Source organism: Delphinus delphis, chromosome 4 (assembly GCF_949987515.2).
Source record: "Delphinus delphis chromosome 4, mDelDel1.2, whole genome shotgun sequence".
In the NCBI taxonomy this organism is placed as follows: domain Eukaryota; kingdom Metazoa; phylum Chordata; class Mammalia; order Artiodactyla; family Delphinidae; genus Delphinus; species Delphinus delphis.
In genome coordinates, this window is record NC_082686.1 from 42,100,582 (window position 1) to 42,244,760 (window position 144,179).

The following is a 144,179-nucleotide window of genomic DNA, read 5'->3' on the forward strand; positions in this document are numbered from 1 at the left end:
AAGACCTGAGAAACATCCCTTTGAAATGTGATTATAAAATCAAAAGAAAAGGAAAGCATCACATTGACCAACCTCATCCTAATGTACTCCAATACTTTTCCACTAGCTCATCTCAGTGCTTAAAACTCCTTATTGGTTAAAACTTTTCTGCCTGTCATTTCCATGGAGTTGAGTCCAATCCCTGTTGACTATGTCAATAGTCTTGACCTCTACTGCAATAGTCTTGAATAAAGTTTTCCTTGCCTATTTAACTCCATCTTGTTGGTATAATGTTTCTCTGACAGACTGAGAGGGTAAAAAAGGTACTGGTAGCTTTCCTTAGTTAGAAATAAGAGTGATTTTATCTACAGATCAGATGATACAGAATTAAAACAAGCAGTCATTGAATGTAAAACATTGAGTTCAGCAGTGCTATGTTATCTGCTACTACACTTCCTTAGGGTAAGAACTAATATCTACCTATGCTTTTAATAGAGTATGGCAAATAGAAGGTAAAAATAAATATTTTTGAATTGCAGCATGAATGAATGAAGGAATCAAGGGGTCAAAATATATAAAGTGCCCCTCCAAAAAAATTCATGTAGGCAATATTTTTCTAAGCACCTCTCTTTTTTTCTTATATTTGCTCTGCCTTTTGTCTTCTCAGTTTCCAAAACTAAGTTGACTCTCTTGAACATTCCCTTAGCTTCTACAACTAATTTAAGCAAGAGTAGATTTGAAGCCACTAACAATGGCAAGTTTGAAATGCAAGTTGTAGGTACATCTTTTTAGAAAAACTTCAAATATATGTTTTCATACAAAGATCTTCTCAACTTTTACATGTGTACTCTTAAACAAAAATTCTTTTAAAATATTATTTAACTCATCAGATAATTATTAGTGGAAATTTAAAATATAAATATGTAATAAGATAATGAGATATTCTATTCCAAAAGAACAATATTTGAAGACAAATCTGTACCTGTAAGATAAGGCACAAGAATTCAAAAAAGAACTCAAATATCATTTTCTTTACAAAGGAACTGACTATATTTTTGTTTGAAATATTTTAATTTGTCTGAATTGCGGACATGTGCTTTAAGCTAATTCACATATAATGCCAATAAACCATATTTGTACAAAATGACATATCAGGAGAGGGATTATCTATAAGCACTTCCAAAGATTTGTAATGACTCTGCATATTTCTCATATTAAGAATAATCTGCATTTGCTATCTAGTCAATAAAACATCAAGCCTTAAATATAACTATAAATGTAAAAAACAAACAAAAAAACATTTAAATTCCATGTAGTAAAAAGCAATGTTATATGTGTATCTGAACCCACTGTCTTCTTTTTAGAAGGGAGATCTGAGAGGTTTAATACCCTGAACACCACACTAGGTACATGCATTTTAAATACTGTTTTATTTCTACTTAACCACCTATTACAATGTTCATAATGCTTGAACTGTACTTATAAGTTAAAATATATATAAATATTGAGTCTTCAAAGAACATAGCTAAATACATGCACATTCACAGATTTTGCAGATGTAAACAACTATAATATTCTACTAAAGACCCATTTAGAAAAAAACAGGTTTATGTGTGTATTTTCTATGCAATAATGATGCATACAAAATAAAAATATAGTCTACTCTTTTTTCCAAATGCCTGCATACTATTTAAAATCCAATTTTAGACCTGAGATATCATGGAATTGTAGATATGGCTGTACAATGATATTGGCAAAGTTTATATTATAGTTTATGAAATAAGCAATGAAATGTTCAAAAGTATAAAACACAGACAAGTTTGTGTATGGTTTGAGTGGTGCTTTCAGGAAATAATCTTTTGAGGAGGTTTAAACTTGGATATAGTTTCATCAAATAAAGTATTGAACTAATTAATTAGTGCCATGAAGCTCAGGTACAGAAAAACACATCTATCATCTCATCTAGCAAGCACATCTATGAAAATCAGAAACTAGTATCTCTCTACTTGATTTCCCTATTTTATTTACATAACTTAGCTGTTTGAACAAAATCTTATGCTTTAATCCACTTTTGTATTGCACATGGTTTTTGCCATCACATTTAAAAAATTTTTTCTTCTCTCTGGTTGATTTCTACTCTATACATAATAAATCAATAAGGTAGCAAGAGGTCAATGAAAATATAATGGCTGGTAAGTTTCAGAACTGTTAAAAAAATGTGTTTCCTTATTTATTTTCATTTTGGATGATCTGTCTATTGGTGAAAGTGGGGTGTTAAAGTCCCCTACTATGAATATGTTACTGTCGATTTCCCCTTTTATGGCTCTTAGTATTTGCCTTATGTATTGAGGTGCTCCTATGTTGGGTGCATAAATATTTACAATTGTTGTATCTTCTTCTTGGATCGATCCCTTGATCACTATGTAGTGTCCTTCTTTGTCTCTTGTAATAGTCTTTATTTTAAAGTCTATTTTGTCTGATATGAGAATTGCTACTCCAGCTATCTTTTGATTTCCATATGCATGGAATACCTTTTTCCATCCCCTCACTTTCAGTCTGTATGTGTCCCTAGGTCTGAAGTGCGTCTCTTGTAGACAGCATATATATGGGTCTTGTTTTTGTATCCATTCAGCCAGTCTGTGTCTCATGGTGGGAGCATTTAATCCATTTACGTTTAAGGTAATTATCGATATGTACATTCCTATTCCCATTTTCTTAATTGTTTTGGTTTGTTACTGCAGCTTTTTTCCTTCTCTTGTGTTTCTTGCCTAGAGAAGTTCCTTTAGCATTTGTTGTAAAGCTGGTTTGGTGGTGCTGAACTGATGAAAGAAATTAAAGACGATACAAATAGATGGAGAGATATACCATGTTCTTGGATTGGAAGAATCAACATTGTAAAAATGACTCTACTACCCAAAGCAACCTACAGATTTAATGCAATCCCTATCAAACAACCACTGGCATTTTTCACAGATCTAGAACAAAAAATTTCACAGTTTGTATGGAAACACAAAAGACCCCGAATAGCCAAAGCAATCTTGAGAACGAAAAATGGAGCTGGCGGAATCAGGCTCCCTGACTTCAGACTATACTACAAAGCTACAGTAATCAAGATAGTATGGGACTGGCACAAAAACAGAAATATAGATCTATGGAACAGGATAGAAAGCCCAGAGATAAACCCACACACATATGGTCACCTTATCTTTGATAAAGGAGGCAAGAATATACAGTGGAGAAAAGACAGCCTCTTCAATAAGTGTTGCTGGCAAAACTGGACAGGTACATGCAAAAGTATGAGATTAGAACACTCCCTAACACCATACACAAAAATAAGCTCAAAATGGATTAAAGACCAAAATGTAAGACCAGAAACTATCAAACTCTTAGAGGAAAACATAGGCAGAACACTCTATGACATAAACCACAGCAAGATCCTTTTTGACCCACCTCCTAGAGAAATGGAAACAAAAATAAACAAATGGGATCTAAGGAAACTTAAAAGCTTTTGCACAGCAAAGGAAACCATAAATAAGACCAAAAGACAACCCTCAGAATGGGAGAAAATATTTGCAAATGAAGCAACTGCCAAAGGATTAATATCCAAAATTTATAAGCAGCTCAATAACAAAAAAACAAACAACCCAATCCAAAAATGGGCAGAAGGCCTAAATAGACATTTCTCCAAAGAAGATATACAGATCACCAACAAACACATGAAAGAATGCTCAACATCATTAATCATTAGAGAAATGCATATCAAAACTACAATGAGATATCATCTCACACTGGTCAGAATGGCCATCATCAAAAAATCTAGAAACAATAAATGCTGGAGAGGGTGTGGAGAAAAGGGAACACTCTTGCACTGTTGGTGGGAATGTAAATTGATACAGCCACTATGGAGAACAGTATGGAGGTTCCTTAAAAAACTAAAAATAGAACTACCATACGATCCAGAAATCCCCCTATGGGGCATATACCCTGAGAAAACCATAATCCAAAAAGAGTCATGTACCACAATGTTCATTGCAGCTCTATTTACAATAGCCAGGACATGGAAGCAACCTAAGTGTCCATCATTGGATGAATGGATCAAGAAGATGTGGCACATATATACAATGGAATATTACTCAGCCATAAAAAGAAATGAAATTGAGTTATTTGTAGTGAGGTGGATGGACCTAGAGTCTGTCATACAGAGTGAAGTAAGTCAGAAAGATAAGAACGAATACCGTATGCTAACACATATATATGGAATCTAAGAAAAAAAAAAAGTCATGAAGAACCTAGGGGTAAGACAGGAATAAAGACACAGACCTACTAGAGAATGGACTTGAGGATATGGGGAGGGGGAAGGGTAAGCTGTGACAAAGTGAGAGAGTGGCATGGACATATATACACTACCAAACGTAAAATAGATAGCTAGTGGGAAGCAACCACATAGCACAGGGAGATCAGTTCGGTGCTTTGTGACCACGTGGTGGGGGGGATAGGGAGGGTGGGAGGGAGGGAGATGCAAGAGGGAAGAGATGTGGGAACATATGTATATGTATAACTGATTCACTTTGTTATAAAGCAGAAACTAACACACCAATGTAAAGCAATTATACTCCAATAAAGATGTTAAAAAAAATGTGAATCTTCAGATTCAGGAAATCCAAATAATCTCAGTTAGAATAAATAAAAAAGAAATATACTTCTAAATACATGAAAATGAAATAGCTTATTACCAAAAATAAAAGAGAGATCTTGAATGTAGCCAGAGAGAAAAACAAATGGTTTGCAACACTGCAGCAGTAAGCCTGATTGTCAACAACGAAAGACGAAAGAAAGTAAAACTATATCTTGAGTGCACTGAGAAAAAATAACTGTCTGTCTAGAACATATGCACAAGGAAACTGCCTTTCAGGAATAAGCATGAAATAGACCTATTGTCAGACCAAAAAAACCCAGAGTGTTACTAGCAATAAGCCCTCACTAAGCAAAATTTTAAAGGATATCCTTAAAACAGAAGGAAAATGATCAAGAGGAAAGGGCTAGATGCTAAAAGAAATGATAGGCAAAGAAACTGTTAAATGTATGGGCAAATTCAAGCAAATATTAGATATAATTGACAATATCTAAATTATAGAATGGTATACACATTGGGAAGAAAGTCATCATGGTTGTATTGTTCCAAAGAAGAGAAAGGAAACTGATTAATTTTAGCATTTAATTAAACTTTGTTAAAATTAGTATGAACATTAGAATTTCTATTTCCTAAGGTATTATAAATATAATGTCCAAACTACTAAAGGAAAAATATTGAAATAAGAAAAAAGGAAATAATACAATTAATCCAAAAATGTAAAAAATAGAAGAAAAAATATAGAATAAATAGTACAAAAGGAAACTGTAAAATAAAATAGCCATGAATCAAATATTTATTTGATTACGATAAATGTAATATTATGATAAATATAAATGAGTTACATCTTCAGTACAACACAGAATTTAAGACTGTAATTGGTAAATCACAAATATGTTCATTATCTGAAACATGCCTACAATATAAGGACACAAAAAGCCTTTTTAAGATGTGGGAGAACATATACAATAATTTCAAACAGAAAAAATGCTGGTGCAATAATCTTAATATCATACCATATTGTCTTTGCCAGAGGTGAAGTCACTTCAGAAAATGAAGAACAAATACAATGAGTTTCTTCCCCACACCATAAAAATTCTACATGGATTAAGGACTTATGTATAAAACCCAAATCCATTAATCTTTCTAACCAATACAGGAATATAGCTGTAAACTTTGGGGTAAAGGAAGATTTTCTACATAAAAAGTACAAAATACAGAGAAAAGACTTATGAATTTGAATATATTGAAACTATAAAGTTCTGTTGAGAACATGAAAAGATAATCTGCAAAATAAGAAAATATTTGCAATACATAAAACTTACAAAGGAATAAGTATCCAGAATATATGTTTTTAAACTCATAAATATCTATAAGAGACTTTAAAAAATCAAAAGAGAGAAGGCAAATGAATTTAGTAGGCACTTCATGAAAAAGGAAAAAATAATCTACAATAACCATACTGAAAGGTATTCAAATTCAATAGATATAAGGCAAAGCAAAATGACTGCGATACAATTTTACTTCCACCAGACCAGCAAAAATTAAAGTCTCTTAAAATGAAATATTTGCAAAGATGAAAAAAATCAGAACTCATTCACTGTTGACAGTGAGAGGACACTGGCATGACTGTTTTGAAAAACAAGTTGACAGTATCGAATGAAGTCAAAGATCTGAAGCCTCAGGGTTAAATGTGCTTATGTGAGAAAATAAAACAATGATGGGGGCTCATAAAAGAGTATGCCATAAGACAGAGTCATGTAAAACAGCAAAATTTTAGACGCAGGCCAAGAAAGATAGTATATAAAAATATAGGTCAGAGAAAAAAGTTATGCCATTAAAGCAAAAGAGGTAAATATCACTAGGTGTGACAAGTGGTCTAGCTGAAAGAGATTGACCATAAATCATTAAGCATGAAATAGCATGATATAACCAATAAATAAAATCAGAACTCACAAGAGGAAAAAATCATGGCAAGGTAATATAGGCAACAATGGCTTAATTAAAACCTAGAACATGGCTTGAACTTTAAAGTTTGGGAATATAGCCAGGTAAAAAAATCAAGAGGACATGTTTGATGAGATAAAAAAGAACAGAAGTGGGGGTGAGCATGGGACTTGAAATACAGGGAATACTACAGGTTTTCACTAGATGAAAGTATTGGGTAGTTATGGGTTAGATTAGAAGAAATACTATGACCGGACAGAGAAAGTTTAGATTTAGCATAGTAGAACAGAACAGAACAGAGGCTTTAGGGTAGGGAAGTAATGTATAAAACTGGCATCCAATCATGGATTTTGCCAGAAGCAGTGAATGAATCTAGCTGAATTAAAAAAGCAAACTAGGGACTTCCCTGGTGGCGCAGTGGTTAAGAATCCACCTGCCAATGCAGGGAACACTAGTTCGAGCCCCGGTCTGGGAAGATCCCACATGCCGCGGAGCAACTAAGCCCGTGCGCCACAATTACTGAGCCTGCACTCTAGAGCCCGCGAGCCACAACTACTGAAGTCCGCACGCCTAGAGCCCGTGCTCCACAACAAGAGAAGCCACCACAATAAGAAGCTCGCAAACCGCAATGAAGAGTAGCCCCCGCTTGTAGCAACTAGAGAAAAACCTACACGCAGCAACGAAGACCCAACGCAGCCAAAAAATTAAAAAAAAAATGTCATGAAGAACCTAGGGATAAAACAGGAATAAAGACACAGACCTACTAGAGAATGGACTTGAGGATATGGGGAGGGGGAAGGGTAAGCTGTGACAAAGCGAGAGAGAGGCATGGATATATGCACTACCAAACTTAAGGTAGATAGCTAGTGGGAAGCAGCCGCATAGCACAGGGAGATCAGCTCGGTGCTTTGTGACGGCCTGGAGGGGTGCGATAGGGAGGGTGGGAGGGAGGGAGACGCAAGAGGGAAGAGATATGGGAACGTATGTATATATATAACTGATTCATTTTGTTGTAAAGCAGAAACTAACACACCATTGTAAAGCAATTATACTCCAATAAAAAAATAAAAAATAAATTAATTAAAAAAAAAAAAGGAGATGGCTTCAGGAGTGGAAAAACAAAACAAAAAAGCAAACTAGGGAATTACTCTTGTAAACCAGGAATAAGTGGTAATGAATTTGACTAGGGTGGTAGGAAAAGAAGACAGGCAGAGAGAGAAAGAGAGAGAGAGAGATTCTGAAAGAAAAAGTAAATGAATTTAAGTGCCTGCTGTTCATGCCCCAAAAATTAACTGAAAGAAATGAGTAAGTCAAAGATGACTCCAAGATTTAACCCTTAAGTGACTGAGAACTTAATAGAAATAAAATATCTGAAAAGAAACACTAATTTAGGATGTGAAGCGAATGTTTGATATCTGTTTATTGTGGTGGAATCCATTCAAGGAGATATGTTCATTGGGCAACCGGTGAAGGAGCTGGAACTTAGGTAAATGGACTTGAATTATGCTTTTAGGTGTAAAATATATGACAATTGATGATAAGCTGCTATAAATTATTCATAGCCATTTAATCATTTTATATATTTCAAACATTTCAAAAATAGTATCAGGTAGGTATTAAAATATTCTAGGGAATGTTTTCATCTCTTTATGTGTCTTTAATCCTTACCACAAACCCTCAATCCAAGTACTATTGCTATTAACCATATTGTAAACATGAAAACATGTGCAACACAGAGAGGTTAAGTGACTTGGCCAAGGTCACGCAGCTACAGACAGAGTGGGATACCACGTAGGTACTCTGAATCCCAAGCCTGAACTGTAGGCACCGTGCAATACTTATTACAGGTGCTAAGGGTAAATTGGCTCCAAACGTTCATAGAATGAAAATTAGTTGATTCTGCTAAAATTGAAAGACTGAACTATTTCTTTAAAGGTTACTGAAAACATCATGAAATAAAATCTGTAACAGAATTGGCAAATAATATAATCATAAAACCGATTTTCTTGTTCCAGAAAGAAAAAACACTTCAGTTACTCAAAGTGTATATTTCATCACAGAAAGCATACCTTAAGCAATGTGTGTAGATATTATCTATATGTATGTAAATTTAATTTTTATAAGTTTTTGTAACCTCCAAGGCTCCATATGTTTTAAAAGACTACAACAATGCTTTTAACTTTTGTACTGAACTGTATGCAAATTTTTCCAGTTACTGCTTTAGAATTAGTTTTGAAGATTTTATAGATCACCTAGAAATTTTGAATATAATAATTTTCTCTTCATAAATAATGGCTATTATTATAAGACAACATAACTGAAGATAAGGCTGCATAGTAATAATACATATCTGAAACTAGAACAGTGTGTTTTCTCAAGATGAACTTTTCAATGCACTCCTACAATTCTGAAAGTAACTATGGGGCATGTGCTATAATTATGTGTTATAGAAAATGATTAAAAGAAGATGTTCTTCAGAAACAAATATAAAGCAATAGTAGAACTCTCTCTTTGCTCTGATTTGCAACAATGCTACCACACATTTTATCCAAAATAAATTTCACTTTAAAACTTTCAGGGTCACATATACACTAATATTAATACACAAATATATTACACACACACACACAATAAAATATGGCATCTATTGTTCTTTTTCTCTTTTACAAGTAAAGTTAAACCATCAACATTTTCTTTATTTTTTCTACTATGGAAACTCAAGTCTCATTTTAAATATTTATATCCCATAAGCTACATATTAGGAAATTCTCAAAAATGCAAGACAAATTGTGCCTACTAGTGAATTCCAACTAGGCAAATCATATATTTCTTAAGATAGCTCCAATAAACTACAATTGGATACATAGTAAACATGCTTTAAAAATAAGTATCTTTATTTCTTAGATTAGCATGAATCTGTCCATGGGATTTAGCAAAAACTATAGATCAAAGATAAGATTCAGTTAGAAAATTAAAATGAGTTTCTGAGCATTGATAAATGTAATACTTTAGGGTAGTTGGTAGAAGTGTGCATGTTGCCTACTGAAATCACTTTATTACTGCCTAGTATAACTGTGTCCTACTTTTTCTTAAGTAATCAAAATAGAGACTCTAAGAGGTAAACACTCTAAGAGTGTGTGAGACACTAGGCATCTTTACTGGGTATGATATTGACTAAATACTGTTGGTCTTACCCCATGAACTTCTGACTATAATCCTGGAATGTAGGGCAGGTTAAAAAAAGAAAGAAAAAAAAATCCACTGTTAGGCAATCAGAAATTCTTTTTACCCTAGCATTCCAGTGGAACTTCTAGATTAAAAATAACAGACTCATAAAAATTATTTCTGAAATAATTTGAGCTAATGCCAGTTTCTCTTGTCAAAGAAAAAAGTGTTCACCTTCAGGCCACTGTACATTTTCTTGGATTAAACAAGAGGGCATTACATAGTGTTAAATTATTAATTTTTACCCAAAGCCTGCTTGTTCAAGATGAAAGATACTCTCTGACCAGGAAACTGAGTTATGTCATGAAGCAAATCCTCTTTACCCATCTTGTCAATATTGTCATTTCACCCTGCCAAGTCCACTCCCTAAATATTAAAATCAATAAAATTTGTTTCTTCCTCTCACCAATCTATATAAAACACTACTCTAATTTAGGTCCTTATAAGTTTTTTACTTATAATAACTTGATTTTAAAAGTTATTTTTACTATTACATTTCTTTAGACTTATGTTTACTATGCCTATTATTAAATATAAGGTGTAAAGGAAAAAGGAAAAAACCTCTTCCTCTTATTCTCCAGAAGATGTAACCAAATACTTTATAGTTTTACAGACATTCAATATAAGCAAAAATATATATGTATGTGTATTTAATTTTAACAGAAATGAATTCATTCTTCACTCACTGTTTTCTGATGTGCTCAGCTATTATATACATGCATGCATGGGCATGTGTGTGTACATGTGTGTGTTGTTAATATTGGGCTGTAATTTTATTAAGGACTTTGGATAAATCCTTGTATTCAGTACCTCAGTGTTATATAGGATATTTGTTTAACTTTTCAAAAATTAATTTTAAATGTTAGAAGATAAAAACAAAGTAATATCGATAACACATAATCAAAATTTTTTTAATTTTATACAAAATTTTTGAGTGAACAATTTCTGTAGGTCCATTTTTTCTCTATACAATATGAGTTTCTAAGAATCAGCTGATAAAGGACACCGTTTTATTTAGCATTAAATAAGTGTCTCTACAAAGCACTTTCAAATATGTGTATTTTCACCCTTTCACAATCACAGTGATCTCAGCAGTCCTATCTATTTGCCAAACAATTTCTTTATTCCCTGATAAATTTCTAGAAAAAGTGGTCCATTCCTACTGTTTCTACTTCCTTCGCCAACCCTTTTTAGAATTGTCTCTAGTGAAAATCTACCCTACGCAACTCACATAATACTTTGAAACATAATCAGAGATTCTCTAAATTCTCCAAATGGTTGTCCACATCATTTCTTTCATTTGTTTCCTTGTTTTTTATAGCACTGCGTTAGCCTGGCCCTCCTAGTACCTTCACCATTAGTTTTGCTTACTCAGCTTCCTCCTGTGCTGAACAATTTAACCTTTATCCTTCTATTTTCTATACACTTCTTTTCGTAGGTTCCTTAATCCCATGGAAATCCACATTCTACACCTAGTGTTCAGATCTACATTTTACTTTCTTCCAGAGTTCCCATCAGCATTTCTAATTACTTACTTACTGAATATTTCTGCTTGGGTATCTTACTATCCAAGAAAACCAAGCTTATGTTTAAATATTTAAATAACATTCCCTTCATCAACTATTCTCCAATAAAAAAAAATTTTTAAATAAAACTTAATAAAATATGTTATTCCCTTAATCATACTTTCTTCCTCCATTCCAACTTCCTTAGCCTTCTTACTGCTTATACCATAAAGTCAAAACTCTTCAGCCTGTCAAGTACCCACCAATCCTTATTGCAACTACTCATCTTTTCAATAGTTATGCTTCAATATAACTTAGGCACTCACTGAGTGCCCCCAAGAAACCTTGAAATTTTGTTTCTCTTTTCTATCATTCCAATTACTCATAATCTTCTCCCACTGTCTAAAGCCTATCCATTCTCAAAGAACATCTTAAATCTCCAAAATTGTTTCTCTATTTTTTTTATCAAACTCTTAGTTTATTTCTTTAGTATCATTTATCACCATTAATTGCCAAATTTATATATGTGTTTATTTACGATTATATATAATCTGTCTATAGGAAGATCAGAAAGACCAGTCGATTGTAAGCTTCTCTTTATCAAGGTGTATGTCTGTTGGAAGGTAATTCCATATTAGCCTCTCATTTTTATGAATTTATGATCTTCTGATCACCCTTAAGTGATCCCCCAATGAGTCACACTCTTATATAATCCCCTCCCCTTGAGGACAAGAAAAAACTATGACTTGCTTCTAACCAGTAGAATATGGCAAAAGTAATGGAATAATCACCCGTTAGTGAGGTTATGCTATATGGCAAAGATGATGGAATAGTCACTCCCATGATTATGTATAAAACTCCATTTTAGCAGACTGGAAAGACAGAGTCTCCTGCTGGCCTTAAAAAAGTAAGCCACCATGATATATATATATTAAAAAAAAAAAAAACTGTAATAGGGCAATATGCTAAGCAACTGTGGGTGACCTCTAGAATTTGACCTCAAGAGGCTAGATGCCTGACAGTAAGAAGATGGAGACCTCAGTCCTACAACTGTAAGAACCTGAATTCTGACAACAACCAAGTGATCCTGGAAGAAGACCCTGAGCTCCAGAAAAGAACTCAATCTGGCTGACACCTTGAATTCAGCCAATGAGACTTTGAGCAAAGGACCTTGTTACCATGCCCAGACTTCTGACCCATGGGAACAAGATTATAAATAAGTTCTGACCCACTAAATGTGTGGTAATTTGTTGCATAGCAATAGAAAACTAATACAGGCCCTGATGGCTGTAATTTGTTCTGGATTGTCTTTTTCAGAATGTTTGTTTGGTAAGCAGCCTTGGAATATTAGTATCTCCTAATAACCTTGAGGGAAGGGTTGCTTACTGACCAGTATAATGAATGTCTCCTTCCAGAGCAGAAGGCAGATGGATTTGCTCACTGCCCATAACAAATGATTCGGAGTGCCCAAGCCCAGGGTTCCTCAGCTATGATATAAACTCATTACCTATGCAGCATCTATCTGGGCCCCTTCATGTCACCCCAGTGGGACTTGGAGTACAAGGGAAACTCACCCAAGAGTGAAGCTCCTTCTTATTGGTGTGCCATAAGTATAAAGACTTTCACCTAGACCAGGAGTCTCATACCCATTGTCCATGAAACTGTGGCAGGATGACTCACTAGTTCCCAAATAAGGTAAAATCTCAGAAAATTCTCAGTTCTTGACAACCTCTGTCTTATTTACCTTTTTATTCCCAACATCTAACATAAGACCTAGCATAATGCCTAACATTATAGCAGGCACTTAACTAAAAAATTTTAAAGAAATGAATTTACTAATGAATCCAGTATAACTACTATAACCCAGAGGAAATTCTCCTAATGAAATATTATGTCTTGTACAATCTGTGTAATTAAGGTAAAATACGATTTCCTATAATGTCTTTATTAATAAATTTTAAACAAGTAAATTTTATATTTGACTTTTTATACCCAAATAAATCACATGCTTGTTGAGAACATGGATTTTTTTTCAGTCTATATCTCTGATAGTGTTTACAGAGGATAGCAGTTAATAAATTAAGTATCTAATAAACGTATCCATTGACTTATTAAATTTGATTTTTAATGCAGTCTCACACAATTTCAGAAGCAGTAGATTTTCCACATCATTTGCAACTGATTTGCTAACTAATCTGCCAACTTTAAAATAATGAATAATGAATAAAACAAAATCACTAGCTATTTGACCAATGTTCAACCTTTTTAACATAAAGGCTTCTAGTGGTAAATAAGGTGATTTCTTTAGAAATATTGGATTTTCAATATGAGTATCATTTACAATATTCTCATACTTTGGCATACAGACCCAAGATGGCATACAGGCATACAGGCCTATGGCATGCGGCATACACGCCCTATGGCATACAGGCTCAAGATGCTATGTTTACCTACAGCGTACAGGCCCAAGATGCTATGTTCTCAAGAAGGCCAATTTGACAAAGTGATTATGGTAGAATAAATTATATAACATTATTGTTCTGCTTTTGATAGTATTCTATGTGTGCTGAATGAACATTCACATTATCTCTTTCACACTCACTAGGTAGGATAGGTAATCTGTTATGAATGAGGAAACTGAAACATATGAGTTGCCTACATCACACACATATGCATAAACACACACACACACACACACACACACCCAATAAAAGACACAGTATTAAAACGTAGGTGATAGCCCAGAACATCTTTAGGTGAGTTCTTTTACAAGCCACAAGAGGTAGAGGAGGACCATGGAAATTTTAACTAAGAAGTAAGATAAATGTATACCTTGGGCTTGAAATATAAAGCTGCCAAGTCTCTTTAGTTGGGCAAAATAAACCTTCTTGGATTTGTTAGTGGCCTTAGTATTTTCTAGCTTCATTTTAAGAGTTCAGTTTAATTTGGAATCCTCTGAGAGGGAACTGAGAAGGAAAATCTATTTCAGCATGCCCTTGCCTCTAAGAATTCTCATCAGGTAAAAGATGGCTTAAATACAGCAATTTAACTATTTCGAAGGTTTCTACCACTAAAGTGCCTTTGCCATCTTACATCTAATGCTTAAAATTCAAAATGGCAGGTTCAGATGCAGTTAGAAGCTACTAGAAAAGTGTGATCCTGAAAACCTGTACCCTAACACCCTAATACTTTCACCCTAAGGGATCCAATGATAAACTTCAGAAGGCATTTGAATCTCCTGAAATTTTGTGTATGTGCTTATTTTGTATATAAGCATTCTTTAGGGAAAGTTTATATGGGTTTGATGAGATTCTCATGGCCTAAGGGAAGGAATTGAAGAGATTACAAGCACAGACTGGATATTCTAAAATCTAGATTAGTAAATAACTAAATTTAAGGGCATTTAAAAATTTTAAGGAATAATTTTCATTCTTGTTATAAAATAGCACATAATTTATCACTTCTTATAGAAGAAAAATTTTTTATAAATTATTTAACCAATAAGAATGTGTTCATTCATCAATCCTGTCCTATGATTATACAGTAGACCTCACTAATAATAACTGCACTATCTTCAAAATCTCGATTTCAAGCATCCAATTCTTTGATTTTATCATCTAATTCTTTGACTCTTATCCTCTGAGTACACCAACTGTACTGCTCATACTCTTAAAATTCTTCAGTTCTGGGCTTCCCTGGTGGCGCAGTGGTTGAGAGTCCGCCTGCCGATGCAGGGGACGCAGGTTCGTGCCCCGGTCCGGGAAGATCCCACATGCCGCGGAGCGGCTAGGCCCGTGAGCCATGGCCACTGAGCCTGTGCGTCCGGAGCCTGTGCTCCGCAATGGGAGAGGCCACAACAGTGAGAGGCCCGCATACCGCAAAAAAAAAAAAAAATTCTTCAGTTCTTCTGGATCTCCAATCCACATATTCACACTCTACCTCTCACCTGGTGTTCTCATTTACCTCCTTAATCAATTTAAGTTTCACGGCCCATTATTATAACCATTTCTGCATATACCCACAACTCCTCTGCTCATTTTCTTCAAGTTATATTTGCTTGACCAAAGCCCTATCCTTAGCTAAAGATGCCTGTTTTGATGGATGGACAGTTTATAAACTAGTCCAGGCCAACAGTTCCACTTCTGCACTTGGTCCTGCTATCCATTACCACTCACCTAATCTAAGAATTTGTTCTTTAAAATTTCACTTTCTCTCCCGGATCACGATTTTCCATAGTTACTAGACAATGCCTGTAACTATACAGACATGCTGTAATGTAAGACTGGGAGTTTTTCAGTAGAAAGATACAGAGGATGGGGTGAAAGAAGGGAAGAGCACAGCCTTAAGGGATGTTTTCAACAGAGATGCTTTAATAGCATATCACAGACTACAGCTGGATAAGAAGAGGAACACAAAGGAGGTGGCTGTACAGTGAAAAAGTGACAAAAATCAATGGCTCTGCACTCGTGATGTTGGTCAAGGAACAGCTTGATGCTGTAAAAATATGGATGGACTGGAAGTTGGTGGCCAGAGAGCAGAATGTCTAAAATTGAGATACAAGCTGTGATATAATTATTATTAATGGAAGTATCTCGAGTTTGTCCATGGGAGTGGTAAAAAAGTAGAGTGGAAGAAAAGCAACTGAGGGGTCAAGGTCTTGGTGGATAATTAACATAATTATAAAAAAGACACTAAAAATCAAGGCAAGAGTAGTGATGGAAAGGAAGGCAGAGATCTAGATGTTAAAGCCATGCATAAATGTGCTGTGAAGGTGAGAATCAACATAGAAATAGATAGATGACATCAATAAGAAGAGTGCAGTCTGATGGCATACACTTTAGAGAAATTGAGGCTATGTGGGACAGACAGAATTAGTTTGATAAACAGCAAATGGAAGCACACATGGTACCACTCACCCCTGCACCTGAGGTCACATGTGAGAAAGAGAAGAAAAAAATCTCCACTTCAGAGAGCCATAGGGGAAGTGTACTCAGTGAACAGTTAAATTTCCAGAAGAACAAGAAATGGAGGAGACATTCAAAAGTAGGTTGATGAAGACAAGGTTACTAGTCCTTCATAGATCTCAAGGTGCTGTGGGGTATAAAGCCATGAAATCCTTGGGGCATCTGTTCAAGTGGATGTTAAAATTATCCCTGACATATATTCACTATGCTTAGGAATACACTCTAGTCTATTTAGTGCATTTATAAATCATTTAATAAGTTACCTGATTAAATATATTTATGCTTAAGTCCCAGCCAAGAGAGTGAATCAGAACTTATTCATTTGAGTGATAACACACTTATAGGGAAAATAGAGCTGGACCTTATGTTCAAATGAATTTATCCTTTATAGATTCAACAGGAGGTAATCAATTTTTTAGCCAGATCTTAATGGCAAATCCAAAACAAAATGATCAAAAATAAAGTTTTTGAAACGTGCCTCTTGTCTTGAATTATTTATTACTAGTTGCTTAATGATAAAATTGAATCAAAAACAAAGTTTTCATTGTTGTATTCAGAGAAGAAACTACTTAGTGTTTTATCTACCAAAAACTATTTTATAAAAAAACTATTACTGAGCAAGGGTAACCAAGAGTATATAAGGAAATGCATGATCGCCAGTTGACATTCTTTTTTACAGCTGAAAAGTCAGTTGTGAAATTGATTAATGTCAGAAAGTGCAGGATGAATACAGAACTGGAATAAAGGGAACTGTATTTTCTTATAAAATTGTGTCACTGTACTCTGGTAAGTAACCTTATATCCATTTTCCCACAATAGTGTGCCTCCGTCAAGCAACTGTAAGTATAAAAGCATCAGCTGGTCAAGCTGCCTTCTGATAATTTTATAGTTGAAGAAAAATAGCAAAACAATGTCACCATACAAAAAGTTATCCTTAATTTAGTTTTGGTGGAAAAAAAAGAACAAAACCTATTAATTTTATGTTTATTTTCAGTTAGAACATTTCCTGTAGCCTATGCCAATATTTTACTTGGTCTAGAGAATGAGCATATTAAAAACATAAGAATAATTAGTAATATTCTTGATAATAAATTACTATTGATAGTAATAATAGTTGGAAAAATGTACTTATATATCTCTAAGGGAGGCATTATTATCTCCACACATGAGGATAAGGAGGGTTAAAGAAGTTAAATTATTTGTTCAAAACTTTAGTAACCATTAAAAATCCTTTCTGATGCTATGCCTTTTCATATCACAAAACAGAATTTTTGTACATCTCACCCTGCGGTGTACAAACACCCTGGGTGTTTCAAAAGCGACTTATTTAAAATATTCATATGGTACTTGAAAATAGGAGGTTATATTTTATAAACAAAGAAATTAATTACCAAAAAAAAAGAAAAGAAAACATTATGCGAAATGTTTGTCAACAAGAGAGAAGCTTGAAGAAATGTATGCCTGAGAAAACAGATTGGTTCAGTTTGAAAGATATGCAAAGAGAAGGGGAGTTTCAAAGGATTTAGTGGCATAAAGAAATTGTTTAGCGGAATGATCTGGAAAGGAAACTTGAGAAATGGCCCTAGGAAGCCAAAAACTAGCTGTATGTTGTCAGCTCTTATTTTTGACTGTGTAAAATTAAGGATACATGTATGCTGACTCATCTTGCATGTGGGCTGACTTTTGTTTGGTATGTCCAGAAGCGACCTTCTGACTTCAGGCATTTAGTCCTGGAAGAGCAATTTAAAACTTAGTAACTGGAGTTTTCCATTTTTGACTGGTCATTTCATATCTTTAATGGATTGAGCTGGAATAAAGCTAAATAATTTCCAAGCGACAAGTTATTTCCCTAGAAAAGAAAAAGTTTACTCTGAGGATAGGGCATGGCAGCTACGAATCAACAATAAAACCAGTCTGTTTTTTTAAACTTGTTTATCAAAACAAGTTTTAGGGCGAAGAAGTAACCTTTCAGATTTTTTAAAAGTAACTCAAGTAGAAAAAAATAATTTATATTGCTGATTAGAAAAAAAAATAACAAATATATAGCTATCTGCCCTAGTTTAGCTCAATTTAAATTAAAAATAATTAAAGCACAAATAGAAAGCTTTTTAGAAACAATATTTTGTGTCTATCTTGATATTAAGGGAAATTTGTATTTTAAAAGACACACTTATAATCTGAAAAGTATCAGATTTGGGGTTAAATTATGAACAATAAATTTTTTAGCTGTCTTGGACTATGGAAGAAGTAATATGCAAATTACTAGCAAATAAAAATGTGGCAGGGCTTCCCTGGTGGCGCAGTGGTTGAGGGTCCACCTGCCGATGCAGGGGACACGGGTTCGTGCCCCAGTCCGGGAAGATCCCACATGCCGCAGAGCGGCTGGGCCCATGAGCCATGGCCGCTGAGCCTGCGCGTCTGGAGCCTGTGCTCCGCAAAGGGAGAGGCCCCAACAGTGAGAGGCCCGCGTACCGCAAAAAAAAGAAAAAAAAAATGTGGCAAAGGAGGAGAGGATCCATGGTAAAGTATAAAGTATTATTCAGGTAAATGTTACTAAAATCAACTCCAAGAAAACACAGACCATGGTTCACTTATATTTATTTTTCATTCTTAATATTTGACAGCATGGTAATTTTTCTGGTTTATTGTCTTGATGCGGCAAGGACACTTCTCAAAGGTCTATTTTGCGTAACAATTTTTGTCTTGCCACTTTAGATTTATAATAGAAAAAGAATAGTTTTACACCCCTTAATGCCTTACCACCCAGGTAAACTCTTTAACAAAGGTCTATTGGAATGATTTGTATTTTTGTTACTGCAAACTTGTACATGAAAAATTAGTAGAGTATAATATTCTGTACTGAAAAGATGCAAATAGCTCAAAATTATTAGTTTGTTTCACCTTCTACACAAATGACACATAATGAATTAACCAAATATGTTATTGAATGCAAACCAGTAGTTAATTAATATTCTTTTAAACAATTAAGCTACCACACATTCAAAATTGGAGCAGTGTTTTTCTTCTTTTATAACCTACCAAGGATCCACAACTTTACTTTGTATAGTACTTTCCACTTTAATTAGATTTTTTTGACCATTGTTTAGGAAACAGGCAGAAATCTGTTTAACATTATCTTCATGCCATAAAGCTTTTATGTTTCATTTTGTTGCTACACAAGAGATAACAAGGAAGCTCATGTATGCATACATTTTCAGAAACCATTTCAGAAATTCAGCACAATTGCTTTGCACAGAAATGCATTTACTAAATGGTTTGTTTTCATTGTTGTCTGAAAACCAGTTTTATTTTTTTCCCTACACAACTTATAGATCCAAAATAACCACAAAAATCTCCTTTGAAGTTGGTCAGAGATCTGAGCTGAAATAAATTCTCCTGGGAAAAGAAATAAAAGCTCCAAGATGATTTTTAGAATTGCTTTACTTGACTATGTGTCCAGTACTCCAAATTTTATTAAATTTCTAATGATATTGTTGATACAGAGATAATTTTGAAAGTTTACCAATTTACATACTCATTATACTAGCTACTCAGATCAAGCATTCATTAAAATATCTAGGAGGCCCAAATTTTGAAGATTATTAATATTTTGAGTACACTTGTTCTGCCATTTACACAGTAAACCACAGTCTCTGATAATCTTTGATATATTGTCAACAATTACGTACTCTGTAAATTACTTCAATATGTTCACTTAAAATATCTATTTAACTGGAATGTCTTAATACAGACAATATTTTGTACTATGCAAAGTGAAAATGAGCTTTTTTCTTTACTGTTTATTATGTAGAGCCATTAATTCACGTTATTGGATGTTAGAGTCATATTGGTTGACAAAATGTATATTCTCTCTTGTATTTCCTTCCATTGTGAATCTTGAGCTATTATATTAAATGTGCATTTAAATGGAAGTAGTGATTGGTTTCCCATTTTATTGTGATGCCTCTTTTTTTCCACTTGGTCCTTTTATCATTTTGACCTTAGGTTAATAAAAACAAGAAACAATCTAAATGTTAAGATTAATTTAATGTTAATGTTTGCTAGTTATTAGGTCTTTCTGCTCTATTGGAGAGGAAGTAAACATTAAAGGAAAATGAACACTTAAAAATACTGTTTCATCACTCTGTTTGAACTCTCAAGGTACTAAAGGTAATAAACAAAAGGAAAAAGAGATGGAATCAAAATGTACAAGTAATGTAGTATATTTTATGTCACTTTGTTCTTTGGAGGTTCTGTTTATTGTCAGATAAAACAAATTCTTCCAAAGCATGAAAACTGAGTTTTGCTATTTTGTGAATATTGTTTTAATGGGATTCTTTTAATAAAGTACCCAAGACTTTCATACGATCAAAGTTGCTTTAAAAAGCAATGGGGTTTATCCTACGGCCAACAGGTAAAAATCTATAAAGACAGGCTAAAAAAGATTAAGTGCTCTCTTGGGAAGAACATAATTAAGAAAAATTTTACTGAAATACACAGAACTGAACATGATAGAAATAATGTCAAGCAGACTATTTTCCACTTAAAGAAGATAGCAAGATGAGGGTTCAGGAATGGAACTGGGGGAAAAAGGAAATTCAAGGCAGATGTAAGGAAGTACTTTTTCATGAAATAGATCACAAATACTTGGGAAAGGACTCTGAACAGAAAAACTAAAGGTGAAGTGAAATCATTCGCTGTAGGGATTAAAGAAACTTTCATACACATTTTAAATATAGAATATAAAATCAGAGAATACATGATTTATTTTGTAGTTTAACATGCTTTTTTAAACTTTTAATTAAACAAAACCAAAATAAACAATGTAATGCAAATCAAACTAATTTTAAATTATGAAAAAGCAAAGGAAAGGTAGTACTAGTTTTACTAAATAAACTCTTTGATCTACTACATGTAAATCACTTATTCAACCAAGTGACTGGAATTACCAAGGTCCTTTTTATTCTGAGTGATTATGCCAGTGGCTCTAATCAGGCACCAGTGTTCTATCTCATAGTTTTCTTACATATAGTCACTTTACGTAAAATCATAGAATCATACACTTTTGAGAACTGCCAGTATTCTAAAGATCATTAGACTTGATTCTTTAAATTTTATAGAAATTGAATAAATACATATAAAATTGCAGAGCCAGAGTCCTAAATCAGAACTTCTAATATCTCCTTATATTTTCATGTCCTAGAAGAACTCAGAACCAACATGTCCAAGACTCTTTTCTTCCCTCCTCTCCCAAAGTCTTGGCCTCCTATTTTGCACATTTCTAGCCCTGGGTCTGAAATCAGTTATTCTTGGAAGCCTTGTTCTCTGTAGTGGAGAATAGTTTTTACAGAAAATAATTTTGAGCTTTTTCAGTAGACAGAATTATAAACTATTTAATTAAAAAAAATTATGAGATCATACTATTATTTCCACTTCACGTTAAACACCATAGAGGCAATCATTTTAAAATTATATTTCTTCTTTTGTACATCAAAAATCTTTGTTTCTATCAATATTAGCATATTGATATGCTAATACACACACAATTCTCAACACACACAATTGTCAAAATAAAAAATCAATATTACAACTAACAAGTCTTATGAATGCATTTGAAAGTTGGTTTTTTTCTTAGAATACACTCCATTAAGTATGCAACTCTAAATCTATGATCTGAAGTAGTTATTTTCTCCATACATTATGCCAGTAACTTGGAAAATAGACACATTTTTTTCAGCTGGCTTCCCACTTTTAGGAAATTTATTTTCATTGGATTTTCCTTTTCGATTCCATTTATTTTTGATTATCTAAAATATTTTATTATTTCAAAGTCAAAATTGAATAGCAAGTAATATTCAAAGAAATATTATTCCCATCCTGTCCTCTCCCTCATCCACTCTCTACAAAAAGATAATGATTTATTAATGCTTTTCCTTATACTTAAATGCTAGTATTTGCAAATCTGTAGCAATATATATACTATTGCAGTAACTCTATCCAACCAGTTGTCAAAACCAGAAACCTGAGAATCATTTGTCTGCTGTTTGATTTCTTTTAGATTTCTTGAATCTTGTCTCTCCACAACTTACTTTTCCTGTTTACATCTAACAGGCATCAAACTATTCCCCTGCCAACAATCATTTAGCTTTCAAAAATATCACCCACAGAACACAGAAAGTTATTTTTTATAAACATTATTCACTAATATAACTTCTATTGATTCCACATTGCCTCCAGAGCCAACACTCAAATTCAAGTCTTCAAACTAAAAATTAAATACTTTTTTATTACAAATATTTGCCTCCCTAAGTTTAAGATGTCTTCATGCCCAAAACATTTCTCAATCACCTTTCCTTTAATTTACCTATGTTCAAAGAAGGTAAAACATGTTAAATAAGATTTATATAACTATATATTACATAGGAAGAAAATATTGATGCAAAACAACAGAAATAAGCTTTTATGAGCTTTAATAAACTGATATATTTTGATTTCAGTTACATAATACATATTTGATGATAAAATTATCAAGCATAGCCCAAAAAGATCAAGCATCATTTTCCAGCTACTGGTCTACAGAGTTGTCTATATCTATAATGTATCACATTTGGGATGGATACTTGAATTCAGATGCTTTGGGCCCTAGATTTAAAACCTTAAGTGAAAACTGAGGTCTCGCACAGATGTGGAGAGTATAACAGGATGCATGGAACTCAGTAAGAAAACACTTTTTCTTACAAACTTCCTACATACTTCTTTGACGTATTTCATACCTTGTCACTGAAGTCTTGAACAAGGGGTTCTTAGTTAGCAGAACTATCATTTATTTCACAAAATTCTTGTGATCCATGAATCACAAATATTTGTGGGTCTTTGATTTAAAGCCAAGGTGTAAAGCCATGTCTTTAACAGGGTATAATTTAGTTTGATTATTTGTGTGGTGTGTTTATATTCTTCATACTTATTTTATTATTCATGGAACTTTTCAAATAAAGAAACTCAATATATATACTTAGCCTAATAATAAAGGCCTAATGATATTTTAATATTTAACTGTTCTAATTAGGCAAATAAAACCCTTAGACAAAAAACTAATTAAGTACCAATTTTTCTCCAAGTACAAACCATGTTTACTAATGTATTTTTGACTTATAAAAATAATAAAATTTGGGTAGCCACTATGGAAAACAGCATGGAGGTTCCTCAGAAAATTAAAAATAGAACTACCACATGACCCAGCAATTCCACTTCTGGGTATTTATCTGAAGAAAATAAAAACACTAACTCAAAAAGATATATGAACCCCCATGTTCATTTCAGCATTACTTACAATAGCCAAGACATGGAAGCACCCTAAGGGTCCATCAATGGATGAATGGATAAAGAAAATGTGGTATATATATATATATATATATAAAATGGAATATTAGTCTTCCATAAAAAGGAAGAAAATCCTGCCGTTTGCCATGTCATGGATGAACCTTGAGGTCATTATGCTAAGTGAAATAAGTCAGACAGAGAAAGATAAATACCATGTGATCTCATAATCTCACACATATGTGGAATGTAAACAAACAAAACAAAAGAACAAAAACAGAAACAACAAACACTTAGAACAAACAATGGATTGGTGTTTGCCAGAGGAGGGGCAGGGAGGCAAGGGTGAAATGGGTGAAAGGGATCAAAAAGTACGAACTTCCAGTTATGAAATAAATAAGTCATGGTGATGTAGTATACAGCATGGTGACCATAGTTAATAATACTGCATTGTATATTTGAAAGTTGCTAAGAGAGTAGATCTTGAAAGTTCTTATCACAGGAAAAAAGAATTTGTTACTATGTATAGTAATGGATGTTAATTAGACTTATTGTGGTGATCATTTCGCAATATATACAAATATCAAATCATTATGTTGTACACATAAAACTAATGTTATATTTCAATTACATATCAATAAAAATAAATAAATATTTAAAAAAAAAATTTAAGTAGGGCTTCCCTGGTGGTGCAGTGGTTGGGAGTCCGCCTGCTGATGCAGGGGACACGGGTTCATGTCCCGGTCCGGGAAGATCCCACATGCCGTGGAGCAGCTGGGCCCGTGAGCCATGGCCACCGAGCCTGCCCATCTGGAGCCTGTGCTCCGCAACGGGAGAGGCCACAACAGGGAGAGGCCTGCGTACCGCAAAAAAAAAAAAAAAAAAAATTAACTAATAAAGTGCCTATCTTGAAATAATATTACACACTTGGCAATGTGGTAAATGTGGAAAAAATATATGCTAATTACATACTTACAATTCATTCATTCAAAAAGGGTTTTACTAACCATTAAATTCAAATTACTATGCCAGGATATTAGGGGTAGAGGACATTAAAATTAGTAAAATCGCATTACTATTCTTAAGGACTTGACAATATAAAAAGGGAGAAAGCATAATAGTAACTGTTCTGTAAAGCAGTGTAAAATAAGTGCTATATTTCATACTTGCCTTGCACCTCCCCTGAGAAGAACCAAAACAGATGAGGAGAAAACCAAAATAGTCAGAAGTTTTGTGGTGGAATTTTAGTTATTAGAAGGAAGTGCTTGAGAGAAGAAGCATAGTAAACGGTGTCCAAGGGAAGAAGATAAAGGATGGAAGAGAAGCTAGAGTTGCACAATAATTTTATGAGAGAGGACTGCAGGTCAAAGAGACTTCTGCCAAAGATAATGACTGTAGATGTCAGAGATTGAATGATAGATACACTTAATAGGATGGCAGATGTTCTTGAGGAAAATATTAACTTAGAAACTGAACTAATTATGAATCAGCCAGTCTTTATATTCCAAATGAAATCTCAATATGTTGTTTCAGGTCTTGCTAAAATTCTAATAAAATGTGAATGTTTGTTGTTTGCTGATGAGCCTCGTTGGGAAAAAAAGTGTGTCAATAACTGAATGGTCTGAAATTTACCCTACTTGCAGTTAACAAGTTAGCCTGCTACAGTTTCATGGATTCTGGCAGAAAACATAAGACTCTTGGGCCAGAGACAAAAAACGTTATGGTTCACAGTAATAGCAGTAGCAAAAGTGTTAGTATTTTCTTTAGCTGGTTCCTCAAGCCTTAATTCCTGCAGGAAGATCAGGTTTTTCTTAATTGAGTGCTTGGATCAAAGATGATAACTACCAATGAAGATCTTGGCATTAAATCCAATTATGTGTATTATGAAAATTTTCCACAGATCATTTTGATTTATATTTTTACTAAAACCACTTAATAAAGGGTGAATTTGAAAAAAAGTTCAGTAAGCTTAAATCATACTGGAAATTTACCAATTACTGGTCAAATCTTAATTTTAAGTAAACTTTGTACGTGTCCAGCACCATGCCAGAAGTAGAAGGGACAAAAGAAATCTTAGATGAAATCTGTTTTCTAAAAATTTACATTCTAACAGAATGCAACAAAAATTAAGCACTTACAATACAGATTAAAAGTCGGTATGTAAATAGAAAAATTTCAAAATAATAGCTCTTATAATAAAACACCAGATTATGGTTATTAGTTAGGAATTGTTTATCATATGTGCAAAAGAACCTTTTCAAGATTTCAACATTTATATATGGCACTCTACATGTAATGAGAGGCAGTGTACATAGTCATTACAAGTATGCGTGCTGGAGCCAGCTCCGCGGTTGAAATCCAGCTGTTTGTCTTAGAACAAGTATTTTACCCTTGCTAGACCTCCAAATCCTCATCTGTAAAATAAGCATAATAACTGAACGGACTCCATGGATTGTTATAAAGATTAAAAAGTTAATATATGTAAAATTCTTATAAAAGTATCTGTGACATAGTAACTACATTTTAACTTTCACTGTTATTTTTAGGTACCAAATAGTTGTCCTCTAACAAGGCACACATATGTAATTGTTTATTTACCTGACTCTATTTCTTACAAGATAATAAATATTACGAGATTGGGTACCATACTGAATTTATCATACCTGCAATACCTGCACAATGTCAGATCTATTATAGCCATGTTATACTTACTTTTAAAAGGGTGGGCAGGGGACGGGGGCTAAGAGAGGGAAAGAAGGAAGGGAAGAAAGCAAGAGAATTGCAAAAATAGTGAATGAAAACAGCCCCTCACATTTTCAGATATATATGCATTTAATTAAAATATAGTTGCAACATTTCGTTGAGGAGTAAGTAAGGGGCAGGAATAGAGATGGCTAACTGATAAAGGAGAGATTTACAGGGGATTAGGAAGGTCATGGATGGGAGGGTATTCTGTGCAAAGAGAACAGCAGAAACATAGATATGCAGATGTTAAAAGGCATAGAATCTGTAAGGAAAAATGAGTTTTCTGTGGCCTCAGTATTTCATTCGTGGGGAAAATTGAACAAAACGAAGCTGTAGTGGTAAATCAGATCCAGACTTAGTAAGACATGGTGTGTCATTACTTTTTTTATATTGAACAAGATGAACTCAAGCGTTTTTTTTCTGTTTTTGATTTGTTTTTTGTTTTTATTAATTTACGTATATATTTTATATTTTAGGTATTTTTATAGTTTGTTTTTTTCAAAGAAAGGTAAAAGGCTCCGCTTTAATTTTGCTAGCTGTGGGTAATTTTGTATCGTGGTTATTTATGTAGAAATAAGTATGTGTGACATGTTTTATCACTCTGCTATTGGAAATCTGAGCCAGTCCTCAGGCTGCAAGACCCTCTGAATAATTAAGACATAGGGCTGGGATCCAGTAAATCACAGTGTTAGCCCGTGGGTTGGAACGGGCCTTGGATTTTCAGCCCCACTCCCCCAACTGCTGAATCGCCTCTACGACATTGCCACCAAGTGGTCACAGGACCCCTGCGGGAGAAGCTGGCCTGGATTTACTCCGCAAATAAAACTATAGAGCTAAAATTTAAATATAATTAATAAAAAGTGGTGTGTTTAAGTTAAAACATGTATAATACTGATCTTTAATGTCCCCAATTCTTAAAGAAGACTCATCTCTTTTTCAAATAGAGTTTGAGGTTTAGATTTGAAACAGCTACTTTTTAACTTTAAAAGTATTCATTGTTAAATATTTCTTTCTATATACAGTATTTTTGACAGAAGTCAGGGAAAGAAGAAGCCAGGAATTAAGGAACATGAATATAAGTACAGCAAGAGCAAGCAAGACAGAAGGAAAAGAAATGGACAACACACTAAAAACAGCACAGTGTGCTTCTGCTATATGCTTTTGCATTTTATTTTTATTTAAAGGGATTTGCACAACTTTATTGTAAAAGATTTATTAGTGTCACAAATAATGTTAGATAAGCTAGTGTTTTTATCAACCCAAGCAATGAACACTTAGATGTTTAAAACACTTGTCTAGACGTAGGCAGAATTTGAAATGAGTTGAAAGGAATGATCACAAATAATGAGGTATGTGCTGCTTGTTCCTAAATATACACAGAATTCTGGCTTCTTATGTCAACTTAGTGTTCAGGAAGTAATTCTATTAAGCTGATGCTACAAATCCTTAATGGTCACATAAAGCAACTACAATAACAAAAACAAAACTAAATAAAATACTGATCCAACTCTGAACCAAACAAAACTTTCTGTGGTGAAGGGAACACAAATTCTTTACCTTATGAGAACAGCAGGTAACAGTATTCACTCCTTATCTCAATAAAGACAGAACTGTTTATGGATAAAAATAATATCCCTTCTGGAGTTTGCAGCTCTAGGTGTCTCTTTTCTAAATTAGTTTCACTATTACAGGGGAAACCACCAAATGACAGGTATCATAGACGTGGCAACAAGATATGTCACATCCGGATACCACTGCCAAAATTTTTCTCCTTCACACACCCCAGCATTATTTTTATTCATTTATACATTTCTATACCCCACTTTGTTTCAAGGTCACACATACATGCACATGCGCACACACACGTACACACGCACCACTACCCACCCCCCAAAAGAAATGCAGCGTGTAGTTGAGTGACTTAGAATGAAGAGAAAATAAGGGAAGGAAAATTATAAAACCAGGTCCAATAAGCCATACCAGGTGGCCCAGTGAAGTTGCTAAAAGCAAGAAATGACCGTTAGATGAACCTAAAAGTAGGCTTTAAAGGCTTTCTTCTCAGACTCATTGGACCATAATTATTGTCATTTCAAAACTGCTCATTGCACTGAGTGTGTCTCCACTCTCCATGGCTGCCATCCAATGTCATTAGAGTCTTTTTCTGCAGTTTGTCAGAACGATTGGATGTTGCTCTTTGGTAGCCCTGCTGATGAGGAAAGTCAGTATAGTTTTTAGGACTGGGTGTGGGAGAGTGCCCTGAAATGACTGACTCATTTTTTCCCTTTGAAACTGTGTAAAGAATATATCTCCTGTCACAGGCTTCCCTCCTAGAACCTACTCTTTACATGTCTGAAGTTAGTGGGCTCAGCACCCCAAGTTTTTACAACTGAGCCCAAAAGCAAGCATTCCTTTTTCCTTTGGTGAGGGGTTAGGTCTTTGTTTTTAAATTTCAGTAAGGATTCATTCCTTACAAAGCAAGTTGGATGGTTTGTTTGATTTTTTCTTTTTGGGGGAGGAAGAGGGCAGATGATAACCAAATAGAACCAAAGCCTCTATATTTTGAGAAATAAATCCCTATTATGCAATTTTCAACTCATTTGGTTAAATGGAAAGATATTTTAAATGCAATCTGTAACCAAATACAACTGAAGGCTTGATAAAATTTACTGAGAACCAAAAATGCCATCTCCTTCATGTAACTTGAATCAAAGTATTACTTCCAAATATAGTCTCTACAAACACCTATTACTATTTGTCAAATAGTAGAAGTCAACTATACAACATTTATAACCACATAGCACTTACATTATATCATTCACTGTTCTAGGAGTTTACACATAATAATACGGTTACCCTTTCAAAAACCTTATGAAATAGGAACGCAAGACAAATAAAGAAACTGAGGCAGAGAAAGATTAAGTAACTTGTCTAGAGTCACACAGCTGGCTGGTGGCAGAGCCAGGATTCACATACACTGTGGTCTGGTTCCCAAGCCCATGATCTCACTTACTAGGCTATTCATACCTTGAGAGATGTAAAGTTTCTATGCTGACTTATCTTCTAGTATTAGGTTTTTAGTTTTAACATCATTTATTTTGATGCCAGAACCAGTGACTGTAACTTGATTTGGATAGTACTTAGATAAGCTGAGATTATTTAGGTAGACTCAAAAAACAATACATCAAAATTAATCCTGGGTGTGGTATGTCTCTTTTATAGAATTATGGAAGCCATTTTAATATTCTGTGGCTTGGTCTCTTCATTTATAAATTTGGGATTTTGATAATTTGTTTCCCAATTACAAAAAGAAACTGAACATGATATGATTGTATAAACCAAGATAGTTAAACTCCCTGTTTAACAGTGTCTATGATAGTTTAACTATTAAAATCAGTGTCACATAAAGTAGTACTCAAATTGGTAGGACATCTCCCTAAGGATACTACTTTATTTTTTCTCAACTGATAAAGTACATAGACCGTGGGTATAGGATTCCCTCGGATGTTGCAAAAATGTGATTATGAGGCCACTACTTAGACCTACTCCATCAAAATCTCTGGAAGTTTGGAATCAGAATATGCATTTTATTAAGCTCCCATGTGATTTTTATATACTAGAATTTGATAATCATTACTCTTGAACAAGCCTTGGTTCTCCAACCTGCTGACACATTCAATTCACCTGGGAGCTTTGAAAAAGTTAAACAGAATGAATCAGAATCTTGGATGGGCATGGGGCCTGAGCATCTGATATTGTTAAAGTTTGCCAGCTGCCTCGTGTTATCTGTGCACTTAAGCCTGAGGACCACTACCTGTCTTCAAGTTCATAGAAAACCATGGAAAGGGAAGTACACCCTTTCTGATTTCAATAATCTAGGAATGATTATTATATCACTAATTATTTAAATGATCATCTTTGCCAGGCTATTCTTTTCAACCTATGAAAATATTAAAGTTAAATGCATGTTCCATCCTTACTGTCACAAGAATAAGTGCCCTGGAAGCTACTGTATTGATTTCCTTTTTACTATTACAATGGGAATGTCCACGGTCCAAATAGATCCTGTAATGGTGGGCTTGATTACATCGCTTTTGGGGTTGTTTATAATTGTGTTTGTGGGGTTTCTTGCTCTGAAAGTATATGAATATACTTGGGAATGAAATGCTTTTATACACCCTAATCTTCAAGCTCCAGTTATCCTCTTGAGACTTAAATACTATTCATGAGTGATGCTATACAGCCCGTTAAATCTCCTCACTCTTTCCATATGGAAATGCTTTGCTTGAAACTGTTCCCTAAGGACAGAGAAAAAAAGAGGAAATTATTTTTAAAATATGTTGGGATTTTTACAGGGACATGCTATATACTGTATACTCAAGTGACAATTCTGAATGGACCATGATGACCCAAGATTTTAATTTTGTGATTTAGTCTGACATTAACATCTTAACTTCCCAATTCAACAAATTCAAGTTCAACAGCATAATGAAGCTGGATGCCACACTTAATGCTGCTTTTAGAATGTACTTTGGGGAAATTGATTTAGGCCCTTTTTATCCTTGGGAAATATGCTTTTATGCTCTTAACTGTGAAAATGAAAACAATGTGTAATAAGATGAACAGAGAAATGCACAACAAATATGAGTGGGACTTAAGAGCCAGTTGGCTAGAGACATGTTCCTAAATGACTCTGGTTAGCAAAAGCAATAGATATTTGGAGAGAAAAGTTAACAATCAATAAAGAAAAGTAAATGTGGCATTGCATAAAGAAATATTACTGCAGTTCCTGATACTGATCTCAGCTTAAAAGCTTTAAGAAACATGTCACACTTCAAGATAATCCAGGGAAAGAAGTTGTGTTGCCTTGCACACAACTGAGGACAAATCAAATTTTCTTAGCCCACAGAGACACCCATGGATTTGAAAAGGCTTGCAGATGGTCTTCACAAATGATACCTTGGAGATAATGACATCAACTTTACAGGCCAGGTAAAAATCCAGTGGCTGGCTGGGGTTTTGACAGCCTGTGTTCCATTTAATGACAATAAAAATAACTTTATATATTGTATCGCAAATTGTATTTACTATTCTGCAGGAAAACTGCAATAAACAGAGGCAAAACAGAGTCATGTACAGTTAGGCAGTGGTATGTTTCCAAACACTTTGATGTCCCTTCTTCTCAATTTCAGTTACATCATGTTGCTCTATGCCACCAGGTACCTGGTACCTGCCTACCTAGGACTAAAAAATTAATGAGTTTTGTGATGACCAGGTATCTTACGTAACTACCTCATTCCCAACCAGCAGAATCTTTCTACAGTGACCAAATTAGACTCATACTCCAATAAGACTACATGTGACACACTAAGTCACATCAATTTGGACATTATATTTTAAAACTATACAACTTAAAAAGCACAGGTCCATGATGAAATAAGGAGCTTACTCTAGAAAATAAATCAATGTACCATTGTCTTCATCAAGAAAATCTTTCAAAAAAAGAGCGTCAGCCGACTCTAACAGTGTGGTGTAATGAAATGGCATTACATCTTGGTGCAATTCCTTATCTTGTTGCAGACCAGTAGCAAATAATTCACAAACTTGGCAGCCATCTCAGGACTAAATTTGGGGTAGCACTGCTTAAAATATTTATTTACATCTATAATGTCTGAGTTGAATAGTAGCCCCCTAAAAGTTACACCCTCTCCTAATTCACACAACCTGTGAATATGACCTGAGTTGGAAAAAGGATCTTTGCAGACGTAATTAAGTTAAATACCTTGAGAGGAGATCATGCTGGATCATCTAGGTGGGCCCTAAATTCAATGTCAAGTGTCCTTACAAGAGACACAAGAGGAGAAAACAAAGAGAGAAATTGGAGAAGACCACGTGAAGACAAAGGCAGATATTGGAATTATGCAGCCACAAACCAAGGAACACCTGGAGTCACCAGAAGCCGGAAGAAGCATGGAAGGATTCTCCCCTAGAGCCCTTGGAGGGAGTGTGGCCTCCATAACTGTGAGAATAAATTTCTGTTGTTGTTTGTTTTGGTTTGTTTTTTTTTGCAGTACGCGGGCCTCTCACTGTTGTGGCCTCTCCCGTTGCAGAGCACAGGCTCTGGACGCGCAGGCTCAGCGGCCATGGCTCACAGGCCCAGCCACTCCGCGGCATGTGGGATCTTCCCGGACCGGGGCACGAACCCGTGTCCCCTGCATCGGCAGGCAGACTCTCAACCACTGCGCCACCAGGGAAGCCCTTCTGTTGTTTTAAGCCACAGTTCGTGGTGATTTTTTTACAGTAGCCCTAGGAAGTTTATACAATGCTGTAGTTTTCTGTTAATTTCTAAAAACATCATCACATACACTCTTTAGGAATATATTTTTGGGAATATAGCTATTATATATATACACACATAAATATATACAAACACATACATACTAATGTATAAATGTATGTATTTGTCAAGGACAGTGATTCAATAAGAAATTAAATGGTTGCAATTTGTAGTTTACATAGTTCTTACAATTAGTCAAGCAAAGGACTCTCTCATTTAGCTCAAGTACATTTAAGTCTGCTGAACACTAAGAATGAAATGATCCATTTGTCACAAATATCTCTACCATTTTTTTGTTAGTGGAAGAGACTTTTTCTCTTCCACAGAAATATCATGCCATGAATTGTAATAATAAGAAATTGAACAAGGAATTTATGGTATGATTTCTGTACACACATAAAAATATACCTAAATATATAGAAATACAAATATCACTGTTATCACTAGAATCATAAATTGAGAAGATATTAATATGTGAGCTCACGATTTAAGTGTAAGAAAATTCCCTCAGTATTCTATTTCCAAGTGCAAATTAATTTGGAAAATGACTGTGAGAATGCCCTATAATTAGCCCAAATTATTTTTTGTTCTCTTCTTTCAAAAGGGAAGGAATAGTTTGAATCTCATCACAGTGAACCACAGTGTACAGGCTCTGGATTTCTAATCCATCAAGAATAAAACCCTTTCAAGGATCTCTCACCAATATCACTTTTCCCTTTCTGAAAGCATTTATCCTACAGTTCACTATGTACAGTTGCACCTGCATGGTATATTCACATTCACTGCTGGAACTGCCAAAAAGTGACTTGCAGTTACCATGTTTCTGTTAAAATTAGCTAGGCTCTTTCTGTCTGTGAAACATCTGCTTTGAGTGATACTGTAGCAGCTGTGATGATCTAATAGTAAGCTAAGCACTTCAGTATTCAATTGTACAAAAGGGGCTTTGAGGAGAATGATAAATGGCCTAAATTAGATGACGATTTTTAAGTACCTAATTTTAACCTTGCCCATAATGAATGCTTTTTTCTCAAGCTTCTTTGCACCTGTCGCTCTTGGAAAGCAAGTAAAACGCGCCTGCTTGTTGTTTGGTTCAAGTTGCGTTCTCAACAGATTGTTAAGCAATGCCTGAAATGGTGGAACGAACACACATTGTGCCTTTTAAGTCCTTTCTCTTCATTTTGGTTTCCTCTAATTTCTTCTGGTCTTAAAAGGCAGAACTTCCTCCAGAGATGCACATGTACTGTAAAAATAATATTATATAAACCTACATATCATCCTTAAGAAATTCTTTCATATTTTTAACATATTTCATTTTTAGACTAATCAATATTTTTTCACTAAAAGCTTTTCCATACAGAAAGAACATTATTTTGACTTAATTTTATATTTACATGTCTACAGTGTTAGGTAAATAGATGCACTAGATAATATATGATTATTAAGAAGGTACATATTCATCCCTTTAAAATTATAAAGGTAATTGGGTTCTAGTTGCCAAAAGCAATCCCTTCTATCTCACCCATTCCCACCCTTTTTCATACATACATTGAAAACAGAATCATGAAGTTATTCTTACCATCTTGAAAACAATGGAATATTAATATCCAGTTTACAAAATACTTCCACAACAACAAAGTATCTCTTTTGTTTCTGACAATAGGGTCATTGAGGTAAGCTTCCTCTGTGATAAATAAATGATATAAAATTCAGATAGTTTAATTTGCATATACAGGTGAAGTCTAAACAGATGTCCAAGTTTGCTTTAATTATATTTTTATTTGTTTCATTACATACTCTTTTCCACTATATAAAATTGATATAGGAAAGGGAGTCCTTTAAGCATACTTTGAACCATTGGTCAAAATGCTGTGCCTTCTATGTGTGAAAAGGCATAAAATGCACCAACCTTTTATTATTTTCTTTATTAAATTACTTTTCCAAAATTATCAAAGTAATATTTGCACACAAGAACTGGTAAAGTAACACAACAGTGTGTGAAGAAAGCTAATATATGCTCTCCCTAAACCTCTTCCATTTAAATCCCTGTCTCCAATAAATAATCACTATTGTCTTTGCCCTACTCTAAAATTATGCAAACATCTACACACATGTAGAGAATTTTATTGTTAATGTGTCTCTTTAGGAAAACGTATTACTCCTATAGACATTACTTTTCAAATTTTCTCTCTTAATACGTCATTGGCATATCTCGGGTGAATAAAGAATTTACCTAAGACATGCTCTCAATTTAGGCCACAGCTGGCATTTATAATAACCTATGGTGAAGGGCACCCTTTGGCCTACTGACCCCTTGACCGCTTCCTTCTGAAGGTATTTTTGTGCTTCAACCTGTGTTATCAACCCAAGTCAAAACACCTAGAGATCCTTGGTAGTATATGCCACGTATAACTTTACTTTTTCCTATCTTCTTGCTTTTCATGGTTACCCATTCAAAAGCATATTCTCCTCCTTTACCTCACCTTCTGGCATTTAGAGGACATCCTGTCTTAGAGAATGTCTCAGTCCTGGGTACATGTCTACCCATTGATGGACATTCACATCGTTTCCAGATTTTTGCAAAAGTAATTACTACAAGAGACATTACATTAACGTTATATCGTGAAAAATATGGGTATACATACTCCTTCTTTAAATTTTATAGGATAGTTTCCTAGGAGTGAGATTGTAAAATTTACGACTGTTTACAAGTATACCCTTTCGATTTAGTCCTACCAAATAAGTGCTATTTCTTTTTACAATTTTTGCCAGTCTTACAGAAAATTTTTATCTCATTTTTACTTTGATTTTTATTTATTTTATTCTGACATCTATATTATTCTGACATCTATTATTTACTATTTAGATTTGCTATTCTGTGATTTTTCTACTCATCTCATTTCTCCGTTTTCTTCGTTCTTGTATTTTGATAATTTGTCAGTTCAGAATTAAAGATATTAATCCTCTCTGCTTCAAAAATATATCTATGTGGCTCGTTTATCTGTTGACCCTATTTATGACATTAATTTTTTTTCTATAGTTAAATAATTCTATCTATCTTTTTCTGGCTTCCAAGTTTATGGTCTTGTTTTAGAATTTTCTCCTGCCATATTTTTAGTCTCTTAGATCTGTTGAAATATTTCAATAACTTTAATGTATACATAACTTATTAGTAGATGCAGTATAATAGAGTCTAGTTTTATTTTCTCCTAGGAGACAGTTTCTTAATATTCTTAATGAGTTTGTTAAAATCTGCAATGTAGCTGTTAAGAGAGTCAATCCACCATGGGCCTTGAGCGTCCTTGTGTATTCTTGCTGAGTATACCAAGAATGAAAGACCCTCACTACTCTGTATCCAGACAATTTCTCAGGGTTCCATTTGCAGCAAAACCCTAGAGGGATAAAGCCCTCTCTCAGAAACAAAGAACAACTTTACTTGTCCCTCATTATAAAAGTGGTAGAATCCCCAAACTCAGGTCTTCCTGTTCTGTAATAGAACCCATTGCAAGGACAGACATGCACCCAAACCATCTACTTCACCTGCATAAGATGTGAAAGGTAAAGGGAAATGATGCAAACATGCTCATATTGTTGCTGTGACATCAAAAATGAATCCTTTTTCTCTCATCTGAGAGTCTAATGACTTTTGTCAGTATCCATTAAACAGTAAAAGGCTAACCTAGCTTGTAACTAGAGTAAAATCCCATATCTAACAGCAAAGATTTAGATAAATGTATACACACATACACAACCATACATATACAAACATATAAGCTCAGTGAGTATATTTTCAAGATCTTACATTCTTGGTTATTTCTATCACTTGATCTAATTTTGAAAGTATATATAAAATGTATGTTTATAACTGTGCTTAATTACATTCTCCTTGGATTTTGCTTTATACATTTGATTCCCGGATTATTTCATTCACAATGGTCTATGACTCCAGCGTCACTTTTGTGAATCCATGTTTCAATATGAAATAACAATGCATATTTTCTTACTCAATAACTTTGATGTCAATTTTCTTTTTGTCATTAATCCATCACTTTATATTCCTTTTTGTTTCCATTTTTCTATTTATGATTTTCCATTCCTTAATTTTGAAATTGTTTTCACACTGATTTAGGTGTGTCTCATAACAATTACCTCACTGTCTTTTTTTTAAAATCAAAACTGATAATCTCTACTTATTGCCCCCATTATAGTGAACAAATTATTTATTAGTTTTATTTTTAATTAATACTATCCTAATCTACTTACTACTTTTACCAATGTCTATTGTTATTTTGGTTTTTCTTTCCTTATATGTTATGGTTTGATTAAATTTATTTTTTTACATAGATTATTTATTTTTCAAAGCAATACTCCAAAATGGACACCATTATCCACATTTTATGGAAGAAAAAACGAAGGCTCCAAACGATGGAATGACTTACTCAAGATCACAAAGCTAAGATGTGGTAGATGTAGGATTTAAATCCAGGTTTGTAATCTCCAAAGAACATTCTCTTTCCATTATACACTTGTCCTTCTTGCCAATAAAAACTAATAAAAATATTTTAAAGATTTTCCAATGCCATTTGAAATTTGCTGCCAAATATGAAACTTTTATCACTGAGAGGATATATTGTGCTTTTGATGATAGGGCACCTCATTCTAAAGCTTCCTTCACATTGGAGAGGGAAAGCCAGCAACGGCACTCCCAGGATCTCCTTCCTCAGCTGGTTCTGAGTTACAGCGGCCAGTGTGGAGTCTTTGGTGTGAAAGCTGTAAGGTGGAAGATGGGCAGAAGCCATTACTCTCTGAGGGCAGCTACAAGCAGACACATGTAGGTCCATAGCAGTTTCCAGGCTGAGGAAGGCAGCTGAGAGAGTGGCAACAGTCCCTGGAGACTACCTGCTTCAGTAGTAAAGGCTGAGATGCTGGCAGGATACTTCTAGAGTCCTTAAGAGTTCTGGAAGCTTCTCGGGATATCTGGAGAACCACTGGTTTTGAAACTACATTATTATTATTTTTTTCCCTTTTGACCCCTTCATCCATTTCTCTCACCCCACAATGCCCACCTCTGGCAACCACTAATCTATTTGCCGTATCTATGAGCTTGGTTTTTTGGTTTTTACTGTTTCGTGGGAGTTTTTTTAGATTCCACACATAAGAGAGATCATATAGTATTGGTGTTTCTCCGTCTGACTCATTTCACTTAGCATAGTGTCCTCAAGGTCTATCCATGTTGTCACAAATGGCAAGATTTCATTATTTTTTGTGGATGAAGAATATTCCATTGTATACATATACCACAATTTCTTTATCCATTCATCCACTGATGGACACTAAGGTTGTTTCCATGGTTTGGCTATTGTAAATCATGCTGCAATAAACATGGGGGTGCAGATATCTTTTCAAGTTAGTGTTTTAATTTTCTTTGGATAAATACCCAAAAGTAGAAATGGTGGATCATATGGTAGTTCTATTTTTAATTTTTTGGGGAGCATCCATACTGTTTTCCATAGTGGCCACACCAATTTACATTCTCACTAATAGTGCACTAGGAGTCCCTTTTCTCCACATCCTTGCCAACGCTTGTTATTTCTTGTCTTTCTGATGATAGCCATTCTAACAGGTGTGACGTGATATTGAAACTGAGCAGGACTCTGTGGGGCCTTCCCAAGCTCAGACATCCCTTGGCTCCCCTCACCCTTATTGGTAGAAAAACTTTAGCTTCCTAGGCCTTCCTTAACTTTCAAAGAGCAAATTTAATCAGAAAATGCAGAAACAAAGGAAAGCAGTCAAGCAAGACAAAATAATAATAGTTTAGCCATAAAACAAAGTCAAGGACCTTTAGTTCCTCCTCAAGGGCTCTAGATAATATCCCAAACCACATCCTTGAGTTGTTTTGCAGATACTAAAACCCCCACCAGGTGGAAGAAGTTAACTGCATGTTGATCACCAGCACCTAGACCCCAAGCTGGTTGGCATCAGAAGGCTGATGATTGAGATTCCTCAAACATCACCCTGTTATCTCTCCATCAACCAATTAGATCACTAGCTGATCACTCACCCTGTGACTCTCTCCCTCACACTGTCTTTAAAAACTCTTCCTTGAAAGCCATTAAGAGTTTGGGTCATTTCACCATGAGCTGCCATGCTTGGCACCCTGTGGTAAACACTGTACTTTCCTTTAACACAACCCAGTGTCAGTAGACTGGCTTTCTGCAAAACAGGTAAGTGGACCCAAGTTTGGTTTGGTAATAATATCTCACTGGGATGTTGATTTGCATTTTCCTGATGATTAACCACGTTAAGCATCTTTTCATGTCCCTGTTGGCCATCTGCATATCTTCTTTGGAAAAATGTTTGTTCAGATCTTCTGTCCATTTTTAATCAGATTGCTTATTATTAAATTTATTTTTATTGCTTTTTTCCCTTGTTAATTTGGAAATTTCTGCTATGATTTTTATTTCTACAAATGGTTATGCAGTAGTCTGCTCAGGCTGCCATAACAAAATATAGACTGAGTGGCTTAAACAACAAAAAATTTATTGTCTCACAGTTCTGAACGCTGGAAATCCCAGATCAAGATGCTAGCCAATCTGGTTCCTGGTGAGAGCTCTCTTTCCTGGCTTGTAGATGGCTACCTTCTTGCTGTGTCCTCACGCAGTGAAGAGAGAGAAAGCAAGATCTCTGGTGTTTCTTCTTATACGGGCTTTGATTGCATCATGAGGACCCCACCTTCATGACCTCATCTAACCCTAATTACCTCCCAAGGCCCCATCTCCAAATACTCTCACACTGAGGATTAGGTCTTCAACATATGAATTTGGGGACACACACACATTCAGCCCACAGCAACTTACTTTTCCATTTCTTATAATCATATCTAAATTTTTCTAATAACTATATGGAAATAAAATTAAAAACCATCTCAATTAAAATGCTTTATTTATCCACTTCTTTCCAAACCCACTAGTAAAAAACTTTTAGAATATTTTCCACTATCTCCATCTTCTCTGCTCAAATATTCAATCTTAACGACTTTTGCTGAGGTAATTCTTAATTCTAAGCTCTTAAGATTTACATTTACAATGCGCCTCTTCTGTCTCAAAATCTTTACCCTTAAAATAATAAAATCTTAGTCACACTGTCATTCGTTTAAACTTAACTACACATAAAATAGCCAATGCTTATTATTGACTATTAGATTTACATTTGTTTAGAATATCCTTCTGTTTTCCATAGATGAGGTGGTGTTTTCTATTAATTTGTGTTCATCTTCCCTTTGCACTGTTCTATAAGTGATTTTCGAATAAAGAAGTCAATATGGTTGGGTTTTTTTAACATCTTTATTGGAGTATAATTGCTTTACAATGTTGTGTTAGTTTCTACTGTATAACAAAGTGAATCAACTATACGTATACATATATCCCCATATCCCCTCCCTCTTGCATCTCCCTCCCACCCTCTCTATCTCACCCCTCTAAGTGGTCATAAAGCACGGAGCTGATCTACCTGTGCTATGCAGCTGCTTCCCATTAGCTATCTATTTTACATTTGGTAGTGTATATATGTCAATACCACTCTCTCACTTCGTCCCAGCTTACCCTTCCCCCTCCCCATGTCCTCAAGTGCAAAGAAGTCAATATATTTAATGGTGAATCTGGAACCAGATTCTGCAGCTTCCTGTCTGAGACACTTTGGAGTGTACCTCAGTTTCTTCATGTGTAAACTGAGGATAATAAAATAATCTATCTCAAAAGACTGATATATATTACATAAAACACATAAAATGATTCTTAGCATACTGAGCACAGTATAAGTGTTAGTTTAACTTAAATGGGTATAGAATTGTTGATGATAAACATTTTCTAGCAGTAATATGCATATATTATTCCACCACCATATAGTTTTCAGAGTCACAGAAGAGAAATTTGATGATAAACTGATGCTTTTTTGCATTGTATTGTTTAAAACTTTCTATTTATACTTAGAATTTAAGAATAACCATGGATTTCTTTTTCATAAATCTTCCCTTGGCTTTGGAAAATCTTTAAAACTTCAGACCTATGTCTCCAATTGAGAAAAGCTGTCTTCTGTTATTTGTTTAATTATATGAAACAAATAAAAATTTGTTTTTAAATTTCCAAATATATTTGGTATAAATTTTAACCATCTTTTTATAATTGATTTGTAGTTTCATTGTGTATTGATCAGAAGAAAACAATCTATATTACATTGATTGTTTGAAACATTAAAGTTTCCCTGTGGATTAGTATGGGATCAATGTCTATGAAAAGTTGATGTATATATAGCCTATATTCCTGTGGAGAGGGCAAGTTTCTATATATTTATCAGATTAAACTTGTCAAAATTTTGCTATTTTATGTTACTGAGTATTCTTTTTTAATTTTTTGCTTAATCAGTTTGTGAAGAAGTATATTAAATCTCCCAAGATTACATTGGATTTGGCTAGGTTTTCCCTGTAATTTTTTTCCTCTTTTTCTGTATATTTAACAAATATATGATTTTTAGTTTTCAATATTACATTTTGGGTTATTTATTATTTTTTCCATCATATAGTATCTCCTTTTAGCCTAAATAATTTTCACTTCAAATTCTATCAAATATTGATGTTGCAGTACTAACTTTATTTTTTAGCAGTCTTCCATGCCAATGGAAATCAAAAGAAAGCTGGAGTACCATACTCATATCAGATAAAAGAGACTTTAAAATAAAGAACGTTACAAGAGACAAGGAAGGACACTACATAATGATCAAGGGATCAATCCAAGAAGAAGATGTAACAATTATAAATATATATGCATCCAACATAAGAGCACCTCAATACATAATGCAACCGCTAACAGCTATAAAAGAGGAAATTGACAGTAAAACAATAATAGTGGGGGACTTTAACACCTCACTTACACCAATGGACACATCATCCAAAATGAAAATAAATAAGGAAACAGAAGCTTTAAATGACACAATAGACCAGATAGATTTAATTGATATTTATAGGACATTCCATCCAAAAACAGCAGATTACACTTTCTTCTCAAGTGTGCACGGAACATTCTTCAGGATAGATCACATCTTGGGTCACAAATCAAGCCTCAGTAAATTTAACAAAATTGAAATCATATCAAGCATCTTTTCTGACCACAACATTATGAGATTAGAAATAAGATTAGAAATGAATTACAGGGAAAAAACCATAAAAAACACAAACACATGGAGGCTAAACAATACATTACTAAATAACCAAGAGATCACTGAAGAAATCAAAGAGGAAATCAGAAAATACCTAGAGACAAATGACAATGAAAACACAACGATCCAAAACCTATTGGATGCAGCAAAATCAGTTTTAAAAGGGAAATTTATAGCTATACAAGCCTACCTCAAGAAACAAGAAAAATCTCAAATAAACAATCTAACCTTACACCTAAAGGAACTAGAGAAGAAGAACAAACAAAACCCAAAGTTAGCAGAAGGAAAGAAATCAAAAAGATCAGAGCAGAAATAAATGAAATAGAAACAAATAAAATAATAGCAAAGATCAATAAAACTAAAAGCTGGTTCTCTGAGATGATAAACAAAACTGATAAACCATTAGGCAGACTCATCAAGAAAAAGAGGGGGAGGACTCAAATCAATAAAATTAGAAATGAAAAAGGAGAAGTTACAAAAGACACTGCAGAAATACAAACCATGCTAAGGATTACTACAAGCAACTCTATGCCAATAAAATGGACAACCTGGAAGAAATGGACAAATTCTTAGAAAGGTATAACCTTCCAAGACTGATCCAGGAAGAAACAGAAAATATGAACAGACCAATCACAAGTAATGAAATTGAAACTGTGATTAAAAATCTTCCAACAAACAAAAGTCTAGGACCAGATGGCTTCACAGGTGAATTCTATCAAACATTTGGAGAAGAGCTAACACCCATCCTTCTCAAATGCTTCCAAAAAATTGCAGAGGGAGGAACACTCCCAAACTCATTCTATGAGGCCACCATCACCCAGATACCAAAACCAGACAAAGATACTACAAAAAAAGAAAATTACAGACCAATATCACTGATGAATATAGATGCAAAAATCCTCAACAAAATACTAGCAAACAGAATCCAACAACACATTAAAAGGATCATACACCACGATCAAGTGGGACTTATCCCAGGGATGCAACGATTCTTCAATATATGCAAATCAATCAATGTGATGCACCATGTTAACAGACTGAAGAATAGAAACCATATGATCATCTCAATAGATGCAGAAAAAGCTCTTGATAAAATTCAACACCCATTTATGATAACTCTCCAGAAAGTGGACATAGAGGGAACGTACCTCAACATAATAAAGGCCATATATGACAAACCCCCAGAAAACATCATTCTCAATGGTGAAAAACTGAAAGCATTTCCTCTAAGATCATGAACGAGACAAGGATGGATACTCTTGCCACTATTATTCAACATAGTTTTGGAAGTCCTAGCCGTGGCAATCAGAAAAGAAAAAGAAATAAGAGGAATCCAAATTGGAAAAGAAGAAGTAAAACTGTCACTGTTTGCTGATGACATGACACTATACATAGAGAATCCTAAAAATGCCACCAGAAAACTACTAATCAATGAATTTGGTAAAGTAGCAGGATACAAAATTAATGCACAGAAATCTCTTGCATTCCTATACACTAATGAAGAAAAATCTGAAAGAGAAATTATGGTAACATTGCCATTTACCATTGCAACAAAAAGAATAAAATACCTAGGAATAAACCTACCTAGGGAGACAAAAGACCTGTATGCAGAAAACTATAAGACACTGATGAAAGAAATTAAAGATGATACCAACAGATGGAGAGATATACCATGCTCTTGGATTGGAAGAATCAATATTGTGAAAATGACTATACTACCCAAAGCAATCTACAGATTCAATGCAATCCCTATCAAATTACCAATGGCAATTTTTACGGAACTAGAACAAATCACCTTAAAATTTGTATGGAGACACAGAAGATCCCAAATAGCCAAAGCAGTCTTGAGGGAAAAAAAAAGGAGCTGGAGGAATCAGACTCCCTGACTTCAGACTACACTACAAAGCTACAGTAATCAAGACAATATGGTACTGGCACAAAAACAGAAAAATAGATCAATGGAACAAGATAGAAAGCCCAGAGATAAACCCACGCACCTATGGTCAACTAATCTATGACAAAGGAGGCAAAGATATACAATTGAGAAAACACAGTCTCTTCAATAAGTGGTGCTGGGAAAACTGGACAGCTACATGTAAAAGAATGAAATTAGAACACTCCCTAACACCATACACAAAAATAAACTCAAAATGGATTTGAGACCTAAATGTAAGACTGGACACTATAAAAGTCTTAGAGGAAAACATAGGAAGAACACTCTTTGACATAAATCACAGCAAGATCTTTTTTGATCCACCTCCTAGAGAAATGGAAATAAAAACAAAAATAAACAAATGGGACCTAATGAAACTTAAAAGCTTCTGCACAGCAAAGGAAACCATAAACAAGACAACCCTCAGAATGGGAGAAAATATTTGCAAATGAATCAACGGACAAAGGATTAATCTCCAAAATATATAAACAGCTCATGCAGCTTAATATTAAAGAAACAAACAACCCAATACAAAAATGGGCAGAAGACCTAAATAGGCATTTCTCCAAAGAAGACATACAGATGGCCAAGAAGCACATGAAAAGCTGCTCAACATCACTAATTATTAGAGAAATGCAAATCAAAACTACAGTGAGGTATCACCTCACACCAGTTAGAATGGGCATCATCAGAAAATCTACAAGCAACAAATGCTGGAGAGGGTGTGGAGAAAAGGGAACCCTCTTGCACTGTTGGTGGGAATGTAAATTGATACAGCCACTATGGAGAACAATATGGAGGTTCCTTAAAAAACTAAAAGTATAATTACCATATGACCCAGCAATCCCACTACTGGGCATATACTCAGAGAAAACCATAATTCAAAAAGACACATGCACCCCAATGTTCATTGCAGCACTATTTACAATAGCCAGGTCATGGAAGCAACCTAAATGCCCATCGACAGATGAATGGATAAAGAAGATGTGGTACATATATTCAATGGAGTATTACTCAGTCATAAAAAGGAATGAAATTGAGTCATTTGTTGAGACGTGGATGGATCTAGAGACTGTCATACAGAGTGAAGTAAGTCAGAAAGAGAAAATTAATATCGTATATTAATGCATGTATGTGGAACCTAGAAAAATGGTACAGATGAACTGGTTTGCAGGGCAGAAGTTGAGACACAGATGTAGAGAACAAACGTATGGACACCAAGGGGGGAAAACCACGGTGAGGCGGGGATGGTGGTGTGCTGAATTGTGCAATTGGGATTGACATGTATACACTGATGTGTATAAAATTGATGACTAATAAGAACCTGCAGTATAAAAAAATAAACAAAACAACTAATACTAAACTTTCTTTGGGCTATTTGTATGGAAATATGTTAATACAAATGTTTTAGATATTACATGAAATTCCTAAAAGTCTTATATGTTCTGGGTAATGTTATAAGTCATAATTCTAGTTATTACTTTAAAATGTATATCTCAGAAATAACTAAATTTCCTTGTCAATTGCATTATTATGAACTTTCATCAAATCTTTAACCAGGGTCATTTTTAAGTCTTTTGTCATTTACAGACAGTTCTGGGTGTACTCTGATGCTTTTGCAAAAATGTTCCTATAAAAGGGTTTCATCTTCAAGGAATTCATTGAAAAGACTCTAACAAGTACAGGTTTCTGGTAACTGACTATACTGCTAAACTGAATGAATAAGCATTTTCAGAACTCTAATGGAAAACTGATGAATTCATAAAAGTGCTAACAAAAGATCAAGATGAAAAAAAATTAATTACATGGGACTGAGTGAACTGATGAGGATGATTATAATTTTTGTGACTTTCTGTTTGAATAAAAAAATTATAATTTCTGATTAAAATATGCTTTTACCACTTTAAAAAAAACATATTTTCTGAGTCACTACATGGAAGAATTTTTCAAAGAAAAATGTCATATTGTTCTATAATGAGATGATAAAATACAAGGGTAATTGGTGAACAAGAATTTATTAACTCACAATTTGAAAAGATTTGCAGCAGAGTGTGTAAAGCAACACCTTGTGGTCCAGACTTCCAAGTAAAATTCTGACCCTCCTGCTTAACAGCAGTGTGACCTTGAGCAAGTTATTCCACTTTTCTCAGTTTGTTTCCTCATATTTAAATGGATAAAATAACAGTATGTACCTCATAAGGCTGTTGTTAGAAATAAAGGATTCAATATATTTAAAAAGCTTAGAACAATACTTTGCCCACAGTAAAGACTACATAATCATTAAGGTCTTCATGGAAACATAAAAATTCTTTAAATTTGCAAAATCAAGTCTGTTACTCACAATATAAATTTTCTTATCAAAGATGAGATCTTTAGTCAGTGATATCTGATTGCAACCTGAAATATCCATTTCTTACTGGTGTACATATTTTGACTTCTTTCTCATTTTGTTAGAGGAAGTTTGAAGCTTTTATACTTGTAAAGTGAAAAGTAGAAAATACCATTATAAATTCAATCATTTTGCCTGCTTCCTAAGGTAAAAATATATTTCTTTTTATCCAAAACATGAAATAATAGGGACTTGCCTGGCAGTCCAATGGTTAAGGCTTCTCCTTCCAATGCAGGGGGTGGGGGTTGATCCCACATGCCTCATGGCCAAAAAGCCAAAACATAAAACAGAAGCAATTTTGTAACAAATTCAATGAAGACTTTAAAAATGGTCCACATCAAAAAAAATCTTTAAAAAAAAACATGAAATAATAAAGATAATATATATGCAATGGAATATTACTCCATCATTAAAAAAAAGAACGAAATATTGCCATTTGCAGCAACATGGATGGACCTAGAGAATATTATGCTTAGTGAAATAAGTCAGAGAGAGAAAGACACATACTATGTGATATCACTATATGATATTATGTAGAATCTAAAAAATAATACAAATGAAAGTTTATACAAACCAGAAACAGACTCACAGATATAGAAAAACTTGTGGCTACCAAAGGGGAGAGGGAAGGGTGGAGGGATAAATTAGGGGTAAGGTATTAACAGATACAAACTACTATATATAAAACAGATAAGCAACAAGGATAATACTGTATAGCACAGGGTATTATACTCGTTATCTTGTAATAACCTATAATGGGATATAATCTGTAAAACTACTGACTCACTGTGCTGTATACCTGAAACTAACACAATATTGTAAATCCACCATACTTCAATTAAAAATAAAATAAATTCAATAAAATTCAAAAAAATAATTCAACAAAATATATAATCTCAAGCTATATACCCACAAATTACTTATTAATAACAATGAAGAAAAGTAACAAATAAACAAAGTTACTCTATCCTGCAGAAACTTGGCAATCCCTTTCTAATTGAGTTCTACACCCCCTGATAGGATGCAGTGAAAAGAACACAGCATCAAACTTTATGCTATCCCTGCCCCAAATGGATAACCAGAAGCTACGCATCAGAAAACATTAGACAACTGTAAATTGAGGGATACTTCACTAAATGGCTCACATCTTCAGAAATGTCAGGGTCATGGAAGTCAAGGAAAGATGAGGAACTAGGAGACTAGAAACACATAACAAGTGAGAGCATTTCATGATCCAGGATTGATTCAAAGGGCAATTGACAAAACATGAGTGGAGCTCACTGGGTGAGTGGTATGCAGTACTTTGAGCTATACCTGCGGACATTCTGTAAATTGAAATTGTTCCAAATTACTTTTTTAACAAATGGATGGAAAAAAATAAAAAGTTAGCTATGGTTGTAAGATTGAGGGGAGAGGAGTATGTGGAGAAACAAAAAAGGAAGTGAATAGGAGCTGAAATTCTCTGCATATACTATGTACATAGATTTAACTTGGAATCTTAAACATATACAAAACAAAATCACATTTTTATGTTACCCATGAACATTAAAAGCAAAATGAAACAAATGAACCAAATTGTGTATAAAGTTGGTGGCGGAATCACACAATGACTTCAAAACACAGAGATCTGACTGTAGATATACCCTAGAAAGAAAAAGAACTTCACAAATAGTAAACTCTGCTCTATAGTTTGTTTATTATGATAGTGATGTTAGTTTTATTCTGAATCTGGCATGTATGTATGTGTGTGTTGTGGAATAAACCAAATGAGTCATGTTAATGTCATTAAGAACAGGAGAAAAGGAGATATAAATGTAAGATGGATGAGTTTAATAACATCTCTTTAGTCCTTAATTTGAATTGGAAGTAATAGTAAGAACGCATGATACATTTTCTGTTAAAATATACATATTTTGCAGCTCAGGCTACTGAAAAGACTAGCTAGATACCATTTTCTACGAATAAGAATTGGGACCCTTGGAAAATTGTGTGATGCCAGATCTGAGTCAGGAAATGCCAAAAATGAGCCTGCAACATATTTTCATAGTGGAAAACAAGGAAACTATCAAGATTAGATTTCAAATGGATTCAAGAGCCAAAGCTTTAATTTTTTCTCTTATAATGTTTTGAACAAAATCATCTACTATACAGAAACCTAGATTTTTTTCAATTAATAAAATTATTTTCATAACCTTTTAGTATAAATCCAATATTTTTTCTGGATTAATCTTTACAGGATTTTTAAATTACATAATGTTTTCACATCTAATGTTCACATAGTTTATCTCTAAAATATAATTATAGTTATACAGGGCTTTCCTGTTGGCACAGTTGTTGAGAGTCCGCCTGCCGATGCAGGGGACACGGGTTCATGCCCCGGTCCGGGAAGATCCCACATGCCGCGGAGCGGCTAGGCCCGTGCGCCATGGCCGCTGAGCCTGCGCGTCCGGAGCCTATGCTCCACAACAGGAGAGGCGACAACAGTGAGAGGCCTGCGTACCACGCACAAAAAAATAAAATAATAATAATAATTTATACAAATTTAAGAATAGACTATGTGTGCATGTGTGTACGCGTGTGTGTATATGTGTATGACACAAGATATGCCCCTGAATAGTGTTCAAAAGAGGAATATATGTAGTTGGGAGCCTACTTGCAATATCCATCAAGAAAAAGATTTCTTCTCAAACTCCAAGACCACAATGACTATAAGTAGGCAGGTGCCTTTTTAAAAGACAGCAGTGAGAGGCCGTGTGCATATAAACAGACAAGTAGTAAGGCTTCTATGAAAACCTCACAGATCCAAAACATATATTTAGGCCTTGCTAAGAATGAGAATTATTGAAAACTCTAGAGCCTAGCTGTGCCAAGGAAATTTATTCTCCTGAAAATAATAAAGCAGTATCTGAGACTATATGCAGATAATATTTGTTGCAAATGTGTCTAAACCACAACAAAATCATGCCCTTGAATAAAAATCTGCATTTTCATCTCATGCAGTGAAGCACTGGTACAGACCTCAAACAATTCATAGATACAAACTAAAAAAAATTATTTTCTTCTATGTGGCTGATTTGATCTTGTTTAAAAGTTTCTGCTCATACAACTCAGACCTGGATATCTGTATTATTGTAGAGATTAAGATTTGAAAGATTACCCAAACGTGCCTATAGTGCTACCTGTATAACTATTCAATGTGCCGCAAACATTTAAGAAATTGGCTCTAAGCATTTGGGTGCTTACTCCAATATTTACCAAATAATAAAATAATTAATGCTTGAAAAAAGAAAAAAAATTCTGCTTATAATTTACTTCAGGGGAGGAAAAACTTTTAATCTTATGTTTTAAATTTAGCCCAACCTTTTAACTGAAAAATTTCTGAAGGCATTGTTCAGTGAGTTATGGAAAATAAATATTCAGACGCTTAGTATTTTACATAGCCTCCCTCGAACCTTGCTTGTCTCCCCTAAATGGGAGGTGGAAGTATGGAGTAAAGGAGTTGATTCATCCTCATTGCAATGGCAGAGAAGGAGACTTCTACCTCCTGTCTCCTGCTGCTGTCCCTGGTCTACTTGAGTTGCTCTGTGCAACTGAATCTGCTGTAACTCTGATCTGGTTATCTTTGCCAATCAAAGCCAGGTGGGCTTCCTCAGGACCCAGCTGTTGCTAATGCTATAGACCTCTGGAATCTAGCCGTGACTCTCATTTGTCCCAGCTCACACAGTTAGTTCTGCAGCTGCAGGCACAGAGTCACCACACCCCCACCATCACATCCTCACTTGCAATGTTCTGAGTCAAAATGTCTACTATTTCTTCTCTGAGAACTAAGAAATGAAAGGAGGCAGGGGATTGACTGCTAACCCTCAGGGTTTCCCTCTGCCATCAACAATGTATCATTAAGTGGGCTTCCTTGGTGTGGTGCAGTGGTTAAGAATCCACCTGCCGATGCAGGGGACACAGGTTTGAGCCCTGGTCCGGGAAGATCCCACATGCCGCAGAGCAGCTAAGCCCATGTGCCACATCTACTAAGCCTGTGCTCTACAGCCCACAAGCCACAACTACTGAGCCCACGCACCACAACTACTGAAGCCCATGAGCATAGAGCCCATGCTACGCAACAAGAGAAGCCACTGCAATAAGAAGCCCAAGCACTGCAGCAAAGAGTAGCCCCTGCTCGCCACAACTAGATAAAGCCCATGCACAGCAACAAAGACCCAACGCAGCCAAAAAAAAAAAAAGAACACTACAGAAATATTTAAAAGAAAAAAAAAACCAATGTATTATTGAGTGATCTCACATCCCAAACTGATACAGGGATCTTCTTTGAGACTATATCCTTTCAGAGTTATTAAAACTGAGTTAGGCACAAGCCTCTATCTTTTGCATCACTATCACTTGTCTAACACAATTCTTCTCTCTTAGATGGGGCAAAATTGTCTTCTGGCCTTTTTCTTCGCCCTTTCCCTTTCCACAATCCCACAGGTCAGCCTATTACCCTTGTAACAGATCTTTCAATTAGATACCTTAATCATGGACAGATGTCTCTTTACACTCAAATAGAGAGATACAAAAATTGGGGGAGAAACTTCTTTAGATGATACCCTAGCTTGAAAGTCTCTTATTCAGTCTTACAAATCAAATTTGAATATGACAATCACACTTTACTAGTTATTTTTCTCTATTATTTTACCAAGTCCTTGTTTCTGCTCTGGCAGATGAGTACCTCAAGCATACTAGGATGAAAGTCTGTTGAATAAGAAGGAAAAAAAGAGAAAAACACAGCAAAATATAAAGCTATTACTCCTTTACTCTTATTTATTATAATAGTGTTTTGAACACTATTTGTTAGGTACAGCAAGGGGAGCAGTGATTCAGTATTTCATTGTGATAATTTGGAGTTTGTATCATTTTTTGCTGCAATGATTTATGAGTAGGAAATATAAGGTTGTTGCTTTCACTTGTCTTTTTTACTAGCACAATGTAACAGTCCTTTAATGGTTAAAATTCCTTTCCCATAACCAAATATCTTAAGAGATTATTTTCCTAAATTTTTATACTTAGCATATTGAAGAGAAATGACAAAAATCAGAGAACCATGGAAATTTTAGAGCTGACAGAGACCCAAGACAAAATCAAATTTAATCTCCCTCCCAAATATTTATTTGTTGTCATGTAAACAACACAGAAAAAGTTCAACTTTCTGGGTTGTTAGCCAGGATCTTTTTAATGTAAGCCTAGAGAACGCTAACAAATTTAGCTGATCAGCCAGCTATACTGAATTTGAGATTTCCTTTGACATTTTACCATAAATATAGACTGCATAGAGTGCATGATGGACACAGTAAGATTAATTGAGGAAGGAAAAAGGAAAATTAATATAAAGTTGTATTGAAAGGAATGCACTTGCCTGATTTAAGAATACCTTTACTTTGACTTTGTATTTACTAATGACAGTGAAAGAAAATTTTTAGTTGTACTGGTTCAGAATCTAAACAAAATGTCATTCTATAAAATATGTGATCACTAATAATTGTGGATGAGCAAAGGACAAAATTCTGGAGAGTTCTACTCATTGGAAAGGGAAGGAGAGCTAGAATAGTAAGCAAGAAAAGATAATCATACATCATAGGTTGATTATACCACATTTGCAATAAAAGAAATAACAAGTATGTTATTTCCCCTTTTCCTACAAAATGTAAAAGAAATACTTTAATTGAACTCTTTACAGCCTTGGCCAAAGTCAAAATTACAAATCACAAATATAAAAAGAAATTTTCTTTTTAATTTATAGGGATTTTTTAAAAATTCTGTAATATTTCTTTCAAAGGAAAACAGTTAAAATATATGAAAATGTCACAATTACTACCTCTAGGCATATATCTATGTTATTTATTATGTTTTTAATATGTTCTGAATATGGATTATGTAATAACAACTAACAGAATTTGCCAATCTCATTGATCAGGTCAATAAAGCTAATCAATCTGTAAGTGAATCAATTTGTAAATGAAAAGCATTTGTCATAAATGGTACTAAAGGCTGGGTTTAGATCTATGCCCTCAGGGAGTTTACAAATAGTAGCATTGCAATGTAATAAGTGTATTGAGCAGTTAGTCATTTAAACTGAAAATCTACTTAAAATGTAGTCTTCAAAATCTTGGAGTTACATAGGTAAGAAAATAATTTAGATTAGCCTAAAACTTGGCCAAAACCAAATTGGCAACCAAGGCATTTTAAAAAAATAAAAGCAAGTATATCAAATCACCATGTTGTACACTTTAAATATATACCATTTTGTTTGTCAATTACATTCCAATAAAACTGGGGAAAAAATAATATTAAAGCAAGTATTAAGCTCTCTAAGGTGCCACATGAACAAACACCAGGTACAGGGAGCTGTAAGGCTCTCAGGAACATGTCCCGCATGCATTTCAACAAGATGCCATATTATATTATTTTCCTCCCTAAAGACATAAAATATTACATAAGAATACAAAAAACAGCACCTGCTTTCTGCTAGACTCCTACTTGCAATAAATCTGAATCTGACAGATGAAGACTAAGGACAAATGTAAAGTCTCCAGGAAATATGAATCACCAGATGTGCTGTTTGCCAACCCTTCCATCCCACGAACCTATTCTCTGACTGCTGAGACATCATCCTGTGAAAATAATGGCTCACTAAGCATCTGCTTGGAAATTAAAATTATGATCATACAACTATTACTTATTCAAGTCTTCTAAATTTTGAGAAATCAATGGCCATCTGACAACTGTTCAAATGTAACCATGTATTATCACCATAACAAAGTTCTGTAGATGTAAGGTAAAAAGAAAAGAAAAAAACAGATTTCTGCCATTGCAGACATGATCATGGACAGATTTAATTCTTGAATATTCCTGTTATTTAAATATCACTGATTGGATCTTAAATCCTAAATTTGTTGTTTTATTCCTAGTTTTCCATTTGCAAATCCATTTTCTGGTAAGAGAATTAAAAATTCTGATAGAATAGTAATGTAGCCTGAAAGATGGTACTGTTTGGAATTTCTCAGGTAAACAAATACTACAAGGTTTGTTGATACTGCTATTCAGGCCTTTATTTTTTTCCTATGTTATGATGCAAATAAATGTAGAACCAAAGAAAAGTTGATGCTTCAGGATCTTTATTAAGAATGTCTAAAATGGTGAGACATTCTGTATTGACTTCAGAAACACCATAATCAATTTGTATCTCTAAATTCATATTGAAAAAAATTCTTCCCCAATGTTACTCAATGGAGTGTTGAACATGAACCTCTCTTAGCAAGACATAACTACTTCCATATGCAACATACATCTGGTTAGGAAGTGGAATCTTTCTATGCACATTTATCAAGACCAAGGCCTTCTATCAACTAGCTACTGTATTTTTCCAAGCTCATCTCTCATTACCACCCAACATGCCCACTGCCTTCTACTTACCATCCAACTGAAGGGAATGAGTGGTTACTGAATGTGATTGACTGGGGCTTGGCCTATGGCATGTTATATTTGTGGTAATTTGCCTGCCCTCATTTACTCTTGGGAATAAATGATAGAGAATTAAATTAGCCTAAGGACCTTGTGCCTATATGTTTCAGACTATGGTTTTGCCTTTCATGAAACTTGTTTAGAAGTCCATTTTCCTAAAATGTTCACACCCTCCAATTTTAGTATTTTCAGCTGTTTTGGCAGCATACGACACTGAGAAGTAGTATTAACCACTGCTACATTAATGTAGGATAGATTACATTAGTTTAGTATCTGAAACAGGAAATAGCAATAATATTACCAACTAAATGATTCTGCATGATTAAAATGTCTAAGACCTTTAGATTTATTTTTTATAATGAATCTGTGCAATAGGTATTATTTCTATTTTAAATAGGAGGAAACAGGCATAACTGATTCAATAAGTATATTAATAATTTAATCAAGGATGTACTGTTCAAAAGCAAAAATACCCAGATACTACCTCAGATCTTTTCAACATCAAATCCAGGTTTTTAATCATTTTACTATACAGTCATCCCCACTTTTAACCTCCATCTCAAGTCCAGCTTTTTAGAATTGCATTTTCTTATGCTTATTTAAAAGTTGCTAGTTGCTAGTTAACATCACTTTAATATTTTAGCAAGTTTTAGTTTTTTAAGGATATTTTCATTTTTAATTGTATGAATTTTAATTTTTATTCCTTTCTATACCAGAATTCTATTGTGCCATTATTACTGTTACCTAGTAAATGTTTTCACTGATGCCTTTTATTTCTAGTTGCTTTTATTTAATTTATTTTATTTTATTTTTTTAGCTGCGTCGGCTCTTAGTTGCAGCACGTGGGATCTTCGTTGAGGCACGCGGGATGTTTCATTGAGGCACGCAGGCTCCTCTCTCATTGTGGCACGTGGGTTTTTCTCTTCTCTAGTTGTGGAATGTGGGCTCCAGGGCACGTGTGCTCTGCAGTTGTGGCGTGCGGGTTACAGAGCACGTGGGCTCTGCAGGCGGGCTCTCTCACTGAGGTGCACAAGCTCAGTAATTGTGGCCCATGATATTAGCTGCCCCGTGGCATGTGGGATCCCAGTTCCCTGACCAGGGATTGAACCCACGTCCCCAGCATTGTAAAGCAGATTCTTCACCACTGGACCACCAGGGAAGTCCCTCTAGTTGCTTTTATATTTTAATTATTTTTATATTTAATGACTCAATTTGGTTTCACTTTTTAGAATTATATTGTCTTTTCTGATGATTTTAGATAACTATTGTCTACCAAGTAATAGGCACACTGAAAAAGGCAATGACTTTATAAATGCATCTATTCAATCATTATCCACTAAACCTAAGCAATCTAATATTAATCATTTTAATTTTTTAAATTCTTTAACAAAAAAATGGGCATAATGGGTTGAATGCTTAACAGTATTAAGTATACCAAAGGGCTTTATTTGCATTGAGTCACTTGCTTATAATTATATAGCAATTAAGCATTAACAACCCATATTTCATGTAAGGAAAATAGGGATCATAGAGTTTAGATAACACATCCAAAGTCACTCAGCCAGTAAATATGCAACATGGAATTGAACCTTGATGTATTTGACTACAAAATGTGTATCCTCACCAATACATGAAATTGTCATTCTGGTATCACAATAGAAAATATTTTCTAAATGAAACTTCTAATCTTCAGACTAAGAAGTTTCAAAATTCCATAAAGCAGTGGGTCACTTCCTAGAAATCATTCTGAATACCCGATATCATTGATGTCTTCAGTTTAGTCCTGAGTATTTAAAAAATTATGATGTTATAAAATATGACCAAAAATATTCAGTGGTATTATAATGCATGAAATAATGCATTCCATTTCAGATGGTAACTCAAGCAAAATAGATCCTAACATATATCTGGATTAGGAAAAAATGACAGCTTATTTGAAATTGATTTCAGCAGTCCAAAGGCTGGCTAAGGCTCCCTGGAAACTTTATTCTTCCTTTTGTTGTCTGAAACCATTTGAAGACCTAGGTCACAAAAGAATAACAACGTGGAAACCATCAAAAATGTCCTGGATTTCACAAACCACAAGAAAAATCTCAAGTAAGAGTAAAAATATTGGAAAAATAAATTTTGTTTTATATCCTATAAATATCAAACTCTTCTGATGTTCTTGTTGATGGTATTGTCCTGGAACTTATAAATAAATGCTAAATATGAAAATGTTCATGCAATAGTTGTCCAGATAAACTTGAAAGCAACACTTCCATTTTTCTCCCTAAAAGAACATTTTTAAGTGCTTCTTAATCTTACTTATCTCTATGTCTATAACTATAAAAGGTAGTTAATTAAGAAGACAATAAAGAAATAGAAACAGTTGCTCATTTTAAAACATACATACTTGCTATACATCGTTAGAATGACTAAAATCCAAAACACTGACAACACCAAATGCTAATAACAGTGCTGAGTAACAGGAACTCTCATTCATTACTAGTGGGAATGCGAAATAGTACTGCTAGTTTGGAAGACAATTTGACAATTTCTTACAAAACTAAACACACTCCTAACATATAATCCAGCCATGTACCCCTTGATATTTACCCAAATTAGTTGAAAACTCATGTCCACACAAAAACCTGCACAGGAATGTTTAGAGCAGCTTTATTCATAATTGCCAACACTTAGAAGCAATCAATATGTCCTCCTATAGATGAATGGATAAATAAACTCTGCTACATCCATACAATGGATATGTTACTCAGAGCTAAAAAGAAAAGAGCTATCAAGCCAGGAAAAGACATAGAGGAATCTTAAATGCATATTACTAAGTAAAAGACACCAGTCCTAAAGACTGCATATTGCATGATTCCAACTATATAACATTCTGGAAAAGGCAAAACAACAGAGACAGTTAACAAATCAGTGGTTGCCAGGGGTTGGAGGGTGGGGGAGGGATGAATAAATTAAGCACAAGAGGTTTTTAGGGCAGTGAAACTATTTTGCACAATACTATAATTGTGGATCTATGTCATTAAACATTTGTCAATACTCATAGAATGTACAATACATAGTGAACTCTACTGTAAACTAAGGTAAACTAAGGACTGGTTGATAATAATGTGTCAATATTGGCTCATCAGACTGTAACAAATATGACATCCTGTTGCAGAATGTTGAGGGTGGAGAAGGTTGTGTATGTGCCTGGGGGAGGGGTATGTGGGAAACCCCTCTACTCCCCACTCAGTTTTGCTGTGAACCCAAAGCTGCTCTAGAATATAAAGTCTATTAATTTTAAAGAAAGCCTATGTACTGTATGTTCTTCTATATATAAAGTACAAAGCTGGGGGAATCTCAGAATTAACACATACTGTGTAGAACAAATCCTACAAATTTAGAAACCTGGGTCAAAATTTAATTACCTGTAAGTTTCTTTGATCAATTAAGAAAAAAGTGACAAACCAAGATACTTGAAAAGTCACATTTTTGGTAGAAACTCACTAATCTTTTTTTTAGGTGTCCCTGACTGAACAAGTTCACTCTCTGGATCAATATAGCCACAGAGCCATACTCAGCTGTTCCCTCTCCTGGATTTCCTTCCAAATATTACATGGTTACCTTGGCTGTTTTTTTTTTTTTTTAAACATCTTTATCGGAGTAAAATTGCTTTACAATGTTTTGTTAGTTTCTGCCGTATAACAAAGTGAATCAACTATATGTGTATATATATATCCCCATATCCCCTCCCTCTTGCATCTCATTCCCACCCTCCCTATCCCACCCCTCTAGGTGGTCACAAAGCACTGAGCTGATCTCCCTGTGCTATGTGACTGCTTCCCACTAGCTATTTTACATTTGGTAGTGTATGTATGTCAATGCTACTCTCTCACTTCATCCCAGCTTACCCTTGCTTGTTCCCGTGTCCTCAAGTCCATGCTCTATATCTGCGTCTTTATTCCCATCTTGCCCCTAGGTTCTTCAGAACCATTTTTTTTTTTTTTAGATTCCATATATATGTGTTAGCATATGGTGTTTGTTTTTCTCTTTCTGACTTACTTCACTCTGTATGACAGTCTCTAGGTCCACCCATCTCACTACAAATAATTTCGTTTCTTTTTATGGCTGAGTAATATTCCATTGTATATATGTGCCACATCTTCTTTATTCATTCATCTGTTGATGGACACTTAGGTTGCTTCCATGGCCTGGCTATTGTAAATAGAGCTGCAATGAACAGTGTGGTACATGACTCTTTTTGAATTATGGTTTTCTCAGGGTATATGCCCAGTAGTGGGATTGCTGGGTCATATGGTAATTCTATTTGTAGTTTTTTAAGGAACCTCCATACTGTTCTCCATAGTGGCTGTATCAATTTACATTCCCACCAACAGTGCAAGAGGGTTCCCTATTCTCTACACCCTCTCCAGCAGTTACTGTTTGTAGATTTTTTGATGATGGCCATTCTGACCAGTGTGAGGTGATATCTCATTGTAGTTTTGATTTGCATTTCTCTAATGATTAGTGATGTTGAGCATCCTTTCATGTGTTTGTTGGCAATCTATATCTTCTTTGGAGAAATGTCTATTTAGGTCTTCTGCACATTTTTGGATTGGGTTTTTTGTTTTTTGGATATTGAGCTGCATGAGCTGCTTGTATATTTTGGAGATTAATCCTTTTTCAGTTGCTTCATTTGCAAATATTTTTTCCCATTCTGAGGGTTGTCTTTTTGTCTTCTTTATGTTTTTCTGTGCTGTGCAAAAGCTTTTAAGTTTCCTTAGGTCCCATTTGTTTATGTTTTGTTTTTATTTCCATCTCTCTAGGAGATGAGTCAAAAAGGATCTTGCTGAGATCCATGTCAAAGAGTGTTCTGCCTATGTTTTCCTCTAAGAGTTTTATACTGTCTGGCCTTTAGGTCTTTAATCCATTTTGACTTTATTTTTGTGTATGGTGTTAGGAAGTGTTCTAATTTCATTCTTTTACGTGTAGCTGCCCAGTTTTCCCAGCACCACTTATTGAAGAGGCTGTCTTTTCTCCACTGTATATTCTTGCCTCCTTTATCAAAGATGAGGTGACCATATGTGCATGGGTTTATCTCTGGGCTTTCTATCCTATTCCATTGATCTATATTTCTGTTTTTGTGCCAGTACTATACTGTCTTGATTACTGTAGCTTTGTAGTATAGTCTGAAGTCCAGGATTGGCTGATTCTTTAACAACATAACTTGTAAAAGCAAAATCACATAATCTCTAACCTTATAATCTATACCAAACAATCCCATTTTTAGTCAACAAATAAAAATATTTCAGGCACTAGCTGGAAATAAACACAATTTGCACAGAAAGTATGCCACTTATCAATTTATTGCTTCTCAATTTCAAATTCAGCCTGTTAGAGAGATCTGTGAAAATGGGTATGGACTCTTTAAACATTTTTTCCCTTTACCAACTAGCACCGAGTCCGAAAAGACACTGAAGGAAGAAAATAGGTATTTCCTTCCTGGCTCCAGTTGCTCAATTAGCAGGATCCTGTTACATGCAGGGTCTCTTCCTCACCAGGCTCCTGCAGCTCCCAGGGCATCTCCAGTGTCCAGGTCCTGCAGTGCATGGTGACCAGCAGCACTCAGCAGACAGCAGCTTCCCCTTGCATCCCTCTCAGGCAATACTGTAGCAGAGTGCCCTGGTAAACTGCCTCCCTGTAAACAGATTCCCCCAGCAAACTTGAGGGCAGACTTCTAGCAAGTTCTACCGGTGGGGTGCTATGGAGACTGCTGCTCAATGAACCAAAGCACTACCGTCTCTAACAGGGTCTAGATCTCATTCCTGGGAGCCTCTTCCTTGGGTGCATAATCCCAGCCCTAGAGTTAGAGACTGCTTCTTATATCTGATATTTATGTATAATTTAGAGTTCTCTTTACTTTTCACTACCCTACATCTCATTACTCCAGTCCCCAGTTATAGTAAACAATTCATTTTAAACATTCTCTGTTCATATTATTGTGTGGTTTCTCTCACTTGATTGGGGCCAGTCCAATAAAGTTTTAAAGCACATGGGACATATACCCAGAGATACTATGCTCTGGGTCATAAAACAAGTCTTAGTAGATTTAAAAGGCTTCAATTATACGAAGTATTTTTTTCATGTAAAGTATATTTACTATGGAATTAAATTAGAAATCAATAATAGGTATCTTTCTGGAAAAGTTCCAAATATTTGAAAATTAAATAACACACTGAATGATCCATGGGTTGAAAAGAAACCAAAAATAAAATCAGAATGAAATCTGAGTGAAAATGAAAAGACAGCATATTAAAATTTGTTGGATACAACAGAAACAGAACTTAGAGGGCAATTTAACAACCTTAAATCCCTATATTAGAAAAGAAAGGTCTCAAATCAATGACCTCATCTTCCACCTTAAAAACTAGAAGAAGAAGAGTAAATGAAGCCCAAACTCAGCTTCAAATATGAAGGTAAGGGAAAAGATATGAAAGAAGAAGGGAAATGTGAAAGATGAAAGTAAAAATCAATGAAGTAGAAATCAGAAGAAAAATAGACAAAATGAATGAACCAAAATGAATGAATGAATAACCAATTTATAGTTATTCCTAAAATTGTATGAAACTGATGAACCCACAGTCTGACTAATCAGAAAGAAAAGTAATAAGACATAAATTCTACATCAGACATGAGAGAAGTGACATGACTACTGATTCTACAGATATTTAAATATAAATGATTATCATGAGCAACTTTATGCCAACAAATTTCACAATATAGGTGAAATGAACAAATTCCTTGAAGGACACATACTACTATTATATTTTTTAAAAATATATGACCTTAGTAGCTCAATCTAGATATTTAAAAAATTGAATTTATAGTTAAAAACCTTCCCACAAAGATATCTCCAGACCCACATGGCTTCATCATGAAATTCTACCAAACAATTAATATAATAAGAGCACTTTTGTGGATAAAAGAAAAACAGACAAAAGAATCCTTTGATCTATAATCCATCAAACTTAACTCAAAATGTATCATAGGGCTTCCCTGGTGGCACGGTGGTTGAGAGTCCGCCTGCTGATGCAGGGGACACCGGTTCGTGCCCCATTCTGGGAAGATCCCACAAGCCGCGGAGTGGCTGGGCCCGTGAGCCATGGCCGCTGAGCCTGTGCATCCAGAGCCTGTGCTCCGCAACAGGAGAGGCCACAACAGTGGGAGGCCCGCATACCGCAAAAAAAAAAAAATGTATCATAGACTCAAATATAAAATCTAAAACTACAAAATTTCTAAGAGAAGATCTTTATAACTTTGGGTTCGGCAAAGATTTCTTAGATATAACACTAAAAGTATGATCCATAAAAGAAAAAAATTATAAATTGGTGTTCATGAAAATCAAGAACTTCTGCTCTTTCAAAGACACTATCAAGAGAATGAAAAGAGAAGCTACAGACTGAGAGAATATATTTGCTAGGTAATGTACCTGGTAAAGTACTTATATCCAAAATATATAAAGAACTTCCATAAATCAAAAATAAGAAAACAACCCAATTTAAAATTTGACAAAATATTTGAATATACATTTCACCAAAGAAAATATACGGATGGCAAGTAAGCATATCAAAATGCTTAACATCATTAATCATTAGGGAAATGTCTATTAAAACTACTTTAAACCTATTTACAATATCTAAAATTATAAAGACTGAACAAATCAAGTCTTTACGAGGATGAGTAGCAATCGGAAATCTCAAAATCTGCTGGTGGAAATATAAAATGGTACAACCACTTTAGAAAACCATTTTGTGTTTTCTTAAGAAGCTAGACATGTACCAACCACATAACTAGCCATTCCATCCATTTACCCAAGACATATAAAAGCATATTGTCTGTACAGAGACTTATACAGAAATATTTATAGCAATGCTATTTGTAAAAGCTGAATTTAGAAACAGCTCAAATGTTCATCACCTGGAGAATCAATAGACAAATTGTTGTATATCTAAACAACGGAGTACTACGCTGCAATAAAAAGGGATGAATTACTGACACACCCAACAACATGGATGAATCTAAAAATATAAAACAAAACATTGAAAATAGAGGGATTGAGGCCAGTTCATGTAGAAATCTTCCAAGAATTTTGTTTTAAAAAGAACTGGGGCTTCCCTGGTGGCGCAGTGGTTGAGAGTCTGCCTGCCAGTGCAGGGGACACGGGTTCGTGCCCCGGTCCGGGAAGATACCACATGCCGCAGAGCAGCTGGGCCCGTGAGCCATGGCTGCTGAGCCTGCGCGTCCGGAGCCTGTGCTCCGCAACAAGAGAAGCCACAACAGTGAGAGGCCCGCGTACCGCAAAAAAAAAAAAGAAAAGAAAAAAAAGAACTGGATAATGGAGAAGTTGGTGGAAAGGGCCTGAAAGTGAAAGTGAAAATCAAGAGATTTTATTTTTAAGGTTGGGGCAGGGATCCTAGATGGATGCATGACACCATGAAAGAATCTGCAGTGGGAGAAAATTTGTGGATGCAGAAGAAAGAGGGTGTCATTTCCAGAGCAAGTGAAGCAACTGGCCTTAAAAGAAACAAGGATTCCTCCATTTTAAAGGGAGGTCAGACAGGGCAAATGGGCACTCTTGTTTGTAGATTGGTAGAAACAGTAGAGATTTTGAAAGGTCTCTTCTCACTTTGAGTTTTCTCACAAAAATAGGAAAGATGGTCATCTGAGAGTGAAGAATGAGAAGAAAGAAGAGAGGTGTTACATTTTGAGAAGAGAGGAAATAGTAGGGACTGGGAGAGAGTATGGACTAAATACAGTGATTGTCACGTAGCATTAAGAGTCCACTTAATGTTATTAACTTAAAGTGAAACAGCCATATCCTCCTACACAGGTGCTGGCACAGAGAAGAAGAAGAGTTGGATTTACCCCAAATTGTGGTCTAACCAATTGAGGAAAATGAAGTGAGAGACGGGCAAGAAAGTTGAAGGTGAATGCAAGGGAGTGAATTTAATGATTGGCTAAAAAGTGTAAGCTGGTGAAGAATGAAATGAGGGAAAGAGGGGAGTAAAAGAAAACAAGGACATGATAAGATCAGGTGAAGGGGCTAAAGAATTGTTGGATTTACCATCCAGACAGAGTGAGATGAAGAGACAAAAGTGGTTGTCAGAGGGATGCTTGAAATTGAGATTTTTGATGATGTTATTATAGATATTGGTCATGATAAATCTAGGGTATACTCAAGGGAGTGAAAACCTAGGTGGGATGAACAAGGAGTTCAAGGAGCTGAGAAGCCAATGTTTTGGAAGTATCAGCCACGTGGACACTGAAACCACCAAATGTGGTTTTAGAGTGACAGTAACTCAGATACAAAAGCTTTCAAGATACAGGATGCAGTGGGAGTGGAGATTATGACCCAGTGGTAGGTAATTATTGCAACAATGAAGGTAATGCATACCATTGTCTGGTACATAAAATTCAAAGTTAAGGGGTCTTAGAGAAAAGGGAGAGAGAACGGTCAAGAGACAGCAATTCAGATCAAGAAGGACACTCACTCCACTTTCAGGCTCAGTGGTATAAGAAAGGCCTATGGGGGAAGCAGTGTTCTTAGGGGAGATTTAAATTTATGTTAGAGCAGGAAATAAAGGGAACATTCTGAAAAAGCTTAAAAATATGGGGAGTTTTTTTTCTAGTAGTGTACTGTGTGCTCCAGAATACTCAGTGGAAGGATATCAGAAGGTGGGGATGGCTAAGAGATGAAGAGAGATCTGGAAATGTATAGTCTTCAGTGACATTGAGCATAGAAGATGAGGATGACCTGAGAGTCTGGGCTTCTTGTGGTCACTTATGTGATCAGGACAGAGACCTGTCGATATTATTTCTTGTGGTTTCAGACAAAGAGAAATCATGGCAAGGTCATGATTCTTGGAGAAAAGTTTGGGATTAGTGTAGACCTGAGGCCTCAACTTCCTTCTTCTAATTGGAAAAGTAGTGACTGGGGAAGGGGTCCCTGTATTCTGTTATTTTATTTTTAAATTATAAGCATAGACATGAACAGTCGTAGACAGATGGACTCTGTTTTTCAATGCCTCTAGAAATTCATTTAAAAATCTCTGGAGTCCTGATTTGGTTCACCATAAAAATCTCTGCAGTACTGATTTGGTTCACATTACTGAAATCATAATGTTAGTCATACATATCTCAGAGGGTGAATTTAATTTAGAAAACGTTGACATGGAATTTGAATATAGACAGTATTTGGATACTAAATATATTTAATTACATTCCATGAATATATTCCCATTTCACTTTACTTGTGGCAAGATTATGATTATTCTTGCACTTACTGAACACAAAATACCAGCTAGTCTCTTTTTATTTTGCATTACTACAAATGTTAGAGAAATATATTTAAATATACTTATCCATGCATTATATAAAAAGTAAAATAAATTTTATGATAAAATTTCTTGGCTTTAACGTGATGTAAAAGTTTCTAATATATGACTACTATAAACTTTGAGAACATTGATGCCCTTATTAAAAGTTAAGGTGAGTACCAGGAAGAGGTTTGTGGTAATAACCTGGAAAGAAAAGAACTACATTAAACAGGAGTGCCTCATCATGGCTTTTTTTTTCTCCATAAAACTGTACAACTCATTCATTTTCACTTAAGTAATGAGTAAGTTATTCATGAATAGGGACTTAAAACTCACTCCAAGCTTAATATCTGACAAATAAACTATAGGTAAACTACAGCTAAATCAGGGAGATGATTAGATTAGTTATGGAGGAATTTGGGTTCCAAAGGTTAGAAATATATGCAAAGTATACCACCTCTTGATGTTATTAATTTTTTTTTTTTTTTTTTTTTTTTGCGGTACGCGGGCCTCTCACTATTGTGGCCTCTCCCATTGCAGAGCACAGGCTCCGGGCACGCAGGCTCAGCGGCCATGGCTCACGGGCCTAGCCGCTCCGAGGTATGTGGGATCTTCCCGGACCGGGGCAAGAACCTGTGTCCGCTGCATCGGCAGGCGGACTCTCAACCGCTGCGCCACCAGGGAAGCCCTTGATGTTATTAATTTTATTCCAAATCCAATGGGGGTTCATAGTCCCAAGAGAATATTTCTTGGGTTGGGTTGTGAAAATGTATAGGATTTACACTTTCTCAAATATTTCATTTCTGGAGCAGTATCAGGGATCACAAGCATTACAAGTCTACCTTCTGGGAGAGCATTAAAGAATCTTTGCCAGCCTATCCATTTGGACATGTTATTCATATAGAAAAAATATTAACCTTTCTTCTTATTTGAGAATACTGTCATTTCTCCAATGCTTTTCTGACCTATTTTCCCACCACTTAACTTGGTCACCTTGAAATAAATCTAACAGAATGAGTTGTAATTCCTCCTGGGACAACGGGTTTACAATATATATGTAACCACCCACAAGAAGGGATATGATGTCTGCTATTTAGCAACAAACCAATGATGATAATAAAATCATTAATTCTGTCAATATAAATGCTAATAGAAAAGGAAAATTGGATCCATGCCTGGTATCACATTTTCTCTGATAGGAAATTAGAGCAGAGAAATTGAATATGACAAATCTTAACATTTAAAGACTAACATCAAAATTGTAGTCTAGAGAACACAATAAATGGCAGAATGCTTAATTAAACTGTGCTTTTGTTAAGTCAGGATGAATAGCTTCTGCCTGGCCAACAAAGTGATCCACAGTCTCCCACAGGGATTCTTAAAAAATATAGCACAAAATAAAGGCCATAACGTTAGCAAAAATCAAGCTGACAATTCTGCACTAATTATCTTTGGTATCACAACACTGCTAATTGAGCTGCAGTCTGAAACATAATAGAGGTGAACTCATTAGCAGTGCCTTGAACTAATGTTTGTAAGGGGAGCATTTATTGTTTGCTAGTTCTTACATAGCTCAATATTTCACAGCAGCATATTAAACAGGACCTAACTTGATTTGTGAGCATTTTTTTAACCTCTTGGTATAAATGACTTCCTTTGAGGGAAAACAAATTTAAATAAATTGGAGAGTATATGACTTTAGGGAAAAAAATCAGGCAACTGATGAAAGGATGATGTTTAAAATTTTTCACTTTTGAGAAAAAACTTTGAAGTACCTCTAAAGTCAGCCTTGGAAATCTTCCCATTAAACTTTACCTATACAAAATTTTTTAAAGTCTATAATAGATATTGGAATATATTTTAGCTTTTTCTACAGTTTGATTACTTTTAGTGAAAATTTAGTGAAAATTTACTTATTTTAATAACACTAATGGAAATGACTTCTACTGTTTTATAAAACAAAAAGTGTGTAACTTTTGTGTTTGGAAACTAACAATGGTATAATCAGTATGATTGGGTTTTTGTTGGTTATTTTTAATTTAGTTTCGTTTACTTGCTTATTTGAGTGTAGGGGCATAATTGAATTACTCAGGGATATAATCTATTCTATTTTTATTTGGCAACATCTATTTCAGTTCCTTCTTCCTTCACTCTTCCCATCCTATGTAGGCACAGCGTATAAGATAAAGAATTTGTGTAAATGTCAACAAGAAGCTTCATCACCCTTGAATAGCCACCATTTGCAATGACTGTGTAATGATACTCTAATAATTTATTTCACAAATATTTAATGTGTAGTGCTCTTTATTTACCTGTAATACATTCCTATAAAATTTTTTCTGTAGTAATTTCCTGTAGAAATTTTATTCGATTTTCATTTCATTCAAACTAGTTTTAACTGTGTGGTTAAATGAAGCTATGAATATTCTCTATCTGAAATTGCATTTCAATGCCCATTTTTCTATGGTAGATTTTTGTCAGAAACATTTAATTTTAAAGACCCTAATGCTATCAAGTGCCCTGCAAAGGAGAAACACATGTTTGTAACCTTTATCCTAAGCATGGTATTTCTTCTATTTCTATATATTTCTTACAAAGAAAATTAAAAGGTTTTTAACAAATAATACAATTCATACTATATGGGTATTAAAGGAAATTAGCTATAATAGTAATATGTATTATGCTTTCTTAAAATTGTCATCAAATCATATTGTTTAAATTAATCCATGCCCATTTCAAACATCATTCTCCACCTAGCCATTTAATATCTAAGACAAATGTTAACATTTATACACATCAGTAAATAGAACAAACATTATGAGTACATAGCTTTATAAAAAAAGATAATGCAGAAATTTAATAGCTGCATTTCAGAGCATTACCTGTGTATGTTTAAAATATGAGTACTGAATTCCTGTGTATGTTGTATCTATGTACAGATATACACATATATATGAACTTAAGAATTTTATAGATTGGTAGTTATAAATTTAAGATCACAGAGTAGAATTAGTACATCTGAAGTTACACAAAGTCTGAGTTAAAAAAAAAACTGGAAAATGAAGCAAGAGAATTCACATAACTTCTCCTTAGTTGGTTAATAAAATTCTAATAATCTTGAATTGATGTAGGATGAAGATCTAGGAAAATTATGACCTTGAAAGAGTGCATTGCATTATCTATCCTACTCATTATCCAGTGGTCTCCAGGATATGACCTTGAAGTGCTCTGAAAAGGACAGCTTGTCTTTTTTGTGCTGCCTGAGAAGATGTGTGCACCTATGATGACAAGTTTTAGAAGTCTCAATACTATCTTCTTTCACATAGATAATCAAAAAGAAATTTTAATTGATTAATTTATTCTGTAAATGGATTGCTTTATTACAGTTCATTTAGTAGATTTTGTGCTTCTTAAAAAAATTCCTTCTAATATATTTTAAATTCCTTAGGTGTCCTCTCATGACCAGAGAAATTAAAAGTAGAAGCTATAACCAAACACTGAGGAATACTACCAATACATATAAGACACGCACACACCTGCACACACCTGCAGAGCACTACCTCCAGCTTCTTCCAGAAAAAGGTATGTGTGGGGTACCTCTGTCTTAATCCACATCTAAGTACATTGGTAAAAATGAAACAATAAGAACAAAGGGCAGTAACTTCTTTCTAAAATAAAACAAAACTTGAATTTCTAGTCTTCGTTCGTAAAATATTTTATTTTGCCAGAGTACCTAAAGTTCCACTCTTAATTATCTCATGTTTTTGAAGGAAGGGAAACACAAACTATCTAATGAGGTTCCTGAATGGATTAATGCAAAGTAACTAAAGCATTTTTAAAACACGGAGAGGGCCAGATCAAGATGGGGAATAGAAAGACGTGGGGCTCACCTGCTCCCACAAATACATCAAAAATACATCTACATGTGGAACAGTTCTCTCAGAATACCTGCTGAAAGCTGGTAGAAGATCTCATGAAACCAAAATTGCAAAAAAGATCACCATGTAACCAGTTAGGATAAAAGAAAGAAAAAAAAGGAATCAAACCTTTCCTTGTGAAAGAGGAAAGGTTTCCTCACCCTGTGAAGCCCCTTCACCTGAGGGGAAATCAGCCCGGACAGAAAGGGAGCTTCAGAGGCTTAAAGGAGAGCACAGCAGCTGGACTGCGGCAGGCAGAACAGAGAAAGACCAGCACAGAGTTCCTGGCAAACTCCCCACATTCCCCGGCCTGAGACGTGCATCTGCTGGTGCGTGTGGGGACTGGGTGCTGAAACTAGGGCTTCAGCAGATGGACCCGGGGAGAGGACTGAGATTGGCTGCGTGGAGACAGCCTGGAGGAGCTGGAGTGTGATCCAAGCTGCAACCAGGGATGCGTGCAGGAAGGAGCCCAGGTCCACCGCTGAAGCCTCATTGTTACACAGGATGCTCCCACATAAGAGCAGCCATTCAAGACCACAGTAGATAACTGTTTCTCCTAAACTTACAGAGTCAGAGGAATATAAGTAAAATGAAGAAACAGGATCCCAAGCGTGATGAACCCAAACAGACCTACACCAAGACATATTAAAATTAAAATGGCAAAAGTTAAAGGTAAAGAGAGATTTCTATAGGTATCAAGAGAAAAACAGAGTTAATTACAAAGGAACCCCTCATAAGGTTTTCAGCTGTATTTCTCTACAGAAACTTTTCAGGTCAGAAGGGCATGGCAAGATATATTCAAAGTCCTGAAAGGGAAAACCCTGCAACCTAGGACACTCTACCCAGCAAGATTATAATTTAGAATATAAGGAGAGATTACAAATTTCTCAGACAAGCAGAAACTAAAAGAACACAGCAATACTAAATTTATCCTAAAAGAAATATTGAAAGGTCTTCTCTAAATAGAAAAGAAGCAGGAATCGATAGGAAAGAGAAAGTCACAATTGGAAATCACTTAAATAAGCCAATACACATATTTTTTAAAAAACCAAAAAATTTTTTGTGAAAGTGATGATAACTACAATGAACAGCAAAGGGATATACATGAAGATGTAAAAGACAACATCAAAATCATAAATGTGGGGAAGGAGAGTAAGAAAATGTAGATTTTTTTTAATGTGTCTGAGCCTATATGACTACCAGTCTAAAGCAAGTAGATATAGTAATGGGTTAACATACTTGAAAAACAGGGTAACCACAAATTAAAAACATACAATAGATTCACAAAAAACAAAATGAAGAGAACACGAACACAATACAAAATAAAACCATCAAACAACAAAAGGAAAAACTAAAAAGAAAAAGGAACAAAGAAGAAATACAAAATCAACTGGAAAACAAGGAGTAAAATGGCAAAAAATACATATCTATCAATAATTACTTTAAATGTCAATGGGCCATATGCTCTAATCAAAAACACAGAGTAGCAGATTGGATAATGAAACAAGAGCCTACAACATGTTGCCTACAAGAGATCCTCTTTAGGGCAAAGGATACACAAAGATTGAAAGGGAGAGGATGGAAAACAGTATCTCATGCAAATAGAAACAACAAGAAAGCAGGGGTAGCAATACTCATATCAGACTCAAATAGACTTTAAAACAAAGGTCATAAAGAAAGATAATGAGGGACACTATAAAATGATGAAAGGACCAATACAAGAAGAGGATATTACACTCATTAACATTTATGCACCCAATCTAGGAGCACCTAAATGCACAAAACAAATACGAACAATCATAAAGGGAGAAATTGTCAGATATACAATGATAGTAGGAGACTTTAACACCCTACTCACATCAATGGTCAGATTTTCTAGAAAGAAAATCAGTAAGGCAACAGAGATACTAAATGATACAATAGAACAGTTAGACTTAATTGACATTTTCAGGAAACTGCATCCAAAAAACAACCACCAGAATACACATTCTTTTCAAGTGCACATGGAATATTCTCCAGGATTGAGCACATACTAGTATACAAAACAAGCTTAACAAATTTAAGAGGATAGAAATTATTTTAAGCATCTTTTCTGACCATAACTGCATGAAACTAGAAATAAACCGCAGAAAGAGAAATGAGAAAAAATAATCACATGGAGACTAAACGACATGCTACTAAAAAAACAATGGCTCAGTGATGAAATCAAAGAGTAAATTAAAAAATACCCTGAGACAAATGACAATGAAAACACAACCATAAAAAAAATCTATGGGATGCAGCAAAAGCAGTTCATAGATGGAAGTTCATAGTGATATAGGCCTTTCACAGAAAAACACGAAAAATCTCAAATAAACAACCTAACCCACCACCTACAAGGACTAGAAAATGAAGAACAAACAAAACTTAAAGTTGGCAGAAGGAAGGAAATAATAAAGATCAGAAAGGAAGTAAATAAAACAGATATTTTAAAAACAATAGAAAAAAATAAATTAAACCAAGAGCTGATTCTTTGAAAAGGTAAACAAAATCGATAAACCTCTGGTCAAGCTCAGCAAGAAGAAAAGAGAGAGGACCCAAATAAACAAAATAAGAAATGAAAGAGGGGAGAAATAACAACTGACAACACAGAAATACAAAAAAATACAAAGTAAGACAATACATGAACAATTATATGACAACAAATAGGACAACCTAGAAGAAATGGACAAGTTTCTAGAAACAGAGCCCACCAAAATTGAATCAAGAAGAAATAGATAATTTGAACAGCTGATCACTATAAGTGAAATGGAATCTGTTAAAAGAAAACAAACAAAAAACATCTCCCTGCAAACAAAATCCAGAACCAGATGGCTTCACTGGGAATTTTATCAAACATACAAAGAAGAACTTATATCAATCCTTATAAAACTCTTCCAAAAGTTTAAAGAAAAGGAAACACTACCAAAATCATTCTAGGAAGTCACCATCACCCTGATACCAAAACCAGACAAAGACATGACCAAAAAAGAAAATTACAGGCCAATATTTTTGAGAAATATAGATGCAAAAATTCTCAACAAAATATTAGCAAACCAAATCCAACAACACATAAAAAAAGATCATACACCATGGTCAAGTTAGATTCATTCCGGGGTCACAAGGATGGTTCAACATACACAAATCTATCAACATGATACACCACATCAACAAAAAAAAGATAAAAACCACATGATCATCTCAATAGATGCAGAAAAAGCATTTGATAAAACTCAACAACAATTCATGATAAAAACTCTTACCAAAGCAGGTATCTAAGAAACATATCTCAATCTAATAAAAGCTATTTATGACAAACCCACAGTCAACATACTTTTCAATGATGAAAAGCTGAAAGCCTTCCCACTAAAATCTGGAACAGGGCAAGGATGTCCACTCTCACCACTTCTACTTAACATAGTATCAGAAATCCTAGCCACAGCAGTCAGACAACAAAAAGAAATAAAATGCATCCAAATTGGAAGGGAAGAGATGAAACTGTCATTATATGCAAATAACATGATACTATATACAGAAAACCCTAAAGACTCCACACAAAAACTACCAGAACTGATAAACGAATTCAGCAAGGTAGCAGGATACAAGATTAACATACAGAAGTCTATTGTAGCTCTTTACACTAACAATGAAATATCAGAAAGGGAAAGTAAAAACAAATCCATTTCAAAATCACATCAAAAAAATAAAATACTTAGAAATAAACCTGACCTAGTAGGTGAAAGACCTATATGCTGAGAACTATAAAACACTGATAAAGGAATTAAACATCAATTAAAGAAATGGAAAGATATCCCATGCTCTTGAATTGGAAGAATTAATATTGTTAAAATGACCACACTACCCAAAGTAATCTACAGATTTAATGTTATCCCTATCAAATTACCCATGAAATTTTTCAGAGAACTAGAACAAATAATCCTAAAATTTATATGGAACCATAAAAGACTCCGAATTGCCAAAGCAATCCTGAGAAAAAAAGCACAAAGCTGGAAGAATAACTGTCCCAAACTTCAGACAATACCACAAAGCTACAGTAACCAAAATAGCGTGGTGTTGGCACAAAAACAGACATATGGATCAAAGAAACAGAATAGAGAGCCCAGAAATAAACCCACACACCTATGGTCAATTAATCTTTGGCAAAGGAGACAAGAATATACAATGGAAAAAATACAGTCTCTTCAGTAAGGTGTGTTGGGAAAGCTGGAGACGCATGTAAATCAATGAAGTTAGACCATACCCTCATATCATACACAAAAATAAACTCAAAATGGCTTAAAGACTTAAATATAAGACATGACACCATAAAACTCCTAGAAGGGAACATAGGCAAAACATTCTCTGACATAAATCATACCAATGTTTTCTTAGGTCAATATCCCAGGTGATAGAAATAAAAGCAAAAGTAAACAAATGGGACCTAATCAAACTTCAAAGTTTTCACATAGCAAAGGAATCCATAAACAAAATGAAAAGACAATCTATGGAATGGGAGAAAATATTTGCAAATGATGCGACCAACAAGGGCTTAATTTCCAAAATATACAAACAGCTCATACAACTCAATAATGAAATAACAAACAACCCAATCAAAAAATGGGCAAAAGACATAAAAAGACATTTCTCCAAAGAAGACACACAGATGGCCGGTAGGCACATGAAAAGATGCTCAACATCGCCAATTATTAGAAAAATGCAAATCAAAACTACAATGAGGTACCATCTCATGCCAGTCAGAACAGCCATCATTAAAATGTCTACAAATAATAAATGCTGGAGAGGGTGTGGAGAAAAGGGAACCCTCCTACTCTGTTGGTGGGAGTGTAAATTGGTGCAGCCACTATGGAAAACATTATGAAGGTTCCTTAAAAAACTAAAAAAGGAGTTACCATATGTCCAGCAATCCCACTCCTGGGCATATATCTAGAAAAAATGAAAACACTAATTCGAAAAGATACATGCACCCCAACGTTCACAGCACCAGTATTTACAATAGCCAAGACATGGAAGCAACCTAAGTACCCATCCACAGATGACTGAATTAGGAAGATGTGGTACATGGATACAATGGAATATTACTCAGCCATATGAAAGAATGAAATAATGTCATTTGCAGCAACATGGATGGAACTAGAGATTATCATACTAAGTGAAGTAAGTTAGAAAGAGAAAGACAAATACCGTGTATCACTTATATGTGGAATCTAAAATATGACACAAATGAACTTATTTATGAAACAGATTCACAGACGTAGAAAACAAACTTACAGTTACCCAAGGGGAAAGGGGGTGGCAGAGGGATAAATTAGGAGTTTGGAATTAACAAATACACACTAGTATATATAAAACAGATAAACAACAAGGTCCTACTGTATAGCACAGGCAACCATATTCAATATCCTGTGATAAACCATAAAGGAAAAGAATATGAAAAAGATTATATATATGTATAACTGAATCAGTTTGCTGTACAACAGAAACTAACACAACACTGTAAATCAACTGTACTTCAATTTAAAAAAATACACAAAATAAAATATGGCATGCCTATGGAAGTCAATTTCAAAAGAATGAAAAATGTCATATAAATTTAAGAAAATATGGCATGCTTTTATCTATAATTGATAATATATGAACAGGTTTACTCTTTCAGTAAATAAAACTAAATTGTCATTTAGTATATTGCACAAGCAAAAGAACGCTTAAGTAATAGTTACTTTTGGCCAAAATTGTAATGATTATTGAACTAAAAAGGAATGGTTATCATTTGATGATACCTAAGAAACCTCATGATATTTCCCAGGGAAATTTCCAGTTGACCAAGTGGTCACTGCTTATGTTTGTTTATTTGTACATAGGAAACACACCTCATTTTTAACACTGTAACAGAAAGAGCTATGAAAAATAAAACAGAAGCAGCAGTAGAAGGTAGAGAAAGCCTTCAGACCTCCAGGAATAAAGGAAGGAGAACTGGCCAGGAGGAGGAATGTAATAAAGTCGGGTTTTTTTAATGCTGTCTTGCCCCCATTTTGATGACCTGGCTAGAAGCCAGTCAGTGCCCCTTCTTGAGCAGCTGACTGAGTCTATACCCCACATTGGTCTTTCAAATGCTGGGCCATACACCTTCCTTAATTGAATCAGGGCCAGGAACTAGACAACTGGGGACAGCCCCTGTACCCCAGAGTCCAAGTATTCAAATTAGCCACTCCACAGGGATCCTGGGAAACCTGGCTAACTCCACTCCACATACATAACCCACCCCTTACAGGTCCAACTTGCTGTTATCCTGTCCTAAAGGGGCAACCCCCTGTATTGCCCTGCCTGACAGCCACCTCCATATCAGAACTGTAAGTAAAAAAGAGTCCTGTCTTTGCTCTATCCAACTGTCAGTGTGTTGTGTCCCACCTTCAAAAGACTCTTTAAATCTTATAAAACAAGGAGTCTTAGATGTTGCCCATTAGAGGTGTCCTGCCATCCAAACACTGCAGAAATGAGCCTGCACCCGGATTGCTGCCTTGGAGTGGCCTAGGGTAGCATGACTTCAGAACAAACACAGTGGTGGATACAAGGAGGTGGCAACTGGGCCCGCAGCCTACCATGCTCCCTGCAGCAAGTTCTCTTGAAGGAGATCTAAGGTGAACATTGACAAAGGTTACCCAATCCCTACTCCAAGGTCAGAGCTTAGGCTAATGCATGAAATTCCTCTGTGACTGCTATTGGTGCAGGAGTAGATTTGTGGTTTCAACTGGCTATCAGACTGAAAGGCAAGAGTAATAGTCCTTGACTGTGGTGTAGTTTCTCCCTCTCTCCTTCCAGCCATCAACAAAACAAAATACACATATTCCCAATTACAACTAGCAGACAACTGTCAACCATGAACAGAAACAGCATCAGGATGAAATCCATGCTATGTGGTGGCAGAAAGGCCACCAAACTGCCACACTGGGAGCTTGTCTGCCTTTGGACTTCAAATTATGTGTACTCAGAGTTTGGGTACCTTTTTGTCCTCAACATCAGGAGGCAGCCTACAGAGTTTAATTTTTAGTGTTTTGCTAATATAGATGTGTGCTTTCCCCTATATAAAGTCATAGCATCTGAACATTCAAAGCAATCTATTCAGTGAAGGCTCAAGAAAACCCATTCATTATAGCATTTTTCCATTCCAACAAATGCACTTTAACCAACTCTGTTTATTCTTGTACAGATCAAGGAGCCAAACAGGAATGAAACACATTAAGGACAATGTTTCCAAAGAAATCTGATCTAGCAAGCTCTTCTAATCACTCCTGCAAATATTGGCATATTTTGACATTGTAGTTTTAAAAAATGCAAGCACCTGCTACAGTTGATTATCTGCTTTACATTTGAAAAGTGTATTGATCACTTGACTTGAATTAACAATGCAAGTTTCTTAATTGGACAATCAGGATCAGGAAGCTGGATGTATGTTCAAGGAGAAGAGTTTCTCTTTTATTGACTTCCTCATAGGCACTACTGAAATTATCATTTAGGGTAATTTTGCTTCTTCTACTGATTGAAATATTATGATTATACAATATTGACTTTCCTTGATAATAAAATGCAATTCAATTATTAAAACTGATTTTAATGGCTTGGAATTTGCTTGTGTAATTTATTGCAGGCATTCTTGTTTATTTTAAGAAACTATTTTTCTTCTAATTATTGAAAATTTTATTTTCTACATAGGGTGGTCTGAACTACTTTGGCTTTATTTTTAAAGTCAAGATAGCTAAACTCTAGAAGACACTGAATTCAAAGCTTTAGGCCTTCCCTAAGAAGGTAATTTCTAAAATTTTCTGAAAATATGATTGGTTAACTCCAAGGTCTTGATGACTAGGAAAAAAGATATATTCAAGTATCAAGGACAGCGGTTCCCTTAGATTTTCTACTTTGTCTTCTCTTTCCCTTCTTTTCATATTTTGTAATATGTAACACTCCTGATTGCATAGATATTTGCAAAAGCATACATTTAATTTGATATTCTAATTTGAGGTAAGTACTATGTCCCAAATATTATAAATAAAGGTATTGAATCTCAGGTAATTTGATATTTGCTTTAAGTCAAAGAGTTAGTTGATGGCAGACCTGGAATAAGAATCTACAGCTCTTTCCTCCCTAGATTGATTCATGATCTGATCCAAGCTCTTTTCATTGGATTACAAATTGATTAGAAAATTATTAATGTGCTGGCCTGTATATGTATAACATATGTAATGTATTTATAGGATACATTTAAAAATAAACATTGTTATTACTATTCCTAGTTGTTTTTTCCAACCCATTTAATGTATATTCATTTGCCCAGACTTCTCATACCCAGCATTTTCTTTCAGATGTGATGTGAAACAAGTAGATAGAAATAAGGTTTTTATATCACTTTGTTTTAAAAGAGCTACCATTATGGAGTCCTAAATGAAAGGTTTTCAGCGAAAGATACATTTTTCTACTTATTTTCCTTTTTTCCCGCAGTACAACCATACCTGAAATATCTGGTAGAGAAAGAACTGAGGATTTGGCATATACTCTGGTATCCTAGGGTCCAGCACATGTTCCCAAAGCATAGGGCAGACAGAAAATTAGTTCATCACTTATTTTCCATGTGCTTCCTAGAAAGCAAAAGGAGCTGGGGGAATCCAGTACCATTCTAATTGCTTTTTGTTTACTTGATCATAACTATGCTTATTAAACATGGGTTCGTTGAATCACATAACTCATTTCATGGGGTTCATGATGGGGATCACTCATCCACTCACCACACTGAGTTCTCTCCAGAAACAAACAGGTAGGTTAAGAATGTTCCTAAAACTCAGAAGCAGCAGATTCTGAATACAACTTCAGTATTTAAAGCCTCTGTAGTCAGTTCTTCTAAGTGGGATGGAAAGTTTGCCTCAAATAAAATATTAGCACAATTTAGCCCCAGATTCAGTAAGAAATTACTCAGATTAGGTATTCTCTCTAGTGACTGTCAATAAATATGTGATTTCCAGGGATAGGGAAGAAAAGCAACAAGATCACTACTATTCTGCAACCTCCACAAATTAAAGTTGCAAATGTAGACAGACAGCATTCTTCCTCTTTAAAAATCTAAATGCTTAAGAGGAAAAAAAAATAGACTTTCTCATTCAGAAAAAAACCTGAACCATCTTCTGGTTCCTTCCACTAAATGCATCATCCTTATATTATCAGCATCAAAATTTTATGAGTTACTCCTTCTTTAATTCCTTATGCACATGCTTCTGTAAGACTTTGGAAGACCCAGATGTTGTATGTCTAAATGGTAATGCAATGACTGAAAGACTACTACCTCAAATAGAAAACCACCTTCTTTATTTTCACATAAAAGCCAAAATAATCTTACCGTTCAAAAATCATGTTATAATGTGGTTCATTATATCTATTTGAATGTGTTAGAGATCAAATAATACCTCCATTCCTTTATTTTCTTATTTAACAATTATTATTGAGTACCTCCTCTTTCAGGTATTGCTTGGTATTAATCACTGAATGGTATTAGTCACTCCTCCCTTCACGTGATATTCATGAAGACTAGCAAATTCATATGGCATAAATCTAATAAATTACATACTGACAAAAAGGTGGTGTGCAGGCCATCACCATGTCTTTGCTGGAAAAGCCCCTACATAGACTTAAATCGGAAATATCTACGTATTGGAGGGTAGGCATAGATAAAAGGAGGTGGTGTAAAGTGACTTTCAGATGCATCAGAAGAAGGACTGCCTAAGTATGGAGCAAGAAGAATTTCACGATTTGAAACCCCCAGATACCTATGCTTTTTTTGACAGAACTTCATGAATAGCAGAATTATCACTTTATACGGCACAGATTCTTTTTCATGTGTGGTGACCTGACCATTCCAGCTGGTGTGAAGGCAGCCATGTGTTCAGCATTCCTCAGACCTGGAAGTCTACTTACCTTGCATGGCTTGCTGACTACTGGCACATTCATTTGCAAGACAGAAGGCAGACCCAAGAAATCTGCCCCCCCTCATGAATGTTATATCTTTTCTGATGCTTGACAAGCCTGTAAGTAGAACTAATTGAGTCTGGAAATTTTTTTTCTACCATCCTCAAAACCAGTCCCAGTCTTCTTGGACCCTGTGCATAAGACATAGAATTAGTCCATCCTCCAATTCTAATATTTTAAGGAGGATGCTTAGCTTATTTCTTCCCTTGACTAACTTTCCTATTTCTTTGCTCTAGTTTCCTTTAATTTCTGGACCTGAGCTACCCTTTTACTCAGTATGCTTCAAATCATTTTTCATATTTTTTATATTAGAAATCATTTATTCCTTTGAAGAAGATTCAAAGAAGTGGAAAGATATCCCATGCTCTTGGATTGGAAGAATTAATATTGTTAAAATGGCCACACTACCCAAAGCAATCTACAGATTTAATTTGATCCCTATCTCATGACATTTTTCACAGAACTAGAACAAATAACCCTAAAATTTATATGGAACCATAAAAGACCCAGCATTGCCAAGGCAATACTGAAGAAAGAACAAAGCAGGAGGCATAACCCTCCCAAACTTCAGACAATACTACAAAGCTACAGTAATCAAAACAGCATGGTATTGGTGCAAAAACAGACATATGGATCAAAGGAAAAGAACAGAGAGCTCAGAAATAAACCCACACACATATGGTCAATTAATCTCCAACAAAGGAGGCAAAAATATACAATGGAGAAAAGACAGTCTCTTTAGCAAGTGGTATTGGGCAAGTTGGACAGCAGCATGTAAATTAATGAAGTTAGAACACACCCTCTCACCATACACAAAAATAAACTCAAAATGTCTTAAAGACTTAAATATAAGACATGACACCATAAAACTCCTAGAAGAGAACATAGGTAAAACAATCTCTGATGTAAATCATACCAATATTTTCTTAGGTCCATCTCCCAAGGCAATAGAAATAAAAACAAAAATAAACGGGACCTAATCAAACTTACAAGCTTTTGCACAGTGAAGGAGACCATAAAAAAAACGAAAAAACAACCTACAGAATGGGAGAAAATATTTGCAAATGATGCAACTGACAAGGGCTTAATTTTCAAAATATACAAACAGCTAATACAACTCAACAACAAAAAAACAAACAACCTAATCCAAAAGTGCACAGAAGACCTAAATAGACACTTGCCCAAAGAAGAAATACAGATGGCCAACAGACACATGAAAAGATGCTCAACATCACCAATTATTAGAGAACTGCAAATCAAAACTACAATGAGGTACCACCCCACACCAGTCAGAATAGCCATCATTAAAAAGTCTACAAATAACAAATGCTGGAGAGGGTATGGAGAAAAGGGAACCCTCCTACACTGTTGGTGGGATGTAAGTTGGTGGAACCACTGTGGAATACAGTATGGGGATTCCTCAGAAAACTAAAAATAGAATTACCATATGATCCAGCAATCCCACTTCTGAGCATATAACAAGACAAAGTTATAATTCCAAAAGATACATGCACCCCTATGTTCACAGCAGCACTATTCATAATAGCCAAGACATGGAAACAACCTAAATGTCCATCGACAGATGAATGGATAAAGAAGATGTGGTATATGTATACAATGGAATACTATTCAGCCATAAAAAAGAATGAAATAATGCCATTTGCAGCAACATGGATGCAACTAGAGATTACCAAACTAAGTGAAGTAAGTCAGAAAGCGAAAGACAAATACCATATGACATCACTTATATGTGGAGTCTAAAATATGATACAAATGAACCTATCTATGAAACAGAAACAGAATCATGGACATAGAGGACAGACTGGTGATTGCCAAGGGGGAGAGGGTTGGAGGAGGGATGGAGTAGGAGGTTGGGTTAGCAGATGTAGGCTTTTATATACAGAATGGATAAACAACAAGGTCCTGCTGTATTCAATATTCTACGATAACCATAATGGGAAAGAATATATAAAAAAGAATGTATGTGTGTGTGTGTGTGTGTGTGTGTGTGTATAACTGAATCACTTTGCTGTACAGCAGTAATTAACACAACCCTGTAAATCAACTATACTTCAATTTTAAAAAAAAGAAAGAAATCATCTATTTCTAAACCAAGTACTCCTCTATATTGCTTATGACTCTTGTGCATTATTTGCCTTTCATGTTCTTTAAAGAATTGGGTTCTGTATAAATAAATATTTATACAAAGACCATTCAAATGGGATGCTTATTATTTCTTGCATAAGAATGAAATATTTAATATTAATAATAATTCTTGGGGTGGGATAGGGAGAGAAAGAGAGAAAATCCCACAAGTGAATGAGCAATGCCATAAGAAAAATATTAAGTGTTTTTCATTGTACTGTCTAGTTATTTTTTTTGGAAATTTAACAGATCAATTTATTTGCTTAGTCTAGGATATTCAGCCCAGTCTCATATATTTTCATTATTGTGGATTTGTATGTATACAAGATCACAATTTCACAGAATTTTATTAATATCAATCCTTGGTTCATGACACACCCTCATCATATATAAATGCTAAGTTTTAATATAACTGCCACAAGGGAGTATTATTTCTTGTTAATGGTTCAGAAGCAAAGTCCACCAATAGATCTCTTTTTCATATTGTATTGTGATCTACCTTCATAATTTTCCTGTATTAAATTCAAAATGATATTAGAATGATTCTTCTCTTTTCAAGCTTTTAGTATAATGAATTTGTTTTGAATTTCAATTCAAAGGGAATCTTCTCTATCCCCACTGAGGCAACCTTGCTGATCAGCAGCATTTGGTGCAAATAGTAATCAAGCTTCAAAGTTATGCAAAACATTCCCTGTTTCTCAAGAATTTCACTGAATTATTTAAAACTCAGTGGTGGAAACAAGCACCAGCTGTGGTGTGAAGGGGGTGGAAATTTGTAAATATGCACAAAGGATTGGAATCATCAGTGAATATAGTTCACATAGTCGCACACCCTTCTTCTGGTTGGACTCTGGTAAAATCACACCGAAACCTAACCGTGCAACACACATCATTTTACCCAAAGAGGGTTTTTTTCGTATTCAATTAAAAAGTGTTTTGTCACAGTATCTTGCCATCTGTTTAAAACTTTCAAGCACTATTACATAATGCTAGTTCATTTGTATGGGCTGTGTATTGACACGATGTTAACTGCATGATGCTGAAATGTATAGCAGTGACATAACTCCAAATGGCACCAATGCAAGGATCAATGTCATTCTCTACCCCAAAGATTATCACTTCATGGATAATAGTACATGTTAAATTGGTCATTAAAAATAAAGTTATAATAAAAAGAAAATAAAAGATTAAGGAGCTATTCTACAACTATTACTTTCAGTTATACTGAAAACATAATAGAAATGACAGATATTTGCTGTCTTGCCACCTCTCTGGTATACAGCAACATGTGACAAAGTTCCATAAATCAAAAGCTGCAGCTATTGCAATGTTTTTACCCTTGATGCTATCAAAACCCCAGGGTAAAAAGGAGAGGAAGAGGAGTAAGAATGCACATCAACCTGTTTGCTACACTTATATTACTAAATTGCCCTCTGATCTAGGGAACCACTTATCAATTATGCTTCAAACAGGACAATAATAGGCTAACATTCTGATTTTTCTTCCCCTCAGATCATTTCATTCTCTCACCAAAAGTAGATTCATGTATTTCTGTGATTCATTTATTTCTCTTGAGTTAAGAGATGTGTTCAATTTAATTCAATGTATCAAACGTCCATTATGAATGCTTAGAACTTTGAAATACTCAGAAGAAAAATGGTCTCTGTCCAAAAGGAACTTAAAATGTTATTAGGTAATATCTGTGATTTAACAGTCAAGACACCTGAAGCCATTGACCTTTAAAGAATGCCTATTTTGCTCATGAATTTCATGATAATAAATATTTTAAAAATTAACCTTCCACATAATATATATTAAAACAGATATAAGGGAATATGGCTTTCTTGTTGATGCATTAGGAGATTGATTCCCCTGTGAATAGGCATAAATCTGTCCAAAGAAGTGATGAATCTTTTCAGACGTCTTTGTACACTGGGGTCCACGAGGGGGAAAATAATCAAGGTTAGGATATTACTCAATTAATTTGAAGACAACTGTTTTTCCTGGCCTGAGCATGACTTGCCAAAATAACTTCCTGCTTTGTGCCTTCTCTCCCTCAATGGAGGAGACAAGAAAAATCAAAAGTTGAGAGGGAGAGTGAGAAAGGAAATCATTATTGGAAAGAGAGGAGGCACCTTGGACATCTTAAATGGAAAAAAAAAAAAGGCAGGAAGATCTGGTAGCAAAGAGACCTTGGGACAGATCATAAGAATTGGTAGATATGAGCTCAATGGTAACTTAATTATCTCAATCCCAGAGACCATCAGTTAAATAGAGAAATTCGGTATACATTTTTTTTCTCTCTCATGAAACAAAAGGAAATGCCTCTATTAAATGTTGTTCTGCAGAGCATGTGTTTAGTCATACTCTGAGTAATTTTGCTTGAAATAATATGGCTTTATTGAAAACACAAGCAGGAAACAAGAAGTGTTTATGTCTCAGATGAGGACTGTCATGAACATTTTGCACAACTGCACTGAACAACGTGTCTTCTCTAAGTATATGTGACATTCTAAACTGCCTGTGGGAAAGCATAAAACCAAAGAGAAATTAAAGTAATTCCTAAACTAGAGGGAAAGCCTAAGCCTTCACTCATTTTATTTTAGTATTCTGAATAAAACTGCTTTGCTGTATTGACAAATACAAAATTATCTAAAGCAAGAGGGATCTGAGGTGGGGTTTTTTTTTTTTTTTTTTGCCATTATACATTTAATGTGGGTTCTTTCCAACTTTTTAAAAATAAAGCATAGACTTACTGTGAGCAAAGTTGTAAAAAAATAATTATATTGATAAGAGTATGTTAAAATTTGCTGATTCCTTTTATATGCATAATGTAGTTTAATCATTATAATCACCTTGTAAGTTGGTGTCAAAGTCTTATTTTTACTGATGAGAACAGAAGAGATTAAATGATTTGCCCATTTCTATAATTAGAGAGTAGCAAATTCGGGACACAATTCAGGCTCCTGATTCTATGTTCAGTATTGCTTTTCCACCACAAATATATACCATGTTCTCTTTTTTTCTTCTTTTCTCCACCCCCTTTAAAGCAAGCAGTACTTCCGTTAACTCTGTTTTTCTCCCCAATCTTTGCAGGCTTTGCCCTCTTGTGCAGGATAAAGTCATCTAAGTAGCAGACTGTTGGAATATTCTGACACTTATCCGATTCAAATACAACACTACTAAAGGAAACCCACACCTTTATGGAGTCCTTAATACATTTTCTGTTAAGTATCTAAGAATGCCATAAAATGCCTGGCAAGAAGCTATCTGGCTACACAAATTAAATTTTCCCTAAGAAAACAGGCACCAGTGAGAGACAGCAATCTTAAATTCTAAAGGTCACAGGCTTGTTTAGACATATCTATGCAAAACTGTAAACCTTTCCTTAGTTTGTTCCTTCTTTTTTTTCTCCCTAACTTCCCACTCAGTCCTTCCAGATCTGATTTTTCCACCTTCCTTGTAATTTTAAAATTTTTACTGGAGTATAGTTGCTTTACAATGTTGTGTTAGTTTCTACTGTATGGCAAAGTGAATCAGCTATATGTATACATATATCCCCTCTTTTTTGTGTTTCCTTCCCATTTAGGTCACCACAGAGCACTGAGTAGAGTTCCCTGTGCTATACAGTAGTTTCTCATTAGTTATCCCTTATAATTTTGATCCTTGTTTTTCCCCAGATATCTGTTTTTCTCTGTTTTTAATGTTTCTAAAATATATTGTAACTTCACATACTAATATATTGTAGTACTCTTTATTTGTTTCCTGTTACACTCTTTCCTCTAATCGTTGATTCAGCAAATATTTACTATGTAGCAGAAGCTGTGCCATGCACTGGAAACAAAAAAATAAGACATCTTTTGAAGATTTTTTCCCAAGTTACCTTTCTCTAATTTGAAGAGAAATATAAATACAAGTTGTTATATAACTTGTCGATAGACAGTGCAAAATCAGCTTCAGAAACACAGTAAAGGTAAGAACTTGGTAAGAGGGTGAATGTGGATGGGGTGTTGGGAGGTTTAGTATTTGAACTGAACTTAAAGGTAGAATCAGAGATTACAAGCACTGACATTCCAGAGAGAAGTTTCCCAATATGTAAAGTCACAGAATATAAAATAGTGTTATGATTTTTGAAGGATGGTTGTATTATAGATACATTTTTGGAACTGGCAGGTAAAAGCCAGATTGCAAAGAACCCTTTATGGCACATGAAGAAGCAGATCATTTATCTTGTACCCTAGCAGCAGGGACCTAACTCAAAGATTTTTTTTTTCTTTTTTTTTTTTTGCAGTATGCGGGCCTCTCACTGTTGTGGCCTCTCCCGTTGCGGAGCACAGGCTCCGGACGCACAGGCTCAGCAGCCGTGGTTCACGGGCCCAGCCGCTCCGCGTATTATGGGATCTTCCCGGACCGGGGCACGAAACTGCATCGGCAGCATCGTCAGGCGGACTCTCAACCACTGCGCCACCAGGAAAGCCCTAACTCAAAGAATTTCAAAAGAGGAATAATGTAATCAGTTATATGCATTTAAAAAGGTATGTTGGTGACAGAGCAGAGAATGAATTGGAGGGGGGAAAAGATAGAAAAGTGTTAGGAAATAGTTACACACATCCAATTACGTCACGATGAGAATCGTAACTATGGCAGAAGCTAAACATAAGCGGTAGATCAAAGTGACTGAAAAAAAAAGAACAGAAGTGTGTGCAATATGCATAAAGAACACAGAAGATAGGTTTGCTGATTCTGGTGCTGGGGAAAGGATGGGTTCAAAGGCGAATCACAGACTCTACGAAATTTATAATTCAGTGGAATTATCAAAGAGAATGATTGCCACTCTGAATGACATTACAGAGGTTCAGAAGATATGTGATGAAGCTGTTCTGAAGCGGGAGACGTCACATGTCATCTAGGATAATGGATTGATGGAGAAGGTGAAGCTTACAGGTAGTAAAACAACTGTAAGGCAGAAATTCTTGGTTTCTGGAGAAAAAGGTCTCAATGGAGAAAGAATGTAGTTTCTTGTGAAATTCTCAGACCCGAAGGGAGTATGACATCTCATCACTTTCTTTAAGGCACCCTATGGCCACAACATATTTGAAAATGCATTAGAGCTCAGGGGTACCATCAGCTAAACTTCCAAGAGGATCGCTCAGAGTTCTCTCCTGAAAGGAGATGCAAGTTTGTGCCTTCCTTCTGAGCCACAGAACATAAATTATTCATTTAAGAACAAGACTGAACATAGAGATTAGAAAGACCCTTGAGCAGATGATTTAATTCAGGAATCTTACCCCCCAAAAAAGTAGTCTCTCAAGGCTCACGAACAGAAAAATCTGTAGAATACCTTAAAGCATTTCAGGAGGTAGCTGCTAGCCAGTGTAGGAGCTAAAAATGAGATTGCTGGGATAATCATGTCAAGAAGTGGGCTCCTGCAGAGAACCCACTGAGGTAAAAGCAAAACAGATGTGTTTGACAGGTTGGAAAATGGCAGCAAAAGAATGAAACACTGAATTTGTAAATTTATAAAATTCAGCTTCCCTAAGGGTTTTTCCTCAGGGACTTCTGAGTAAAGTAAAAGAACTTGTTAGGAAGAAAAATGTCATTGTATTTTTAAGGGCTTAGGGAAAAATAATTAAATAGACGAAACTAGTTTAAAATCATAGACTTTAGGTATTAGAAGTCTTCCCGGCATCATTTAGTCTACCAATTTGGAGGACGGCTATGTTACTAGAGTTCTTATGACCAAAGGAAAAAATCTAATGGGACAGGAGAGAAAGTTGATATATATTAAATAGCTACTATGGCTTTGTGAGATGTTTTACATACGTTTTCTCATTTAACCTTTGTAGAAGTCTAATGAAATAGGAATTATTCTCCCTATTACAAAGGGAAGGTGACTGAAGCTGAGAAAGGTTAAGCAAATGTATTTATTTATATAGCTATCTTGTTCCAGAAAAGATTTCAAGGGTACAAGAATGATCGAAGATGCCTACAATATGACAAAAATAATAATAATAATTTTAAAGCAAGGAGACAAATGCTAAAAAGAAACCAAAGTAATGTAGAGCAAGGAGTACATAAAACTACATTCCTCATTCAATCTAAAAATGGATTGAATGACTAAACCATAGTTGGACACATTCCTGTGATACTTAATGATGAAATGTGATACTTCCTCTTTTTGCGGCTCTAATGATCTCAAGAAAATTATTTCTCAAAGTTTCGGGAAGGTTTCATTAACCGTAGTAATTCCTCCAATCCTTTGCTCATGAAGTTCTTGTGGAGGGTCCTGGATTCAGTAGGAAAGTGAAAGTACTTTAGGACTGGCTAGTATTTACTGGTGCACATGAAGCAAGCTGCCTTCTTGACCAAGTTTTAGCAAGATTCTTGAGAAGTCTGTGATTGATTCTTTGGTGGATGGGAAATTATATTTGGTTTTAGGGCAAAAAAAAACTCTGGAATACACAGAAAGATTAAGGAAAAATCTGTATTACTAATTTTAGGAGGTATTTGTGTCTGATCTATCTATGTAGAATAAATGGTGGACTACGATTTAAGGGAATACTAAATAAATTGTAAGACTGGTTTAGAGAGATAGAATGATATATATAAGTGAGAGAAACATTCTTTCATGCTTATTATCAGGAATTGTATGTCAAAGTCAAGAACTCAATATATCAAGTCTGGGATTATGAAAGAAAGACTTGAGAATGACTATGTGTGTAGTACTCAATGAGGGATGCCTACAAGGGACAAAGTTGAGGGCATAAACAGGTTAAAAAAAAACCCGAAGAAAGGAACTAGAAACTGGTGGGTCTGTAATGAATGGATGGATGTGCCCCTGGTTGGCTGCCTCCACCAAGAATTAGACAATAATTGCCAAGAGGGATTTCATACCAAGGGTAAAATAGAGAAAAAACTCTTCAGTCTATCATTTAAAATATCTGGGATATATTTAGAATTTACTAAACTTACAAAGAAATGCAATTAAATTGGAATTTTATAACAATAATAAAATCTTCAAATATTTGGAAACAAGCAGCATAATTCTAAATAATCCAAGGGACAAAAAAAGAAACCACAAGGGAAATTAGGAAATACTTTGAACGGAATGATAATATAGACACAACATATCAAAAATGATGGAGGGCTTCCCTGGTGGCGCAGTGGTTGGGAATCTGCCTGCCAATGCAGGGGACATGGGTTCGTGCCCCGGTCTGGGAAGATCCCACATGTCGCGGAGCGGCTAGGCCTGTGAGCCATGGCCGCTGAGCTTGCGCGTCCGGAGCCTGTGCTCCGCAATGGGAGAGACCACAACAGTGAGAGGCCCACGTACCGCAAAAAAAAAAAGATGGAAGTCCACTAAAGCAGGAAAAAATTACAACTTAAAATTCTATATTTGGAAACAAAACATTTTAAAATCAATGACCTAAGCTTCCATACTGAAAGGCTAGAAAAAAAGAGCAAACTAAACTCAAAATATCAGTAAGTATAAGGTAAAAAACAAAGGTAATAGAGAAAAGCAATGAAATTGGAAACAAGATAAGAGAAAATCAACAAATCAAATATTGGTTCTTTGAAGATATTAATTAAATTGATAAATCTCTAGATAGGTTAATCAAAAAAGAGAAATAGATACATAAACTGTCCCAATCAAAAATAATAGAAGTGACATCATTACAATATTAAAGACATTAAAGGATAAGGAAATATTATGAAAAATTTTATGCCAATAAATTCAACAATGTAGATGAAATGGGCAAATTCCTTGAGAAAGCAATTTATCGTAACTAATTAAAAGTCTTTGTTGAAAGAAACCTCTAGCACCAGATGGCTTCACTAATATATTCTATCAAACATTTAAGGAACAAATACTAATCTTACACAAACTTCCAACATAAACTCTTTTTGAAAATCTAAGAGGCAGTAATAGTTACCAACTTGTTTTATGAGGCAAACAAAATTTGACAAACATTTAAAGAAAATCAGTTAATGGTAATACCAATTAGGAACATAAAGGCAAAAATCCTTGGGAAAATACCAGCAAAACGAATCCAACAATTCATTAGAAAGATAATACTCCCAAATCAAGTAAAGTTCATTACAAGAAAGCAAAATTATTCAATTTTAAAAATCGATCAATGTAACTGACCACATTAAAAGCTAAAGGAGGGTCTTCCCTGGTGGCACAGTGGTTGGGAATCTGCCTGCCAATGCAGGGGACTGGGTTCGAGCCCTGGTCCCACATGCTGCGGAGCAACGAAGCCCGGGCGCCACAACTACTGAGACTGCACTCTAGAGCCCGCAAGCCACAACTACTGAAGCCCGCCTGACTACATGCACTGCAACTGGAGAGTCCACCGCAGTGAGAAACCCGTGCATGTCAGTGAAGAGTGGCCCCCGCTCAACTGCAACTAGAGAGAGCAGGCACGCAGCAGAGAAGACCCAACGCAGCCAAAAAATAATAAATACATTAAAAAAAAAAAAAACTAAAGGAGAAAAATTTTATGATAATCTTAGTAGTAAACACTATGTGAAAGAAGTCATTTTCTAAATTGGGAAATTATGCACTGAAAGGGTGTACAAGGAAGATAATCCTGCTGTAATTCAGCAACTGATTGGAACCTAAGAGATGATGGTAAATTATGGGGGGAGGGAGAATAGGGAGGGGCAGAGTGAGAAGTGTTTTGTGATCCAATTGGAATGTAGCAAGAAAGTCTAGTAATGACAGAGATGGCAATTAATACAATAAACCTCAATTGCTGCAAGGGTTCCAAAAACTTAAAGTGTTAAAGGCAAGTATGCTTGATGATAACAGAAAGCTAAAATCTGGACTTATTTCATCAAAAGAAAGAAAACTTTAACATTTTTTTATTTCAAAAACAAAAATGTAAAGGAGCAAATCAAAATAGGGACTTTTTTTCTTCTAATGTCTTATTTAGATTACTTAATTTTAAATAATATTAGATCTGTCTAGATGTTATCATTGAACATAAAATGAGAAAACCCTTCCTCAACATTGGCATACAGGAGATGCCCAATAAATGTGAGAATGGATGAATGAATTAATGAGGCTTATTAGAATGTTTTTGTGGTAAGCTTTATAATGCTGCAATTTTAGAACTTTGAAGAATAAACAAAATATATTGAACAGCTTCATATCCTTGGAAAAAGATATGTTAAAGTGTTCTTATGTATAAATGTATATGTATAAATAAATGTATATACACGTTTTCTTTTCCATGCCTATTGACCTTGAATTTAAGTTTAGTATTTGTATTTATTATTATTAATAATAATATTAATTAATTATTAATATTATTATTTATGAATGAAAATAAATGAAGCACAGTGGTTAAAACTCTGTGCTTCCAATGCAGGGGGTATGGGTTCGTCCCTGGTCGGGGAACTAAGATCCCACATGCCGTGTAATGCGGCCAAAAAAAAAATGTTTATGATAAACCTATATGCTTCTTTTTACCATTTTAATGAATTACTTTATTGCCTTTTTATGTAAAATGCAGAAGTAATATAAAGTTGCATCAAAATTTTTTATTTTACCATTTAAGGCTGTAGTTCAGAAGGGAATCTGTGAGTTGATGTTCACTCCACTCCAATGTAAGCTCCACCTTCCCACACACAGACACCTATGCAGTAAATGTAACTTCTATGAAGACGGGAATTTTTCTTTTTTGATCTAGTTTCCTTAGTGTCCAGAACAGTTTTTGAAACACAGTGGTAGATAATAAATTGATATGTTAATAAACTTAATGTATTAAAGAATGAAAAGTAAGTATAGACTGTATATGTGCCATCAGAATTCCAACCATCTGATAGCGTGTAAACTTTGTTTTCTGTTGGGAACAGAAAACACTGTTTTCAGTGTTGACCACGGTCAGCCTAAATGACGAGTCAGAAAAGGAATTCACAGAATCCCTAGTAGAGATGTACTTTTCATCATTCTATTTGTTTAAAAGTACAGAAAAATGTAAGTGGTCAAATAACATAAACTTGGGTTATTAAATAGTTGTGGAGGAAGGAGGGAAGATACTAGAAAGTCAAGACAATAAAGGTAAAAGAGAAATTTATTAGTCTCCAGGTATAAGGCAATTCTAGTTTATTGCTATACCTTTCATGTTTGGGCCTTCCTGGTTTCTCATTAAAGAGTTTCTATGGAGAGGTAGGGTCATTATACTTTTGTGTATATATAAAAATACTGTAACATTCTATCAATATTAGGCATGTCCAAAAGAGCTTGCCAATAGATCCACTTTATCAGTGCTCTCCAAAACAAATTTTTGAAAGATAGAAATGTTCTACATTGTCCAATATGTTAGCCACTAACTACATGTGGCTGGCTATTGAGCACTTCAAATGTAGCTAGTATAACTAAGGAAACCAAACTCTTGATTTCATTTTAATTCATTTAAATTTAAATAGCCACATGTGGCTAAAGGCTACCAAATTGGACAGAGGAGCTTTAGATGATCAAAATAAGGCAAATCTATTTTATTTTCACAACAGTACAATACAATATTATCATAAGGGAGTGTTTGAAACATTTCTTCCAACCAGCATATCAATGTGAGTTTAGCCTCTGGAATGACTACAGACCTCAAAATGAAATAAGTATAACAAGAAAACGGGAATGTGGCACCAGTTGTGAACACTGAGTAAACTGACAGAGGTGGATGGTGGATATAATGTCTGGATGACACAAAAAGGGAATCATTATTTTCATAATTAAACATACTGTGTCTATACAAAATTATGGTTATACAGTATATCAAAATGATTGTCTCACAAAAAATAAAATATGATTTTTTGATCAAACATTCATACTAATTTTAGTAATTCCTTTACTAAAGCTTTTTAAAGATTTTTATTGGAAAATTAATTGTATTTCTGGAAGTCTAACGATCTTTTGCTTCTAAATATAATTTTGAGTTTGATTATTAAATGTTAAGTATGATTTTTTTTGTTCTTTTAGATTTTCAAAATTCAATTTTGATTTCATTACTCTGATTTTGATGACCACATCATAAGTTTAAGGACCCCTCCTAGTTTAAAAGATAATGAGAAATATTATAAAAGCTGTATCAATGTTTTAAATGTGAAATATGTGTTTCTATTGTAGTCTAGATAATTGGCCTTAGATTAAGAACAAGTAATTTATTTTTCATACATGTGTGTCTTGTTTTTTCCCTTATTTAAATCATTTTAGCACAGACTTTGGAATAACATCACACAATTGTACTATCTCCTCTCATTCGTTATTTACATGCATATCCATTGTTACAAATTATTTATTATAGAAAGTTCTATAATAGAATATCTGGACCATATGCTAAAATATTCCAAGCAAGTGAATGTATATTTACAATGCATGTTCACTTTGAAAACCTAAGATTGTGAAATGGATACTTAAAATCCAATTGGTGCTACCTTATATTTACCTGAAAAGTCTTTCTTATGAGTAAAGTGGCAGACAAAAATCTTTGACCTCAATGAAGATGAAACCACCTCTGTGGTGACACTGCAGATTCCCCACATTATTTTTAAATATTTTAACATTCAACTGTTGTGGCTGACAGTTATCAATTTGACTGTAAATCAGTTATATTTTTTAAAGCATGATTTATTTTTTTGGTATAATACAGACAGCTATGAATTAATGCCAATAAAATCTTTCAAACTCATTGTATTGCTAACTCCCCCAAATGGGAAAAAGAATGTCCCCTTATAAATTCTGAAATCTTAGGAGTGGGATAGAATTCATTGGAAGAAAGAATACCTGAGCATTCCTTAAAGGCATAATATATAGACTGTTTGCCATTTTCATATGCTACACTTCTTACCTCTTCAATCCACTTCAATCACAGAGATTAGTTTCACGATGGACAGACTCAGGAGAGAATAATTCCATCCTGTCTCAATTCAACCTATTAGTTATGACAAGAATTGTTCTTTATATCAATATTTGACATATTCCAGTGTTCCCCTTACCCAAACCAGAAAGCTCTATCTAAGAAACAAGTTGGGAGGAAAGAGAGATCAGGGAACCACATTTTGAAAACTGTTTTTAGATCACTATCTTTGGTATTTCTAAGAAAAAAATCATGTTGCTGTGGTTTCAAAAGCTCTTTTAAACAAATACATTTCAGAAGTCATCACTGGAACACAATGTTACACAACAATGTTTTCGTCTTCTTTTTTTTTTTTTCCCCCTTTCCCTAGTTAATTTTTACTTTCTTCCCTGGCAGGAAAGCAATTTGTAACAGCTGTATGATTTATGCAATAATTGATGCAAAACTATATTGAATCCCCAGACCATTCACCATATCTTTCGCCAATTAATATCAGTAAAGGCAGCATGACTTGATTTCTCAAACATGCAAGTGAGGCCACTTTCAATGTGCTGGAACGACAAATGAGACCACAGACTGATGTTTCTATATTGCCTGTTCAGGTCTGAAAGCAGGCAAATGTTGCTTTTCCTCTTTAATCACTACAGCAATGCAATTTTACGGATCTGTTGACTATGCAGAGATACAAATGTTTTGCCTCAGTCTTACCAGGATTGGAAGTTCCTTTCAGATTAGAGGACAGGTTGAAGTGCATTGCTAATACGACTTACATTTAAAATGGGACTTCTTGGTAAAGGGCAGGAAGCAGGTATACTTTTGTGATGGCTCCTCGTGGCACACCACAACTGATGGTCAATGCTTCCTTGATTCTGAAGTTGTATATTCTTCTCCTCTTAGCATTAACAATTGGACTAGTTTCACCCACAACTATAAACTCTCAAATACTCTTGAAAAGCTCTTTATGCTAAATTCACTTTCCCCAGTTAACAAACAAAAAAATCTGAAAAAAAAACAAAAAAAAAAACACCTGCCAGACTTTAAGAATAATTTATTTTTTAAAAAGTCAAATGTAAAAGAATGTACTCATGTTTCATCACGGGCTCTGGGAAGTCCTCACAGGCATGCTTTCCATTAAAAAGCAATCATTGTCCCTGTACCCTGCATGCAAATTTATGGTGAAATCCACAGTCCAAAGGGCTTTCAGGGACAGTCTCGCCATAGCCAGGTAAACTTCAAGGTACTTGTGAAACTAGAGGAATTGTCACTACCATTTTCATCAGTACCATCACTACTACCAACACTCCAGCAATTCCAGAAGTTACTACACATACCAATTAGGTCAAATGAGGCTTCATGATTTGAGACAAACAAAAGATACTACTACTTACTGGTGTGTTCCCTTCACTCTATTGTGGAGAACTCAGTACTGGCTGTATTTTTTTCTAATAGAGGATTTTTTAAAGCTTTAAAGTACAATGTTTTATAATGATTAACTATTAAAAAGGATTTTAATCACTCTTCCTTTGTAAGCAATAAATACTCTAGAATAGCGATTAGATGGTTCTGTAGCTCTAAAACTTTAAATAAATTCCTTGGAGAGATTCAGAATTGATAATGGGAAGAGAAAGAAAAAAGACAACAATAAATAACAAAAATAGAAATGGAAAAAAAGGAAAGTTTTTATTACCAATTGCTTCAGATTCCTTACTTTTAAGCCTTAAGTATAGTCTGCGAACTCTACAGACATTTTGCAAGTGTCAGTGTTCAAAATACATAAAATTTAAAACAAAACACTCCTTAAATATGAAGAGGATTACATAATTATTTTAATGCAGCAGAGAAACAATACTTAGGAGTATAGTCTAGTCTTGAATCACAAACAATACCAACTGTTATGTATTCTGCTTTAAGGATACTCAATATATTAAACATCTGGATTCAGAAGAAAACGTCAAAGACAATGAGAGGTAAGAGGAACTTCAAAGATCATTGAGTACAAGCTGCTACTTCTACGGATGAAGAAATGGAAACCAATGAAACCTGAGGACTTTGTTTCAGCATTCTTGCTGCCACAGAGTTGTAGAAGCTATTAGTCATCACAAAGGAATTTAGATGAGGCATGAATCAAGGTTTACTTTTTTCAAGTGGCATGTTGTATTTGAGATATTTGGGAACTATTTTTCTGGAGGTTAAATGAAAGTCTTGGTCAAATAGTGAGCAACAAAGTAATTAATTTTCTCATTTAATTTACTGAAGGATTTATTAACAGTTACCTTTAAATATTAGTTTGTCAAGTGAGAACATACTTAAAAGTTACAAGGTTATTTGCTGATAACTTCTCAGGAATGCATCTGTAATATGAAATGAGGGATGTCTCTGGAACCTCATGATGCAATGAACAACATCCTAACAACACCCTTGGTAAATACAATAAGGAACTTAGAATATTTCTGATATCGTTTAGAAACCCATCTACTGTAATCCAATTGCAGTTCAGATAAGCAAATATGGGGGGCTGAGTTAGGAGAGCAAAATGGAAGTATAGCATTTGGTTTTTATTTGATTCAAAAGTAGATTATAAATTATATGGAGCATGAATTCTTAACCCGTAAACCATGGACAGGATTAACGGGAATGTGAACTCACTGTGTATGTATATTGTTATTTCATTTTATTTATTTCTGTTAACATCTTTATTGGAGTATAATTGCTTTACAATGGCATGTTAGTTTCTGCTTTATAACAAAGAGAATCAGTTATACATATACGTATATCCCCATATCTCTTCCCTCTTGCGTCTCCCTCCCTCCCACCCTCCTTATCCCACCCCTCTAGGTGGTCACAAAGCACCGAGGTGATCTCCCTGTGCTATGTGACTGCTTCCCACTAGCTATCTATTTTACATTTGGTAGTGTATATATGTCCATGCCACTCTCTCACTTTGTCACAGCTTACCCTTCCCCCTCCCCATATCCTCAAGTCCATTCTCTAGTAGGTCTGTGTCTTTATTCCCATCTTGCCCCTAGGTTCTTCATGACCGTTTTCTTTTTTCTTTGATTCCATATATATGTGTTAGCATACGGTATTTGTTTTTCTCTTTCTGACTTACTTCACTCTGTATGACAGACTCTAGGTCCAAACACCTCACTACAAATAACTCAGTTTTGTTTCTTTTTATGGCTGAGTAATATTCCATTGTATGTATGTGCCACAGCTTCTTTATCCATTCATCTGTTGATGGACACTTAGAGTGCTTCCATGTCCTGGCTATTGTAAGTAGAGCTGCAATGAACATTGTGGTACATGACTCTTTTTGAATGATGGTTTTCCCAGGGTATATGCCCAGTAGTGGGATTGTTGGGTCATATGGTAGTTCTATTTTTAGTTTTTTAAGGAATCTCCATACTGTTCTCCACAGTGGCTGTATCAATTTACATTCCCACCAACAGTGCAAGAGGGTTCCCTATTCTCCACACTCTCTACAGCATTTATGGTTTCTAGACTTTTTGATGATGGCCATTCTGACCAGTGTGAGATGATATCTCATTGTAGTTTTGAGTTGCATTCCTCTAATGATTAATGAGGTTGAGAATTCTTTCATGTGTTTGTTGGCAGTCTGTATACCTTCTTTGGAGAAATGTCTATTTAGGTCTTCTGCACATTTTGGATTGGACTCTTTGTTTTTTTGATATTGAGCTGCATGAGCTGCTTTTAAATTTTGGAGATTAATCTTTTGTCAGTTGCTTCATTTGTAAATATTTTCTCCCATTCTGAGGGTTGTCTTTTCATCTTATTTATGGTTTCCTTTGCTGTGTAAAAGCTTTTAAGTTTCCTTAGGTCCCATTTGTTTATTTTTGTTTTTATTTCCATTTCTCTAGGAGGTGTGTCAAAAAGGATCTTGCTGTGATTTATGTCATGGAGTATTCTGCCAATGTTTTCTTCTAAGAGTTTAATAGTGTCTGACCTTACATTTAGATCTTTAACCCATTTTAAGTTTATTTTTGTTTATGGTGTTAGGGAGTGTTCTAATTTCATTCTTTTACATGTATCTGTCCAGTTTTCCCAGCACCACTTATTGAAGAGGCTGTCTTTTCTCCACTGTATATTCTTGCCTCCTTTATCAAAGATAAGGTGACCATATGTGCATGGGTTTATCTCTGGGCTTTCTATCCTGTTCCATTGATCTATCTTTCTGTTTTTGTGCCAGTACCATACTGTCTTGATTACTGTAGCTTTGTAGTATAGTCTGAAGTCAGGGAGCCTGATTCCTCCAGCTCCGATATCACTGATGAACATAGATGCAAAAATCCTCAACAAAATACTAGCAAACAGAATCCAACAGCACATTAGAAGGACCATACACCATGATTAAGTGGGGTTTATCCCAGGAATGCAAAGATTCTTCAATATACACAAATCAATCAATGTGATACACCATATTAACAAACTGAAGGAGAAAAACCATATGATCATCTCAATAGATGCAGAGAAAGCTTTCGACAAAATCCAACACCCATTTATGATAAAAACCCTCCAGTAAGTAGGCATAGAGGGAAATTTCTTCATCATAATAAAGGCCATATATGACAAACCCACAACCAACATCATCCTCAATGGTGAGAAACTGAAACCATTTCCACTTAGATCAGGAACAAGACAAGGTTGCCCACTCTCACCACTATTATTCAACATAGTTTTGGAAGTTTCAGCCACAGCAATCTGAGAAGAAAGAGAAATAAAAGGAATCCAAATTGGAAAAGAAGAAGTAAAGCTGTCACTGCTTGCAGATGACATGATACTATACACAGAGAATCCTAAAGATGCTACCAGAAAACTACTAGAGCTAATCAATGAATTTGGTAAAGTAGCAGGATGCAAAATTAATGCAAAGAAATCTCTTGCGTTCCTATACACTAATGATGAAAAATCTGAAAGTGAAATTAAGAAAACACTCCCATTTACCATTGCAACAAAAAGAATAAGACATCTAGGAATAAACCTCCCTAAGGAGACAAAAGACCTGTATGCAGAAAATTATAAGACACTGATGAAAGAAATTAAAGATGATACAAATAGATAGAGAGATATACCATGTTCTTGGATTGCAAGAATCAACATCGTGAAAGTGACTCTACTACCCAAGGCAATCTACAGATTCAATGCAACCCCTGTCAAGCTACCACTGGCATTTTTCACAGAACTAGAACAAAAAAATCTCACAATTTGTATGGAAACACAAAAGACCCCAAATAGTTATTTCATTTTAGAAGGTGTCTGAGATTCGCAGGGATCTTTTCTAGAATTGTGATATCAATAGAAATATAATGTGAGCCACAAATGTGAGTGACATGGGTAATTTTTAATTTTGTAGTGTCCACATTAAAAAATTAGGTGAAAGTAATTTTAATATATTTTATTTAACCTAACATATCCAAAATATTGTCATTTCAACATGTAATCAATATAAAAATGGTTGATGAGCTGTTTTACATTTTTTGGTACTAAGGTTTTGAAATCTGGTGTGTATGTAATACCTGCAGTGCACTTCACTCTGGACTTGCCACATTTCAAGTGCTCAACAGCCACATGTGCCTAGTGGCTACTGTAAAGAGCAGTGCAGGTCTAGAGATAAGAACCACGACAGGTATCAGGAAACACATCATGAATAATACCTCCTTTTGTTGATTGATTGATAAGTATTTAGGGCCACTGAATTTGAGATGATCCTCTTTGATAATTACTAGTATTTCTGTGCTTCAAATTAAGTGTCAACAGAAAATGTGTAATGATAAAATGATAAAAAATAAATGATAAAATGTCTAAGTGGGGTTGAGTAACCTTTGTATATTTTTAATATTTGTATATATTTAAAGGACAACATTCAGTAAATTGGTGCAGCCACTATGGAAAATAGTATGGAGGTTCCTCAGAAAACTAAAAATAGAGTTGCTATATGATCCAGCAGTCCCACTCCTGGGCATATGTCAGGAGAAAACCATAATTCAAAAAGATATATGCACCCCAATGTTCACTGCAGCACTATTTACAATAGCCAAGACATGGAACCAATCTAAATGTCCATCAACAGAGGAATGATAAAGACGATGTGGTACATATATATATAATGGAATATTACTTAGCCATAAAAAGAATGAAATAATGCTATTTGCAGCAACATGAATGGACCTAGAGACTGTCATACTGAGTGAAATAAGTCAGAAAGAGAACAACAAATACCTTATGATATCACTTATATGTGGAATCTAAAATATGACACAAATGAACTTACCTACGAAACAGAAGCAGACTTGCAGACATAGAGAACAGACTTGTGGATGGCAAAGGGGAGTGTCAGGGAAGGATGGATTGGGAGTTTGGGATTAGCAGGTGCAAACTATTATATAGAGAATGAATAAACAGCAAGGTCCTACTGTATAGCACATGGAACTATATTCAATATCCCGTAATAAACCATAATGGAAAAGAATTTGAAAAAGAATATATATATATATGTATAACTGAGTCACTTCACTGTACAGCAGAAACTAACACAACATTGTAAACCAACTATACTTCAATAAAATAAATTTTTAAAAAACAACATTCAAGAGCTTGCGGAATCTTAGCAATTAAATAAGAAATGCTCTTCTTCAAAATGACATAGGAACTATTACAATTTAATTTTGCTTAAATGCAATTATACTGATTTATATGCAATTAATTATGTATGTGAAAAAAGCCATAAATAATCTAAAAATTTTTTTTCTGAACTTCTCATATTGTTACAATCAAGCCTATCAAAAGTTAACCTTTTTCAATACTTATTTAATCTCTTTATTTCTTGGAGCCATGGTTACTGAAGCTCCTAAAGAATCTGATGACAGTATCTTTCTTCTTCATTTGTAGGGTTCATATAGTTAAAAAGGCCACCTGAAGTATATTAGCTCTCCATGAGTGATAATAATTTCCGCTTTTTGTACTGCTATATTTAAAATTGAAGCGTGTACTGCTGTAATAGTAAAGATAGAATGTTTGTTTCCTTCACCTCAATTTAGGAAGAGATAAAAAGATGTATTCCCTAAATATTGAAATTGTGAGAGAATATCCCTTATCTTGTAAGAAACCAGCAGTAAATTGGTTTTATATCTTGAAATTTGTGACAGGAAATTCAAATGCAGGTAGAATTATTGCCAGTTCAAAGAACAGTGGAACATACTTGGTTGGCAAGGGGAGAAATCATTTTTTCACCTGATTCCAGTTAATTTTTTTAAATTTAAGTTCTCATTGGTGATTGCATACCCACTGATCCATCTGGTGCGTAGTGGAACTTTCAAGGGTGCAGCTGAATTGGTCCAAAGGGAGCCACAAGATAGTATAGATATTGCAGAAAGCTTCTGGAAGATGGAAAAAGAGGGGAAAGAACAGCATGGCTTCTCCCCATCTTTCTACCTTCCGTTCTACCCCCAGTGCTTCCTTTTTGCCAAACCTATATGCTGATACATGTATTAATATAAATGTAGTAGGAGTTGAAAACTTATTCAGGAAATCTGACCAATGTTGAAAGCCAAACTAAATAATTCAGGCACAAGAATTCTTCTTTTTTCTCTTGAGAAGGTTTTTATGCCTGAAATATTTGGGTCATTTCCTTTACTCTCTATTTAAGATACTGACACATTACTCAGGTTTGCCAACAGTGAGAATGAAACAGCTTTTGTTACATGGATCGTATTCACGAGAGGTTTTGAGATATCCTGAAGTATTAATGTCATCATGTCAGCTCAATTCATCACACATTGATTTTCAAGCTAAAACATATTATTTATACTGTGATTGCTGCTTGCTATTTTCCTAAAGTGATCAAAATGATTACTCTATTAATATTTTTTCTCATTCCAATTTAGTCTCTGGAGGAGTAGAATTGTTTATTATTGCCCTTATTTTTTATATTAAAAAAACTAAAATGAAGAGAATTTAAATCTGATCACAGTGATTTAGTAACTTGCTGATAGAAGACATATGGAATATTTTTTCCTGGTTCAGTGTGCTTTTTAAGTAAGTTCTTTTCCTACATAACATAGACAAAGTATTATTTATGCCTACTTATTAGTTTTATATGTATGCATAATTATATGCACTGCTTGTATATTGCTCACAGTTACTTACATATAGAATTTCACTCCATTAATAAAAATTCCAAGTGAATAAAGCATGAATCAGCAATGTAAGGGATCTTCTGTATCACTATTGGCCTAAAGCACAAACCTCTGATTAAAAAGGAAAATATATTTCCCTTAGACATTATAAAATACTGCTGCTCATGAGATTTTGTCCTTCCACTATGGAGATAAGTAACAAATCAAAATCAAATAATACTTATTTAAACCCACCAAACTTGAAAAGGCATATGTTTAGAATGATTTACTAGGCACGCACTTCTTCTAAAAAGCAGAAAGTTAGACAATATAATATTTATTTACACATTGTTTCAGTAGACAGTCATTGAATATCAGTATGAAGCAGTCGCTAACATGAAAATTTCATATAAAAATAGATAAATCATGGTTTCTGCCTTAAAAGAGGTGAAAATCTAGTAATAAGCTCTTGCAAAAATGCCCCATAAAAGCAATAATAAAATATTGCACACACATACACACACACTCACAGAAAAAAATCATGATGAGTGACAGAAGTCTTACTTAGAGAAGAGTGTGGAGGGATACAGTTGGGAAGGATTTTATAGAGGAGGATGCACTTGAGTTGAGTTTTAAAAGTTAAAAAGGTGATGACTAAGAGAACTTTATAAGAGAAGTACAGTCCAGGGAGGAATAAAAAGATGCACAAAGCACAGAAGTAGGAAGCAGAAGGAAGTGCTCAGGATAGTTGAAGCATATGGAGGGGGCAGTGATGAATGAGGAGGTGAGAGGAGTCTCATCGGGGGAGGATCTCCTGGGCTACTTCCTGAAAAGAGATACTGATTACCATACTATATCCCTACATTTGGAGTAGTTCTCATGTGCTAGCCTGGAAAAGTTGTCTACTCTCTAGGATATTGAGTTCATGTAATAAGGCCTGGGAACTAATATGTTCTCAGATCACAGCCTAGACCCCCCAATTTTTTTAATTCACACACTTAGGGCTTAAGAAATTACACGGTGGCTGACAGCTCTCTGCCTCAGTCCAGACTCTTCCAGGACCCCCACAGGTTCATTTGGGTCCATTCAGAGCACCTGCAGATATAATTTTCTTGGATTTTAGAGATTTTCCTAAACTTAGATTGAATATTCCACAAGAGCTGAAGGATCTTGCACAATGCTGACCAAATCTCTCAGGCAATCCTAAGCATTTCAGACTGTTCAGAAAGCTGGGTAGTGTGTGTGAAACTGGAATGCAACTGCTAGATGAATAAGGTACTACGTCCTCCCTTATTACAGTTAGAGGTTCAAATGAATTCAGTTTAACTTCATGTAATTGTGTTTGAGCCCCTACTGTGTGTTAATACAATGGGCTAAGGGCTATGTGGAATATAAGGTTGAAAAAAGATACTTTACTACCCCCAAGGCCCATGACCCCAAATTAGGTTGGATGGTATACTCATATGCTTAACCCCCATGGCCAGTATTATTAAAGCTGGAAAGTAGTAGAACAAGGGATTCTTTTATACTCTTTCCTTTCTCTGTTGTGTTTATGGAAATAATAATGTTTATGAGGCAGAGGTTTCCCAAAGTTATAGTGAATCAGAGCAATGACATAGAGAGACAATTTCTACCATTAGCTGTGGTCTCTTCCAACAGTAAGCCTTTAGACAATCTCAGAGCTCTCTATCCAAGAATGTGGACTTCTAAAAAGGAAGGAAAAAAGAACTCCGTAAATGACATAACAAGATATATCAATTAATTATTGCTACATAATAAACCACACAACACAGTGGTTTAGAGGAATAACTTTTTTGGGGGCTCACAGTTCTGTGTGTCAGGTGGGTAGTTAGCTAATCTCCGTTTGGCTCACTTACAGTTAGCTGGTGGGTCAGGCACTCACTGAATTTGGATGGCCTTACTCAGATGTGTGCCAGCTTATATATTATTGGTCACGGTGATAGAAACAGCCTCTGAGGCCCAGACTGAGAACAGGCACAGTATGACTTACTTTGCATTCTCTTGGCCAAAGCAAGTTACACGGTCAGCTAAGATATCATGAGTGGGGAAATAGATGCTGTAAAGTCACATCGTGAAGGCCCTGGATACAGGAACAGGTGGAGAATTGTGGCCATTTTTGTAAATTACCAAATCGGGGGATTGAGAAAATTTTTAAATTTTCTGTGGATTTCCACATTTTTCCATCATATATGCTTTATGGTAATATATAGTTGAACAAATATATATGTGTGTGTGTATATATATATATATATATATATATATATATATACACACATATTTATATAAAACAAAACCTGAAATGTCTTGCGGTGCGACAAGTAAGGGCATCGGCTACCTGAGGATAGATTAGCTAAAGGCATACTTCAAATATAGTTACAGGGTGGCTAAATCAATCAAAGAAAGAAACAAAAATATTACTGTCACAAAACAATCCATATGATTAGAGAGTTTCCACGAAAGTCTAAAAGTAATCATTTGAAACCTAACTATGCTTTAGGCTCCTCTGTGTTCTTCAGACTTAAGATCTTATATTATAACATCAAACATCCTATGGCTGATTTATAAATGTGTAAAGAAAAGTTTCTCTTTCTAATATCCTTCAATGCAATTCCAACAGTATGGTTGGTTGCTTTCTTTATGATTCATTGCCATATCTTTTCTATGTGTTTCTATCCAATTTTATCATTGAGAGACACCATGACATGGCACAGGTGATGTGGTATTAATATTGCCTGCGTTATAAGGACACTGGGTTTTGCCTAAGAATAAAAGCTTGCATCCATAACCAGGTTCTCCAGCCAGTGTGTGAGACAGATCAGTCTGGTGACACTTGGACCTTGGACCTTTGCTAAGAGTCACTCATTTCAAGCCTCCAGCCCTTCAAGGCTGGCGGAAGTGCTGTAACTGTACACTAAGTCTGAAAGAAGCCCTGCTGGTGGCTGCAGTCCAGTTCCCGGAGTGCAAGGCAGGGATGATGATTTTGAGCATATGCTAGAGCCAGTTGTGGTGGGAAAAAAGCAGGGCTCCTGCTGTCCCTGTTGATTCTTCTGAGGTAGAAAGAACAAGATTTATTGCAAGTTCCACGGCCTTAAAAACAGGCCAGCAAGCTCCATGTGTTCTTTTCCTGATTGAAAGCCTGGATACACATTGTGTATATAACTTGGCCTAAGTAAAATAACTCAGCTGACCCATATTTACATTTCACTGCTGGTGACCTAAACACAATCGGGATGGGCCCGGTGGCCAGTCTTGGCACACAGCACAATGTTTGTGTTTTTCTTCCCTTGGTGCCCCCAGACATTAGCTTCCCTTCTGATTGGCATTAGTGTCTGCAGCTGTTCCCGCTCATCTCCCCATCTCGTTCCTCTCAGTGATGGCAGGGCTTTATTTCATCCATTTCACCACACATTACTGAAAATCTGCTATGCAATGAAATTTTTTTAAAAAAACTCGCAAGATATGAATATTTTCTTAATTTCCTGTGACAAGGAGTCATAAAAACTAAATATATTTGTTCTTTCAATTCTCACATCTTCCATTTGGAGACAGCTGAGCACAGTGGAGGAAGTCCTAGGTGAGACTGTGTGACGATTCCTGTAGCCAGCATGCTGACCCAGGGACTGTGAACAAGATGCAACTTCGGTTCTGTCTTCTTCTGGATGTAACCTTCCCTACCCCTGATGAAAACTCTGACAGTCACAGGGCTTTTGCTCCTACTCACTCCTAGATAACACAATGTCTTACAATATTTGTAAGTCAAAAAAACAGTCTCATTTCAGTATGTAAAATATCCATTGAATATTCTGATCACTAAATCTTCTCCTCCTCTGCAACTCAGATTTGCTTCAGGTTGAAAGCCTGAAGAAGTGGGTGCTCTGCCCTCCACCTGTCCAGGTCAAGATTTTCCTTCACTCACTAGTTGCAGCAAATGAAGAGATTAGATAGTTCTTATTGGACGGGTGCCATCACAGGTTGACTGTCATCTCTGGCCTTGAAGGAGGATAAAAGTCAACTTCTTTTTTCTTGGGCTCTTCAGGGTTTCCTTCCTGGGCTCCTGTCTCCTGAGGGCCTTCACCCCTGGGGAAATGAACCTCTGTGCCAGCTGGCAGCACGACACTGCAATCTCAGCTACTGGGCATTCCACGGTGCATCTTCTTTCTTCTGCTGCCGAGGTCTTCTTGCCCCTTGCCATGGCACTGTGGGACAGGACCTAAAAGTCTCACGTTGGCTTTTTCACTTTAAATGACCGACATCTGATTCAAAAGAAGTGGTAGTATATTCTGTGAAAATTCTCAGAGTTTAAGCAGACCCAGTGCAGACCAAATATGGTGGTGTCATATCAAGTGGTTCTCTCAAAGACCACCTAAGTCTTGGGCTTAGAAATTAGCATGCTCCAAAATTTAAGTTTGAGGGCTCAAAGCAAAGCACAAACTTTCTCCAAAGAAATCTCCTTACCAACCTCTTTCCCTTTCCACTGTCTCTGATATATTTTTATGTCCTTGATCTGGCAGAGGGGTGCAAGAGTCACAGGCTTTTTTGCGCCATTTCCTTTAAAGATCAGCATATGAGGATGGGGATGTCTGCTCACACTCTCTGCTATCTGATACTTTTCCTTATGGTACCTCGGTGGAAACCTGAGGCAGGCACAGTCCCATACTAACTTCTTGTTACACTCACTATATAACTTTGCAGAAACTATTTAATTTTCTGGAGCTGTACTTCCTCCTTCATAAAATGAGAGCGTTGAAGCTCAATCTCTAGAGTCCTTTCCAGCTGTCAAATTTGGTGGTTTTGCAGTTAAGTTTCTATAGACACTGTAACACAATGGAAAACACATTGAGATGGTTGTCAAGAAACATAATCCCTGCTGTAATCCTATTAACTAGTTGAATGTCCTTAAACAAGTCTCTTAATTTTTCTGGGACTCAGTTTTCAAATATGTAATGGTGGAGTTTGTACTGGATGACTTGGCTTAATAAAAAATGCAGGATTTAAGATCATTATCATTTTGGAAGGCTGCACAGTGTAATAACCAGTGGGCACCTTTGGAATCTGAAAACTTGGTTTCTGGTTCTACTTTTGCCTCTTCCCCAGCTGTATAAGCACAGATGTATCACCAAATCTCTTTAAACTTCATTATTATTAATAGCAGTAATAATAATAGTAATAATTGACAGGGTTGATTTGAGGATCGTATGACATAAATTCAAAAGTGATTTTTTAAGTGAAACAAATGCTGCTTGTTATCCTTAAATATATTCAAAAGTGTAGAAAGAAAACAATTATTTTTCTATTTATTCAGAATGGTGATGAAACAGTAACTTAGTGATTATTATCTAAATCTGCAAGCCCATAATACAACTGGAAACATGAGGGGTATGAAAACTGAGGGCCAGAAAGTGAAGTAGATCCTGGATGTGGTGAGGGATACATTCCAAGATGTTTGTGAATCTACTGACTGTCTAGGCTCTTGATTTTCTCTCAAATCACATTTTAGTCAAGCCACACGTTTCCTGAGAATATCCTCATGTGAATAGTTGAAACATTGACTAGAACATTCCAGTAACACTTTACCGTGTTCCCACAAGAAGTGGGGTATGCTTGTTCATGTCACTGGTCCAATATCCTAAGAATACCCTCATGTGAATAGTTGAAACATTGACTAGAACATTTCTGAGAATATCCTCATGTGAATAGTTGAAACGCTGAGTAGAACGTTCCAGTCACACTTTACCATGTTTCCACAAGAAGTGGGGTATGCTTGTTCATGTCACTGGTCCAAGTCATCACTAAACTAGACATTTCATTCTTTAATATATCTAAAATTTCTATCTCAATAAGAACCATCATTCTTTTAGACTCCTTGATATGTGCTTCACTTTCAATCTCAACACTATGCTTTCTTTTTAGGGGTAATATGAAAGAAAATGTTTGCTTTTCTGGGTTAGGTTTTTAAAAAATCTTTTTAAAAGAGTTACTATGGAAGTTTATATACTACCTAGGTGAGACACTTTCTTCCTCTGGTGTGTGACTCAAATTCATGCCTTTGCAAAATGACAAATATCATCCAATACATCTTAAAATCCCTAAAACCCTAACTACTGATTCCTTGGGCTCCAAGGTCTACAACCATACCTAACAGCCTACCATTAATACATTTCCTTATTAATTCAATTTCCCTTTTTTTGATCACACCTCTCTCTTCAAAACTCCAACATCCCTGCTTTCTCCCTTTAGCTGATAATATCCCTTTTTAATTAATTGAGAAAACAGAAATGACCCCATTTCCCAACACCAATTATTCACCCACCCAGTGACTTCTGTCTTGAAATCGCCCCCCTGCCTGCATCATTTCCTCTTCTCTACTGACTCATGCCCAACAGCAGACAAACAGGCTGAATTCTCTTCCACATTAAAATCCCCTTTTTTGATCACATACTCCTCTTCCCTTACTGCCGCATTGGTCTCTTCCTCTTCTTTTCTAAACTGTTGCCAGTACTTAATATATTTCCTCTTCTACACTCTCTTGAACCCACCCCAGACAGGCCAAAATTCCTACCACGCCAAATATACTGTCCTGGCTAACAACTGCCATCTTGCAAGATCAGATAAGTGCTTTTTACTTCCTCACATTTCTCAAATGATTCACTCTTAGTCAAATAGTGTTTTCACAGTTGATGGTTACTTGCTTCTTTGAAACTCCTTGTCTCTTAATTTCTGGGAAACCATACTCTCCTGATTTACTTTCTGATATATTAACTGTCCTTTCTCAGTCTTGTTTGTTGACTTTTTTCCCCAACCTAAATGTTAGACTGGCCAAGAAGTTGATCTCATATTCTTTCTCTTCTCTATTTACACAGACTCCCTAGATTGTATATTATACCCTTTCTCTTCTCTATGTACACATACTTCACTGGCTATTATGGCTTTAAGTAAATGTAGATGAATAATAAATTCATATCTTAGGTCTCTAGCTCTTCCCTGAGGTCCAGACTTATAAATCTAGCTGCCACTTAATGATTATCATTAAAAATGAAAATAGGGGCTTCCCTGGTGGCGCAGTGGTTGAGAGTCCGCCTGCCGATGCAGGGGACACGGGTTCGTGCCCCGGTCCGGGAAGATCCCACATGCCGTGGAGCGGCTGGGCCTGTGAGCCATGGCCGCTGAGCCTGCGCGTCTGGAGCCTGTGCTCCACAACGGGAGAGGCCACAACAGTGAGAGGCCCGCGTACCGCAAAAAAAAAATAAAATAAAAAATACAAATGAAAATAGGCACCTCAAATTTAACATAGCAAAAACAAGGTTTATTTTTATCAACCCCTAAGCCATTTTTTCCTAGTCTTCTCCATCCAAGTAAATGATACCTCTACCTATGTGGTTACTCAGACCAAACTCCAAGGAGCCATCTATGACTCTTCTCTTTCCTTCACATCCCACATTCAGTTCACCAGCAAGTCAGTTTGGCTTCATACTGAGAATATAACTTGCTCATTTCTCTCAATATGAACTACACCACTTTAGTGCAGGCCACTCTTTCTCTTACTTGATTTCAGCAATAGCCTCCTAACTGGTTCCCTTGCTTCTACCCTTATCCATATTCAACTCATCCTCCATTTAGCCTGTGTCTGATTGCATAACTCCTCTTGAGACCCTCTAATGCCTTGACATTGCTTTTAAAATAAAATCTGTGCAAACTAAACAAAATCTAACTTTCTCACATGAAAAAAACTGCATTTTTGTTAAAAAGCAGAGATTATAGATACGTAAACTATATGCTTATATGTATATGCATACATACACATAGCAAGTTATGAATAACTGAAATAAGTCAACAAGTAGGACTATTCTGTTTTTATTTCTTGTAATAAGTTACTATCTTTAATTAAAAGCCAGCTGAGAAATACAAAAAAGAATGAAAAAGTGTCATAAAATGTCAAGATAACATGATACTTCTAAGAGATTTTGTGTTTTGAACTAATTTCTTCAGACTAAGTACCTAGATTCCTAGAAGGGGACATTCCTGCACCCACCCACCCCACATTAGAGTGACTTGGATAGGAAAAAATGTATATATATAAGAAGTGATGATCTGTCCTTGATTTTTTGTATCAATAATCAGTCCCTTTTTGCTAGGCTCCAAACCAAGACACTTCATGTTGTCCAACAGGGGAATGGAACGGACCCAAGAAGTGACAATCTACATTATAAAGGTTTCAAAGGAAATTGAAATTCTTGCTTATTTACTTATCCTGTGCACAGTCCCTATAAAGTGATGTCAAACTTATCAGAATAATCAAACCTCCCAGAAATCAGAAAGAGTGTCAAAATCATTAGTCACAAACAATGTCTTTTTTTCTTCAGAGACATTCCTAGCTGCTGGTGAGCCTGAGCCCTTTGTAATCTTCCTGAGTATGTGAATAATGGCACATTATTCAGGGTTAAAAAAATTCCACCTTCCCAAGCATTTCAATTTGAAACCAAGATAGTGTTTCAGTGTTTGTTTAGTGACCATCAAATGCCCCCAATACTGGAAAGTATTTCTGCATTACATCTTGTACTGGGCTTTGGGCCAAAAACTTCCTACTGTACATGTTCCCACTGGCCTCTATAAGGGTGAAATGATTTTACCCTAAACTTTAATTAGCAAGAAAATGGTGATAAAACTTCTTAGTCTTTTCCTCTCATGCTGGGTAAAGCAACCATCACATCTCCATATAGATAAAACTCTCTACCTAAAATTTTACCATTGACTACTGAAATAATGAGAAATATTTCCCTCCTGGCTGGCTTTCCCCATCTCATATCCTTACCCTCATGGGGGATGGGGCCAACCCACCAAGAAGTAAACCCACTCTCACTCTGCTGCTACAACAATTGCTGGGACAGAGCCATGGAGGGAGCACTGTGGGAAAGCAATCAAGACAGCAGAGTGAGTTAACTTTCTGCCGTCAGAATAAAGCTTCATAACTCACGGATGTGAGGAACTGACAGGGAAACCTACAGTCATATCAGCTTCTACTCATCAAAGAGTCTCCTTATCCCTGGAAATGATATAAACTTCAAACCCAATCACAATCTGATTCATTTCCTGTTGCCCAAAGAAATGTCTGTTCGCAACATTTTCATTTTAATGGTTTTAACATAAATGTCCTCCTCACCACTGTAAATTCACCCATTCATATTTGAAAGATAAACTCTTTATCAATGGTGAAATAATTTCAAAGGATATCTTTATAATGTAAGAGGAAGCTCTGTGTGTGTACATCATTGTGTGGGAGTGTGTGTGCGCGCACGCCTGGGGGTGGGAGGGAGGGAGAGGAAGAGGGAGAGGGAGAAGGGGTAATGGAAAGGAAGGGAAGGGAAACTTCCTACAAAATGAAATTGTTTAGCAGAATAGAAAGATTTCCCAGCAATCCAAGTGAGATCAGCCAAAAATAAATTTCAAATGAATACCTCAGTAGGCAACTCTGAGCCCTCCAAGGCTGATCTGTTAGCTCTATACCATCCTTCCAATACCACTATTACTCATATCAATAGGCAAGATATTTAGAATAGAATGGAAGCCAGCATCCTAGCTAATAAACCCTTTCCCAGTCAGTGCATGTGCCGGCTTACATAACCTATTGCCTAGGAGGGCCATGCATTTTGACTTGTTTTACTCGATGATTAGCTAATGACTTTATTTTACCATCTCCTCCCTATGACTAAAGAGAAGTATTAGCAAAATTAATGGCAAAATAGTTGCATAAAATATGCAGCCCTGAGCTGTGATAAAGATAATGTATTGAAATTTCCACAATTCTGATTACAGTCCAAGAAGTCCTCATGAATATAAGGTGTAAAGCAGGGACTCTACTCCTTTGATTATACCTGACAGTATAGATGGCTAAGGGTCTGAGAACACTGATTACTGTCATTTTATACTTTCTAGGGAGCCTCGTAAATTGCTCATCAGGGATTAAATGTAAGGAGAAAAGATCGTAGTTCTTGCTTCTATTTATGATGCAGTAATTTTATAGATGTAAATATATTTCAGTGCCATTTCTTTTTAGCTTAAGTAGCTCCATCTGCACCACAGTGTTAAAGCTGTACTTCTTCTATATTCCTTATTCTGAGATGGCCAAAATAATCTACATCTATATTTGATGCTTCCTGGTCTGAAATGCAAATATAATCATTTAAAAGATACTTTTGCAGAAGTAAAGACTTGCTAGTCCTCAGCGAGCAGGTGGCAAAGCTGTTCACTGAGTTATCATGCCTGTTTGCACATGTTACATGAATCTTCCAAATGAACAGTAACAACCTCGTCGATTCATTGAGACACTCCTTGGGACCACATGCAATTTTCAATAGTGCAATACTGGCAAATATTACTGCAACAAATACAAATCAAATTTGAAGTACTTTTCTGTACAGTATTCAGCTACACTATAAGCACATTCTAAATTTGACATACCCTTGAGAATAAAATATTTTAACAAATTAAGTTTATTTGGGGTTGATTCTATCGCAGCCTTTTCTTGCAACAGAAATGCACTCCAGATACATACTTTATAACTTGGTTCAATCTCTGTTGGACCAGCAGTAGTAAAATACAATATGGGAAGAAGAAAAGAAAAACAAAAACCATGCTAACAATACAACAATTTTGCAGAAACACAGACAGGCTGGTATGTGAATTCCAGTTTGACAAAGTTGAGTGAACCTAAAGATGGATGAACCCTGTCCCCAACCACACCTTTAAAGTTGTCACTAAACAAAAAACAGATGTGTTGATCTTAGCTCTATTCAAAACATTTATAAATTCTTTATAAGGTTTTGTTTCAGGATCCTAAAGAAAACAATAACGTTTTAGTTAAATCCTCGATATTTTTCTGATTCACTTAATGTTAACAAGGCCATAGATAAGAAGTACGTATGAATTATAAGAAGAGAAATGTAAATATATGTGAGAAGAGAATGTAAAAGGAAGTTACAGGTCTTAGAATCAGGTCAGTCTTAATTTTTTTAAGTCATAAAACTTTTCCAGCTCCATGACTTTCCCCCTTTTGCTCAACACTGTTAAAAAGTGTGGGAAAACAGCTGGCTGGTGTGGTTTTAAAGGCGGGAGAGTTACTAATGTCTCACAAACTGTGAAGAGATGTGTAGTGATGTGTAGGCAGCATTTGGGTTGATTAATCCTCCTTTGGATGATTCAGACTCCCTTAAATGCAAGCTTGAAAAGAAAATTGAGGCCATAAAGTATGTTTCATCAGGCTGTTATTTACACATTAACACATCCCACATACAAAGGGTAACCATTGCTTTAAGAAACACAACATCGGCTGTACCATATTTAGATGCAACAACACAGCTTGTCCCTTCAAAAAAAAGCTCATGGTTACCCAAAACAGAGAGATTGTAAAGTAAGCCATATTTATTAAATGTCTTATAAAAACATTCTTTCATTTAAATGTTAGAAACAGAATGATGAAAAGAAAAAAAATCAAACTTGAGAACATTTTAAAAAGAGTACCAAAAATCACCCCACCCTAAAATCTCAAAGTCAACCTATTTAATACATAGTGGAGTGGCATTTATACACATTCAATTTCTTACTCTGTGTGCTCGTACTTCGAGGGGTGGGAATGGGTGGAGGCAGTGGGAAGATATCCCTTAATTTATCTTGTCACTCATTTCCCCAGGGTATGAGGCTACAGATTTAATGCAAACAGCCCCACTCTGGTGATGTAAGCACAGTATAGAAATTTTTCAAGGATAATTTTAAACATATGTGATTTTTCTACCATGTTCTTACTTTAGAATCTAACTTTCTCATTAGATGTGAGTCCACTGTATTATGTATTTACCTTAAAGTATTCAGATAGAATTCCTGCTGCTTACATACACCATCTCAACTGACAGAAATTATTTCTGACAAATTGCTTGCTGTTAAGATTTGGAAAACAACAACTCTTTAAACAGTCTCAAGTTAAAGAAGCTCCTCATGTTTTAGGTTTTTAATAGAATGTTTTAACTATTGTTAATTCCTTTCTCAGACTCTTGAATATCAGTGTTCCCTCTGAGAAAACTCACTAGTTGTTTCATCTACTTCATCTCTAGAATCCCATTTTCCTCTCCCCCACTCTTCATCTGCTCCTCCAACTTAAAAAGGTCTCCTGATTTCTTACACCAGACATGTTTCCTGACTCTGTGTATCACTCTTGGCTACCCAGCTATTTCCTGGGGCCTAATGAGCCAGAGAAATGAGGGGAGAGAGAACAGTACTTCCATAACCAAAAGAGTCTGTTCCAAGATGTTGGGCTAAACATAGAGAAGTTTCTTTTCCTAAGAATAATTCAAATGCCTACAGGGGCTAAACGGGAGGCAAAACAGGGACACAAATATGTGGACCAGACTGCAGAGAACCAGAGCTCACTTGCCCCATCTAGAATAGACAGCATAGCAGCTGGGTCCTCAGCCCCTCTTGCATATTGCCCTCTGTGAATTTGAATCCCCTTTGCTAGTGTTTACCATGTTCCAGGAAAGGCCAAAGTTTCAGATAATTCTATGAAATCTCCCAGGATTTAAATATTGGACGTTACTTTTGCTATGTTTTCAAACACTGTCCCGAGCAAATATATGTTACAGGTTATATCTAGCCTATAGGATACCGTTTTGGGGGCAAAGCTCTTCACTGTTACCATGAGCTATATACACATGTTAGCTGAACCTCACAAAGGAACAGAGACAATCTACTTTATTACTTGAATTATATGTGACCATATATGGCTAACATGTTTCAAGACCTCTCTCATAAATATACAGTTTTACCCTCCTGGCTATAACTATTTATAATCCTCTATTTCTAGTCTTCAAAAAATAAAATAAATTTAAAGCAGAATTATAAGGGGGAAATACATTTAATTTGTTTTCCTCTAAATCCTCTGTTCTTCTGGGTTCATTATTCATAAATATATATATTTTAAAAATCAGGTTCATGTCCCACATATTGAGGGACATTCAGAATTTCAAGATTTCTTATGATTCCCCTAGAGAATTACAGTCATTCTCTTTGTCACCTCTTATTCTGAAATACAACTGCTGACAGTTGTTATCCTCTTATTGGTCATCATGCCTCACACAAGGCCTTCTCCTTCACTCCCCAAAGAATCAATAATACAATGTCATTGCATGTATAGATACTCGATGCTTTAGATTAAATACGGGGAACTCAGTACACCCAAAATAGAAAAGGAGTCTAAAAAGAAGGTTGGACATTACTTTTCTTAATGTTCTTCTGCCACACATACCCACTATACCCTATTTTATATCATTTCTTCTCTGCTCACATACTGTCTCTAAGCAGAAATGTCTACTATCTTCTTTATCCTGTTACAGGTATCCCATTCCATTTCTCTTTCTTTTCATTTCCTTTTTTTGTCTGTTTCATAATTTGTTTGTTTTCTTATTCAAGAAAGCCAACCACTATTACTAACTGCATGACATTGCCCAAGTTACTTAACTTCTTTAGAGAAAAAAAATACCTGTTTACCTGACCTATTGATGTGAGGATTAGAAGATAAAGCATGAATGAAACAGTTCATCTATGCGTCCAATCTATGGTTGGTATTCAAGGAATTTTCTCTTCCCCACTCCACTCCCTGCCTGCCTCTTCTTTCCAACATTCAATCTTCATTACTCCTCCCTGCATCTCTCCCTGCAATTTCCTCTTGGTCACCCCAGGTCACCAATGGTGTAAACTTTATTATATTTTGTTTTACAAACTTATTAAAATTTAAAACAGAAAATTGAACACACCATTTTGATACCAATAAAAGACTCCCTGGATCAGCTCAGTGCTTTGTGACCACCTAGAGGGGTGGGATAGGGAGGGTGGGAGGGAGGGAGACACAACAGGGAAGAGATATGGGGACATATGTATATGTATAACTGATTCATTTTGTTATAAAGCAGAAACTAACACACCATTGTAAAGCAATTATACTCTAATAAAGATGTTAAAAATAATAATAATAAAATAAAAATTTTTTTTAAAAAAGGACTCCCTGACTTTTTTCTGAATGAGAATCACAACTTCATAAGCAGAAATCCACAATTATCTGCATGAGTACTGCTCTTTCTATTTCTGTTTGACCAGCTGTCCTCAGGGTTAGACTCTGAAAGCCTGCAGACTCTAAGCAACCTGTGCTCTTTCTCTAATCTCCCATTTTCCCCTACATCTCACTTCCTATCCTTTCATTTCTCCAAATGCTTCTTCCTTTCTTCCCATCTCAGACTCTGGCCTTTAAAATGAATTGGAAGGGGGCTTCCCTGGTGGCACAGTGGTTAAGAATCTGCCTGCCAATGCATGGGACACAGGTTCAAGCCCTGGTCCAGGAAGATCCCACATGCCGCGGAGCAACTAAGCCCGTGTGCCACAACTACTGAGCCTGCGCTCTAGAGCCTGCGAACCACAACCACTGAGCCCACGTGCCACAACTACTGAAGCCTGTACGCCTAGAGCCCATGCTCCGCAACAAGAGAAGCCACTGCAATGAGAAGCCCACGCACCGCAACAAAGAGTAGCCCCCGCTCGCCACAACTAGAGAAAGCCTGCGCACAGCAATGAAGACCCAAAGCAGCCAAAAATAAATAAATAAATAAATTTTTTTAAAAAATGAATTGGAAGGAAATTTCTTTAGCTTGTTTTGCTTCTCTCCAGTTCACCACTTCTGACATTAGCCTTTAAAACATTCATTCATTTACAAGTGATAATCTTGTCTGTGACAAAAGCCATAGTGAATAGAATCTACAATAATTTAAGGAAGATGTTTCTGCCATGAGAAGACTTTAATAATTTCATTTCCCATGGCAAACATAATTCCCATAAAAACTCATAGCAAGACCAAAATAACACAAGGTTTTAAACAACTGGATTTTTTTGATCACAACTTGAATGAACCAGACTTTCAAAACTCAACAACATGTACCTGAAGATTAAGGAGGAATGTTGATGTCATTGTTTATTATTTCTAAATAAGTAAATGCTGAGGTATTGTGTTTTTGAGTAAACATGAAACAGTTGTTTCTTTGGATTGTAAACAGAATCACGAGGCTGTGTTTAGGAATGTTTTGTAAGCAAGAGAAATGGAAGGTTTCTTGTATAGAAACATAGACAAGAACGATATAGATTTAAATATTAAATTATCCCAGTTGACAGATATTAATAAATTTGGCATTGAGAATCACTGTGGCATCTCAGATGCATCTTGGATGTCAACAGATCATGAATACTGCATCACCAAATGACTTTCCTGGAATGTTTTCAAGATTGATCATATACATTTCTGTTCTTAGCACATCACAGATGGAAAGAATATATGGAATCCATTTCCCTTTTCCAGATTTAGGAGGCAACTAGTCCTCAGGATTTCTGAAGCGTCTTCACAGACGAGAGTCACCCTAGAGGTCAATGCTGTGGCTGCTCCAAAAGGGGTCTTGCCCTGGAGCACTACGGGGGGTCAGGAGAGGCCTTTGCAGAAGGGTGTTCAGGAAAAAAAGAAAGAAAAGAATTGTTTTCAGCTGCTAAAATCCCATATACTTCAATAATCCCCATTAAAGAACACACTGCTTTTCCAACCTGCTCTCTATAAGTGCAGGTTTACATTTGTAATGATAACCTTTCTTATCATGCGCCCTATTGAAGCTTTGTGAGTAAACACAGGGTAAGAAATAAACTATCCCAGTTATTCAAGATTTACTTCCCTATACACCTCAGAAAGGCAAACTTTTTTCATATATAAAATGTATTCGTTTGAATTTGGAGTTAACACAAAGAAGCAGAACTGCACCATGTGATATGTTATTAGAGGATAGGGCTAGCCCACCTGCCTAAAACATTTTCCTTTCACCTGAATTTTCACTTCCATTTGCGTGTTTCCTAAAACGCCACCTTATTTGCATTCATAAACACTTATTTCCAACTGATGAGTCTTTAATAGTTACTGTTAAGAATATACATATGCAAGTTTGAGGCTGACTTGAACACTGCTTTCAACATTTCTAATGAATAAGAGTTAGCAGAAAAATAACCAGGAGGTTTAGATCGATCATAAGTAGTACATAATTAAAAATTTGAAATGACTTTTCAAAATAACTTAATAGTCTTCTTTAATCAAAGTGTCTATACCAGAAAAAAATTCTTTTTGTTTTCTGGACCACACTGGAAAACTGGATTAAATTGTAAGAAGCATATGTCTTACAAATCTAATGACTTTTAAAAAAATTATTTTCAATTTTGTATTCATCATTAACATAAGTTTCTTGCTAAATGCATCTTCCTGTAAACCTTATCAATCATTGTTTATCATATATTCTGGGTGTTTCCAACTGGAGTGCCCAAAATGCTCTCTAGATATTCTGGAAGGTATTAAGTTCCACTACATGAAATTGCTCTTTTTATAGCTCAAAAACGATCAAACATCAGCAATTTCATATTACTTAGCCAGAAACAGTGGATAGGAGTGGTTAATAAACATAATAAAACAAATAAGTTATTTTTACTTTTTTGGATTTTAAAGGTTGACACATTATAACCTAACAAAAATTACCAATTACTTCATGGTGACCATAAGTTATAAATGTTAATTAAATATACTTTTATTTAATAAAACTGAGAAAAATTATTTAATAAATGCAGTTTTATAAACATAAAAACTATTTACACAGCAGTTTTAAATCTGCCGTAACAGTAGTTCAATAAATAAATAAATATTCAAAAACAGAACTGTTTTCCTCTTAGTAAATTCAATGTAATTCTCAAATGCTCATTTCTTTCAGTAGGAGGAAATAATTTAGATAATAAACATATTCACTTCCTGTTCATATAAAAGTCTCTTTTTGGATAGCCAATTAAATTCAGAGTCCTCTCTCTCTCCACTCTCCTTTTCTTGGTAGTAATCTAAGCTTCAAGAATCTTACTATTATGACTTTGAGGAAGGAGGGTTCACTTTGCAGATACTTATTGTAGGGGACGAAAAAGTTTTCCTTGACCCTCTTAGGGTCCCTAGTCTGAGTCTGAAAATTAAACTGGAAAAGACAGATTAATAGGAGAAAGGCGTACAGTTTTATTGAATTTTTACATATACATGAAAGCCTTCAAAAGAAATGAAGACCTGAAGAAATGACCAGAGCAGGAAGCTTTTATACCTTTACAAATAAAAACAATAAATTTGTGAAGAATTGACAAGACAAAGGGGTTTGGGCTAGGGCTAGTAAATGATGAAGTAACTAGGAAAGAAAGGGTTAGTTTAACGAGGATTGTTGGTACAGATTTCTTGACCCCAAATTCCCCATCTCTGGTGACAAGAATGTCTTCCCTCCTCCTGGTATAGCAAAAGTAACTTTCACATGGGAGTTTTAGAATTTGTTTTGGGGAAGGATGAGGGGGTGAGCGGTCAGAGTGACCTTCCTGCTTCTGCCATCTTTTTAAAATTCCTTCCGCTTATGATATTTAATATGCCAAGATGCCACATTTGGGGGTGGCCTGTTCTGAACCCCATCATTACCTTCAGGAATCCGTTATTGATTAGTTTTTCCATTCTCCCAGCCAGGGAAGGCAATATGACACACAGAGAATACCTAGCAGTCTCATCCTATTGGCTCACCTCTCTCCTCAGGTCCTACAGCCTCCCTTCAGAAGCTGGCTAGGCTTCTTGTTCCATACACTCTACCATAAAGTTCTTCATCCCTTACAATGACAATTCCTTGGCAAGCATAGCATCTTCAACTCTTTACTGCTTTTCATCTCATACTTGTCTATAAAGTGAATATTTTCAGATCTTTTCTATATCCAGTAGGAAAATTTAAATGGTGAGTGGGGACTTATCTCTGGACCTTTTCTAGCTACCCATACACTGCTAACATTTTTTTCTCTATTGCAGTGATTCCATGTTAGCATAGAACATTCCAAACTGATGAATTTCCCCATGGTTCCAGACAGGATCTGGGGTAAATATCACATCTCTCCACAGATTCTCACATCTAGGAGTTTCCATCTTCCCCACTGGGTAATTGCTGGGTGCTGGGTGCTGGTAGAGGCCAACAAGGAAGGGAGTCCCACACTGGTGGTTAAATTCTGCTTTCCTCTTCCAGTCTTCTCTAACCCACCCCCCTTAGCTCAGAAATGGTTGTTATCCCCTTTTTATGTGGAAATAAAACCAAGTTTCTGTGTATGATACATATATTTTTTTCATCCATTTTTCTTCATTCTTTTGTTTATGATATAAATATTTACTCTGTGTTTTCCAAATTTTGCTCTTGGTACTCGAAACTAAATTGAAGAAATTTAAAAAATAAAAAAAGCCAATATGGATGCTTTCTTCTAGCCAGTTTCAGGCTATTGAAATCAAAAGCCACACAGAAGTTCAAATAACTATATTTTTAGGAATGAACCACCCTTTATTGTAATGAATACTGGTATAATAGAGGTAGAGCAATGTTATTAATAAACACTTATCTTCATAATACTCTCATTTATATAGTTTCTTTCTTATGTTTTTAAAATAACCCTGTAAGTTATGTCAAGAGTAGAACTGGCATGTTGAATATTACTAAATACCATGATTTATTTCATTCACTCTCACAACAACACTATGCATACAGAGAATTGCCTCATTTTACACATGAGAAGGTTGAGGTTCCACAATGACTTAACTGATTATTTAAGCTTATCTGACATTAAATGCTGGAGCTAAAATCTAATCTACAGCTTCCTTGCCTTTCCTAGTACCTCATACCTTTTATAAGTAATATCTGAGATATGCATTATACACATATAATCATTTGAATAACTTTTTAAACTATTGGTAAAGAGCAAATAATACTATGGAATGATACAACTATATGTTTCTAAATTTCAAACCATTAGACTAACACAGATGTATATGGAAAAGAAACATTGAAATCTCATAACCTTTCATCACAGGACACAATTTATGGCTTTCTGTCATTTGATAATGAAAGTTAAATTTTCTGTGTGATTACTGGAATGGGGTATAATAACTCATTCTCCAAAACCAATTTATATAGAAAACATATTCAATACAAAGATGTTTGAGTTCCTGTATTTCTTTTTTGTCACATAGCAGCAATTTGTGTGTGACTCAAGATAGAGTGAGAACTGATGGCAGTTATTTCTTCAAGATAACATGGAAAAGATCAAGGGTATTGAAAGTGTGCATCAGTTAAAATCGTTCATTTTAAATTAAACTCATGTTCTTCAGTGACAGAAGTTCCAAATAACATATTTATCTTTAAGGATTAATAGTGTTTTACCCAAATATTACTCTTGGTCAAAAAAACATGTTTATTAGTTTGGGTTTGTTTTTTTTTTAGTAGCTTTAAAAGCCACTGAGGCCACAGACAGCAGTGGACATCTGAATCTATGTTTTCCAAGGTGCACAAAGTTTGGACTGAGTCTTTGGTACTTTCACAACTTATGTTGAAGATACAATGAAATTTGTAACCTCTGTGTACAAATAAATGTGTCAGTGATCTTTATCACTGAAAATTAAAGAATTCTGAATGCAATAATTATAAGGTGCTTGGCAACTTCATTTGTAGAACTGACAATTTCAATTTCTGAGCTTTTAATATCTTTTATAACCTCCGAAGTTGAGACCATAAAATCATGTCTTTTCCCACATATTTCAAACCATTTCGAGTGTTTTTCACTGCAGTAATGGACATTATGGTTATCTCCACAACAATCATTCCAAAATTCTCCATCATGAAGTGGCTGTGAGAGTTGGGTGGAACTGGGTAGACTTTGAGTGTCCCACAATCACTGAGATAATCTCAAATTCCTTACTGCTGCTTTTGTCACAGTAATCCACACAGCAAATGATTCTGAACATCTAGAATAAATTCAATTAATGCATAGCATTTTCTGGCCACTGAGATTAGTTGAAGATTAGACCAATCATCATACAAGTTGGTATTTATGAAAATAATTCTGGAAACACATGTCCACCCCTCCTAATGATGTGATTTGTGGATGTGCCATCAGACTGCCACCCTGAGAAACACCAATTTGAAGATATATAACTGAAACACGGAGTAGACCAGAGATTTGATCAAACCATATCTAGACATATTATTTGTCTGAAACTTTTAAACTGTATGAATAAGTTCCCTTATAATTTGTCATTTGAGATAGATTTTATCTAACAAGTTAAATAGTCTTAACTGTGTATCTCCTTGATTCATAAGGACAGTCATAACAAATATCTCTGTTGCTAGAGGTATTGTGCCTCATGATTTTTACAGTTTAGTTACATTAACTTAAATCATCTGCTGAGCAATTAAAGAGAAAAAATATTTGTATTAGTTTGCTTAAAAGGTTAAAAAGCAAATGATACTGTATTTTAATCACATACTTGGCTGATAGCATCTTTTGTCCTCTTTCTCTGTAATCAAGGAATATTAAGATGAGAATGGGATCACAATGATTATCTAGTTTAACAATATATCTGAGGCTTAAATTCCATTCAACTGGTCATTAGCCAACTCTTAATCACTTCCAGTGATAGGAAACTCACCTCCTGAGATAGCTTCTTCCACCTTTATTCAAAATTTATTGGCAAGCTTCATTTTTATTCATATTAGAATGCTGACTACTAGTTTACTGAAAATCCTGTAAACTTTAATGGTATCATTTCCATTTCTCTCTAGATAATAATTTGTTGCTTCTATTTCCCTTCAGGCAAAGCATCCATTGCTAGTCACATTTAAAATTCCTACTGTCTTAATTCACACTTGATGTTAGCCAAAAGGCTGAGAAGCGATGCTGCTGTCTTTATTCAGAGATATTACTTCTAGGACTTCGCTGGTGATCCGGTGGTTAAGAATCCGCCTGCCAATGCAGAGGACACGGGTTCGATCTCTGGTCCAGGAATATCCCACATGCCGCGGGGCAACTAAACCCGTGGGCCTAGACCCCATGCTCCGCCAAAGAGAAGCCACCGCAACGAGAAGGCCGCGAACCACAACGAAGAGTAGCCCCTGCTCGCCGCAACTAGAGAAAAAAAGCCCGTGCAGCAACACAGACCCAGCGCAGTAAAAAAAAAAAAGATGTCACTTCTATTTTCTTTTTAACCAATCCACATTGGGCTACTATGTTTATCTAATTTAGCAAATTATTATTACAGAAAAATTTTAAAAGGAATTGTGATTCTCATAATGCCTTTCTTTGTGCTGAAAAGTCAAAAATTTCTAAAACTGGCTGTGACAAAAATTGCTAGTTTCAAGTTGCCAATTGCCTAACAGATACCTAACTTTTCTTCCTTGCTGAAAGAACTCCCACCATATTATATATGGCAATAAGGCCAGCAAACATTTTACATTTTCCTATGTCCTTTATAGAGGTGGTCGTGAGACACCGTACTGGTCACAGAGAAATAAAAGAAATCCCTTCAGTGGGGCATCCGTGGATGGGATGATTTCAGTTGGTATGTGCCTTTTGCCCTGTGTCCTTTCCCTTTTCCTTCCTAAAATGCTGATACCCATAGGTTGGGCCATTTGTCACTACAAAGCAACTCACATACAAGAAAGATGGCTGAACAAAAAGTTAGAAGGAACATTAAGTCCTTACAAATATCATCCCTGGACTGCCTATCCTTGAACTTATTACATGAGAAGTAACAAAGTCTTAATTTTTCAGCAAATATTCTCTATTGACTGCTGAATAGTAATAATAATCTTCTGTCATCAAAATAAACCTGTTTTCTTCCAAAATGAACAGTAATGTAAAATTATAACAAAGAAAAAGACTGCGAGTTGGTAAGGATTTAGAAAATGTGCAAAGATGTAAATATTGCATTGATCCATTTTTATGAATGTGCCCCTCCACTCTAGAAGATAGTTCAAATGAACCCCGATGGATGATCATTTAATTATAATGTAGTCTTTTTTAATACGTAGCTCCTAGGATAGATAAAGAACGTTATGCACTCCTGGGACTTCCCTGGTGGGACAGTGGTTAAGAATCCGCCTGGCAATGCAGGGGACACGCGTTCAAGCCCTGGTCCGGGAAGATCCCACTTGCCGTGGAGCAACTAAGCCCGTGCACCACAACCACTGAGCATGCGCTCTAGAGCCCGCGAGCCACAACTACCGAAGCCCGCGTGCCTAGAGCCCGTGCTCTGCAACAAGAGAAGACACTGCAATGAGACACACTCACACCGCAACGAAAAGTAGCCCCCACTCGCTGCAACTAGAGAAAGCACATGCGCAGCGACGAAGACCCAATGCTGCCAAAAATAAATAAATAAATAAATTTATTTAAAAAATAAATACAACCCAGATCTTTAAAAAAAAAAAAAAAAGAATGTTATGCACTCCTTAGTTCTTCTATGTCCCAGTTGTTTCTGGACACTTAACAAACCTATCATATGCCGGGGGCGGGGGGGTGGAATATACCTGTGTGTATAAATTACATGTTTATACACACATAAACACACATATATACAGTTGAACCTTGAACAATCCACTTATGCATAGGGTTTTTTCCCACAGTAAGTACTACAGTACTACACAATCTGTGGTTGGTTGAATCCACTGATGTAGAACTGCAGATAAGGAGGAACAGGGCATACAAAGAGCTGACTATAAATTATACTAGGATTTTTTACTGCACAGAGGGTCAACACCCCTAATTCCCATGTTGTTCAAGGGTCAACTGTGCATTCAGGCTGCAAAGACAGAACACCACAGACAGCATGGTTTATCAACAACAGAAATTTATTTCTCGCAGTCCAAGAGTCTGAGAAGTCCAAGATCAAGGCCCAGTCAGATTCGCTGTCTGGTGAGAGCCTGCTTCCTAGTGCACAGAAGGGCAACATCTCACTGTGTCCTCACAAGGCAGAAAGGATAAGGGAGCCCTCCAGAGTCTCTTTTACAATGTTCTAATCCCATTCATGAAGGTTCTGTCTTCATGATCTAATAACCTACCCCAGGTCCCATCTCCTTATCATCACATTGGAGGTTAGAACTTTAACATGTGAATTTGCGGGGGCAGGAGGGGTGCTAGGACCACAAACATTCTGTCTAATATATTGTATTGACCTGTCCTTAAATTCATTTATCCTTTTTTCTGCTGTTTCCAAGCTCCTAAGTCTGCTTGGTGAATTATTGGTTTCTTACTATGCTGTCTTCATCTAGTATTTCCAATTTTTTTATACAGCAGATTCCTCTTCCTCTTGCCATTACACCAGAAGTGAGAGCAGCTATGTTAGTTTCCCTCCCTATTAAGCATACATCGCTTTTGGAGTTTAGTTCTTTTTATGTTTCTTTGTGTACTCAGATCTCTGATGGGTTTTAAAAACTAGATTCTGTAGGTTATCTGGTTTATTTGTTTGTTAGGGTAAATCTCTTGCCACTTTCTGAATCTGAACTAAAAACTAAAGTGTCATGTGGTTTTGTTTAATTTAAAGATTATAAAATTATGATATTTATTAATATGATTTCATTTTTAATTCAACCAATAATTAGATCAATGGTCCTGTAAATAGAACAGTATACCAAGAATCTAGAGACCCATGCTCTGGAACTTGCATTGCCACTGATTACCTATGTGGCTTGTGGAAATACATTTAATCTTATCGTTTCTCCATGTGTAAATATATTAAAGTGATAACCACTAGAAAGACAAGAAAAGAATAGCATTCAAATGAGAAATATTATTTAAGCTCAATTTCTCCAAAAAGAATAGAAAGAAAGAATATGAAACAACTATGATATGACGTTAACAAATCATTAATTCTGGAAAGTCAATAATACCATATTAGATTCACAATTTTCCACATTTTTTGTAAATTTTTCTGAATTAAAAAATATAATCATAATACTAACACATCACTCCAACAAGTGTAGCAACCAATGAAATAAAGGGAAAATGTGCTGACTGCAGACCAGCCAGCATAAGGGGTGCAATAAAGCAAAACCTACAAAACTCACCAGGAAATTTTTAATAGCCTGGTTTTCCACTTGCTGTCATATACTCCACTTGTTGTCTGACATGAAAGTTGGCAGATCCAACTGCAAAATCTCTGGAGAGATGACAAGAGAAAAAGATTTCTTTTTGAATTACCGAGGCTTTGCAGAATCCCAAGAATCTCCCCTCCAAAAATAAGGCATATAAATAGGTATATAAATAAGCACAGTGTCTTGTGTTGATTTCCCATCCTCCAAATGTACTTAAAAATACAAGAATTTTTTTTAGATTCCACTTATAAGTAAACTATAAGTATCTGTCTTCCCCTCTCTGGCTTATTTCACTTAGCATAATGTCCTATAATTTCATCCATGTTGTCATAAATGGTTAAATAGTATCCATATATGTATCACATCTTCTTTATCCATTCATCTATAGACAGACATTTAGACTGTTTCTATATCTCGGCTATTGTAAATAATGTTTCAGTGAACATGGGGGCTGCAGAAATCTCTTTGAGATACTGATTTCATTTCCTTCAGATATATACCCAAAAGTGGGATTGCAGAATCATATGGAGTTCTGTTTTTAATTTTTTGAGGAACCTCATACTGTTTTCCATAATGGCTGCACCAACAGTGCACAAGTTTTCCCTTTTCTCCACATCCTCACCAACACTTGTTATTTCTTGTCTTTTTTTATAAAAACCATCCTAATAGGTACAAGGTTGTATTTCATTGTGGTTCAGAGTAGAGTGGTAATCACCAGGACCTAAAGGGTGAGGGAAGTAGGGAGATGCTGGTCGAAGGGTATATGCCTTCAGTTATAAGATGAACAAGTTCTGGGATCTAACGTACAACATGATGTGTATAGTTAATAACACTGTGTTGTACACTTGAAATTTACCAAAAGAGTAGATCTTAAACATTCTTACCACAGAAGAAGTAACTATCTGAGGTGATGGATGTGTTAATTAACCAGATTGTAGTAATCATTTCACAAAGTATATGTATATCAAATCATCACATTGTATGCTTTAAATACATAAAATTTAATTTGTCGATTATGCCCCAATAAAGGAAAAATATAAGAAATTTAAGTGATATAGCAAAGATACAGGGTCCAGGAAAACAGCAGACAGAGCTGTGATATTTAGCAATCACACAGAAACATAGGACTTAAAAGGTCTTATAGAGTTCTGGCTCATCACATTCATTTTAAACAAGAAACTAAGATCTAGAAAGCTAATGTACACTGAAGTTGAAGTTATTAAAATAAACAGATTTACAAATCTGTTCTTTCAGACTGTTAATGTCTGTACCATTCCATTGACTTCTAGACAATTCCCATTAGAAATTGCAAGGAGAGCTTTAATACTTCTCTCTTCCTCACTTTTGACCTACTTCCAGTCAGCAACCAAATTTTATAAGTTCTTCATCTCAAAACTCAAGTTTTCCAACTTCAAGATACAGTTATTTTTAATTGTCAAAAGTAGAGCTATTGAAAGTACATAAACCAACTATGTTAATTATGGAACCGAAGTCACTATTCATTTTTTTCTGCCATAAAATCATGTTATTAATCAATACAGAATATAAAAACCCCCATTACAACATCCAACAAATCTGGATTCAGTCCCACTAAGCATTTTAAACATTTAATCTCTATGCTTCAAAATATCTTTTACTTTTGTCCTTTCCTAAATAGTCCTCTTGTCACTAGTCCCCAATGTTTACCCTTTTGCATTTTTATGCTACTTCCAGTCTCATTGCTCTAAAACATAGATTAGAGCTTGCTATTTCATTCTTCAAAGGTATTCATCACCTTCCAGATACACACACACACACACACACACACACACACACACACACATGCACACACACCCTAAAATACCATAACATGGCATATAAGAATTCCATGGGATGAAACTTGGAATCAGTTATTTTATTTTATCAGAGATGGAGTGGAGACTTAAACAGGAAAAATAAAAGATACTTAGATTAAGACTAGGACTCCTATTTGGGAAGTACTTGGACCAGGTAAAGGATATTGTGAAGGGCACTGTTTAAGTTCCCCGAAGCAGTGGCTAGAATAGAGGGTTAAACCTAGCACTACAGCTTGGAGCTGACATATCAAGGAAGAATGTTCCAATGTGTCTAAAATTCTCACCCTATCTGTGCTTGAAAAGCATAGTCATCAATCATTTTCACTTTTTGAGTAGAATATCTTCTCTCCCTATTGTTTAAGACACTGTCCACTAATCATCATAAAAAGACATATCCCAGCAAGCTCTACCTCGCTAGAAATAGCAAGTGATCATTGCATACCTAATGAAGTAGGAGAAAAGCTCAATTGCATGTATGTTGGAGGAAGCGGAACGTATATGCCAAATGTTGAATAAATGACTGTGCTAGAGAAAACAGGATACCCCGATTAGCCATTTGCTATTCCCTATTGATGTACCCAACCAGGAGAGGGTAGGTGGAGGCAGTCCACCCAACCCACAGGAAATGGGTTCCTCAAAGGAAAGAGGAATTCTCGTGCCATAAAAGGAGGAAAAAGAAAATAAATAGTTCTGGACATACCAACTAGTCTCTTAAAAAGCATAAAAGAATCTATAAATGACAATTTGATAAGAGATCTGCATTCTCTACACATTTGTTATTGTAACCAAACGGTTAATTTTTAAATACACAGAATTAGGCATAAAAATTTCTTTAAGTACAAATTATACAGTGATCAGATTCTGTACTTCCATTTAAATGTTTTTGGTTTTGTACTCTTGACTATTTTTATTTTACTAGTTGCAACTGATTAATACTCCCATAATAATTAATGTTGATGCTCTCCAAACTATTCCAGGTACCATGTAGTGTCTCTTTACTGAGAAGCCCTAAAAAATAAATTTGTGGGTCTCCTCCTCTCCCTTACTGAAGGTGGCAATGATAACGTTTATGGAACATTTACTATGTTCCAGGCACCATTTTAAGTACTATATATGTTTTAACCACTTAGAGCACATATCCCAATGCAAAGAAGAATTTGGCATAAGTTTATAGTAATTAGTTAATTTGGTATTAAAATGCAAAATTTGCTCTCACATAGCAATGCTGCTTAAATTAAACTAACAGATTTTTTCATGAGGCTTTTTTTTTTTTTACAAACTTGCATTTGCATGTGTGAAATCTTGCTGTGAGGCTGCATAAGGCAGAATTAAAAATAGATTTAATGTGCATTACATCTCTATCACATAAGGAAGACCTAAATCAACTCCCCAGGTCTGTCACACCCTTTGGTTCTTTAAAGAACAGAACTAAATTTCTGTGTTCAGCTATGATATTTGGTCAGGTCATCCTACAGTGTTCAGGAATACATCCATTTTACCCACTCTAAAATGGTGATAAAGTTAAAATCGTGCACTAGAAAGGCAGAAGGCTTAATATAGCCATTTAATATATAAATAATCTACAACTGAAACAAAGTGAGAAGACTTTTGTTGTAATGACAAGCTACAAATGCAAAACATGAAAATAGAAGGATCCAATTCATGGTTATAGAAAACATAGACCCTCTTATTATTTTCCCTATCAACCTAATTGAGCAACCAAAGTAATTCTCATAATAGAATTGGTTCTCTTTGAACAAAGTCTGTGAGTATTTCTATGCCAGAAGAACTGCCGATTATATCACTGCTTAAATAACTAGGAGTTTTGTTCTGATAAGTACGTGTGGAAAATTATTAGGTTTAATTTAAGCAGTTACCACTTATGGAAGCTACATTTAAATTCACAATATTCTTATCTCAAAAATCTGGAGAGAAATCAATAAGAAAAACTCAGTGAGTAAGTATGTTGATTATGTTTTCTGAACTAATAATTCAGAGATCTACAATAACAAAGGATTTTACTTCTCATCTGTGATTATTCAAAATAGGAAGTCGTGAAATTAAAATGTATCAACTCATCTTTTTTTTAGATATTCATCACATTAAACTAAAACTATATCATATAAACTATATCTAGGATCCCTCCCATAAAGCAGGGGTTTTTTTGGTTTTTTTTTTTTTTTTTGCGGTACGCGGGCCTCTCACTGTTGTGGCCTCTCCCGTTGCGGAGCACAGGCTCCGGACGCACAGGCTCAGTGGCCATGGCTCACGGGCCTAGCTGCGGCATGTGGGATCTTCCTGGACCGGGGCAGGAACCCGTGTCCCCTGCATCGGCAGGCGGACTCTCAACCACTGCGGCACCAGGGAAGCCCCCATAAAGCAGTTTCTAAAAATTCTTTTGGATATTATTGTCATTTTCTTCTATTCCTTTTTCAATCAAACTCATGAGATTTCTGCTTCTAGGCATCTTAGAATAACAGGGACTGGATTCACCAAATGATGCTGGAACAATTAAATATTCAAATGCTAATAATGAACCACAAACTTTACCACATGTCATATAAAATATTAACTAAAAGTAGATGGGTCATAAACCTAAATGAAGACCTAAAACTATAAAATTTCTATGACCTTAGGTTAGCAAATATTTATTAGGTATGACACAAAAAGCACTAACCATAAAATAAAATATTGATAAAGTATTAAAAGTAAATTTTTTCCTTTCAAAGACAGTTAAGATAATGAAAATGCAAGCCACTCACTGGGAAAAAAATATTTGGATAGCATATGTCTAATAAAGGGCTGGTATACAGAAAATACAAAGAACTCTCAGAATAAAAAGACGAAACATAGATAAAATATTTGAATAGAAAATTCACCAAATATGTTATACAATAGCAAGTAAGCACGTGAAAAAATCTTAAATATCATTAGTCAGTATGAAAATGCATTTCTTATCAAATTAAACCTACAGTCATACAACCCACTAATCCCACTTGTAGATATTTACCCCAGAAAATGAGAACTTAGGTCCCCATGAAGACTTGTTCTACAAGGTTTATAGAAGCTTTATTCATTATAGATAAAAACTGGAAACAACCTAGGTGTCCATCAACTGGAGAATGAATAAACTCTGAAATAGAAATGAACTAATAATATTACAAAATATTGTTCCATGATTCAAAGTGCATTATATAAAATATATATAAAATATAAATTACCAATTCCCTGTTTAAACCTTAATATCTATGTCCTTTTGTGTGATACCTTTTCCAATAAACCCTTAAGTTCTGGGGGTGGGGTAAGGAATGAATTAATAATATATACAAGAGTATGGACGGATTTTAAATCATCAAAGTAAATGAAAGAAGCTAGACAATAAAGACTATGTACATACATACTACATGATCATACTTAAATGACATTCTAAAAAAGGCAAACTATAGCTAAAGAAAGTGGTTGCCAGAGACTAGCTAGGAGTAGAGAACAGGGATTAATTTACACAAAGAGGCAAAGAAAGTTTTGCAGGTGATGAAAGTGTTCGAATATCATGACTGTGCTGGTGGTTCAAACCATGTTAATTTGTACACTTAAAATCTGTTAAGTTTTGACTTTAAATCAAGATGGCGGAAGAGTAAGACGCGGAGATCACCTTCCTCCCCACAGATACACCAGAAATACATCTACACGTGGAACAACTCCTACAGAACACCTACTGAACGCTGGCAGAAGCCCTCAGACCTCCCAAAAGGCAAGACCCCCCCCCCCACCACGTACCTGGGTAGGGCAAAAGAAAAAAGAATAAAGAGATACAAAAGGATAGGGACGGGACCTGCACCAGTGGGAGGGAGCCGTGAAGGAGGAAAGGTCTCCACACACTAGGAAGCCCCTTCGCGGGCGGAGGCTGCGAGTGGCACAGGGGGATAGCTTCGGAGTCAAGGAGGAGAGCACAGCAACAGGGGTGCGGAGGGCAAAGCGGAGAGACTCCCACACAGAGGATCAGGGCCGACCAGTACTCACCAGGCCGAGAGGCTTGTCTGCTCACCCGCCGGGGCGGGTGGGGCTGGGAGTTGAGGCTCGGGCTTCGGTCGGAGCGCAGGGAGAGGACAGGGGTTGGCGGCGTGAACACAGCCTGCAGGGGGTTAGTGCACCACGGCTAGCCGGGAGGGAGTCCAGGGAAAAATCTGGACCTGCCGAAGAGGCAAGAGACTTTTTCTTCCCTCTTTGTTTCCTGGTGCGCGAGGAGAGGGGATTAAGAGCTCTGCTTAAAGGAGCTCCAGAGACGGGCGCGAGCCGCGGCTAAAAGCGCGGACCCCAGAGACGGGCCTGAGACGCTAAGGCTGCTGCTGCCGCCACCAGGAAGCCTGTGTGCGAGCACAGGTCACTATCCACACCCCCTTCCGGGGAGCCTGTGCAGCCCGCCACTGCCAGGGTCCCGGGATACAGCGACAAATACCTGGGAGAACGCACGGCGCGCCTCAGGCTGGTGCAACGTCACGCCGGCCTCTGCCGCCGCAGGCTCCGCCCTGCACTTCGTGCCCCTCCCTCCCCCCCCCCCACCCCCCGGCCTGAGTGAGCCAGAGCCACCGAATCAGCGGCTCCTTTAACCCCGTCCTGTCTGAGCAAAAAACAGACGCCCTCCAGCGACCTACACGCAGAGGCGGGGCCAAATCCAAAGCTGAGCCCCTGGGAGCTGTGAGAACAAACAGGAGAAAGGGAAATCTCTCCCAGCAGCCTCAGAAGCAGCGGATTAAAGCTCCACAATCAACTTGATGTACCCTGCATCTGTGGAATACCTGAATAGACGAGTCATCCCAAATTAAGGAGGTGGACTTTGAGAGCAAGATTTATGATTTTTTCCACTTTTCCTCTTTTTGTGACTGTGTATGTGTATGCTTCTGTGTGAGATTTTGTCTGTATAGCTTTGCTTCCACCATTTGTCCTAGGGTTCTATCTGCGCATTTTTTTTGTTTTGTTTTTTTAATTTTTTTTATTAATAATAATTTTTTTATTTTAATAACTGTATTATATTTTATCTTATTTTATTTTACCTTATCTTCTTTCTCTCTTTTTTCTTCCTTCCCTCCTTCCTTCCTTCCTTCCTCCCTCCCTCCCTTCTTTCTTCCTTCCTTCCTTCCTTTCTTTCTTTCTTTCTACTTCTACTTATTCTATCTACTTTTTCTCCCTTTTATTCTGAGCCATGTGGATGAAAGGCTCTTGGTGCTGCAGCCAGGAGTCAGTGCTGTGCCTCTGAGGTAGGAGAGCCAACTTCAAGACACTGGTCCACAAGAGACCTCCCAGCTCCACATAATATCAAATGTCGAAAATCTCCCAGAGATCTCCATATCAGCACCAGCACCCAGCTTCACTCAACGACCAGCAAGCTACAGTGCTGGACACCCTATGCCAAACAACTAGCAAGACAGGAACACAACCCCACCTACTAGCAGAGAGGCTGCCTAAAATCAAAATAAGTCCACAGACGCCCCAAAACACACCACCAGACGTGGACCTGCCCAACAGAAAGACAAGATCCAGCCTCATCCACCAGAACACAGGCACTAGTCCCCTCCACCAGGAAGGCTACACAACCCACTGAACCAACCTTAGCCACTGGGGACAGACACTAAACACAACGGGAACTACAAACCTGCAGCCTGCAAAAAGGAGACCCCAAACACAGTAAGATAAGCAAAAAGAAAAGACAGAAAAGCACACAGCAGATGAAGGAGCAAGATAAAAACCCACCAGACCTAACAACTGAATAGGAAATAGGCAGTCTACCTGAAAAAGAATTCAGAATAATTATAGTAAAGATGATCCAAAATCTTGGAAATAGAATGGACAAAATGAAAGAAACATTTAACAAGGACCTAGAAGAACTAAAGATGAAACAAACAACGATGAAAAACACAATAAATGAAATTAAAAATACTCTAGATGGGATCAATAGCAGAATAACTGAGGCAGAAGAACAGATAAGTGACATGGAAGATAAAATAGTGGAAATAACTACTGCAGAGCAATATAAAGAAAAAAGAATGAAAAGAACTGAGGACAGTCTCAGAGACCTCTGGGACAATATTAAAGGCACAAACATTTGAATTATAGGGGTTCCAGAAGAAGAAGAGAAAAAGAAAGGGACTGAGAAAATATTGGAAGAGATTATAGTTGAAAACTTCCCTAATATGGGAAAGGAAATAGTTAATCAAGTCCAGGAAGCACAGAGAGTCCCATACAGTAAATCCAAGGAGAAATACGCCAAGACACATATTAATCAAACTATCAAAAATTAAATACAAAGAAAACATATTAAAAGCAGAAAGGGAAAAACAACAAATAACACACAAGGGAATCCCCATAAGGTTAACAGCTGATCTTTCAGCAGAAACTCTGCAAGCCAGAAGGGAGTGGCAGGACATATTTAAAGTGATGAAGGAGAAAAACCTCCAACCAAGATTACTCTACCCAGCAAGGATCTCATTCAGGTTTGACGGAGAAATTAAAAGCTTTACAGACAAGCAAAAGCTGAGAGAGTTCAGCACCACCAAACCAGCTTTACAACAACTGCTAAAGGAACTTCTCTAGGCAAGAAACACAAGAGAAGGAAAAGACCTACACTAACAAACCCAAAACAATTAAGAAAATGGGAATACGAACATACATATTGATAATTACCTTAAATGTAAATGGACTAAATGCTCCCACCAAAAGACACAGATTGGCTGAATGGATACAAAAAGAACACCCATATATTTGCTGTCTACAAGAGACCCACTTCAGACCTAGAGACACATACAGACTGAAAGTAAGGGGATGGAAAAAGATATTTCATGCAAATGGAAACCAAAAGAAAGCTGGAGTAGCAATTCTCATATCAGACAAAATAGACTTTAAAATAAAGACTATTACAAGAGACAAAGAAGGACACTATATAATGATCAAGGGATCGATCCAAGAAGAAGATATAACAATTGTAAATATTTATGCACCCAACATAGGAGCACCTCAATACATAAGGCAAATACTAACAGCCATAAAAGGAGAAATCAACAGTAACACATTCATAGTAGGGGACTTTAACACCCCACTTTCACCAATGGACACATCATCCAAAATGAAAATAAATAAGGAAACACAAGCTTTAAATGATACATTAAACAAGATGAACTTAATTGATATTTATAGGACATTCCATCGAAAAACAACAGAATACACATTTTTCTCAAGTGCTCAGGGAACATTCTCCAGGATAGATCATATCTTGGGTCACAAGTCAAGCCTTGGTAAATTTAAGAAAATTGAACTTGTTTCAAGTATCTTTTCTGACCACAACGCTATGAGACTACATATCAATTACAGTAGAAGATCTGTAAAAAGTACAAATGCTTGGAGGCTAAACAATACACTACTTAATAATGAAGTGATCACTGAAGAAATCAAAGAGGAAATTAAAAAATACCTAGAAACAAATGACAATGGAGACAGGATGACCCAAAATCTATGGGATGCAGCAAAAGCAGTTCTAAGAGGAAAGTTTATAGCAATACAGTCCTACCTCAAGAAACAGGAAACATCTCAAATAAACAACCTAACTTTGCACCTAAAGCAATTAGAGAAAGAAGAACAGAAAAACCCCAAAGTTAGCAGAAGGAAAGAAATCATAAAAACCAGATCAGAAATAAATGAAAAAGAAATGAAGGAAACGATAGCAAAGATCAATAAATTTAAAAGCTGGTTCTTTGAGAAGATAAACAAAATTGATAAACCATTAGACAGACTCATCGAGAAAAAAAGGGAGAAGGCTCAAATCAATAGAATTAGAAGTGAAAAATGAGAAGTAACAACTGACACTGCAGAAGTACAAAAGATCATGAGAGATTACTACAAGCAACTGTATGCCAATAAAATGGACAACCTGGAAGAAATGGACAAATTCCTAGAAATGCACAACCTGCAAGACTGAATCAGGAAGAAATAGAAAATATGAACAGACCAATCACAAGCACTGTAATTGAAACTGTGATTAAAAATCTTCCAACAGGGCTTCCCTGCTGGCGCAGTGGTTGAGAGTCCACCTGCCGATGCACGGGACACGGGTTTGTGCCCCAGTCCAGGAAGATCCCACATGCCGTGGAGCAGCTGCGCCCGTGAGCCATGGCCTCTGAGCCTGTGCGTCCGGAGCCTGTGCTCCACAATGGGAGAGGCCACAACAGCAAGAGGCCCACATACCGCAAAAAGAAAAAAAAAAAAATCTTCCAACAAACAAAAGCCCAGGACCAGATGGCTTCACAGGCGAATTCTATCAAACATTTAGAGAAGAGGTAACACCTATCCTCCTCAAACTCTTCCAAAATATAGCAGAGGGAGGAACACTCCCAAACTCATTCTATGAGGCCACCATCACCTTGATACCAAAACGAGACAAGGATGTCACAAAGAAAGAAAACTACAGGCCAATATCACTGATGCACATAGATGCAAAAATCATCAACAAAATACTAGCAAACAGAATCCAACAGCACACTAAAAGAATCATAAACCATGATCAAGTGGGGTTTATTCCAGTATGCAAGGATTCTTCAATATACGCAAAACAATCAATGTGATAAACCATATTAACAAATTGAAGGAGAAAAACCATATGATCATCTCAATAGATGCAGAGAAAGCTTTCGACAAAATTCAACACCCATTTATGATAAAAACCCTGCAGAAAGTAGGCATAGAGGGAACTTTCCTCAACATAATAAAGGCCATATATGACAAACCTACAGCCAACATCGTCCTCAATGGTGAAAAATTGAAAGCATTTCAACTAAGATCAGGAACAAGACAAGGTTGCCCACTCTCACCACTCTTATTCAACATAGTTTTGGAAGTTTTAACCACAGCAATCAGAGAAGAAAAGGAAATAAAAGGAATCCAAGTTGGAAAAGAAGAAGTAAAGCTGTCACTGTTTGCAGATGACATGATACTATACATAGAGAATCCTAAAGATGTTACCAGGAAACTACTAGAGCTAATCAGTGAATCTGGTAAAGTAGCAGGATACAAAATTAATGCACAGAAATCTCTGGCATTCCTATACACTAATGATGAAAACTCTGAAAGTGTAATCAGGAAAACACTCCCATTTACCATTGCAACAAAAAGAATAAAATATCTAGGAATAAACCTCCCTAAGGAGACAAAAGACCTGTATGCAGAAAATTATAAGACACTGATGAAAGAAATTAAAGATGATACAAATAGGTGGAGAGATATACCATGTTCTTGGATTGCAAGAATCAACATTGTGAAAATGATTCTACTACCCAAAGCAATCTACAGATTCAATGCAATCCCTATCAAACTACCACTGGTATTTTTCACAGAAATAAAACAAAAAATTACACAATTTTTATGGAAACACAAAAGACCCCGAATAGCCAAAGCAATCTTGAGAATGAAAAACGGAGCTGGAGGAATCAGGCTCCCTGACTTCAGACTATACTACAAAGCTACAGTAATCAAGACAGTATGGTACTGGCACAAAACCAGAAAGATAGATCAGTGGAACAGGATAGAAAGCCCAGAGATAAACCCACGCACATGTGGTCACCTTATCTTTGATAAAGGTGGCAGAAATATACAGTGGAGAAAGGACAACCTCTTCAATAAGTGGTGCTGGAAAAACTGGACAGGTACATGTAAAAGTATGAGATTAGATCACTCCCTAACACCATACACAAAAATAAGCTCAAAATGGATTAAAGGCCTAAATGTATGGCCAGAAACTATCAAACTCTTAGAGGAAAACATAGGCAGAACACTCTATGACATAAATCACAGCAAGATCCTTTTTGACCCACCTCCTTGAGAAATGGAAATAAAAACAAAAATAAACAAATGGGACCTAAGGAAACTTAAAAGCTTTTGCACAGCAAAGGAAACCATAAACAAGACCAAAAGACAACCCTCAGAATGGGAGAAAATATTTGCAGATGAAGCAACTGAAAAAGGATTAATCTCCAAAATTTATAACAGCTCGATAGTAAAAAAACAAACAACCCAATCCAAAAATGGGCAGAAGACCTAAATAGACATTTCTCCAAAGAAGATATACAGACTGCAAACAAACACATGAAAGAATGCTCAACTTCACTAATCATTAGAGAAATGCAAATCAAAACTACAATGAGATATCATCTCACACTGGTCAGAATGGCCATCATCAAAAAATCTAGAAACAATAAATGCTGGAGAGGGTTTCAAGAAAAGGGAACCCTCTTGCACTGTTGGTGGGGATGTAAATTGATACAGCCACTGTGGAGAAAGTATGGAGGTTCCTTAAAAAACTACAAATAGAACTACCATATGACCCAGCAATCCCACTACTGGGCATATACCCTGAGAAAACCATAATTCAAAAAGAGTCATGTACCAAAATGTTCATTGCAGCTCTATTTACAATAGCCAGGAGATGGAAACAACCTATGTGTCCATCATCGGATGAATGGATCAAGAAGATGTGGCACATATATACAATGGAATATTACTCAGCCATAAAAAGAAATGAAATTGAGTTATTTGTAGTGAGGTGGATGGACCTAGAGTCTGTCATACAGAGTGAAGTAAGTCAGAAAGAGAAAGACAAATACCGTATAACACGTATATATTTAATTTAAGGAAAAAATAATGTCATGAAGAGCCTAGGGGTAAGACAGGAATAAAGATACAGACCTACTAGAGAATGGACTCGAGGATATGGGGAGGGGGAAGGGTAAGCTGTGACAAAGCAAGAGAGAGGCATGGACATAATATACACTACCAAACGTAAGGTAGATAGCTAGTGGGAAGCAGCTGCATAGCACAGGGAGATCAGCTCGGTGCTTTGTGACCACCTGGAGGGGTGGGATGGGGAGGGTGGGAGGGAGGGAGATGCAAGAAGGAAGAGATATGGGAACATGTGTATATGTATAACTGATTCACTTTGTTGTAGAGCGGAAGCTAACACACCATTGTAGAGCAATTATACTCCAATAAAGATGTTTAAAAAAAATTGGTAAGTTTTATGGTACATAGGTTATAACTCACTGTTATGGACTGAATGTTTGTGCCCACCCCCTCACCAAATCTATAAGTTTAAGCTCCAGCCTCCAGTGTGATGGTATTAGGAGGTGGGGCTTTTGCGAGGTAATTAGGTTTAGATGAGGTCATGAGGGTGGGACCGCATGTTGGGATTAGTGCCCTTATAAGAAGAAGAACAGACACTGGGGCTTGCTCTATCTCTGTCAGATGAGGATAAACAGGATGTGGCCATCTGAAAGCCGGAAAGAAGACCCTCACCAGGAAATGAAAAGGCAGACACCTTGATTTTGGTCTTCTCACGCTGTAAACTGTAAGAAACAAATGTCCTCTGATTAGGCCACCTGGTCTATGATATTTTGTTACAGCAGTCCTAGAAGACTAAGACACTCATTGAAGCTCATTTTACTAAATAAGTAGCCAAACAGTTTAGTCTTGACCTAAAATTACTGAAGATGTGGAATAACATTTCCTCAATGTACACTTAAAACTGCTTAAGCATAACTGAAACTGCCTCTCATTGTGGTCAAGTAGCCAGATGTCTACTGAGTATGAAGCATATAACAAAAGCTACACAGGAAGCCCTGGACCATGAATTTAGGGGAATGCGTTAAAGTATCAAGCTGTGATGCTGGAGTGGTACAGGAGAGAGAGAGCGGGCAAATGTACATTGCTGTAAGAAATAGCAGCCAAGGCTGAGGCAAATTTCCCCATTCGTAATTCCCTCTACGTCCATCTGCCAAGAAAAACTGAACAGCAGCAGCACCAGCTGTTCTTATTGCTCCACAGATTGCAGGCCATGCTTCCCAAATTAACATCTCACCAACGCTTACCCATGGAATTGTTTTAAGACAGAAACGAAGTCAAGATGGAATCTGGGAAGAGGGAGAAAGTAACAAGGAAGTCCGATCACAAACTGAGAAGCAGACAGCAAGGAGCTGTCTATCTGAAGGACAAGCAGCACAATCAGCTGAGGAATTAGCATAAGGTCAATGTGCAGAGGCAGACAGGGAAGGGGAGCAGGTGTTTCAGAAGTAAAAGTACCGTAGTAAGACTGTGATTCAGTACTTTGCCTCCCCCATTTCAGAAGAGAAAGGGAAAAAATGAAGAGTAAAATAGTAAAGCATTATTAGTACTGCCCATATGCCAAGTAACAAACTCAATGTACTGCATCTCATTAGACAGATGCTCGAAAGTAATGAACAAAATGAATTATGGCAACAGTATGTATTGCCTTAAATACTAAGATGACAACTCTTCCCAACTTGCTAAGGAAAGCGACTTGTAATCCTATAATAAAAGGAGTCTTGTTTATTCTGTTTTGAGAATTGTATCCCTGAGCCCACATTCCTTTGGTTCCTGGAGCAGAAATGCTTTCTGAGGGCCAGCATACTCCAAAGTTGCCTGCCTAATATGTGAAGTGAAAGCTCTTGAAATGGTAAATTCTGTTGGGAAGGTGAAAAAAGGGAAGCCACTTTTTCTTCTCTTTTTGTCTTCACCTTACCTTCCCCTTCCTTTCCCCATTTTCTGCTAACTTCCATTTCCTCATGTTGGGCTCACAGTAGACACACAGAGCAGGTTGGAATAATTACCATGCTGTCACCGATGGCAATACAATGAGGAACCCATTTGAAAAAATGTGTCCATCCCAGTATCCTCTAAAGTAATCCATTCTGAACACAAAACATGATGGAGACAAGTGTACATTATTCTATGTCATATCATTTGGTAGAGTTGGAGTAGGGGGATTTAACCAACCTAGTAATTTTAATATTGAACATGAAAGTTTAAAGCATTTATTGGTGCTCCCATAGTATGTTTTCTGAAAGCTATAGGGAAGAAAGGGGTTTTTTTATGTTTATCTTGATCAATTTACATCCACTATTAAAAAAAATCAGAAATATCTATGACTTTATTCTGCACAGTGTGCAAAAGTGAATATTCAATTTGCTTACGTAAAGACAAAAAAATTAATAAAAGGCAAGGAAGAATAATTAAAATGATGGCTAAATACATTTTAAATGAGATACATACATATTTTCTCTTTCCTCCGAAACATAAAATATTTAAAATTATAATTCAAATGTTTATGCATTTCTTATTTAAAAGATAAATTAATATAAACAACTAACATTATAGGACTCAATAGCTACTTCCTCAGTTACCAAACAAAACATGTAATTATCAAGAGTTTTACTGCCAACAAATTATTTGGGCTGGAGGGTCACTGTCAGTGAGCCTTAATTTTCTTATCTGCATTCTAAAAGGATGGCATAAATAATCCTCATTTTTATAACAACATCTAAAAGTCATTTTTTTCTTTAAAAATGGAAAATAAATTTATAAATAAAGCTCTGTAATTAATGTCTAAAACTAAAACTAATATGTGTGCATAGTGTTGTGGTTCAGATGTTTTGTTTGCTGTCTGCGTGAGGGCATTAATTTCATTGGTTTTATTCTGCAATGTTGTTGAGGGTTTCAAAATGTTTATATATTCTACTGTTGGAACAAACAGTAAATGCCATTTGAAATTATTCACACCCAAAGTAAATTTCTCTTGAGACAGGATTATGAAAATCTCTTGAAAATTAGGAAAACATTTAAATCCTCCCCCCAAAAAATCATCATAAAATATAGTTTTCACATAGGTAGAATACTACAATATTATGATTAACAGAGTGAAATAGTGCTAAGAGTTTGATCTGTTAGATCAGGGCTATCAGAGTTTAAATCCTGCTCTACTGCTTTCTAGTAATATAATCTTGAAGTTATTCAAAACTCTGCATTAGTTTTCCCTTCAGTAAAATGAAAGGAAGCAGAACGACTGCTTTTATTGTATTCTTGTGAGTAGGAAATGATGTAAGTATAAAGCAGGTAAAAGAGTATACAGCATAGCAGAAACATGAATAAATGTCAGCTATTTATTTTTGAACAAATATTTATGGAGTGATTACTATGCTCTGGACATTGTTCTAGCTGCCTGAGAGATAGTAGTAATCTTCCTTCATGAAGATTACATTCTAATGGGAAGATGAACAATAAACAATAAACAATGTATAAAATATATATTCTATTTATGAAAAGCATTACACAGAGTAGAGGCAAGAAAGCTCAGAGTAGGGGACACAATTTTAGATAGGATGCTAGGGAAATATCTCTGAAAAGATGGCATATGTAAGAAAGAAATTAAAGGAAATGAGAGAGCAAACCACGAAGTTTTCTTAGGAAGGAGAAGTTTTCTAGGCAGAGGAAACTGCAAATGTGAAGACCATGTGGGTGGGGAAAGTGGGTTTGATCTGTTAGAGGGACAACAGACAGATCAGCGTGTCTGGAACGGAGTGAGCAAAGTGGTGTGTAATACAAGGAGTCAGATGGGTGAGGTGGGGCTGAGGAGCAGTGGCAGTACAGGTACTGGTCACATAGGGCACTGAGGGGAACAGTTATTCAAAATCTTATACTCAGAGTGATATGGGAAGTTATTGGGGGGTTTTAAGCAGAGAAGCAGCATGATCTAACATAGTTTACCAAGATTCCTGTAGCTGATAATAAATCAAAGTGTCCTCCAATCATCACACCCAAGTAAGCAATCTACTCCAGTTAAAGAACCACTTCTCTTAATTCTCTTCTAAAACTTTAAGGGCTAATTGTAATGAGTTTTATATTGTAATAACCATCTATACTTTAGAAGATAACTTCCCCACCCATTCACACATATTTTGGACCCCCTAATTTCTATTTGCCGTACATCTGTAACCATTTGGAAAAACAATTTACAAAATGTTGGATTATGAAAAGTGTACATACTTTGTATTATCCAAAATTAAGAACATGAAAGGACTCAGAGAAAATATTCTTTAAGCTTTGTACAGAACACTAGGGCAGCTTTTGTGGCTTTTTTATTGGTAACATCCACAGTTCAGTGATAACTCAATGCCCTGTTCCTCCAGTTGACAGGTGATAAATATTCAAGAGAACAGTGAGGGCATCCACCAGTGTAGGATGCCTGATGGCAGTGTACACCACAGCGAGCTAGCGCCCCTTCTGTTTCTCACACAAGCTAAATCATCAGGTAAGCAGAGAAGTCAATCAGCCAACAGCTTGTGTTGCTTTCATTACAAGCCTATAGAGCATTTAAACTTTCCGAGGAGACAGAATTGTCTCTGGCTTCAGCTCCTACCCTCTTAAAACCAGCTGTGCACCAGCCACTCTCCATGCTCCATAAGGCACCCAGCTTAGAGAATTCCACTTCCCCCTAAAGACCAGTCAGAACTGCTGGGAAAGGCAAGCACTTCAAAGTAACAGAGGTCTGGTGAATGTTCACATCACTTCAGAAAGCACTTGCCTGCTCAGAGATAAGGGGGGAAGCTGCAGTATTCTGAAAGCTTATAGAATCACCGCATTGCTCCCACCTGCTTTTCTGTTTCACCCAGAAACTTAAGTCATTCAGGAGGCATGCTCCTTGAACAGTTGAGCACAAATAACAACTGGCTGGGAAAACAGAACAACAGAAATCTTCGCTATTGTGACTCAGAGGGGCTGGAACATGCCTGTGAAACAGATGTAGTACCGAAGATAGTGATTTCCAGGTCTTGAAGATCTTACAGTGCTTTTGACTGCCAATTATGTAATTGTCTGGCAAGATTGGACTCCAAACTGTTTTCTCAATATTAGAGAACACATTTCTCTTTCCCCTTTACCTCCTCTGTGAATGAAGATTACCCTTTTCCACAACGAGACTACCCCAAATTGTAATTCAGCAATTATAGTTAACTCTGAGACAATCTCACCAACGGGGAGAGAGGTTAACTGAACCTGGTGGAGATTCTCTCTGGTTAGAGGCTGTCACAGGAATCCAGCTACCCCCTTTTGTTCCACACAATAAACATAGCTTGGGGCTTCCCTGGTGGCGCAGTGGTTGAGAGTCCGCCTGCCGATGCAGGGGACGCAGGTTCGTGCCCTGGTCCGGGAGGATCCCACATGCCTCGGAGCGGCTGGGCCCGTGAGCCATGGCCGCTGAGCCTGTGCGTCCGGAGCCTTTGCTCCGCAATGGGAGAGGCCACAGCAGTGAGAGGCCCGCGTACCGCAAAAAATATATACATAAATAAAATAAATAAACATAGCTTATTTCATTTCATCTCAGATCATATACTGTAAGCAACTACATACGTAGATTCCCTTTCCAAAGACGTTCAATAAGGAAGACATTCGCATGCTACTTGTGGTCTGCCATTTTCTTGGGGTATAGCTACACAAACCAATCCACTAAGAATACACAACCACTTTTAAGTTAGTGATGTGATAATTAAAGTTAAATCATCATCATTCACTTAAAAATTCAATAATATCCCCAAACGAAGAAACAACTGGCATCAAACAATTTCTGCTTTTATTAGTTAAATCAATGTCATAAGCAAAACAGTTTCCTTTTTTAAAGTGTCTGTTCTCTATCTTTAGAATCTTCCTGCCAAATTTTCCCACAGTTATCAAGCCAAATAAATCTTACACAGCCCACATTCTCCCACATCTAAATTATTTGGGTTTGCCTGATGGGCACATGAAATGTTAAATAATAGTCATCCCTTTTTTCTGAACAGAGTGACACCTCTTTCTCAAAGATCTCTCCTTTCCCAGACAATCAAATCTACCTTTTTCAAAAAACTTCCCATCAATGATCATGGCTTCCATCATTTATGATGATTTGAACTATTCAAAGACAAAAATATATGTCATTTTAATATCATTTTAATTCATGGATAATTTGATGTGACAATATAACAATATATTGACATGCAGCATTAAGAACAAATATGATGTCATTTTCTAAAAATTTATAGCCAATTAATGAGCAAAGAAGTATGATGTCCCCTTCTTGAGTATCACCTCATCCCTGGCTCCATCCGTACTCTCATTCTGCCCCTCTAAGTCTTCTAATTACCACATCCCAAAGTTCTACTCTACCCATCCACAGTTCTAACTCTCAACCCAGTCACAGCTCCTACTCCACCCATGACTCTATCCCTCATCCTCTCCTAATTGGTCAAAATGGCAACTTCCATTAGGCTGAATTCTCTACTTTTGTGTTGAATAAGCACATCATAGGCAGAATAATCATTAATATGCCATTTTTTAAATGGGGTTGCCCAGTTTCATCTTAAGATATCTTAAATTCATAATTATAGCATAAAAGAACTTCAGAACCAAAATGATTTTGGCAATCACTTAATCAAAACTACTAATTTTATTTTTATGTATTTGCCTTTTTCTGGAAGTCTATGCATGAGTTCAATTAGTCAGACCCCTCAGCTCATGACATACTCTAATTTTCCATGAAAGATCCCTCACATACATAATTTTATTCTTCCCTTCAGTGCTGATATCACTCTCATTCCCTACATTCTCACTGGACACCCACTATAGTACACGTCACTGACTATCTGTGTATGTTTGAAAAAATAATAGAATTCTATAGGATTTAAATGTGCACACAACTACAGGTTTACGATACTAACAGTTTTATTTTATGTCTTCTTTTTCTTTTTATTCGACACTTTATAAAGTATAGCAATGTTGCTATAAATATATTTCATTCATTGCTTCTAGCAGTGGAATAGTATTCCATGGTATATATAATCACGTTTTACGTTTTTATTCCCCTAGTGACAACTAGGTATTCACCATCTGTTTACTGTAATAAATATGTCTATAATTATTACTCAAATAAGACAATTTGAGGGAGGGTATTTACAAATGGACTATTTTTAAAAGATGTGGATAAGGTTAGAGGGACCCACAAGGGCTATTTTAGTAGACCAGGGTTAGAAGCAGCACAGCTCTACAACCCCTAGGTTCAAAAGAATAAGGGAAGGGAGCGGTCACTGAACCTGAAAAAGGAAGAACTATGCTGAAGTCTACAACCAGAAAGGAGGAGCAATGACATGGGGTGTAGGAACACAGCAGCTGAAGCTGCTCTCTCAGGTCTCTGAGGCTCTATTCATTTTTCTTCATTCTTCTTTCTCTCTGTTCCTTAGACTAGACAATCTCCACTGACCTACCTTAAGGATTGCTGATTCTTTCTTC